At 45.1% G+C, this 144,179-nt stretch overlaps 1 protein-coding gene, 2 long non-coding RNA genes and 2 other non-coding genes across 8 annotated transcripts; all 5 read right to left on the reverse strand.

Annotated features, from left to right (window-relative positions):
* Positions 1-1,736: 1,736 nt before the first annotated feature.
* Trnak-uuu (transfer RNA lysine (anticodon UUU)) lies at positions 1,737-1,809 on the reverse strand. Its single transcript has one exon. It is a non-coding gene; the product is annotated as a tRNA-Lys (tRNA).
* Positions 1,810-10,289: 8,480 nt separating this feature from the next.
* Positions 10,290-10,362, reverse strand: Trnak-cuu (transfer RNA lysine (anticodon CUU)). Its single transcript has one exon. It is a non-coding gene; the product is annotated as a tRNA-Lys (tRNA).
* Positions 10,363-22,143: 11,781 nt separating this feature from the next.
* Positions 22,144-22,652, reverse strand: LOC135369746 (uncharacterized). The gene is made up of 3 exons (XR_010415122.1): positions 22,610-22,652; positions 22,260-22,371; positions 22,144-22,194 (listed from the first exon to the last, which is right to left on the reverse strand). It is a non-coding gene; the product is annotated as an uncharacterized LOC135369746 (long non-coding RNA).
* A 17,742-nt stretch (positions 22,653-40,394) lies between these two features.
* On the reverse strand, positions 40,395-114,848 carry LOC135369754 (uncharacterized). 4 transcript variants are annotated; one of them, XM_064603281.1, is made up of 13 exons: positions 114,094-114,848; positions 112,011-112,190; positions 98,203-98,334; positions 93,412-93,518; positions 86,787-86,849; positions 85,070-85,218; positions 65,781-65,818; positions 61,747-61,858; positions 57,745-57,819; positions 57,384-57,507; positions 55,717-55,809; positions 55,224-55,256; positions 40,395-40,627 (listed from the first exon to the last, which is right to left on the reverse strand). In XM_064603281.1, exons 2-13 carry the CDS (start codon positions 112,183-112,185, stop codon positions 40,511-40,513), a joined length of 1,218 nt encoding a protein of 405 aa, XP_064459351.1. In that variant the 5' UTR covers positions 112,186-112,190; positions 114,094-114,848; the 3' UTR covers positions 40,395-40,510. The 4 variants fall into 4 exon arrangements, with proteins under 4 accessions (XP_064459351.1, XP_064459344.1, XP_064459359.1 ...); XM_064603274.1 differs by lacking the exons at positions 112,011-112,190; positions 114,094-114,848 and adding an exon at positions 108,663-109,033; XM_064603289.1 differs by lacking the exons at positions 55,224-55,256; positions 112,011-112,190; positions 114,094-114,848 and adding an exon at positions 108,663-109,033.
* Positions 114,849-118,495: 3,647 nt separating this feature from the next.
* Positions 118,496-129,485, reverse strand: LOC135369783 (uncharacterized). Its single transcript, XR_010415123.1, has 3 exons — positions 129,346-129,485; positions 118,646-118,693; positions 118,496-118,576 (listed from the first exon to the last, which is right to left on the reverse strand). It is a non-coding gene; the product is annotated as an uncharacterized LOC135369783 (long non-coding RNA).
* Between the last annotated feature and the right edge of the window lie 14,694 nt (positions 129,486-144,179).

Genomic DNA, 144,179 nt, shown 5'->3' on the forward strand with positions numbered 1-144,179 from the left:
AGCGTAGAATTAAAATCTCCCAGTAGGATGGTATTCCCCGGGCTACTAATCAGTTTCCCAATGCCTTCGAAGATGCCCAATGCCGTTCCATCACAACATTCGGTGCGTAAAGGCAGATAAACCGCCACAACCCATTTTCAATCTACACATGAAGGCAAGCTATTCTTCCATCGTTATCAGTTCGGTAAGATACGCGGGTATCAAGTAATCAGTTTTCTTCAACAATAAAATACATCCAGCTGAGGGTCCGACAGCATGACTCACTACAACATCATAATCTTTATGAAAAATATATTCGATTAGTCTAATGGTATCTTCTTCCGTGCTAATTTTGGTTTCTTGAATAGCTAGGACGTCGATGTGTGAATAATGCTCTAAGAAACGTTTGAGTTGATACTGTTTCTTCCTATCATTCAGTTCTCTTATGTTTAGTGTAGCGACAGTTATATTTTTGCCACTCATTTAGATGTGATGAAGAATCCACTAGACTTACGAGTGCTACGTCTTGCTGCATCCCCTTATATCCATCGGAACCGAGTCTACTCCGCTGTTAGGAAGCTCGCATCGTCAAGCCGTGATGCTCCTACTCCATCCAGTGGCGGCATAAGGGATGATCGAGTTTCAGTATTTCGTCTTTTCCGCTCTGTTCCTGCTGTCCTTTTCCCATTTATTTCTTGCTGGGTGTGGTCCGATAGATTGTCCTCCATTACGCTGTTCCCTTCGGCAGTACTCGTCTTCAACTCGTTTAGACCACGCAGGTGTTCTGTTGGTGTCGGTTGCGGTTGCCTTAGTCTCGATGCATATGTTACCACGCACTCTTCCTCGTCGCGACCGTACTTTCTGCACGTCTTACACCATGGCGTGTGGCACTCTCTACGAATATGTTCGAGCTGCTTACATTTCAGACACAGGGGTGGACTTCCGTTCACCGGAAGTAACACGCGAGATCCGCCAATCTGCATTAGATGGGGCAACCCATCCACAGTCCCCCCATCTTTCATCCGTAATGTTATCAGTCTCGTTGTCGATACCACTCCTTCAAAAAAAAAAAAAAAGATGCCGCCCACTTCTGGTCATATCCAGCCATCGCTTTACGAATGTCGTCATCATTTGTATTGCCCGATACCCAATGTAGCTTGATGTTGACCTCCTGCTGGTTGGGATCAATAACTAGGCAGCGTCTTCCTTTAACCCTTACCTCCTTTCTAGACAAAAGCCGTTCTTTCTCCGCTCCAGAGTGAAAACGAATCATACACATGTTGTTATAATGGAAGACCCCGAAGGTAGCAACTTCTTCCTTCCTCACAATATCCTTCAGTGCTTCTCCAAAATGGTCTACACAGTAGGGTGTAGACCCCCTGGGATAGACGCCCGCCTGGGATAGACGCCCTGGGATCCGCGTGCAACAATAGCGTATCCAAAGATGAAATACCTGTAGGTAACGTCGGCAGAATTGTCACATAGTCAGATGGCGATCCTCGTTCCTCAGAAACCCGGCTAGGCTTAGCCATGCTAGTCGCTTCAACGGAGCTCAAGGTACCTGCGACTGCACTCATTGAGTGCCGGAAGCAGAAATCCTGAGCTAGCCGGGCGCTACAAAGGTGTGGTACAGAGAGAGGAAAATACTTAGTGCGTTAGCTGCGAATTATACGCATGTAACCCTAATTGGAAACACAGTATAGAAGGCCATTTTACGAAAAACGCATGAGGATGAGCTACTGAGCGCAAAACAGGTACGCCCAACGTGGGGCTCGAACCCACGACCCCGAGATTAAAAGACTCATGCTTTACCGACTGAGCTAGCCGGGACCTTTTTTTCTAACCATTACTTTTTTTAAATCAATATTTACATTTCCTATTTTCATATGTACATGATACAGCCACTTCTGTGGCCATTTAACACTCCCAGAGGCGTTGCTGACTTGCATCGAGCAGAGGACTGTACGTTTCGAGTGCCTTAAAGGGCTGGTCCTTTGTCATCTAATTGTTGCCTGTTTGTCAATCCTCTATAACGGCAGCCAAACCAAGACGTATTCAGTGCAGTAACACATTTTTCAGTTTCGCACCATTCCTTAGACCATCGGCACTTGTCTTTCTGCACAACACTTGCAGCCCAAAGCACGGTCGTCTTGAAATACCCCCATAGCGGCTTCCGGTGCGGGTCATACATCACAGATGCCGTTCTCCCTTTCCACAGTTCGTGCATAGCCGAAAGCATTATTACCTAGCGCAGCATGTTCTCCTTGGTATCCAACGTCTCCAGACCATTTAGCGCACGCCAAGTCACTTCAAACTGCATCCCCAGTGATGCCATTAGATCCGCCCAAAATAGCCTGGCGTTCTCGCAGTCCAAGAAGACATGCATTAAGGATTCAACAGCTCCACAGGCGTGACAGTCTTCTAACACATCAGAATCCTTCGTTTTCTGCCACGTTTTGACTGGGAGAACTTCCACGTGGAATTTCACGAACAAGTCATTTGTCGCTGTTGGTAGCGGTAACATCCTTATCCTACGGAAGACGTCCTTATATCGTCCGCGCGATAACGCAGTCCTGTACATTGGAGGTGGGAACACATTGGTCAAGCTATCCCAGTGAAGCCGCTTCGGGGACACTATTTGAAGATAATCCCAGGTGAATTGGTTTTCGAAAAATCTGATTGCCTGTGCCACTTCCTTGTAGAACGTTGAACCTTTGGTCCCTTTCATCTGCGGTGCCGTTGTGACTACCCATGCAGCAAGGTGTACACCTAAGATTGACTGAAATGCGCTGGTTAGGAAGCCATCCCTGGAGTCCCTAAACTAGCAGAACCTCTGAAAGTCGGTCTTGAGCGCTACGTTCACCAGACCGAAACCTCCTGCGTCTTGCGACCAATATAGATTGAACCGCCTCATTTTCTCGAAACTGGAGCATCATACAAAGTAGATGTTGTTCTTTGAAATTTGTCCTTCATGGTGTTTTGCACTGGAATTAATCTTGCCTAATAGAGGAAGCCGGGGTACGCTATACCGCGTTGCATAAATACGTTCAATTGAAGAGAGACAACTTCCTCTCGTTATGCGCATCAAGTTTTGGGCGAAATGACGTCACCTTCCTTTCCCATATCTCGGCCAGCTCTTTCTCGACGACCATCGGCACTCCTAGGTATTTTGACAGTATTGCCGTGCATATGTCACGCTCAGGAACTCCTTTGGTTTGCAAGTCCAGTCTCTCAGCAATGCGACCGACGACTTTTCCAAATTGATCTTTGCTTCAGAGTACTGGCAGAAAGAGTCTCGTTTCCTTAGGAGTACGAGGATGTCCTCTTCTCTCGTACAGTGCTGGACAAAAGTTTGCGGAACGCGCGAGAGGCGTATTTTCTCTGGGCAGAGACACCCTAGCGGCGAGCGGAAGCGGGCGAGTCCACTCGTTCAGAGGGATGGAAGAGTGCGCTTGTGGCGACCCGCCGTGGTAGCAGTGGTAACTTTTCTTTTCAGTGTAACGAACGCCAAATGGTTTCGTTTTCGGTCTCCTGCACCGAGCACGATTGGCTATCGCGAAAAGGAAGTCTCTCCGCTATCGGAGAGATAACAGGGCGCTAAGATGAATTGAGGTGACAACGGGCTGCAGTGCCTAGTTTTTCTTGTTTTTTTATTAGACAAAAACAGAAGAAAAGAGCGTGTACCCTTGAACACACACACACAAAAAAAAGCGGGGGAGACGATACTGTCTCAATACTTTGTCGGCCCCCCTTTCGCACCAATAACTGAGGCCATGCGCACAGGAAGGGAAGCATATAGTCGACGGACAAGGTCCACGTCTTCACGTAGCAAGGATCAGTCTGCTTCTATAAATTCCCAGAGTGCGTCCTTGCTCCTTGTAGGCGTCCGTCTCTCGCTCATCCTATTCTTCAGGATGCCCCAGACGTTTTCGATTATGTTTAAGTGCGAGCTCTGCGCAGGCCATGTCAGCTGCATTACGCTGAGGTCGTCGAGAGGACGCTGCTCCCCTATGCTCTGGACGGGACGTTCCCGGATGGGTGCTACCATTACCAGCATAATGGCAGCTTCTATCGTACTAAAACTGTCCGACGCCTTCTCGACGACCTCAGCGAAATGCAGCTGACATGGCCTGCGCAGAGCTAGGACTTAAACATCATCGAAAACGTCTGGGGCATCCTGAAGAATAGGATGAGCAAAAGACAGACGCCTACAAGGAGCGAGGACGCACTCTGGGAATTTATAGAAGCAGAGTGGTCCTTGGTACGTGAAGACGTGGACATTGTTCGTCGACTATACGCTTCCCTTCCTGTGCGCATGTCCTCAGTTATTGCTGCGAAAGGGGGCCGACAAAGTATTCAGACACTATCGCCTCCCCCGCCTCTTTGTGTGTGTGTTCAAGGGTACACGCTCTTTTTTTCTGTTTTTGCCTAATAAAAAAAAAGAAAAATACTAGGCACTGCGGCCCGTTGTCACCTCAATTCATCTTAGCGCCTTGTTATCTCTCCGATAGCTGAGACACTTCCTTCCCGCGATAGCCACTCGCGTTCGGTGCAGTAGACCGAAAACGAAACCATTTTGGCGTTCGTTACACTGGAAATCAAAGTTACCACTACTACCACGGAGGGTCGCCACAAGCGCAGTCTTCCATCCCTCTGAGCGAGTGGGCTAGCCCGCTTCCGCTCGCCGCTAGGGTGTCTCTGCCTAGAGAAAATACGCCGCTCGCGCGTTCCGTAAACTTTTGTTCAGCACTGTACATATGAAACTGATGTCATCAGCAAACGCTAATATCTTTACTTCTTGATTACTGATTTGTGCTCCACGTACGTCATGTGCTTCGGCTACACATCTGCAAAGTGGTTCTAAATAGAGCGCGAACAAGATTCGGGAAAGTGCACAGCCCTGCCGAACTGAGCGCGACACACTGATTTTCTTTCCCGCTTCTTTGTTTGTCACCAACTGGGTGTCCCTGTAGCACAGTTCAACAAGATGTGTAAGCTGCGCCCCGACCCTACACTTTTCCAGGAGAACAAACAGATACTTGAGACAACCTCTATCAAAGGCCCTACTCAAGTCCGCCTGCAGGAATGCCATTTTTGTGCCGTTTACTTCTGCCTCTTCACATATGACTCTTACTCTGTGGAGGTCTGTGGAGATCTTTCAGATTTTTATCCCATAACACTGATGGTCACCAATAACTTTCCACGCTACACTGTGCAGTCTTTTCGCGATGACCTTGGCGAGGATCTTGTAGTCATTACAGAGCAGGGACATCGGACGGTAGTCTGACACCTTGAGTGGCTGTTTCGCTCCTTTCTTTTTGATGAAGATCATGTGACACTTCCTCATGGACGGCGTCACAAGGCCACTTCATGCGATGTCATTATACACTCTTGTGACGACCGGGCCGAGCTCTTCGATGAGGGCTGTGTAAAAGTCTGCGCCGATTCCGTCAGGCCCTGGAGCTTTGTGTCTTGTCCTTTTTTTAATCGTCCACCTGACTTCACTTGCGCTTATCTCTCCCTTTCCCTGGTCTTCTTCATAAACTTGAGGCATGTGGCCTTAGCGCGAATGGTCCGTCGCTTCCAGCAGTTCCTTAACAGTTGCACGTATTCTTCTTAAAAGACTTTCCTAATTTCTTCGTTTTCCCGCTTCACTTCTCCATCATGCACGATTGCAGATATGGCGTTGCCTTCTGCCCTCTCGCTCGTATCTTCTAAAAATTTTTGCTGGCTGTTCATCCTTCTGTATTGCACCCTGCCGGCTACAAACCCTGTAACCATTGTACTTCTGTTCCAGCCTTGATATCAGTAACTGCTTTGTTTCTGTGACGAGATCCTTATACGCACCAGGCGTCTCTTCATCTTCCTGAACTAGTTTTTTTCAAAGCGTCAGTTAGATAACCAATTTCCTCTTTTTCCGGCCATGCTACTATCTGCGACTGCTCCATTGCCTGTAACTTAACTTCTTGCTTAAATAATTCCCATTTCATTGCGTCATTCCCTTCTTTTCGGAAGCACTCAGTTATGAAGGCCATTATTCGTGCAATAAACTTTTCGTTTTCTAGAAGGGCTTCATTCATCTTCCAGGTATTAGCCTGCCGGTTGCGGCTGAGCTTTGCTCTGTGCTTTTTGCTTCCGGTTGCACTGACCAATCCATGGTCACTGAAGAACACCGGCCTGACGTCACACTTTATATCGTAGTCATGTTTGCCCGATATGTAGATCCGATCAAGCCGAGCATGGGAAGTACCTTGCCAGTGCGTGAATTTGGCAGCAGTGGATTCTTGACCCTCTTTGACATCCCGCAGGTCAAAGTCCCTGAGCACTCTTCGCAGTACGTCCACGCTGCTATCACTGTGCGGCCTCGAGTATGTACAGTCCTCTCTTGATATCACACAGTTGAAGTCCCTGTCGATCACCACCATGCTTGGGGTGTCCACAAAATGTCGTAGACTTTGAAAGAAATCCTTTCTGTGTTGCACATCATTCGGAGCGTATACAGATATTGCCCTTATCACCTGGTTTCCTTGCAAAGAGTGTATCGCAGCTATCCGGCCGGTTTGCTCTAATGCACTAGCTGTCGATTACAGATACCTTGTCAGATTTCTTCAGCATTACCGCGGTGACAGCACTTCCACTGTCACCCGAGCCCCACGAATGTGCCACGAAATAACGATCTTTAAACGCCTCCACGAATTCCTTTTCCTCTTCTATACTGTGCACAGCTTAGTCTCTTGTAGAAAAACAATGTCGCATAAGTCTTTTTGTAGCAGATCGTGTAGAAACCACTTTCTTTTCTGTGAAACAAGGCTGACTACATTTAGCGTTGCAATCTTCGTTAGCGCATTTAGTGTTCTTGAAGTCTATGTGCATGCACTTACGCTATTGACTTAAAGCTCAGCTCCGCCGATTTTCGACTGCGACAGAATGGAGCCATGCTTGGGCTGTACGTTCGTTTCCGCACAGGGAGCATACATGTGAAAAATTTTCACCCATTTGTTTGTAGTTTTTAAGAACACAATTTTTTAAATTTTCCTGGCACGGCGGTCCTGTGGTCGGCAAACCCTGACCAATCCCGGCTTCGTCCTGGCTTAGCCGCGCTCGTGGCTTGGCTAACGCCAAATCGTCGATGCGATGGTGGAGATCTATGGGCGAAGGTGAATGTTTTGGGTGTGTTCCGTGATAATTGCTGTTGTTAATAGCCTCAAAGATAATTTTGCCGGTCTCCTTTAACAAGCCTTACAGGATGGCCTCGTTGTGCAACGACGGCCGTCGTGAGCGGACATTCTGTGCCCGCACTGTGCTTCATGCTACCAACAAGACCTAACACTTAACGTGTGACGTACACTTACGCATTCTCAATAGCTTTGGCAGCGCACTATGCGCGGACTTGCTGCGCGTGCAGAAAGCACCACCAAAGCTATTGAGAACGAGAACGTGCTCGAAGACGAAGTATTCCTTATAAGAAACATGATAAAACGGTGCGGTGGTCCCCGATAGCTCGTGACAGCTGTTTCAGCACGATACAGCGGCCATGACGGAGTGTAAACACAAACTGGTTGCCAGGCAGAGCTGGCTAGGTGTGGCTATCCAATCCGCGCACTTCCAAGTATGACGTCACAAGTGGAACCGCCGCCCAGTAGTTTTTCTCAAATTTCTCACGAAGGAATATGGAAATTTGGAAAGCAATGTGCGTTTATGAATGAAGTTGGGACCACGGTTCTGAATATCACAACGTCTTCATACTTTCGGAACAGCAGCGGAGCTGCACTTTAAGGTAGTCTTTCTTCGCTCTTCCGACGGTATCTTTAGCGCAGGGTTGAACCTGTTTCTTCTGCTATTGACTACTTTCCAGATTAGACTTGTCCTTTCTTCACTGTTACTGAGCTAGCCGGGCCCCACGAAAGCGTAGTACATATAGAGGAGAACCCTTAAGCATGGTTCACACTAGTGCGTTCTGCTGCGTGCGGATGCCTGCGTGTGTATACGTGCGTTGTAAGCAATCCATTCCGCTGTTCACATACCTCCGTCCGAATGCGTGCGTCACCAAACCATAAACCAATGAGCGCCGAGCGGGATTTTCAACGCCTTCCACTCCAGAGTCACTGTACCCGGGGAGAAGAGTATCGCATTCGCTTTCCCCTTGCCGCCGCTTTGCTCATTCGCCGAGGCGCGTCACGTGGTGCGTTTTCCTCCTCTTTGCTCCCAACCTCCCGCCGGGACTACGGGGAACGCAATAGCTGGGACGCATGTGCGCGTACGTTCTTGCGCGGCTCTTGTTTTTTTTTTTTTTTTTTTTACGTGAAATGGATCTCAGAGAGCTGAGGAACTACGAACAATCATGTCTGGATGTTGTGCTGCAACGGGACAGAGTCAGGCAAAGCATTTTTCTGCATTCCGACGGGCAAAAGTGACGAGATGCGTAGATCGGCACAGAACCTGCCGGAGGAACTTCGCGCCTACGAATAACACTCGCTTGAGCAAGGTAAATTTCGTAGCGTGTTTATTTTTCATTGCAGAATCTTTGCACACAGTATTGAATAACAGTTCAACTATGCGAAGAACAGCCGGGCGTATCAAAGTAGTGCTTGTTGGATCTTGCCATTGCGTTCCTTTTCCTGCGGCGCTAAAAATAAAAAGCCACTATCAGGACCACTTCACACGCGACGACTTCGAGGACAAGGAGATTCGAAAGAAGTTGAAGTGGACGGCAGTCCCAAGCAGTTTTGCATACCGTACACCTACGAGGCTGAGGAAGGCTCCTATCCCCCGTTCTTCGCACGCAAAGTTCTCCGAGGAGTCACCAAAAGACTTGCACACTGAAGTTGATGACAACCTAGTGTAAGATCAAGGGGCAGTGGAGGATGGTAATGCGTCGAAATATATGTAGATATCCAAAATGAAAATTATTGAAACTTATGAAAACCTCTACCTGTTTGTAAACAAATGACGTCATAATGTTCGACAGCGCCACGGGTTTGGTAGAGTTGAACTACGTTCAATGCTAGTGGCGAACAAGGTCGCGCCCGAAAGCCACGGTCTTGAGGGGATTACGATGGTCTCTGAAAAGGACGCGACCTTCGGTCCTACTTTTCTTTCAATAGGAGGCAGCGAACAATTGTCCATTCGTGGAACCCAGCTCTCCCCTTTCGATCTGTTTTGCTTTCGGTTTGTCTACCAACGTCATGATGACGTTTCTCGGGTAGAGGTTTATTCCTAAATATTGAGCTGTAATTGTAAGTGAATCAACTTTGCAGAGGAAGTCAACACCGTCACAAATTTCTGTGACCAGAGCATCGAGGAATATGCACAGGAAAAACCTGCAGACAAGTAATGTGATGGTCCCCTCGACGAGGTCGCAGAAACGAGCAAATGCTGAGACGGAATGTAGTGACTTGAAGCTCACGGTCTACTCCTCATGGAAGATCAACTGCTTGCGTTGGATCAGCTGCTTGGGGATTGGAAGAACAATCCTCAGCACTTTACATGCGCGTGGAAAAAAGTTGGCATTCACATAGCCATTGAACGTGTGAAATAGAAATTTAATTGCGAAAAGATGAGAATAAAACTGGTGTAGGTTATTTATGTCGACCTGAAGCTGCACACACGAGCACTATAGTTTTATGTCCACAAAGCAAGTGAACTAAAAGAAAAAAAAACTGATTGATAGAGCGCAAACGAGACTCGACGATGCCTTTTAGAGGCGAACACGCGCCAACATAATTCGTCTGTTAGCTACAGAATACAACAAACTATACTGTAGTGACTCTTGTGGCCTGTTTCATTAAGTATTAGCCGTGTCCCACCACAGGAAGTCACAAAATTGTTGGTGCACAGCCGCGAAATCAACGCGATGTAACACTGACTACAACTATCCTAACACGCGATCCGCGGCGGCTTGGAAGCGATATGGCTGCCGGAGCAGACAACGCGGAGCGGTTGCGGTACTCTTCCCCCCGTACAGTGGCTCTATTCCACTCCGGTGGCCGCAGTGTTGAAAACAGTCTCGGAGAGAGAAACCTACTGTGCACGCTCGGAAGGCGGCCTCGCGATTCGTTCTCCACTTGCCGACTACAGCGTGCATCGGAAAGTTTAGCTCGGGCGAACTCCTTGCGTTCTGCTGCGGGAGGCAGCGCACGTATCTGTTGCCCCGGTAACCAGCGCCCGCACGCAGCAGAACACACTAGTGTGAACCATGCTTTAGTGCATTTGCTGCGAATTATGCGCATGTAACCCTGATTGGAAACACAGTATAGAAGGATATTTTACGAAAGACGCATGATGACGAGCTACTGAGCGCAAAACAGGTACGCCCAACGAGGGGCTCGAACCCTCGATCCCGAGATTAAGAGTCTCGTGCTCTACCGACTGAGCTAGCCGGGCGCTACGAAAGTGTGGTACAGAGAGAGGAGAATCCTGATGGCGACTTTATATTATGAGTATATTATGAGTATATACATAATTAATCAATGAATAAGCCACACTTTTTCTGCCAATACACCGCAGCTGGCTTTGCGGAGAAATAAGTGCGGACGAACAAAGTATAACATTTGGAATTTGCTCGATGTCGAGGAAATCAGACAAGCTAAAATAACGGTAACATCTCATTACGGCTGAAAATCCTTTAATCCCCAAGTGTGTCGTTATGGCCAAGATATCATTACGACCGAAGGTAGTCTCAATCCGGTCGAAGGTGTTTCATCACGACCAAAAAGAAAAACAAGTTTATTTTGGCTTTGGAGGGTGGGGAGGTTCATCGCCACAGGCGATGCTCTACCCCATTGCTGGTGGGAATGTGGGGAATAAAATAACGAGCCCCGTCATAATAACGATCGATGTTCGATGGTATCCAGAAATGTCAGAAGAGCTTTGAGCGCAGAGCGTTGCTGAGCTGGATTAGGCCAGGGACCAAGCAATTTCGATAGGGAGAAGGGGCGAGAGCCCAGCTGACGAAGAGACTCGGAGAGTGTGATTCGGGAAGTTTGGTAGTGGGAGCAATGAAGAAGAATATGCTCCAGATCCTCAAGCACACCACAGTGGCAGCAGGTGGGAGAGTCAACTTGTCTCAAGCAGTAACGCCACTGAGCTGTAAAGCCCACATCGAGGCGCATTCGGTGGATTAATGCAGCATCTTGACAAGAGGTGCTTCGTGGCATGCGGAAAGCGAGCGTTGGATCAGCTCTGCTCAACATAGAGGGGGGGAGAATGTCGGTTGTTCATTGGCGGGAAGCCATGGGTGTCACTAGGCGTCGGAGAATTGAACGGTGGTCTCCTCTCAGCAGAACAATACTGGTCCGTTTCCGATACGATAGTGCTGCTTCTGGGGCGCTGTCGGCCTGCTCGTTCCCCACGACACCACAATGGGCTGGAACCCACTGGAGAACTAGCCTGTGGCCTGCTGCGTAGATAGTGTGGTAAGCCATTAACACATCTGTGACTAGGGGTGCGGATGGGCCTCGTATGCTGGAATTTTCAATTGCTTGAAGTGCAGATTTAGAGTCTGTGAAGACTGCCCATTATCGCGATGTAAAATCAGCGATGTGTTGTAGAAAGAAAAGGACGGCATAGAGTTCCGCAGCTGTGGAGGAGGTTGGATGTGAGAGGCGTCTTCAGTGCACTACGCCTTCGGATGGTATGACGAATGCAGAGGCGGACTTGTTGTTTCGGGATGCGCCATCGGTATATGCTGCCGTAAACGTACAAAAATTTCTCATCTATCAGAGCATGAAAATGGGCTCGGAGGACTTGAGGGGGGACCTGATCTCTTGTTTCCAGAAGGTTAGGAAAAGTGGGCGGTACTGGTAGAGACCAGGGGGTTTCCGGCGGTATAGTGTCCTTAGTTATGAAGCCAGTGAGAGTCCGGCGTGTCCTCTGCGCTACCTGATAGAAGTCGCTTTCAGGGCGGTATCGAATTTTCCTGAGGAGCCGGTGGCGGGGAGTGTGAGCACGCAAACGGAGGAAGTGCCGAGCCGTTTCACGTTCACGGAGAACCTCAATCGGGAGCTCACCAGCTTCAGCCAGTACTTGCCGTGTTTCAGCCACTCTTGGAACTCCGAGGCATCGACGAAGGCTTCGAGCAAACAGGGACGAAGTGTATTTAATGAAGTTGTTGATATCTTGTGCAGAATAGGAAGGCTGTAAAGCACAGTCGCCCTCACCAATGCCGCGTGAACCGCGGGCAGGGAACGCCGATCACAGCCCCATCCTGAGCCAGAAAGATGTTGAATTGCGGGGAGCCATCGCTGCACTTCAGTTTCAAGGTGGTTAATGTGCCGAGCCCAGCGCAAGTCCGAGTCGATTACCACGCCAAGGAAGCGGTGGAAGCGTACCGGCTCAAGCTACTTTGTACCAAGCCAAAGAGGGAAATCGGCCATAGCTTTGCGCGCGAAAGGGAGCTCGACACACTTTTCGGGTGAAAGGTCCATCCCAAGGTGCGTGAGCTACGTATGGATATTATTTAAAGTGAGCTGCAGGCGGCGCTGTATGGCTGGGCGTGACTTTCCTACTGTCCAAAGGGCGACGTCATCTGCATATACGGAAAACGACACTTTACGAGGAATTACTGATTGTAGGCCGGCTATCACCACGTTAAAGAGTGTCGGGCTGAGAATGCTTCTTTGGGGGCTCCTTGTGGAACAGGATGCTGAGGGCTTTGCCCTTGGGACGTACGGACAGCGACAGTTCGGTCCTTAAGGAAGTCTTGGAGCCAGATGAAGAGCCGACCGGATACCCCAAACGAGCGCAAGGCGTGCAGCACACAAATGTGCGAGACGGTATCATATGTGCGCTTGATGTCGAGGAAAACCGATGGGACGATCCGTCGATGGGCACGAGCATGTTGAACTGTAGAGACTAGGTCGAGAACTGGATCCATGGAGCTTCGGTGGCGACGAAATCCAGCGATTTCGTGAGGGAACGCACGTTGTTTTTCGAGCCACCAGTCGAGGCGATGCAAAACCATTCTCTCCATCACTTTCCCCATACAGCTTCTCAGGTTCATAGGGCGAAAGGAGCATAGGGCACTTGGGGGCTTGCCTGGTTTCAGGATGGGAACAACCAATGCCTCATTCCATGTATGTGGTAAAAATCCTTGTTGCCAAGACGTATTATACACATGAAGAAGAACATGGAGTGACCTCCCGTCAAGGTTTCGCAGGGCGGCATAGGTGATTTTATCGGGTCCAGGGGACGAGCCGGTGTTCACAAGCTGCAACGCTGCCTTTAGCTCGATTATTGTGAAGTCGCGGTCCATAACGCGGGACGGGGCCAGTCTTGGTGAAGTTCAGCTGTCAAACTGTGGACAAAACTGCGGTGTACTGGCGTGGTCGAGGCAGCCGCCGGAGTCGTTAGTAGCACACAGAAGTCCGTCGCTAGCGTATTTTCGTCTACACCCTTAACGATAGCCAATGCCGCGAGAGGATTCTTTTGAGGGGGCGCCTTCTTCAGAGATCGGATTATCCGCCAGATTTTCGTGGCCCGATCAAACGGTGAAAAGTGGTGGCAAAACTTACGCCAACGCTTCCTGTCCTCGTGTTACTTTAGCTTTCATCCGGCGGTGTTCCACAATGTCCGTAAGTTGCCCTGTCCGACGAGCCGTTCTTTCTACTCGGCGACGTAATGCTCTAAGGTGGTTAAAAAGAAAAAAGGAGCATCCACCATATTAGCAATCGCTGTGTTTTATGCTTCCCAAAGTGTGTCTGAGTCGGTGTGCCCCCACGGCTTGTGTCACACACAATGGTTCATGCACACAATATTGCGACAGTGTTTCATGCATCCCTCGTGAAAAATGTTTTTTTTTTGTCATACTGTGTCACACGATATTTGTATGTCTTACGCCATTTGCTCTCAGCATTCGAGCAACATCCTACTGATTGGTTCTGTGAGCAAACTGTGTGTGCGTGTTCTGAAAAGTTACTCCACACTGGGTGCTGCAGGAGCCACATGACCTATGACCATGATCTTTTCTCCCACTAGCTGCCTTCTCAAATTTACGTCCACCTGAGATTGAGAAAAAGTACATAAGGTGCTGAACAAAACGACATATGCTCTTGTTTGATAATGACCATAAGACATATGCTGTCAACCAGACTTTTTTTTCATATATTCAAAACATATTCAAGAAATTATGGACTACAATGACAATTACGTCATAATGATGCAGCTGCATAGCCAGAAAAATATTTCAGGAGGTGTTTTATGAGGCTTTACATGGGGTGGAGGAGTCTCTTTCGTCAGTGATTTATCCAGACCTCCCTACACCCCCTAAATGTTCAGTGACACCCCCTAACTTTTTGCCTGTGTGCCCCCTACAGGGGTACCCTTGCGATTTCAGCTTCAGGCACGCCTGTAGTGATATGTTAAGCTGCAATGACGTAACTGTAATGATAACCCCCCCACATATTTTTTTCCAATACCCCTCCGTGTTTGGGATTCTGGCTAAACCACTGCCCCTCGATGAAAGATGAAAGTCACTGGAAAGGTTAGCCAGCTGTAGGGATCGAACCCACATCCTCTGGATTACCGGTCCGGGGCTCTACCAATTGAGCTAAGCTAACACGCCTCTCCAGCGACTTTCGGGGTGCGTCATCTGAAGGGACGACAACCAGCTACTCACTCTCACTCACCCTCCTTTCACTCTTACTGCCCCTCGTTCATTTTCGGGGGGCACTACATTAGTGCTTACGCCACTGCACTGATGTCACAATCTTATAAGCGTCTCACTCTGGGCATTCGGAATTCCTCTAAGCTACAATATGTAAATTCAGAATCAGTATATCAGAATGGTAAGCAGCAGATGTTACCTGCAGGCTTCATGCTGAAACTGTGCGCAAAACGCTTCCGCCGTGGTGGGCGACGTCTTTAGTGTAATCATACCCGCAGGACAATTGCGGGCACATGCAGTAGTGTCAGCAACCTGAAAACGATACACTTTCTCGTTATATATGTGTGATCAAAAATATACCTTCCTACATGTTTCGTTTTGCCGTTTGTAAGAAGCGCTAGTAGGGGAACAGCTCTTGGTGCAAGCCACAAGGCGAGAGGTGCCGATATTCCGATTACGCGATCAAATATTAATAGTTTAGAACCATGCACACTTCCCCATGCAACTACTTCCCCAGCATCGTGAGACATGCTACCCATGTATCCACGTACACTGTAATGTGAAATGGTGTGCAGGAATGAAAAAGATGCCAACATACCTGTAATCCAGTGTCTCATAAGTTTGCTTCGATTTTCTGGCAGCTGCCATGAAGTGCAATGCACGATTCACAAGTTTCGTTTCGCCATTCTCATTTCACATTGCTGCACATTTCGCAAGCGTCATGCAATCCCACGTGACCTCCCTTTGATCAGTGAAAACAAATCGCGTCATGGACATGTATGTTCATCTCAGAGCTAATCACGTTTTGCATGCTATAGAAGGAGGGGATCAATACTCTTGCTTTCGTGTTTTGATATCTCCTTGTTCTGCTACTCTCACGCTCTCGCTTCGGATGGTGTCTAGCAACGTTGGGTATCTCGTTTCTCGTGTCAGCGAACAGTTGCAGCTTACGCGACGTATTTATCTATCGATTTGTAGTGCTGTAACGTGTAAATTAGCAGACTTAAGCGGCTCTTTTTTTTTTTGTCGTTGTCTTTCGAGCAGCGCGTGTTGATCTGGTGAAAATTGAGTTGAATGAATCGTCACAGTCCCAACGTATACCGCAAAGTGTTGACCAAGGCCAAGAAGCAAGAATGCCTGTGAATTATGCTTTCGTAGACTGTCTTGCTCAGGAGACTGCTATCCACATATGGTTGCATACTCATACGAGTAGTTTGACTGAATCAAAACAGCCGAAGTGCCTGTACTAGACGTAGCTCGGTATGTGTTAGTCGATTTGCACCGCCTGTAGTTCGTTGCGCGTTTAGGAACAACAAATTCATTCGAAGTTAAGGCACCGATAATGCCGCACCGTACAGCAGCATTTATCATTGTGAGCCATATTTCATTTGTTAAAATTTGTCGCCATATTTGTTCAAACATAAAAGCACAGGTCAGCGTACTTGAATTCATCTCCATGAATTGCGTATGGCGAACATCTGCCAATGTTGCGCGGGCTTTTGCGCCATAGTAAGCGCAAAAGCATGTCTCATTAGAATAAATATTTAAAGTTGTTATTTATAGCTATTTTCCCTTCCAGTCATGTTATGTGGCTACGCGAAGGATTCCAAAAAAGAAAAACAACAACAACATGGCTTATAGGATATTGCTGCCCAGAGAGTCTTGGCTGAAGAGGTGAGCTGTTAAGATTACAAATGTATGATACGGTTCTGTTGTGAAGTGAAAAATTGAGTAGTAGTGCACGAATTAACATTCGTGCACTACTTTTATAAGAAAGAAACAAGAAAAGAAAAGTCATGCATGCATCATTTCATGAATTGTGATGTATCACTGTTCATCATACTCACTCGTCATCATCACTGTCATATTCACAGGTTTCATTAAGTGAATGAACTAATGCAACTAAATTCATCTCATGGTCATGCTTTGTGTTTACCTGGAAGTTGCATTTTTAAGGGTTGTCATTTTCTTGCATAGATGAAGATTTATGTTAGCCTTGTATGAAATAACGGAGACATAACATGCATGCAGCTTGTGCACCAACCATATAGAGTCAAATGCCTTTTTTTTAAATATTCTAGCTTATTCACGGTTGCTCTTTGCTTCATGCAGGTCTATTCATTCCAGAAGCAAGAATTGTAAAGCGAATGGAAATAAACTGACGTCAACTAAGATAGGTGTTCCTTCTTGGCCAGTGACTGTAGGATGACTCCAAAAAACGTCACAACAAAGCCAACGTTCATCTAGCTCTCCACAAGTAGCTAACTTCACATAGTAGCCTGCTGCTTCACAGCAACATCAACACTACCTTAGGGGTGTACACATTACACAATATGCTGCATATTGCTGTGGTATGAAAACATACTGATTGTCTCGGAATATGTGTATATTAGGGGTGTGCGAATATTCGAATTCTCGAATTCGAATCGAATATCAAACGCTCGAACTATTCGATTCGCGAATCGAATATCCAGTATTCGATTTTTCGAATATTCGACTATTCCGCGAGTATGAACGACACAACCTGAAAGTGGGATTCATGTGATGCTTCCGTGCACGAGGTGCAGCCTGCTTTACAAAATTTCCCTTGCTGCAGGACCAACACAGGCGGGACGATGTTTAGTTTAAGATAACGTTATCCAAAGTTAATTTTGTAGACATCGTCTGTGAAAGGGGCAGCGCCTCTCCCACATGCAGTTTAGCGGTGCCGACGAGGGACTTTGATTTGATGTCTCTGAGGTTGCCTTTAAAAAGTTAGGGCTCTTGAACAATGACTACAGCCCACGAACAAGAAGAGTGTCTTAAAGATGTCCTTTGCATCTAAAATTTCAGTAGTGCAACTTCCTAGGGCGAGTGCAAAGAAACTAAAAGTTGCTCATGGCAAAGCTGAGGCAGGATGCCAATTTGTTTGTTTCCCAAATGGCCTGTGGTTGTCTGAAACAATTACAGCCTCATCCGTATAATGTGCTACTGCATGGCATACAATTTTGAAATGAAGGTAACCACTCCAGTAAGTGTAGTCTCACCCGAAAGGCAGGGAGCACTCTCATGTAACATTAAAGAGTAGGGGCTTTAAACAGAAGAATTGCATGTCTCTCTTGTGGCAGTTAATGCTAGAAAAATTACACTAAAGGCATGGGCTACGAAATGGAAACTTTTAGTGCGAAAGTCACATATTGAAAATTTTGCACGAATATTCGATATTCGATTCGGTATTCGGAATTTTCCCCCCCATTCGATTCGATATTCGATTCGACTTAAAATATTCGGATTCGCACACCCCTAGTGTATATATATGATCAGGGCCCTAGGGGCACAGTGCATGGCTTATACCCTCCGGAATGTATATCCATACCTGGCCGCAACATTGCATATCAATGCACGTTACAATACACATTTTGATTTTGGCCGTTACGATACATCTTCGGCCGTATTGAGACTTTGGCCGTAATGAGACACTTGGGGATTAAATGATTAAAACCCCCAATAACATAACCCCCAAGAAGCCACCAGATACAGTCCACAAAGGGACAAAAACGAAGAATTCACCATAGTTGGGCACTCTTTCTTTTTTCTTCTTTTTCTGTTGCTGAGTTTACCTTGGCAACCCAAACATGGCGTTTGATCCCTGCGTCTCAATAGTTAACGAGGTCACAAGTGTTTATGGGACTACACAATCCCGCGGAGGATTGAGCTGCCGGAGCAGGAGATGCCGCACGAAGACAGGACGACTGCTAGTCGTCCTGTCGTCCTTCTTTGTCCGCGTCCTCTCTGTTCGAAATATCGGTGGCTTCTGTCCTCGCAGGCAACTCCCTTCCTGCTTGCGACACAGTTGCCTGAAATCAAGATAAGTGGGTCCACGGCCAGTGCTTCACTGGTTGCCCTCCGAAAAGTGTCAATATCGTGTGTAAGTTAATACATGATGCACATGCTCATTACTCGGAACAAATGGCCTTGCAGCCCTTGGAGATTTAGGGTGGGATAAACAGCATAACACTAATTTCAGACAACAGCGTTGCTGACAACAGTATCTAAAAAATGAGAAGGCATATGAGTATATGTGGAAACACTAGCACTAGAAAATTTATTGAAAACTTCACTTCATTTTGGAGAGCATCGATGACAAGCTTTCTTTGATTTCCCGCAAACTGGTTGCCGTTTTCTTGCAGGTGTACGCTGCAAAAGGAGCATCTGACAGTTACTCTTTTGCCAACAGCATACTATATGAAGCACCTACTAGTAAAACTAAATCTAGCAAAAGGTTCAAACAAAAGAGCAATACGCTATCTCCCCACCTCATTAGCAAACTGGAACTGTGCAAACCTAGGGCTTTTTCGAAAATGCACACAATGATCACCGAGTAATTCTAGTTTCTCCAGTGAGTCTTTTAGCATGGCTGATATAAAAGATTGTGTAAGTTGCATTCTCAGTGCCCTATACCCTACAACCACCTGGGAAACAGGTGCACAAGGCAAGTACGGAATACATTACAAATAGAGGTGGTATGCCAGGCTGCATTAGGGCTCCTATGCATCTCTCCATAGAGTTCATATAGTTTGAGATAATTCACACAATCCGGGGCACACAACCAATGAATTTGCCACATTGTACACATTATGCATCCCAGTCAGTCAATCAGAAGCCTTTCTGTTAAGCTCGCTTTTCGGCAGGCTCTCACTACCATCGACTTCTACTCGTTTTCTATCCATTTTCCGTGTTGCCATCATTCAGTATTCAAGATTTTTTGATAAAAGAAGAATTTATTTAACATAAAGTAATGACTGAAATATCTGATACACTGTGCATACAAAGGCTACTGCGTTGCACTTGCTGACACGACCATAGGTAACCAAGTTCGAACTTGAACCAACACAAACATGTGTTAAGTTCTTAATACTGAGCCAGTCTCATGAATGCGAACCACTTCATGATGAGTATCTTATTTTACTGCTAACATGACATCAAAACAGAAAGTGTGTGTGTCACATGTAATCATGTCTTTGCTGCAAACCCGTTTGTAAACCCACGAACATGTTGCTACAAACTGTATTGTCGATTGACACTACCAGAACCCGGAACAAGGCGGACGACGTGCTATTTCGAAACTGTGCCTCAATGACTGAGACTCTGCATGGTAGCCACAGGTCCCCCAGAGTTATCCGCCGCTGCGACTGTGGAATATTACCATAGGCCAGACACCTTGTCACAAGCCCATTTGCTGGGAGGCTGTACCCGTTGCGATTGGGCGACAATGTTTTAAAATCCCATTGTGCATGTGCGTGTAGACTCAGTCATTTCAGCATAGTTTCGAAAAAGCGCACCGCCCACCTGTGTTCTGGTGGAGTCAATCAACAGTACAGTTTGTAGAACTATATTTGTAGGTTTATTCGTGCAGTAAAGTGGGTTCTACTAGTGTTATGCTGTTTCTGGACAACTATTATCCCACGAAGAGTGCTTCAAATGCAGAACAGACAACAAACACAGGATTGAATGCGGGACAAGCACTTTCCATTTCGCTGTACTATAAGCAATGAAAGAAGATGCTCATCATAAAGTGGTACGCATTCATAAGACTGGCTCAGTGTTTGGAATTGAATAGTGCGTGCGTTGGCTACCTATTGCTGTGTCAGGAAGTGCGACGTAGTGGGTTTCGTGTGCACAGTGCACAGATGTATCAGATATTTAAATCAGTACTTTGTGTCAAATAAACCTTCCTTTTAGCCAAAATAGTCATGGTTATTTTGAATACCGAATAATGGCAACATAAACGATAACAAGTAGAACCCCACGGTTGCAAGAACCTGCTCAAAGGCGTGACAAACAGAAAGGCTCCAGATTGGCAGTCTGGTATGCGTAATGTGTACAATGTCACAAATTAATTGGTCGCGTGGCCAGTGTTTTGTGGTCAAACTACATGGGTTCTATGGGGACTTGTTGGAGCCTGGCAGCCATAAGTGGCCATGTGGGAGAAGATATGGTGCAAAATGGCGCAGGAGCGGCATAAATGCCCAGGTAGTAGTGCTATAAAACCTCACATGCTACGAGCTCGGTTGCATAGCAAAGGTGACTTACATTCACAGCTCAACATAAAAGGCTGGATGCAAAAGGAGTAGCTATCAATTCTGCTGTGTGCATTTGTGCCTCCGTGTGTCAGCCTTCAGAGTACTGATGTTTGCCTTACGAAGACAGACAGCAAGCAGCAATTGGTTGTTGTATTCAATGTGATAACAGAAGCCCCTCCGGGGTTGTGTAGATGCTGTTAACATTTTAGACAAATTAGTATAGCCTAGAATGACATTACTAATAACATTGTCAGGAGCACGTACCAAGAACTGCTTTGCGCCTTGTTTCATCTACTGCTGGCTTCAGCGTTGCTGTCTTGTGCGCATTACATGTCCTGCCGTAAAGAGTCCGGCCTACCATTTCTTCTGGCAGAAACACAGCCCTCATCAGAGAGCGTGCTAACCTACACGTTCAAAAAAGCACAATAGGCATATTAGTGAAAGACAGCATCTGCAAAGGAGAAGGTGACGATAAAAAGACAACAGGACAAAATTTAATTGCGTCATTTCTATGGTTATGTGGGTGTTGTGGTCACACCTGAAAACGAACAGAACAGATCTGAGACCAGCCTTTTAGGCCTTCATTACGCTTTTTTAGCATTTCAGTAGAAGCACCCTGTGCCTGTTGCAGGACACATCCTTGCTTATAACAATGCTTGGAACAGTCAGATGGTGGCCTCTACTGGAATGCTAAAAAGGCGTAATGAAGACATAAAGGTTGGTTTCAGATCCGTACCATTTTTGTTTTCTGGTCTGATCAGGACGCCTGCATAGGTGTAGAAGTGTTGCAAGTAAATTTTGATGCCTGTTGTGCAGAGCCAGTGTTTTGTCTTTTTTGGTCATGACCCCTCCTGGCTTTTGGTCTATCTTCAAAGCAGAACATGAACCAGCACCAACATACTTTGTTCCATCCCCATTCGCTCCTCTCTCTATCCGGTGCAGCACACCTGCATCAAGGCACACGCCTAATCCAATGTCCACCTGCAAAGACGTGACTTTATAGTCAGATAGAGATCATATTTTCCACTCTTTGCAACCCAAGCGAACCACTGAATGGCAGAGTTATGTGACTGAACTAAACATCACTCAGCACGTGAAAATAGTACTGTTTGGGGAATGATTGGCCAAAATCTCCAGCTGGTGAAGCGATCCCCTATCGCCAATGTCGCACACAAAGGAGTCATAGCAATAGCTTCCCCGAGGAGAGGGCCTGCTCGACTGCTCTCCCAAGCAAATGCCACAAAGTATGCAATGGTTCTCTCTCCCGACAGGTGGCGGTGTGTGGCCTTACCTCGGAGACTGTATTAGTATAGATCCCTTGTGCGCAACATTGCCGATAGGGGTCTGCTCTGCCATGGGCTGCAGATTTTATAGACGACTGTGTCCCAAACCGTACAAGTCAGCGGGTGTACTCTACAAAAAGCATTTTCCTGGGTTGGACCACAATGGGGTGCATGTTGCTTACTTTTGCTGCAGTGCAAGTGGCAGCAGCCTGCTGTGATGATGCTGCTGCTATTATGTCTTCCATTTTCCCCATCATCTTGGTCATTTCTAAAAATGGTGCCCATTTGAAATACAGAGTATGGATAATGCCATAGAGCAGAGTAGAACCTTACCACACTTTTCCTTTGCTTTTCGAAGTTTTTTTGAAAGCCTAGAATTTGCATATTCGAGGTCATCTATCCTTTTGTTTTTTTCCTGGCAGCTTGCACACGCTGCAGTTTCTTCCTGTAAACCATCCAATGGACATTAGCTGTGCAACATAGTGAGCTTTCTGTTCACTAAGAAACATAACCATATCAAATGACATGAAGTAGAGAAGTTGATGAAAGATGTGAAGGTCACATTGTGTCATGCATGGTCATCCTTGAGGACTCTTCATTAATCAACTATACAAATTGCTACAACCACAGACGTTATCAGTGGAACTGTAGAATAAACAGAGGCACTAAGTGTGGTTACTCACCGTGGAACCACATATATCTGACACAAGTTCAAGAGCCTTCAACATCTTGTTTCGTTTTTTTTTCAAGGGCATCTGGAGCTCCTAGACAAATAAAAAGTGCAATATCTTGAAGCAGATGAACGTGTGATTTCAACACCAACTGATACCAATTTTATGAACATGCTCAAACTAGCAGTATTAGCACAGAAGCATAATACCAAAGCACACCTTAACTTTGTTGGGAAGTCCCAGAATCAAAAATGCTTCAAGTGATGGTCACTCCACATCAAGCACATGTCATATTGCATTATGAAAATAATGTGTGCTTGGTACTGTCACGAAAAGCTCGCTGCCCTTTTTTGCAATGTTCTCTATCTATATATATATCGATATCGAGCCAGGCAGGGGCGAATCTAGAGGAGTGTGTGTGTGTGTGGGGGGGGGGGGGGGGAAGAAAGACAATTTCGTTTCTTTTAGTTTAGTTTACCTATAGATCGTGTATCTACCGTGCTGACCAGGGCTCGGGAAGATCCTGGTTCAACCCTCCTAGCCAGGCATGTTGTAAAACTTAAAAACAAGCCTAATACCCGATCTGGTGATGGTTTTAAGAAATAAATACCGGCAGCGTTTAGTAATTCTGAAGCCACAGTGCAAGTTCTGAATACTGCACCAAATCTGATCGAGTGCGGCTACTGATCCAATACACATGGCATTCCATTTTTTTGTCATACGCCATTACTGAGACATCACAAAAGCAATGGAACAAACATGCCACCTAGACATTTCACGTATTCCTTTCGTGGAAATGTGTAGAACCTGTGACTGCGCAGACAACACCTGCGCTTGCAAACACGTGTATTGCGGTCGGTATTTTTTGTGGAGATTCCGGCGCGTATACAAAATGCACTCAATATGCAGAAAATAATAAAGTATGGAAGTACTCACCTGCAGCCACAATATAAGCTTCAGCGGGATCTGCTTCCTCATTCCATTTTACAAATAATTTCTTGCCTTTCATGTCCTTCATGCTTTCGGGTTTGCGCAATATATCTAATCCCACATCGACGTCTACGATGGTTTCGACGGGATACACATCTAGCACATCTATGCCGGGCCATTTTACCAAAATATACATCGCAGTGAAGATTAAACACAGACAGAAAATTGAAAGAATTACAAATGGCGTCACACAGAAACAGCAAACAAGCAATGAAGAAGAATGTAATTGGATTGGCTTGGAAAACATGGGATAGCCTGTAGACCCTGTGGAGTATCAGTGTTGTCCAACGCAATCGCTTTCTCGTAACACGCCTAAGAACAACAGTTCTTTCACGCACTTCTCGCCTGTGTCCAGTTCGGGTAACGTACAATCAGGCCATGTTGAAAAATAATTATAATTTCTCGTGAATGAAAGTTGCTATGAAACAACACCTGAATTGCGTGCAAATACTAGGAGGTTGTGAGTTAACATAAAATGAATATACGAATATACAAACTGGGAAGACGCAAGAATTAAGTTAACGAAGTGCGACACCTGTGAAAAAAAAAAAAAAAAGGTTTCGAAGGTGGAAGGTAGCACCAGGCATCAGTAGCACATGGTCAGACATGGTGTTGGTGCCGCATTCAGATATGACGTTTCCGCGATCCAAGGCAAGGTTTCATAGTTTTTGAATATTGTTCCCAAAGATGCCTAAAAGGGAACGAAGGGTACTTGGAAACGAAGCACAGAAAATGATGTACCTAGAAGTACGATCCGGCACTGGAAAAAGAAGGGAATACAGTTCGAGGAATACACGGGACACTCGCTTTCAAGCGATGTCAGCCGTGATGTGCGCATAGGATCCGAAAACGAAGAACGATGCAAGACAAGCCAGTCGCTGTCAATAACAAGTTGTGAGGATGTGGTGAATCGTGGAATATCTCCCTCTTCAAGTTCTCCTGTTGAGGATCCATCCATCTCATCCCGTAGCTCTGCGTCCGTTTTCGAAGACCGTTCGGACAATTGTCATGAACTTGTAAGTATAGCTGCATTGAAATATTTTTCTGTGAGCGTTTATCAGAGTAAGCAACGTGAATTAGTCGAGGCAGGCTACATTTAACGACAAATGCGAACACGTAAGCCTCCAAACAGCTGAGAATCAATGACTCTTATATCTGACCGCAAATCAGGTTTGACCTAGGTTCAAACCTTGCGTCCTTTCTCCTTAGTTGTTTGATGATAATTGGATGATGATGTTTGGCGTTTTCATGGCGCATTGACAACACAGATCGTAGTGCGCTAACACTGTGATTAAAATTAGACCAGTAAAAAGTAGGTGCAATACTTTAAAAAAGGAGAGAAGTAACACCTAAATTTCAAGACTAAAACTACAGAAGACTTACAATTACAGCGTCTCTTAAAAAATTAAAAATTCTACTAGAAGCGATGATAGCCTCATCACCAAGCAAAGGTGTTTGATTTCGTTTCTTAGACTGATGTATTTCTGGGATTCGACAGTTTAGCTGGCATAAACGTGCTTTCATTGGTCAAGCAAGTTTGTCTGAAAATGAGCACTGATTTTTCAGTAAACACCGTAATCAAAATTCAATATCTCTATAGATGTCTAGGTACTCAAGCACTTCCTCTGACGACGGATCTGACGAGGACATCTCGACCACATCTTCAAGCCCAGATTTGGGCCCCAGTAGCACAGATGAAAGACAGCAACTGGTAAGACACTTCATTGTTTTCGTTCTCATTTCCTGTTTTCTTTTCTTGCAAGAGGTATGCAAATACCATATGGCTCGAAATAACAAGGAAATTCTCTGATGTGTTGCAAATTTCTATTTCCAGAACAACCCATTGTATGAGGGTGCTCGACTCACTCAGGGCACCAGCCTCCTCTTGATTATGGCACACGTTCTCAAGTACCACGATTCAAAGGAGGCTACTGAAAGCTTGCTCAAGATAATCGAAGCACACCTCCCTGAGAGTACCGACTTCCCATCGACAAAATATCTCTTCTTCAAGAACTTCACTGCTACTAAAGTGTTGCTAAAAGCTCACTTTTATTGTGAGTGTCTTCAATATCTGTGCAAGGACATGTCAGATGAGTCTTCATTCCTACCGAGCTTGAAATGTCGTCACTGTGGCAAGGAAAACAACAGGGAGGAACTTTTTTCATCAGGGTATTATTTCATTTTGTTGAGCCTTGATGTACAGCTCAGAGACCTCATGGAGAAACATGAGAGCCTGATGCGATCTCGCCAGGGGGCTACATACACTGTTGGGGATATTATGGCCAGTCCTGCATATAGAAAGATTCCCCTGCAGGGTGATGACATCACATTCACCTGGAGCACAGATGGTGTACCAGTGTTCGAATCCTCCCAGTACAGCATTTGGCCACTGTTGCTTCAGGTGAATGAGTTGCCATTCCGTGAAAGAATCAACAACCAAGTTCTTGCTGGACTATGGTTTAGACCTCACAAGCCGAATATGAACACATTTCTGGAGCCATTTGTGGAGGAGGTGAATGCTTTGTCCACAAATGGCTTCACATGGGTTTCAAAATCTGGTGAACAGAAATGCTCAAAGGTTTTTGCAGGACCTTGCAGCGTAGATAGTGTAGCAAGATGCATGATGTTAAATATGACTCAGTTTAATGGGAAACAGGGGTGCCCTTGGTGTGAGCATGAAGGAAAAGTTGTTCAAGTAGGAAACGGCCATGCTCGGGTCTATCCTGTTTCAGAGCAACATATGGTAGAGAGAAGTGATGAAAGCATTAAGGAACATGCCAAGGTGGCGGAGGAGAGTGGAATTCCTAGTGGAGGTATCAAAGGTCATACTGTCCTTTTCTTGCTTTCATTCTTTAGCATAACATCGGGTTTTGTGGTAGACTACATGCACGCTGTATGTTTGGGTTTCGTGCGAACAACAGCGTGCATGTGGTTCAATGGCCGGTGTTCTTACAGGTATCAGATCGGAGGGAGAATCCCCGAAATAGACTCCAGACTTCAGAGTCTGAAGTCTGTTTGGGAGATCTCTAAACTTGCACGCTCCGTAAAGCAATGGAAGTATTGGAAGGCCTCCGAGTGGAGAAACTTCTTGCTATTCTTTTCACCAGTGGTTTTGAAAGGCATCCTGCCCAAGAAATATTACACAAACTGGATGAAGTTTGTGCAGATAATGCACATTCTTCTTGGGGAGGCAGTGGCACTTCACAGATTGCACGTTGTGCGTCATGAACTTCTCAGCTTTCTCAGCGAGTACCAGTCTTTGTATGGGAGGCAGAAAATGACGTATAATGCACATCTCCTTCTCCACATGGTAGATAGTGTGAAGAACTGGGGGCCATTATGGGGTTATTCTTTATTCCCCTTTGAGGGTATGAATGGACGGCTTCTCAAATTTGTACAAGGAACACGTCATGTGGGAACACAGATCTGTGAAAAATACTTGTTATCCCTGCAGCTTCCTAGTGTATTCCGTAGTGACCAAGTTTCTGAGGAAAGCATGAGAGAACTTTTCGATGAACTAATGAAGGGTGTCAAACGTCATAAGTTTGTTGAAAACTGTGCAAGCATTCTTGTTTACGGGAGGGGGAGAGTAGAAGGTAACAGTGTAGTGTACAGAAAAATGTCAAGTGGTTCCTTCACATTTTGCACTGAGCATTTGGACAGGTCCCGTCGAAGCAATTCATACATGCTAAATGGGAATGTGTTAGACAGAATTGTAAAAATAATTGCTACTTGTAGGAATAATACGCATCTCCATGACTGCCAGTGCCGTAAAGATGTTACAATTCAAGCTAAGCCATTCAGGGCCAGAAAAAATGTACTTTGAATATTGAACAAAGACATAGAATGCCACTCAATCCTTGAGGTTGAGCATGTGGATGAGATGATCGAAATAGAACCATCTTCTTTAAAGAAGTGCATGTTCTTTGACATTGATGGGAAGAACTACATTTGTGTTATGCACGAAAACCTTGCTGTTGAAGCCTACTGAACATTGTGAGAACAAAGTGGGATCTCTCTTGGATGCAATTCATGATGCACAGGGTTACAGAGGATAAAGTACAGTACTTCTCCCATTCCATAAAACATACTGCAGGGACAGCAGATGCCGAAACTTTTACCAAAGGGGTTTGAAGTGCTTAATGCCAAAGTCGTTCAGCTTCCAGTTTGTTTCAGAAGATTCTGAATGCAAAATCAACTCTTCCTTATACTTTGTCAATTAGCCTGTTCTGTCATTCTCTACTGTATTGTCCAGGCATTGATGATGCTTTGAACTTAATTTTAGAAGGCTTATTTGCTGGAAGCATAGCAACAGAAGTACTTGTTATCTCTTGAACTTATAAATATAGGGAAGTTTAGCAAAACCTTTTACTACTGAGAAGGTACACAAATTGACACCCACAAGAGGCGCAATGGGCTATATTGCAGTTGTAGAATGTAACGGGGACTGCAGTTTTTTAAGATGCGTGATTTATCTACATAGGACTGGACAAAGTGGCACATTACATCCTTGTGTACCATTTAGCTCAGTTAAGGCAATAGTGTGGGCAAGTTGGTAGATCGTGAATGGGACAAAAACAGCGCGAGAAACTGGACAGACAGAGAAGCCACGTGTCTTTTCTGTCTGTCCAGTTTTCCGCGCTATTTTTTTACCTATTCATTTACTCTCATACTACTCATATACTACCCATTCATTTAGCTCCCAAACATTCTTAACTTATTCTGACATTCTACCACTTATTGTAACATTCTTTTAGCTTAGTCACACACTTTCTAACTTTATCCTGGGTAACCTTGTTTGCGGGTGGCATTGTACCATATTCAGATATGACAAATGCAACTTGCAATGCTCTGTCCTTGACATACATGTACAGTTATGATAATTTTATCATGCCGTTTTCAAATGTATCATATGGTGTGACCTATTAGAATTTTGTACACAAAATTGTTGATATGTACTTGTAACGTTGTGAAACACATATGCTACCTGTAGATTTTCTTTCATGGGGCACGTCGTAGTATTTCCCCAAGGTGAACCGTATTGCATTTATGTTTTATCCAGTACCACCTTGCACTGTTCTATTCTTGTTATTGTGTGCGTTATTGACAACAGGAATTTATTACCACTCTTTTATTAATGTATCACATGGTGTGCATTATTAGCATTTCTTACATAACATTGTCTATATGTAACATTACTTTCCTTTTTTTGTTCAATGGTTCCTCTTGTGCATTGTGAACCACCCATGCTCCCTTGCAGATAGATTTTCTTTTCATGGGACATGTCATATTTCCATAAGAGTGAACTGTGTTGAACTTATTTTTTGTTCATTCCACACTTGCGCCGCTCTGTTATTGTTGTCATGTGCCTTTATGCACATAGTCGGTTACAATAATATTAGCATCATACTTTTTCTTTCTTTTTACAGTGTATCACATTGTGTGTCTTACTAGCATTTTTTACACACAATTGTTCATATGTGAAGACAGCATGTTGTGTCATATGTAGCGTGCAGATTACCTTTCATTGGACATGGCACTTGACGTGGTTTTTTGTTTCACTTATATGTTCCACCAAGTACATATGCCATATTACAATCCGGATTCAAGAGCTATAGGGATCGTGAAATGAAGGAATCATTTTTAATACATAAATTCAATCCGGCACTAAACGAACACCCGGGATCGCTGTCCACTGCGAAAAACATGAAGAAATAATAACGCCTACAACACAACAAGAAGCTACACCCGTTTACGCGACGCAAACGAGTCCTTTCCACACAAATGCGTCTTAGGGAAAGACCCCCCCCCCCCCCAAAAACCCCCACCCACGTGCGAAACACACTCGACAGGACCCCGCACACAGAATTTATGACCTCCCTTCGGCAACCTCAACGCACTGCGATTTCCCTTCCCCCACCACTGTCGAAGCACACGAAAGTGAGTGTTTTCTGTTTGACCAACTCATTATATCTTTTCACTTGAAAAAGAACGGTCCACCGTTCGAAACGTCGTGTCTGTGTAATTTCAAAATGAATTAAATGAAGTCATCTGAAAATATTCCTTTGGTGGTGCTCTGTGCGAACTTATTTCTTCTGTATATAAGTGTATATATATATATATATATACATATACTCATGGAACGATGCGGCAGCACCAGAGGACACGTGTTTCGCCGTGTTTGCGGCTCGTCGGCCCTGGGTAGCTGCGCATCGTTCCGAATTGGCAAACCAGGGGTCACTTAGCGAGCGATATACACCAGGGAGGGTGACTGAGCACTCCTCAATGCCACAGTGCAAGCCAGTGAATTGTAATGCAGGAAAAAAAGTCATTAAAGAAACAAATAAATGATACTAGACGTGTTTGAAATTCAAACTTACAGATTAATATGGCTTCTATGGCTGCACGCAGAGAAACAGATACTCATGGAACGACGCGGCAGCACCAGAGGACACGTGTTTCGCCGTGTTTGCGGCTCGTCGGCCCTGGGTAGCTGCGCATCGTTCCGAATTGGCAAACCAGGGGTCACTCAGCGAGCGATATACACCTGGGAGGGTGACTGAGCACTCCTCAATGCCACAGTGCAAGCCAGTGAATTACCATTCCTTTTCTACCTCGACCATGGCTTCTACCGACGACGTCCAACCCAGGTGCTTGCGGCGGATGGCCTTCACCCAAACTTCGAAGGAGTGCGGATGATGAGCCACCACCTCCAGGACCTGATCCCACACCTGCTTCGACAATTTCCACCACGCAGAGCTGACGTCCCGGTCATCCCGAATCCAGTATGGCCCACCCCACAAGAGGCAGCCATGCTGCGACGAAGGCACTCCGAACGGACATCGAGGGCACGTAAACAGGACTGACTAACCGCCGGTGAGCGTACCTTTTCTAATCCAAATGAGCCATGCCCGAGTACAAAAGCATTTTTCAAAATCCGACAATTAAACGACAAATATATACGCTACAATTCCCACCGTACCGCACTGCAAGTCTATAGCGATCATAACAAAATTCCTAAAGGACTCGCGATTAAGCTCCAGCCAACCTTCCCTCTGAACCACACCCTTCAAACGAAATGGAATGAAACCCTTAGCAACGCCTCTACTGCATTACTGGAAGTTCTAATAGCCCACTGTGAGGAAACAACTGCAGAAATATCTCAGCAAGCTAAAACTATCCGCGATACTGTGACCCTTACGGACGCGCATGAGCACAGTTCACTAGGAACTTGGAAGAAACTGTGAATAACACGAAACGTAAAAAAATGACAAGGGACCAGATAGATCCTGACCTTATGTCTAAATATAACGCGAATCTCGCAGGTAGTAGTAACATAATTACTCCCTCGTTAGATTCCCAAGGTGAAACCGAACACTGTGACAATCAAAATCCTAACGCTCATGACAACACAACCAATACGTCACCTCAAAATGTTGTTAATTTGTCGTCCCACCCCCTCAGCGATTCTGAACTATCACTTCTTAGCCGTGGGCTTTCATTCTGCCCAAATAATAACAAGGTAGACGAATACAAACTCCATCTCGATTTAGATAATTTTGCCCGACGTATGCGTCTGAAAGAGTATTTTCATGATAAGCCTGATACAACACCCAAACCTTTCAAGCCACCGTGTGAATTTACGCCAGAGCCCAATCGCGAAAAAGCTCTTGATATATATATAAAAGCAGTTCAAAAAGATATAATTACTTCATATAATCCCTCTTCCCGCAAAACCAAACCAAATTTGAGTCAAGCCGAGCAAAGTAGTCTGTCGCATCTTAAAAAATCGAAAAACCTAATAATCAAAAGGGCAGATAAAGGTGGTGCAATTGTCGTAATGAATATGCAGGATTATATCGATGAGGGACTGCGACAATTGGCTTGTGCCACGTTTTACAAAACTTTAGACACTGATCCCACGGAACATATTGTTTCAGATATCACAAAACATCTAAAGGCATTAAAGGCCGCAAAGAAGATCGATTCGGCGGTATATGAATTCCTTCTTCCCCGTAACTCAAAGCCAGGTAGATTCTACATGCTCCCAAAGATTCATAAACCGGGGAACCCCGGACGTCCAATCGTTTCCTGCAATGGGACAGCCACTGAAAAACTCTCTAGTTTCGTAGATCATCTTCTTAAGGACATACCCCCGCGACTACCATCGTACATCAAGGACGCCAATCACTTCCTGCAAATACTAAATCAATGTCAGCCATCCCCATCTAGTCTCCTAGTTACGTTAGATGTTTCTTCCCTGTATACCAATATTCCCCACGATGATGGCATAGCTGCAGCCGAGGCGGCTTTTTCAAAGTACTCTGATTCTTGTTGTGATCCATCTGTCGTATCTACTCTACTAGAACTGATCCTAAAGAACAACAACTTTGAATTTAACGATGGCCACTATTTACAAGTCAACGGCACCGCTATGGGCACTAAAATGGCACCAAACTATGCAAACCTATTCATGGGTTCACTAGAAGAAGCATTCTTGAGCACGCGTGAGGACAAACCCGCTTTATACAAGCGCTACCTTGATGACATATTTATGATCTGGCCACATTCGGAAGACAGCCTATTGGAATTTATACGCGATTTCAATGAGTTCCATACTTCTATTAACTTCACTCACACCTATTCTGCCGTCACTGTTAGCTTTCTTGATGTTCAAATTAAGCTAACCAATGGAGTTTTAACGTCTGATCTGTTCCGTAAACCCACAGACTCTCAGCAGTACTTGTCATTCCATAGTTGTCATCCTCGCCACACGAAACTGGCCATTCCCTATAGTCAAGCCCTTCGGTATAGGAGAATCTGCTCGAATGACGACGATCTGGACAGAAATTTAGAACAGCTGCAACAAACCTTTGTCGGTCGTCGGTATCCACCCGATCTAGTTCAGGATGCTCTCAACAGAGCTCGCAAGGCAAATCGTCTAAGCTTACTGGAGAAAAGACAAAACAAATCAGAAAGTAATGCCGTGAACTTAACTGTAACATTCGCCGGAAATATCCCAAACATTAACAACATACTTAGCCGCCACCACAGTATCCTTCTCCAGTCAGAACGCACGAAAAACATATTTCCTAATCCACCACGTGTCGCTTATAGACGTACACGTAACTTACAAGATAGCTTGGTCCGCTCTAAAGTAGGCGAACCCACTAGCCCTCCGGCGGGCTGTCATCCATGTAATGGCAGGAGATGACAGATTTGCAAGTTAATGCAGATCGCACAAACGGTCAGAAGTACGAATTCCAACTTTACCGTCAAGATCAACGCAGACGTAGACTGTAACTCATGCAATGTTATCTATCTAATCCAATGCAACACATGCCGGGCCCAATACGTGGGTCAGACAAAAACTTATTTCCGAATTTGATTCAACAATCACCGATCGGATGTTACCAAGAAACCTAATGTCCCAGTCTCACGCCATTTCAAACAACCAGAACATTCAATCAACGAAGCCTCAGTTTTTATTCTCCAGTCGAACTTTACCTCCGACCGCTCCCGGGAACAACGGGAATCTTACCTAATTTACAAATTCCGATCGGCCATTAACGAGGACCCTGGCATGCTGTCAACAATAAGAAGTCTAACAACCTAGATAAGACCCTGTTGCCTTTTCTCGTTTCAGCCAGATCAAGGTCCCCACTGACCCACAAGGACGATGACCCCACTCCTGGACCTGACACAGAAACGCTCTGGAATTTCCCCAATTGACAACCGCCAGGTGGCGGGAATTTCCCCCAACCGACCACGTCATTCTCAAGCCCCTTATCAGCCTCGTGGCCACATTTAGGTCTTTTGTCTCGAAGGCGGCGGAGCTTCCGCAGTATCGTAGACATCCTCCCTAACTTTTATGATTTTTAAGTTTTAATAAACCCCTTTTTTGTTACTTCCCCTACTTTCGTCTTCTGTCTCCCATTTATTTCAACTATAATTACGTAGCCGTCCGATCCAACTCCAACTTTTCAGGATACACATATATATATATATATATATCAGACTGCTGCAAAGTTGAATAAGAGTAAAATAATAAGACGTGGGTGACAAATTCCAAGAAAGTCAACAAAAGCTAGTTTATTTAATGGGTAATCTAACGCAACGATTAAAATATGCTATGCAATGTTTAAAAGAACAGTCGACGTTTTGACAGTACCACTGTCTTCGTTAAAAGAGGTCTCTTTTGTCCTAACAAAGACAATATTTATTTATTTTATAACGCTACTGGAGTGGAAGTCAATGTTCCGACAGCTTTTACCAAAGTTTGTTTGCTCCCATTTTCTCTAGACTCCTTTTGGTCGTTCTTTGGACTTTGTCATTTTAAAGTCCAGAAAAAGGAAGTCCAGATACAGTCAATAGACCTTCTTTGGTATGACCTCTATGGACATTCAAGAAAAAGAAAGGCCACTGGTTGTCTATAGCCATTGTTTTGCCAATTGTCCATTGAAAATCCAAGTCAAAAGAAAACCCAAAGAAGCCAAAGAAAGTCCAAATAATCTCAATAGACTGGCAAATTAAATTTTCATAAGGGTGTGCTGTCATTCCCATACCAGAAGCGATAATCACAACTGCGTCGTATCCGTTTCGTAAAGTTTCGTTTTTCGAACGTTAGCTATCATTTGTGCGTTTGATCACACGCTGGTTCTGTTCTTGTTTAGCGAAAGCCTCCGCTGCTACAGAATACGTGTCCCCGCCAAGTGTGTCCCTACGCGTACTGCGTTGATTGGACAAAGAAACGCTGGAAGAAGCAGTTCCTGCAATATCTTTCATTTGACAATTTGACGTACCCTTGACATTCTACGCCGATTCGGAGGAAGGAAAGAGGAACTCCAAACTGGCACCTTTATTCACGTTTGAATTAGAAACGGCGCAACGTTTGTACCTAGTTCCTTCGCGCTTTAGAAATCTTTAGAGGATTTTCTCCACTTTAGTGCCGCTTTAAAGCTGTCGTTGCGATGCTACCAGCGCGTCCCATTTCTATTACGTCTTGTAAGAGAAAGAAATAAAACAACCATAGAACCGGAACCGGGGTAGAACTATTCAGGGAACCGGTGAGGTAATGTGAAAGGAACATTAAACTGCGAAAGATTGTCCTCGCGGAATGAAAGATGCCGTTACCTTGACAGCAAAACTAAAGAAACGGGACTTGTCCATGGCGTCCCAACTATAAAAATGCACCAGATGGTGTGGTTGAGCAATTGTTAAAGGGGCACTAAAGTGCAAAAAATATCTCTTGAAGATATGAAAGATTCCGCCATCATTTGAATAATGCAAAAATAACGATTTTCACCAGTTGTACCGCTTGTACTTAAAACGTGAATAAAGGTACCAGTTTGAAGGCCCCTCTTTCCTTCCTTCGAATCGGGGCAAAACGTCAAGGGTACGTCACCATGAGCGCATCCAATTATCAAAACAAACATATTGCGGGAACTGCCCGTTCCCGCATTTCTTTATCCTATCAACGCGGTGTAAGGGAAGCTTCGACTGAGCTGTGACGTGTGGGGATACAGATCTCGCCGGGCCCATCTGTAGTAGCGGAAGCTTTCGCCGGTACCGCAACACAACAACGTAACACTCACGAAATCAGGCAGCGTTCATACGGAGCAGCTTTTTTCACCAACTATGTTGCCAGTCGGCCAAATGCAGGAACCACGAGCAACCCGAGTTGCTCGGCGTCGCTCCTCGAGCGAAACCTTGATCAGTTGTTCGTGCACCCGCCAATCAGTGACTGGAGCATTGCCACGTGGCTCCCGATGGCGTGATGTAATTTCGTTCGTGGGCTCATGGATTCAAATACTTTTTACTAAGGCCACACAAACATGTCAATAGCCTTGTACTGAAGATGATGGTGATCTTTTTGGCGTAATAAACCGACTAAGATTTGGTAAACAGCAGCTAAAGAAAAGGCACCATCGGTTGCATTCGAACCCACATTCTCCGATTGCCGTAGTTGCTTGTGGGTGGACCTACCGCGTGTCGCACGTGCGAGCGCGGTCTCGAAGGGCCAGATTGGATATTTCGTCCTTACGATGCATCCATTCGGCATTTTTACGTGAAACCCCTCATTACACACACCTCATAATCAGCACGATATAGCGCGCACTTGTGGTCCCGATACGGGACGGTGTAGTTATTCCTACGATGCATTGCGGGTGTATTCCAAATAATGAACATTGAGTACGGAATATACCTGCTTCCAGTAGCCTACAAGACCCACAGACAGCAACCCCTTTAGAACCCCTTTAATAAATTATGCACGCTAACCTTTGACAACTGCTGGGTCATTCGAGGCCAAATCAACCAGAGGTCGTGCTCGACCCCCCTCAGTTTCGCTTCCAAAAATTATCATGGACTAATTATTGGAGATATTTCCCCTAGTTTTACTGGACAATGTTGAACCGTTGTCGATTTAGGCGGGGTCAAAGTTCGTCAGAATCGCGAAAACCATGCTACGAAAAAAGTTACCTACTGAGCAGGGTTTTGAGTCTAGGTGGACTTTAGTGACATAGAATGAAAGAGCGTGGCCCTAACATTCTGCCAATATCAAGTTCATCCCTCGTGTTTCATTTTCGGCCAGCGAAACAGGGCTGCTTTTTGGCGCTATTTCTTACAACTTTGCGCCTTACTAAGGGCACTTTTCGCACAAGCTGGAAGGGACAAATATATTCAGCGTGTTCTGTACCTTCCATGCTTCGAAATCACATGTTTTGAAGGCCGACCACACAATACTTTATTCCACATTTAATCCCAAATGCCGTAGTTTTGGTAAAGTTGGCCGTCTTCAACGCCATTTTTGAAAATGAAGCGGTCGGCCGAGAACAATCCAAATAGACGGAGATGACAGATCAGTATCTATACTAAAGCATATAAAAAAATTGAGAAGGTACTTTTTGATAAGGGGAGAAAATAATTTGGGAGAAATAAATTTTTATATCCCACCCACTCTACTCATAGTTACGCTGGACGGCGCACGGGCGGGTCGCGATGCTTGGTTCGGATAACGTTTCTCCGTGTGGTGAAGTTTTCCTATCCGCTATGGAGGACCAGAACAGACATTATATTCAGCTAAGTCACATCTATGCTACTACCGCGTACTAGCCCGAGACGTTCATGTGGTGCTTGCCAATCTATCCACACTGAACAGCTGGCTGCTGATGATCACCCAAGCAGGATGGAATGATAAAAACAGTTTATTTGCAATTCAGACAGTCTACATATTTTATTTTCATTGTAACAGTTTGAAGTAAGAGCAAGAAGATACCCACATAAATGAATGCCACAACGGTTTCATTATTATTTCATATTTTCTTTTGAGACGTTAAAAAGCGAAGGCGACCATTGCTAGGGTATCTCATTAGAAGTGACCACTACAATTTCCTCTGTACGGCGAAAAGATAGGTCTTGAACGCTGCTCAGACTGGAGTTTCCGTGCTTGCCACGCACTTTCATACCGCAGTCCTTCATTTTGCACGCGCGCATTTGCTGACGTTCCTACTTCGGCCATTGTTCAACACAACGACTTCAGTAAGAAACTTGGAGCAACAACCACCTTTTTGGTTACCCGGCATGCATCCCATGTGAGAAAGACGATCATAAACTAACCGGCTGAGCCGCGGATGAGCTCTCCTAAGCCGATTTCAAGGCCATGTGTTAAATGTTACGTGGATGTACGAGCACGTGTTTGGACGCTACAATGCACCAAAAGCCATCCGCTCACAACGTGACCTGCGTTGGTATTAATCATAAGAAACGCGCATTTGAAGGGATAGTATGGTTTGCTCGTAATGTTCCTTGTGAGTGTGAAAGCATCGGTGGCATTTCTCATGACTACCACTTTAAAACGCCGCGAATGAAAGGCTCTAACGCCTACTAACAATACTTACCCATGCACTGATAACAATAAAAACTACAGTTTATTAACAAAAGGGCTGGCAAAAAAGAGAATATGCTTCCGGCCGCAGGACGCGGCTTGTGAAACCTATAGGCACGCGATCTGTTCGCGCGCCTCACAGGGAGCCGTCTCGTGCGGCCCTCGCGTAACTATGTGGAACATGAAATATTTTCTCGCCCTTATCAAAAAGTACCTTCTCAATTTTTTATATGCTTTAGTATAGATATTGATCTGTCATCTCCATCTATTTAGATTGTTCTCTGCCGACCGCTTCAGTTTCAAAAATGGCGTTGAAAACGGCCAACTTTACCAAAAGTACGACATTTGGGATTAAATGGGGCAAAAAGTATTGTGTGGTCGGCCTTGAAAACATGTGATTTTGAAGTATGGGAGGTCCAAAACACGCTGAATTTATTTGTTCCTTCCAGCTTATGCGAAAAGTGCCCTTAGCAAGGCGCAAAGTTGTAAGAAATAGCGCCAAAAATCAGCCCTGTTTCGCTGGCCGAAAATGAAACACGAGGGAGGAACTTGATATTGGCAGAATGTTAGGGTTACGCTCTTTCATCCTATGCCACTAAAGTCCACCTAGACGCGAAACCCTGCTCAGTAGGTAACTTTTTTGTAGCATGGTTTTCGCTATTCTGACGGACTTTGACCCCGCCTAAATCGACAACGGTTCAACATTGTCTAGTAAAACTGGGGAAAATATCTTTATTTGCAATAAGGAGTCCATGATAACTTTTTGAAGCAAAACTGAGGGGTGTCGAGCACGACACCTTTGGGTGATTTGGCCTGGAATGACCCTGCTGTTAATAACAGCTGCCGCCCGCCTATACGGGATTCCGTTTTCGAATGCACGCAAGGATTCCAGGAACCGATGAGGAAAACACCCAATAACCATCTTCACTTATCCGGGCGGATTAATGAATCAGGAATGGATTAGGAGACCCCTGTTGGGGCTTTTTTTAACGAGGGTCAAGCGGAGTGTGTGTTGCTGGTGTGCCCGGTGTTGAGCAAGGGACAGTGTGCGACCTACCTTGCCATGGGGAAGCGACATGCAGCCTCGAGGAGTTTCAAATGTTGCGCAACAGCCAGAAAGTATGAACAGGATCTTAGCTCCCCCTCAGTCTAACGCGAACGGTATACGTTGTAAAAGAAAGACACAAAGTAAGCAAGCAACTTGTAAGAAAGCATTTTGGAGCTCATATTTGGTGGGATCAAATATCTATGTTCGCGTAATGACATCCAGTTGATAATCGAGTTTCTCCCTGCACAGGATGATTACGCCTCAAGGTGTACGAGTTGCTGCTGAGTGGCAAATTCTCTCACAATAACTTCTGTAGCTAATGGTCGCAATGTTATTCGGCCACAACGCTTTCGGAATCTCTGAAGCAGGGCATGGCAGTGCATGATGGAGGGTAACTGTTCTAAGGCTGAAACACAAAAACGGACGAAGACAACTCAAGGTGCCTGAAAACACGCACAGGTGAAATATGGCAGTCATCGAAAAAGCAAGATAACGCTGAGAATCTAATCATGCTCCTCTCGACTGCGCTAACCACTAACCTACGCTGGCATGTTCTTTCCGGCGACTTAATCCAGGGGCCCCAATCATACATCGGGACACGCACTCTTTTCCTAAATGGTTTGCAATTGAGAAAGTGTGTGCTTGGATTCCCACCGCCGTCTGGCTTTTCGACGGCTGCTATTGGCGGCGGGACCCTCACTAGGGACGCCGCTGTGCCGCCTGTTGGTGGAGGTCCTCGTTTCTGTTTCCTTTTTGTTACTTACAGTAAAAACTGTCAAATTGGAATGAAAATGCGACATTCTTGGAACACATATGTCGTCTCGTTTGTGCATTATCTGGAAAGACCAACGCTGGACAGCCTCTTACACGTTCAATGCCTCGATGCGCAATACAATGTGCGAATAGTGCCCTGGAATATCCCCACGACACGGTTTGCTCAGTGTACACCAGGGGGCGATTCCCAACCTTCTCGGCGCCATATTTGCGCCAATTGCGCGTGGCAATTGATTTAGTTCACATATGTATGTGCAGCTGCGAACATAATTGGTTGCACTGCTTAAGGTTTTTTTTTCAGTTTTGGCGTTTCCTGCGTGAAATCTTTTCACATACAGTAAAAAATACAATGGGCAAAAGAAAACCTGAAGTACAAAAACCTTGTGTGAATCACATCTGACTGAAAAAAAAAAAAAGTGGTTTTGGTATTGAATCATCCCCGGAACGCCCGTGCTAATGGGTTTGCAGCAAGCCAAGCAGCTGCTCAGGCAGATGGCTGAACGCATGCCAATGGACCATTTCCGAGAACGCGTATGCGCATGCCCAGCCCTTGAGTCCGCCATTTTTGAACGGAAAACATAGCCATAAACCCACCTGCGGGCGACTGTCATGTTCATTGTGGGGAGATAATCGGTTTCAAGGTTACGCAGACGTTTGACGTCTGATAATGAGTACAATGCGCTTTCACTCTTTCCGCATTATTCTTCCAATCTTCTCTTGCTACTTTCCCACGCAACGTACGTGCCAGTTCGTAAAGCGGCACCGTTATTGGGGGGAAAAACACGACGTTCGACATTCCGCCGCCAGGGGCGACGCGAATATGGAAACGGTCCGTTGCAGGAAGTGCACCGCTGCTGTTCAGAGCACATGAAGTCTTAACTTCAAATGCCTGGAACACACGAAGCGATGTACGCGAATAGAGGGCACCGTTCTTCGTCGAGCCATATAAACATCTGGTATGACTAGTTTCCTCCATGGATTCTGAGGGGGAACTTTAGAGACGATCTTGCGTGTCTTTACGTGATAACGCTATAGGTGTGCTGTTGGCATAGGGAAAAGCGAAATGCGAAAGAAAAATAAACAAAACGGTAGTATTCTACTGACACTGTTGAAATCGTTTATGGGACTAAGATAGTGAACAACTGTTCTTCTGTACGTGATCAAAATGAAGTTCATCAACACTAAAGGGAAGTCCGTCCGACGTTCTTCTTGATGTCTATGGAGCTGCACAGATCTCGTCGTCTTTGTAATAGGAGTCCCCCATATTCCAGTATTTGCGTGCCAGAGCCTTCACGTCGCTGTATTTCATACCACAGGTATGGAAGAAACATATCTGCGGAAATGTAACGCATTAAACATTTCATGGCACATGAATGATAAAGAAAATAAAGCAAAAGGGACCAGTGTTGTCGCTTGGGGGGATCTCGCGGTACGATCAAACAAGTACTCTCCAGTACTCATTCTAGTCATTGTCCGTCCTAACTTTGCAGGATCAACCTGTTTTCATTAGTTGTTACGCTGTATGTGGTAGGCTCTCGTATTGTAGTTTGCAGCTTCTCAAATGGTCCCCGAAATGGTGGACACTAAAACGCTGGGTTTCTCGCATTGCAACAGCGAGACCAACAAAGTGTGGGGATTATGCTGTCTTATAAAAACACGTCACAGCTGCAGTCATTGAATCTTGATCTAAGGAAACGAAAGGGAGAACACGGCACACAATTCCGTACAAGCAACGTGTGGAAATTATGGATAAGCGCATGTATCAACACAGCATTTCTGAATGCTATGTTGATACATGTGCTTATGATATATGATGCATTCATGATGAATGCATTATAGTGAGTTTATACCAAACAAAAAGTTCACAGAGTTGTGAAGCAACACAAGAAATACGAGAACTAATGGGAAGAACCTGGGGGTGAAGACTGGACGCGGTTACAAGCATTGATTTCCCCAGAAATTCACTGCTGGGGGGTGGGGTGCCGAGCTTTCAAGGGGGGGGGGGGTGTTGCAATTTCTGGAGGGGGTGTTGAAAAACATCCCCCTGGTGTTGTACACCCCCTCCCTCGGGGGGGGGGGGGTGTAGGGAAATCCCTGGTTAAAAGTTAACCAACTCTACGGTGCCCTCGTGTATTGAGCCCCTGCGGCTCAACAGCAGATAATTTTGATATACGAAACATTATTCACGATATTTTTTTTATTTTTCGTTTGATATCATTAGTGCCGCCAAGATTCTATAATGACGATTTCTAATTGGGTATTAATGATATGCCCGGGAAGAATAAAATGCACAGAGACTAAAGTTGGACGACTATTGATGATGTACTGGACGTTACATTTCCTGCCCATGATTAGGCAAAACACGTTACATGAAGTACACTGCAGAGAATCACGAATTCGGAATGTATTTATATTACTAGAGCAGGCCGTGTGCATATAGGATACAACAGTACGTCTATGCGCATGAGAGAAAGAAAAGGTTCAAGAAAGCACGGTGACAAAGCGTTTGTTGACTCAGGACGCAGCAATAACGGGGCATTCGCAGACGGGCCACAACACTATGGTGGAAAAGATGAAGCAACGTGCACCTCCCGTGCAGTTGTTGCGGAAGTAGAGAGTTTTAGAAAACCGTTACCCAGCGATCGGAAGGAACGCTGTTCTCTATCTGAGGAAGACCGCGTACGCGGGAACGGAAGCGCGGCTTCTGCGTTTTACGTTGGAACGACCGGCTCATCTTTTTGCGCTCCGTCATCGACGTTGTTTCCGTAGCATAAAACAATATGGCAGCCTGCAACACCTCGTCCACTGTGTCCCAAGTGAAGACTACAAGTCTGCGCCTCAGTACGAGGGACTACATCTTATTGTTAAGAGAAGCCGTATACTTTGTACCATACGCGCCGGCTACGGGGGGCTTGGGGGGCCGAATGGGGGGCAGAATAGAGTGTTTCATGCGAGTTATCATGAATATACTGTAAAAATTTGCCTCACAACGTCGCAACACCATTCCTGACACCCTGTCCGACCTGTGTGTGTGTGCATGGACCAATGTGTGTGCATGGAAGGAGGGGACATTCTGCCCCGGCACCCTCCGGTAGATTGAGAGCTCTCCGCGTATGCCTTGTAGCATTCGAAAACACGAACTTGTGGTCTCTGGACGCTGCAAACCAAGTCAGAGTGAAGGCTGGTTCACACTGTCACGTTTACGCTTGCATCTACGGGTTACGGGCGCTTACGGTGGGGGTTGCCATGACGATGAAGAGACGGCGCCCGTCAGATCGTTTCCGCAAGGAGTTGAAGCAACTTCAACTTTTCTCCCGCAAGCTCCGTAACCGTAAGCGCACTGGCCAATAGGATGGAAGAAAAGTTCGGATGCCGCGCAAGCGTTTTGTCTCACGCGTCTCCTTGCAAAGATGGCGGAAACATTAGATGTCTTAGAAGCTCTTATTCTCCTAGTTGAGAAGTTTCCCTGGCCATACAATAGAAAAAGAAGCGACTACAGCGATGCCACGAAAAAAGAAAACTCATGGATGACAATTAGCATAGCAGTGGGTCTGTCAGATGATATCTTACTCAAGGAATCTGACCGAAGTAGCGAGTTGTACTTTGCACTGTCGACGATGGCGTTAAGCTAAGAACATGAACAGTTAAGAACATCGTCAGGTAATATATGATTGTCTTCCAAAGCAGCCAACACCGGGGTGCTCGACCCTGGACGCCATGCTAGTCTGGGGCTCTATTTCACTTTTCTTCGGAAGGATGGCGCTCTAGGAGGCCGCTCCTCATTGGAGGAACGGAGCGCCGAAACGTAGTAATGTGAACGATGGAGGAACGGTAGCCGGCAACGAGATGGGTACTACGTAAGCGCAACCCGTAGCCCGTAAGCGCGAACGTGGCAGTGTGAACCAGCCTTGAGTAGTAGCATATGCCATCATGGCGGGTGATAGTGATGAAGTGACCGGGAGGCGTATTTCCAAACCCGCTCCTGTACAACCATTGTACAACAGATCGCCGCCGCCGCCTCCAGTTAGCACGCCCGCGGCGATGTACTGCGTATCCCGGCAGCAGCAGAAAACCCTGAAATGTCATGGCGGCCGCTATATTCGTGTTCGGAGCATGTCACTGGACGGCTAATGAGTGAGAAGTAAATGATAGATGTGTTGAGGTGCCTTGCTTTTGAGAACGTGAGACCACGGATAGTCAACGTTTTCAGTTAAAGTGACAACGTGCTGCTGCTTCCCGTCTCCGGTATGAATGCCCATTGTCGTTCAAATTATTTTGAGAAACATAACTCGAACAATGAAAAACCGAATTTAGTTTAAAGCTTTGTTGTGTCTAAGCACCTTCGATGGACTGTGTAACATTACGAGCAATAATCGCTGTCAACTTTACTGCAATTATTCATAGTGATCACTCTATGTGGAGTTGTTGATGAGGAACGTTGTAATTCCATTATTATAGAAAATAACCGTCGTCGAATTATGACGTGGTCGTGGCATACCTGCAAAAACGGCAAGATGTAGTGCATGTACTGAAGTCTGTACGCAGTGAAGTAAACACAACACTTAAGTGTGTACCGATACGTTTCGAACAGCCTGTTCCGAGGTCCAGGAAACGGGCAAACGGTCACAATTGCTCAAGTTCATCATATAAATCAGAACCAAATATTAAACAAAAAACATGAGCGTGTGCACCACACTTTTGTAATGCAGCGTGTAACTTTTTGTTTGCACATTGACATTGCACGTTGGCAGCACAATATGTAAAATTCCCGGTTACAGTGAAGTGAAGTATGTACTAGACAAGTTAGAAGTTAGTGTTGGTAATCTGAGACCTGTCCTTCTATTTGATTATCACAACTTGGTAAGTCCCTAATATTAGCATCGGACACTGGACAACCTCTTATATTCACGCTTGCTTGTGCAACTATGGCCTACTCTCATTAGATGTTCTGAATCTCCCTGGCAGGACAATTTGCTGAAAGCCATAATGCTGTACAAATTCATCACGGTCCCTTTGTGGCCTTTTACAACAGGCCAATACATGACTTTTGGCATGGCAAGTTTGGCATTGTGGATCAGAATAGTCTATTTTGTACAAAACTTCATTTAAAAAATTACTGGTGGGTGTTTTCAGAGCTTATCGGATAAAACCAAAGCCGTATCCCTAGTCATGCGATACTACCATCATTAATGTGCCGTGTTGTCCCATCAGACTGAGATAATAAAAAGCTACTGTGGTGGCAAAATCGGGTGAAAGCTGTTCAAGCGTTGGAGGTTGTGTGCAATAAATAACAAGGCTTCCGTGGCAAAACAGATGTGCATGTACTATGATATGCATGTAGACCAAGCAAGTAATTCACTCTGCAACAGACTATCCGGTGCTGCCAAAATATTTATCAATGAACATTTGTCACCGTCAAATAAACAACTGATGGGCGCTGCGGTAGCACGAAAAAAGATTAACAAACTGGAAGCATCTGTGGACAAACAAAGGAAAGATTTATGCCAGGAAATCTGATGACTCTCCAGTTCTACAGATCAAAACCAAGGAAGATATCAATTTTATGTCGTAGGGCTGAGACGGCGAGTGCACCTTTAGTTCTTGTGACCGATCAGTATTTCTGCTCCATATTTCTCTCTACAGGACCTAGACGAGAAATATTTGTGTAACACATTTTCTTTGTTTCATTTAAATGTGCGTAGTTTAAATAAACATTACGATGAACTATGTTCATTAATTACATCAACAAAAAATCCCATAACTGTATTTGGGCTTTCTGAAACTTGGTTGAGAAAGGATAATGAAGTATACTACTCATTTCAAGGTTATAACACAGAATTTTCCAGTCCCACAGTCGGTTGCCACGGTGGAGTAGCGCTACTTGTGAATGAGGTGTTGCCGTACAGGCTGAGAGGAGACATTATAATCGAGTGCGATTTCTGCGAATCTATTTTTGTGGAGGTCTCTTCTGACTTTTTTAGTCCTGACTCATTAGCATTTAAGGGTAAAGACGTTATAATTGGTGTCATATATAGGTCGCCCCAGTGTAGCGTGACTGACTTTCTTGTAAAACTAGACGAAGTTCTTAGTGGTCTCCTTCTCTCCCAATGCAACATTATAATAATGGGTGACATTAACATCAACATGCTTCAACATAGTCAGTCCGGTGAGTACTTGCATACTTTGCTTGCGATTGGTATGGATCAGTGGATCCGAGAGCCCACTAGTACTCCGGCTGACTTTGACGGCAGCTTAATAGATCATGTCATATCGAATTTGAACGCGACTGTTTTCAAAGCTGGGGTGGTACCGTGCGATATGACGGATCATGATATCATCTTTGCTGTTGGATTGTTATCGTCTCATGTTATCACAGAACAAGTGACTCGTTCCCAAATCTGCGACTTTGATGTGGCAAGAACACTCCTGGGTGGAGTGGATTGGTCCTTTGTAAACACTGACATTTCCGCTGCTGCTAAGTTTAGTAAATTCCACAAAGTGCTCCTCGAATGTGTTGACGCATCATCTAGAACCATTTTGCGATCTCGGAGACAGATAAGACGTAAGCCATGGGTTACGGCTGCCTTGTTGCGATCCATAAACCATCGCGCTAATATGTATCAAAAGGTGCGCAATAATCCTGATAATTTGAGAATAAAAGAACGGTACATAAGATATCGGAATCTGACGACGAAATTACTACGCGTGTCAAAGAGAAATTATTTTCAACAAAAATTTTCTGCCGCGTTTGGAAATCCACGACAATCGTGGAATCTTATCAATAGTGCATTAGGGAAGGTGAAGCCAACTTCTGCTGTCTTAAACATAATAGATGACACCGGAACCCAAACTAGTAATCAGAAAGCTATATGTAATATATTGAACAAACATTTCTTAAGTGTTGTTTCACCGGTAGTTGCTGGCGATAATGAAAGGCAAGACAATATTTTGCCATCCCACAACGAATACACGTGTTTCTTTTCACCTTCTTGTCCCGGCGAAGTAGAATCAGTCATTCGGAGACTGAAACAAACCGCAGCTGTGGGGTACGATAAGATATCGGTTTCCTTTCTCAAGAACACAGTATGCTTGATATCTGAACCCTTGTCGTGTATTTTTAATGAGCTGATAAGCGAAGGATGTTTTCCTGATGAATTAAAAATTGTCAAGGTCTGCCCTATTTTTAAAAAAGGTAGTAGAGTACAACCGGAGAATCTATCTTGCCCACACTTGCTAAAATATTTGAACGTCTACTGCTTACTAGACTTGAGGACCTTTTTCAGAAACACAATTTATTATCAGACTTTCAGTTTGGATTCCGTAGAAATAAATCCGGAATTGGCTGCCCTCTCCATTAGTGAACTGATTAAACGTAATATAGAATCAAAATTGTTAACCATGGGCGTTTTTGTGGATCTTAAAAAAGCGTTCGACACTATAGATCATTCTCTATTGTGCATAAAATTGGAACGCTATGGAGTCCGTGGCGTCGCTCACAGTTTAATACGTAATTATCTCCGGAATCGAAGACAATTTGTACAACTCGGGGAAACGTCTTCATTTCTTGGGTCCAATTCTACTGGTGTTCCACAAGGATCCATTTTGGGACCGTTTTTATTTCTTGTTTACATAAACGACTTGGCTTCATACCTTAACTCTCAAACAATCTTATATGCAGATGACACATCAATCTTTGTTGAGAGTCATGACGTTGTGGACTTGTATGCAAAAGCTAATAACGTTCTTTTAAGGTTAAACACCTGGTTAACTTACAATCAACTCGTAGTCAGTCCAGCCAAATCATCCTATGTCTTATTCAAGCCACCACAAGTGCACATTCGATCACACGGCATATCTCTGGCCCTAGGTGCACATATCATTGAGAGACGTTCGTCAGTTAAACTGTTAGGCTTAGTGTTTGATGAACATCTCTCATGGCATGAACATATTTCGCACATCTGTCAAAAAATATACTCAGGTATATATGCTATTGTCAAACTTCGATATCTCTCTCTCTTATCAGTTCTCAGAACAGTATACATGTCACATATTCAAAGTTATATATCTTATGGCATTGAATGTTATGCATTGACATACGATACACGACACATCCAGTGCGCATAGCCCAGAATAAGGCGCTTCGTGCCATGTTATCGCTATCGCCTCAAGAAAGTGTCTCGTTTGTATATCATGTTTTCAATATACCGTCGGTTCAGGTTTTGCTTATGTGTAGATTGTGTGTAATTGTTTTCAAACTGCGGCACAGTCTAATTTCCGTACCGTTTGTAAGTTTACAGGCCAAGACCTGCGTAATCCCATTAAGGAATCAGGGATCATTTGTCTTGACTTTGCGTAGTATTCGAACCAACTATGGCTACTTTTCTTTCCAGTATTTCGCGGCCAAAGTTTGGAACTCGCTTCCACCTTATATTCATACTTGTAATTCGTTAGTGGTTCTCAGGAAGATGATTCATGATTATTTCATGGGTGAAAGCGCTGTGTAATTGTCGTTGATGCTTTACATATCAGGTGTTGACTCTTCATGTTGTTGATATTGGTGTTTTCTTCTTTGATTGAAAGGTCCTGGTCCTGTATGAGTCGTTTGTAATACTAATTATTTTTTTATATTTTTTTTTGTGTGTTTCCTAGCGATCACTGTCGTATGTCAGCTTGAGTTGTATGCATACAATATTGGATCAATTCCACGCCTATGGCGTTTGATCCTTCTAATTCGTGCCGTATAATGCATTCAATTTCTTTACCCCATTTTGTATGGCATTACCTCTGTACAAGCTGTAAAATAAAACATTTGAACTGAACTGAACTGATAGTGATTTCATGGAAAGGACAGAGCTGTGCAACATCACAATATTAGTCTGTCAGCACTTTAGATTGTGGAAGCTGGGATACGTTAGGAAACATTGTGAAGTGAATGAAGACAGGGAACATATGAAATGAACAGAGATGACACATTACGCATCTGACATAAGTTGTTGTTGTTGTTTTTTTCATAGCACGGTAGTGTATGATGTTTTTTACAGGGCTGCAGTGCTCTTGGAATTGCAATCACAGCATCCTGTGACACTTAAACCTCCATTTACATGAATACGTGTATGTGATGTAAGCAAGCAGTGACATGATGGTTTGAGTATGATCAAGATGAGGTCAAGTGAGTGTGTGAACACCTGTATTCAAGGTTTTTTTTGTTAACCCCTACGCCGTCTACACATTCGCTGTCGGTGCGCCATATGTGCTCTGCAGTTCCGGACCGAAACTGCGACTTACATATTGACTACGACTACATTGTCAGCAACACTTTCACCATAGGAACACCTCTCATTGCCGTCTGCTCCAGATTGGCTGTAACTTCGTTGGCCCTCTCCTTGGCCTTGTCTTGCACCCCAACCAGTGGGCTGTCACTGCTGCTCTCCTCTGTTTTCTCCGAGTCTCAGGGCTCGTGAACTGCATGTGACGTTGTTCTAGTGTCTCTTTCCTTCTGTCTTTCTTACCTTTTCCTTTCTTCCCTTTTCCTTCTTTTTCTTTGCATTTTTTTTTCTTTTTTGGCATAGCAAACCGGCTCTTTGCCCGGCTAACTTTTCGTATCTATTTTCTTAATAAACATACCCCCCTCCCCCTACGCCTTGACCAGTAAACGTGTGGACCTAGAGGTTTGTTTGCCCACTGTATCACTTCATTCCTGGATAAAAATAACCTGAGCACGGATTTACACGAACATATACGTATGTTCGTGTTGCTCATGCTCAAGCTTGTTTCGTCCACCACCTAGACTGCGTTTACGCTAGTTTATCAATCACAAATGTCTTAGCTCCACGATTTATATCTGTGGCGCAAGTATCCTTTGCTGTGTTCTGCAGAACGAATGCGGCTTTATTTTACCGTATAAGTACCGTAAGTTTCTTTTGAGCCCCAACATTCGCGCAAGAAGAAAATCCCAGCAAATCCCTGTCTTGTATTGTATTTCCTAGATGATGATTCAGAACTGACAGCAGAAGGGATGCTGATAATTTGACCAAAACAACCAGCGAGACAAAGTACAACATGGCGTAACGCACTAAACGCAGGCACCGCTCAGTGTTTGATGAATTCCTTACTATTGAGAGTGGGATATCAGAAGGAAAATCAAGAGGGAAGCTCAGCAGAATTAATTTACGTGCAAAGGGGCATGTAGGTTCACGTGGAGAGTGACAAAGGGCTGGCTGTGGAACGTGCAGTGGATATGACGCTGCGAAGATATACAGGCAAATCCGAAATTAAAGACACATAAGATACAAAGCGAAAATCTAATTGACAGACTGTAGTTATCACAAATGACCATTAAATTTTCTTTGAATATTCTGGTTCTGGTTCTTTTATTTAACACTTTCTGCTTACAAGGTTTGATGCGGTCCCTAACATACACATTATACAGTTCAATGCTGCCCTGCAGATAGCATTTGAGATAACTGCAACATCAATGACATCCGGAAGAGAACAAAGGGAAAATAAGTTACAATACATCAGACAATCGTTGCCTGACAATGTAAAGACTAGACGGATGTTTTATCTATGTTGGAAGTCCAATCCAATTTTTCCCTGCAGAGTACTGGAACATTTGCAGCCCATAATTCGTGCGAGGCTGGGGAAGACGTATAGAGAACTCACTTCTGGAATTGTACTGCTTTATGATATAATTAACTGTAATTAGCATTGAGTCGAATATGCCGTGCAACAATTAGTACATGAGCAAATGACATTTGAATATTATCAACGTGTGTATGTCCCTAATTTCCAGTAACCTAAAACAGAAAGAAACCGATTCACGTGGAGGAAGTCCCAGCATGACTCGTAACGCATTCTTTTGAAGTGAATATAATGGCTCAATAGTTGATTTATAGGTAATACCAAATGTTTCCAAGCAGTAAGATATGTGAGTATGGAACAGGGCGCTATACACAAGGAATGGAACACTTAGCTGTACTACATGTTTTAAACGAGAGAGTGCAAATAAACCTTGTGTAAGCTTTTGCCTCAGATACGCAGCGTGTGGGAGCCAGCTAAGACAGGAGTCCAAATACACTCCCAGAAACTTAACCGAGTGAACCTGCTGTAGCCTTACGCCACAACAATTGACATCGTGATTCTGATCCATGATTGTCTTTTGCCGGGGATGAAAGATCATGAAGCATAATTTAGTTAGGTTTATTTTTAGTTTGTTTGCAGCAACCCAGTGGGAAAGCCTTTGAATAACAAGGTTAACCTTTACAAGGACTTCAGGAAGAGAGGTGCCCTCGACAAATATGCTTGTATCATCCGCGTATAATACCGTCAGTGCAACAGTAATTCACCCAAGCACCACAATGTACTGAAAGTCGAGTGCAATAGGGGTGGACGGTATGTGTTTTATCAATGTTCCTTAGTTTCACGAGTCTGTTTGAGGCCTTCCACCTACCCGTCTACCCCTATTGCACTCGACTTTCAGTACATTGTGCTGCTTGGGCCATAGCGTTCGAGTTTTTTCAGAACGTGATGGCTGATAAGGTCAGAAGCACGGGAAAGATCAACAAAAACGGCCGTTGTTAATCTTTTGTTATCTAGGTTCTGCTTTAGGTATTCCACGATATCTACCAGAGCCAGCTGAGTTGACTTTCTCTTCGTGAAACTGTACTGTGAGGGCGTAAGCAAATTCCTGTCATAAAAAAAAATTGCAATCTATCTAATATGCTTCTTTCAACAACTTTGCTCATGGCCGACAGTACAGATATTGGGCGGTAATTTGTGGCAGACAGCCTATCACCCTTTTTAAAGACTGGCACAACCTTCCCAATTTTTAGATGCTTTGGGAATGAACCTTCCATGAACATCAAATTGATTAACACAGCAAGGAGTACAGACAAAATGTGTCTGAAACGTTCCAAAATAAATACCGATATGCCATCATGACCCACTGCTTTTCTGCTATTTATCTTTTGTATCATGCCTTCTACCTCTGTTGGTGTAATTGGAGAAAGGAAAAACGTGTCATCATTACGCTGAGGCAATGGAAGCTCCCGAAACCTATCATAATTTTTGCTAATCAAAAACGCATTTTGTGAAGTGGTCGCTAAATATCTCTGCAATTTCTTCCGGTCTAGTAACAAGCCGTCCACTGGGATCGCAGATGGCCGACACTTTCTTTGCTGATGCCCTCCGATTCAAGGCTTCATTAACCAAATTCCAGATTTTTTTAACTGTTGCCAGACGCATTATTAAAGCACTTGTGATAGTATGAAATTTTCGCCTGTCGGAGTACCTTGCGGAGAACAGCAGCATAAGCAGAATAACGGTTTTTTAGGGCCACATCATCCGAACGACTGCGAAGCTTTTTGTACAAATTGTTTTTATGCTTGATGCATCTAAGTATGGCAGTTATCCATGTTTTTTTTTTTTTAATTCTATTCCTCTTAGTGAGAATTACCTTGCGTGTCGTAGCTTGTATCGACATGTTAATTTTAGCAACGACGTCATTGCATTTAATTTCCACTGAAGCGTCAGAATCTAAAAACGTCAAATCAGCCATCTCTAAAATAGAACCTAGCGCCTTGTAATCGATGACAGATCTTTCTCTCACACTGGTGTCGCGCCTTCGGGTAGCTTTGTTAGACTGGCATAAAACATCTTGAAGCTGTCCGAACAAGGGCACTTCATATTAGTCATTCGCGTTTCTTGCGGAATGTCCCATCATTTTTATCTTATGACTACGACAAGCTTTCAAATTACCTGCACTTGCTTCCTCTTGTTAACCGCCGCCACATTCATGACATGATGTTTCTTTCTAAATGTGTGCACTCCATATTTGATTCCCATTTTCTGTTAGGCCGCCTAAATTTTTCTCTCTCACGTGCTACTTTGCAGAATCCCCCAACATTCTATGTCAGCCACTGCTGTCCTAATGATGCCCTTACACGGTGCCAATTTTTTTTTAACTCGCTTCCTTCATCTCTTGATATTTTTTCATCATCATGTACATCATTTAGGTGCCATATCTTTTCTCATTTTTTGGAACTTTCTTTTCTTTGACTTATTCCGATAATTTACCTTTTGTTGCCGTGCGATTGTATGTGTTTCTCACATTACAATGTGCGTGTGATCTTTCTTTGTTTTCGATTCAAGTCATGTACTTTCTTTTTCATGTACAGTTTTGTTTTTTTTGATTGCATAGATCGTGTCTTGTAGGTGGTGCATATTGCCTGTATTTGCCTATTGTATTATTGTATTTGTATATATACTGTGTCTATTTGTAGTGCATTGTATTGTATATGTGTGCGCCAACATTAGGGTGGTCACGACCGTTCTTGGGCACCAATAAAACATTATTATTATTATAAATATCAACTCATGTTCCTTGATCCCCGTGGCAATCACTCCACAGTTGACATCACTCTCCTCAAAATTAGTCGTAACATGATCAATAATGGTAGAAGTAGCATCATCTACTTCATCATCATATTCATTGTGGAATGTGCAGTGGGGGCATGTGGTAAGGCAGAAAATCAAGAAATGTCTTATCTAACTACACAATAATGAATTGATCGAAAAAATGAACGTATCTATCCAAACAACAAAAAGTATGAATGGCATTCCTCACTGTGAGGTGAGTAACGCAGCATGTTTCATAATGTGATCGTGATACCTATAGTCTTGTGTTGTCCTCTTCGTACTATGTGTTCCTCAAACTCAAGGAAATGTTACCTCTTTCTATGGTTTTTGTCTTTGCTGGCAGCATTTCATTCTGTTTTATTTTGTTGCTATTTGGTACACTTGCTGTATTTGAGCATACCAATGTTTGTGCATATTATGGATGCTATTTCTCCTGTTCGTTGCCACAATTACCTGCTTGGAGTCAGAAGTACTGAATAAAAACACTGATCATGAGAAAAGCTCAGTAGATTCTTTGTTGTAGTACACCGTACAGTTGTTCAAAATTAATAGTTCCGTAAAGATAGTGCAGTGTCTCCACTTATAACTAGTGTACATGATTTTTATGTCAACATGAAAGAGGCCAACAAGTATCAGCAAAGAGGTCTAAGCAGAAAGAAAAGGACACCATCTGAATGTATTAATAGGACTCCATTTCACAGCGAATTAAAAGTTGGAAAATACAACCCGAATCACACAACCCCCCGAACCCGAAAAGTTAGGACGCACAGGTGTCCATACACAGAAGTGTTATATTTTTGTATGTACTATGTACATACTTCAGTACATACAGTAGGTCTTGGTGTTTTTGAAGATGCGCCATGACCAAGTCATAATTCGACGGCGGTTTATTTCTTTAATGACTTAATTCCAATGTTCCTCGTAAACAGCTTCAGAGAGTGGTCGCTATATGAAGAATCGCAGGAAATACCGTTACGACGGGATTGGAAAGCGTTATTTTTTACTGCTACACTCCATCGAAGGTGACACACAACGAAGCTTTAGCCTATATTTGGTTTTCCACTCTTCGCGCTTTGTTTCTCACAATAATTTGAATGACAATGGGCATTCATGCCATCGCAAACTAGAGACACGAAGCAGCAGCCGCACAGACACAGCAGCCGCCGTTGGAATTCACCAACATTTGAACCGAAAGCAATGGTCCCTTAACTTGAATTTAACGCTTAACTCTGCTTCACTAACTGGGTTTACTGCCACTGAAACATTCATCAGGTCACCAACTAACGTTTGTGAAAAAGAATTGAGCATTAGCTTCAAGTTTTAGCCGCCCTTGATCTCGGTTCAAAGTTGACCACTTAGTGAAACCTTGCCCCAGTCCTGGTTTCACCAACGCGTGTTAACATTTGAACCGAGATCACCAGACCCTTAATTTGAATTTAACGGTTAACTCTGCTTCACTAAACGCAGTTATTGTCACTTAAACATTTATCACGTCACCAACTAACGTCTCTAAAAAAAGAACTGAGTGTTCACTTCAAGTTTTAACGGCCCTTGATCACGGTTCAAAGTTAACCAGCGTTCGTGAAACCGGGCACTATAGTCTAGTAGAACCGGAAGATTATGCCCCACTAGGTCCCCCGGATTCCCAAGATCACATTCATTTACGAGTGCTATACAGGGAAGTTTCTCGTTGCTTTCGACAAAATCGGCTCGCCCAACTGGCTTGAGAAGATTACCAAAAATTTAGTTACAGGAGTACTAATGCCAAATTGTACGGAAGAAATATCCGAACTTGTCATGTGTTTCTTTTTTTTAAATTCCGTGTTAACGCCGCGAAGCAACTGTGGCTATGAGCGGTGGACAGATGGAGAGAGGAGAGGAGGAAGGAGAGGGGGACGTGGAGGTTAGTATACGTCATCACTCACACAACAGAACTTCACCGCATAGCACGATGTGCTCCAACCACTGCCAAGAACGATAGGGTTATCGCCTCTGATTCGAAGGGAGAGGGGGGGGCATACACCTTTTTGTGGCAATTTTCATATATCCAGATTGCCAGAAAAAGGCGTACGCCCACCTCTCTTCGAATCAAAAGCGATAGCCCTATCATTCGCGGCATTGGTTTGCGCACATTGTGCTATGCGGTGAAGTTCTGTTTTTAGAGTGATGGGCAGACTTCGGGGGACTGTGCGCATATTTGTCTGGAAAGTCTTCGGAAAACCCAGGGAAAACCTCAGACAGCCGGTCAGCACAGCCGGTCCCAGGATTCGAAACAGTGTTCCCTACGAGTCTCGGCGTGGTAAGCGATCATCCTAACCACTATGGCACGGGAGCTGGTTTTGTCATATATTTGTCATGTCATGTATGTATTTTGTCATGTATTTGTCATGTAAACACTGCCAAGAATACAATGGAAGCATCCGGTACTGTTGAGTCAGAACAGCCGACTTCATCTTTGTCAGGTGCTTTCTTAGCTTAGGTTTTCTTCATGGGAGAAACGTTTATGGTTTTACCTGATCATCTTTGTCGTAGCAGCGATGTGAACTCTGAAACAGAATCAGATACTAACGTCTTATCGAGACCAGCAAAATTATTGCCTGTACACTACACTCTTAAAAATGAACTTCACCGCATAGCACGCTCCTCGCCAACCATAATCTCGAATGATATGGTTATGTGGCCTGATTTGCTGAAAACGGGAGGCGTACGCCATTTTTGTGACAATTATGAACAGCACTTCGTTGTACGACAACACTTTCGTGTTTCGAGTCACTGCGAAAAGGTTTTGTCCATTCTGCAATCTCACACTGTGACGAGTTCAACAAAATAATCAGATATACTGTCTGAACCGGATCTGTACAAGGAAAGATGTATGTTGTTTCGAGACGCTCTATGGTGTACAACAAAGCTTTCGTTGAATGTTCTGTTCTGTTCAGGATACACCGCTGGAAAGATCATCGTGGAATGATCATTCAAAATATAAAATGTTTACAATGGGACACTTACTTCTTGCACAGCTGGGCAGATACCAAGGAATGGAACTCTTACATCTTCAAGATTGCAAACAACTGTGCACTGATTTGTAAGTTGAAATTGATTCTGGAAACCAGAAACCGCATGAGTTTATCGTCCCTTTCCGGTGACAGATGTAAAACGAGTCAAGTTCTGCCAACTGAACGTCGCACAAGACGAATTTACTTTTGCATCACATGCGCTTTACATATTAAAGGCTCAAACATGTTCTTAGGAATCCTCTGCACGCGTATCTGTTGAATCGCTGCTAACATGGAGTCGGTGCACACTCAGTTATTATTGTTATTCTTTTTTTGCATCGTTAGGTGATTGATGAGGAACCGAAAAAAAAACAGCTGTGATAAGCCTCTCTGAAGCACAATGGACAGGTCTAATAAAATGACGAGAGCAAAGTAAATTATCCATGAGCTGGTGGCGGGATTCTCACTCCAGCTTCGGTTGATAGACATAAAACCCCATAAATTCGGCTTGTCTCTTGAGCCTGACCTAGTCCTATTGACAGAAGTATGAGGGTGGTTCAATAAACAATATCAGGAAACAAATTCAGAACTGGGTCATTCAATACCAAAATGTCTTGAATGCCATTTTGCGACGGGACACGTGACGTACTTGGTGAGAAAACGACAATTTGCGACAAGATAGCTTTTGTCGCAAATTTCAGCCAAATCTTTTGTATGTGATTACAAAACATAACACATTCGAGAATCGTTGGAACTTCATTACCTCTGTTTGTCGAGTGTTTATGGCCGGAGGAAACTAATAATTCGAGCACTTTTGAAATTTTGCACCGAGCTGTACGATTGTGTCAGAGTCGTTTAAACTATTTAGCACAATTGTCTATGAGGCATAGAATGTGTTTTGAGGCGCACAGAAGTGGAAGCGCACTGAAAAAAAGAAAGAAAAATATCAACCTGAGAAACGTTGATAGTATGACCCTCAAGCATATATTTTACAAACTTTCATCAAGAGACATTTAGTCTTGGTTGCGAAAAAGCGAAAAAGAACTTAACTAGCACCTCACTCAGCCCCCGTTACCCCGCAAGGCTGTTTCACCGCATCATGTATCGCTGCTGTTCCCAAGCGAACACTGCAACTCTGGAACGCTGATGCCTTGCTGAGACACATTGTTAGTGCAAACACGAAATCACGAAAATCCCCCGGCTGAACTTGTGAACAGGTGGCGCTATCGAAGAAATTTCTTTTCTGGTAAAGATCCTTGGGACATCGCCCATGAACTGAGTAGTGAGCGGCTCATTTGCATACGATCACTAATTAAATAAACGTCTTAACTTTTAAATTTTACTTCGCACGCTTACGGTACCTCTGTTTTAGGCATCGGAACCTTCGGCGAAGAATATTGCAAGAAAAAAAACGCGTCGACACTTAGTAATTTTTACGAGTAATTAATCGCTTTTGGTTTACATATTTCTTGCGCGGAGCACTGCACCAATGCGCTCTTTGGATCAGCTATCCGGCTGTCAATTTCGTGTTCATCCACCTGGTTCATGCACGGGGACGGCGAAATTATTCAGCCGGGGGACCTTCATGAAACCTGTTTCGCGAAGGGCCCCCGGCTGAATAACACATGAATAACACATACTGCGGTAACATATAACAGTATACTTATGAACTTTTCATACCTCAAGGAGCACGGCGTACATTGAGGAGCATAACTTTGTGAGATTCATCCGAACCATTCCTGAGAACGTTGGTGCCACAAATGTTTCGGGCGATGTGTGACACTTGGAACTTACAAGGATCTTGCTGCAATAAAAAATTGTAATAAAAATTAGTAGTAAAAGGTATCATGTACATCCCAAGGTTACATCCCATGATTACATCCCAAGCTCCTCAGCCAAACATATTACAGGAGAAAACGTTAGAGTCAACAAGACGGCCTGCAGTTTCATATATCATATTTAGATTGCAAACAGCTCCAGGCAGTCATTCCTATGTGCTCGCGATATCAATATTTCTGCGAAATTCGTTTTGGAAACTTACTCATGTGCGTCTCTCAGTTGGCCGTAGACACATGCAGTGTGCAGATCGCCGGAGCAGGTGTTTGGCGGTGTTAGGCTGAAAGAAATGTAAAACATATCTATCCTGTAAAGTAGGAGACGTCTCTGATGTTTCTGACTGCTTTTTTTTTTTTGCCTTTACAATTGTCCTGGATAAAGTCGAGCCTACGAAGCGATTAGTATGAGGCAGGGCGAAGTGAGAGTTTTAGTAAGAACGAGCAGGAAATTTAGGATTCAGCGTGAAAGAGAGGGACACAGCGAATCTGATGATCACAGTGAACTTTGTTGCTGTGTCACATATATTTACATAACAAAACTGAATACATCTACACCGCAACGAACGCGAAATTAAAAAAGAAAAAGAAAAATAGCGGGCTACCTGGTGATGCAACGTGGAGTAACGTGATACAAAGTCGTTGAACTTCTCAGAAAATGCGGTGATTATTTTGTACTGAATAGGAAAGTAATTGATTTGAATTGAATTTTAATTTGCGCATAATGGTTCGCAGACACTGGTCAAATGTAGAAGAACAACTGCAGTCATTTATTTGTTTATTTTACTTATTTATTTACACACCCTCAAGGCCCAGAGGGGCAATTAGAGGGGAGTGGGGGTGTTACAGACAAAAATGGGCAAACATATATGACATGATAAGTGGGTAGCACAAATCATAACATCTAAACATCAACCATACACATCACACATTAAAACACAAGTCTGGAGGTCTCCCGCCAAAAGAAACAAAAAGCCGTACAGGTGGGATGTACAAGTTACATGTGTTCCACGTGTCATGATGTAATGCTAGAGAGGATAACGCGCTGTGGGGTTTGGCGCGAAGAAAATCTTTTATTATTTTTATTTTTTTGTGGCAACCATCTCGCAATGTAGTTGACCGATGTGAAAGTGAAGCATTTGGGAGCCCGCAGTTTGTCCCTCAGTGAGTTTGAAGGTAGCACAACACGGCAACCGTCCACCTTCTGTCTTTTCATGTGCCATAAACGAGCTTCCTGCGTGGGACATGTGGACGCCTTGCGACAACTGAAGCCCCATCCATACAGCGACCGGGAGGACTTGTGTGCATACTACTGCTGATATGCTTTAGAGAAGCGACAGGTTTCAGCGTGTCAAGCTCACAATCAACCTCAGAATCGATTGTCGTGCCGTTGCCGGTGACGAACCCCTGGAGTGAATGATACACACAATTTTGTTCGTGTATTTTGAGAGCCATTGATTTTAATTATCCGAAGCACTCACATGAGACCTGTGCGGATGACGACATGCCTAAATGGATTTATTGCAACGTTTGGACACAGGAAAACAACATGGAAATCCCGAGAATGACGGTTTGTTCATGTCGGCAGGCCGACGCCACGACGAAATATGACGTCGCCCTCTCGCATTGTCAGTCTCGCTTGCAAAATGTAATATATGTATAGTGTAGTATTCCAATGAACGCAACTGCCTCGAGAGAATCTCGCCTGGCAAATGCGGCCGGGTACTATGCTTTGCCGCCAGAGAGCCAAAAACCTACACGCGCGCGCGATTCCCGTGGCGCCATCTATCATCCGAGCTGAATTTTCGGCGCAGAGACCAGAAATTTCTGAGCGGTGAGCCCATGCCATTAAACAAAAGGAAAAGAAAACAAACAAACAAACAATAGTCCTAGGATGCAGCTTCAGGTAGCTCATAAATATAGTTTTGATATTTGACAGCGCCTCAAACTGCGTTCACATGAATGCGACAAAGGAGCATCGTATCCAGTTATCGCAACAGATGCTCTCCGACCAATCAGTCCACTGCCCCAACCAATCCACTGGTCGGGATATGTGCGATGTGGTGCGATAGCTGGATACAAGGAGGTTATATACTAAAACTTCTAGCTGGTGTGGAATAGGCGACCGAGCGGTGGTGCCAGCGTCGCCATCCGGAAGGTCGAGACCGAGCGTCGCCATCTTGGAAGGGGCAGAAACAAAGCGAATCAATAAACACATGCTGACTGAAGTAGCTCTACAATTGTGGTTTTATGCTAACATGCAACATAATTACTTTAAAAAGGGTTCAGGCCATCTGCCCCGTTTAAATGTACCGTGAAGTACAGCTGCGAATCGCTCGATAAAACTCTCTTAACCCCCTGGCAAGTGGGAGCATCACCTACCAAATCGAATATTTAGTGCTCATAAACACACACGTCAGACGAACTGATTATTTTTTCTTATTGAATTCCCGCAAGACGCAGATAAAAAAAAAAGGAAACTTTGTGGGCAACCGTACTGGCGGTGTCAGTTTCCCCCCCTTCCTATATGACCGCCCGCTTCACCCGCTCGTTTCCAGTCGCTGGTATTGCGAATCGCCACTCCAGAAGTTTTGGTGTGTAACCTCCTTGGCTGGACACGATGTGCTTCTGTCGCACTGATGTACCCGCGGCTTCAGAAGAGCATGGAAACGATACAGCGCAATTGGAGTTTAAAAAGTGATGTTGCGGCGAGAGGTTCGCGTAGCCCGTCGTCCAGGTTACTCCCCGGCTACTGTGACCTGGGACCGGCAACACGCTTCATTCGCTGGGAAAAATTCGTCTGCTGTGAACACGGTGACGTGCGACTTGTTCACTGCTATCCATTACATCAAAATGAAACAGGAAAGGAGACGTTTTAAAAACGGTATTACGTTCACCGATGGTATGTCAGCGTGGTACTTTTATCTTTGCTTTGTCCTCGAGTAGGAAATAGCCATGCCGTCTCACATGAGGCGGCATTCAAACTGGCAGTTTGCGAACCGTTCAGTGTTGCACATCTTCAGGTGCCTTCGAGGTACAGCCTGTCTAAAGTAGAATGCCCCCACGATTGTGTCGCATGAGCTGAGTCAAGAAGGCCTGCGGTGATGCCGTGTAGATCCGATTTGCCGCGCCCATGCCGTGTGGAAATGCCGCGCACTACGAACGGCGCACCCGTCTAAGCCGTGTTGATGACCGATCGCGGTGACGTCACTTCGCGATTGCTCCCCTGAGCGCACAGGCGTTGTCAGGGCTTGTCACGAAGTCTCTCCAGGAGGGAGGACTGAGGAGTAACCGAGAAAATCTGACGGCTGCCCTGTGCGCTACGCAATATTCTCTACGTTCACACTTATTCAGCGAAAACACAATACACTGGACGGGAATTCTAGACACCGCATGAAAAATATATATATTTTTTTTCCTCTTTGACTGCTCGTGGAAGAACAGTTCCTCAAGAACATTGTTTCAGCAGTCAGCGCAGCCTTAACGAGCTTGCGTAATTTTATTTTAGTAATAAGAAGCGGTCAGCTAGCGAATGAGAAATGAAACACGAAAAATCGTATGTATCGAATGTACAACCCAAACTGAACGAGATGCACGATGATTTTGCATTTTCTCCCTTTTCATACTGCGGCAGAGGACGTCGCTGCGGTTTCCTTTCCTGCACATTACACACCTGAGGCCTGTACTATGAAATTGTCGAATTTAAACCACAAAGTTCAGATCTGTTAGGTAACGAAATTAATATTGAAAGCTCATTAACACTAGGGCTGACTTTCCGAGTCTAGATTGGTAATATTGCAAATGGGTATAGGAAAGCGTAACGAGCATTTATGAAAATTTGGGTCCGCACAAATACGTTGCGGTGGGAAAGTCGCAGTACAGTACCACAAGAACAGCCCTACAGCACCACACTTTCGTCCTGAGGACCTTTTATCCAAACAGCACGACAAGAAGTTTTTCTAAATCCATTTTTGATGTCCATACGAAGGGTGTACGCAAATACAGTCTCAGAAAACAACATGCACTGGAATAAAGCTGACAGCCCGACTTATGTATCATATACGTTTGGCGGAAACAATATATTGTGAATGATCTATGCTGTTGTGTTGTGTTGTGCTTTTCGTAGATTGCAAGGTTATACCGGGTTCATTCACGGCGCACATGTACAAACAAGTAGTGTGCAATGAACGAAAGCAAAAATAACAACTCACACTTTGAGGAAGAGGTCTGTCATTCGTAGGGTTGCTTGATATGACCCTGGGTCGTCAGTGAAGAGAGCAAACTTGTCGCGTTCGCACATTTGGGAGTAATTGAGAAGCATACCTGAAGTAGCAAGGTATAGCGTATAGGTACACACTAAATGCTTTTACACCCTTTCTGGTGTCAATTGGATGCGTCATATCGCACACCCTTTTGAGTGTAAACCCAACACCCAACATAGTTGCTGTAACACCTTAACCATGGAGTGCAATAAGTAAACTATTCACACTGAACATTTTACACCCTTTTGAGGGCGAGGTTGTTGTGCCATAACTCACACCCCTTTGAGTGTAACAGTTTCTAGGTGTAATGAAATACACCTACCTCTCGAGGTGTATTTGACAACACCCGCCCTTTTACTTTACACTTTTACACTTAAAAGGGTGTGAGTTACGGTACACCCACATTACCTCTGAAAGGGTGTAACGTCTACTTAGCGGGTATTAGTGTTGTTGGTCTACACTGGTAATTGGACGATACCCTGATTGAACTGGTGTAAAAAAAACACCCTTAAGCAATGGGCTAAGGTGTGGAGCTTCCATAGTAGTTCCATAGTGAGTGTATCCATAGTGAGCGTAGCATATCAGCCAAAGTAAATGAAAAACGTGAACCTGTAATGCATTGTGCTCTCCCACTACAGCAAATCCGAACTGGTGCCATATTGGACCAATATACGGTCTGATATACGGAGAAGGATATACGCGCTTAAATTTATAGATAAATTTGAAATATTGCATAAATGGGATGACGAAGCAAAAGCTCATTTAGAAAGCCATTTCCTTTCTAAGAGAAAACAGATACTATATACATTGCCTGTCTTGCAAGCGTCAGCAAATTCGACTCGCGTTCCAGGCAAAGCGAAGGTTGAAGTGACCGAAGTTTAATATGATTATATACACCAAAAACGCTGAAGCAAGGAATTGTTTGGTGTATCAACTCACCACCAAGATAATGTTTGTTTCTTACTGGTACATCGAATCCTGCAATCGAAATTGTGCTCATGGAACCCAATAAAAATGTCCATTGGTTAATTTTCGACGGTTTTCTCTGTTGTCGGGCAGGGGCTGTTTGGTGCATTTTGCTTAGGGCACCAATATACAGGGCACTTTTTTTTATTCGTTACAGATTTGTATAAATAAGCTGTGAGAGCAGCAGAGATTTGGAGGCGGTTTTATGGCCGGCCGGGCGTCCCGTCGGAAAGTGTACGTAACTACTCGGTGAGTAATCCCGGTGCCGGCTGTGCTGTGTGGGGTTTTTCCTGGGTTTTCCTCAGACGCTTTCAGACATATGTCGGCATAGTTCCCTTAGAGGCATAGAAACCTTAAGGGGTATGCTGGAAGGAAGCCTCCGAAACTGGGACCTACGGGCAAGCTTAGCGCCATATTGAATCAGCTATCGTTGCCGCGGCGCATGCGAAAGAAGAATCCGGTCAACATACACCAAACATAACGCAAAAAAAAGAGGTTTTTGGAGCAGCACCACATAGTCCTAATCCATGAAACCCTAAGATCTGAAAGAAAGAAAAGAAACAGACACTACACGGACGCCACATGGGGACGCGGTCTCTGCCGCTGCCCTGCTACGTCGACCATCCTTGGCTTCAAGCCTGGATAGGGAGCAGGGAGTGACAAAATAATTAGCCAACGGAAGCAGCAGAGAACGCGTTGCCAACATTTTTTTTAAATTACGCCTCCTTTCACGGCCTAAAAATACGCGGCGTTCCCTCGGCTGATTCAATATGGCCTCCTCCGAGCGCATACCTTGAAAGAGGGAAGAGCCCTGTTCAAATCCTTTGCTCTCCTTCGATCCTCCTCCCCACCTTTCCTTCTAGCCTCTCTCCTTAGGATTTCTATGCTTAGAGGTCGACCCAGAACGCACATTCCCCCAGGGCGCCTGTTGTGACGTTGCCCACCGCCAGCCGCCACTCACCGGCCAAGATAAGGCGAATGTCGTGTCGTTTCAGCGCTCTAGAATGTCGTAGTTCTGGTTTTTGACACCTTGCATAGCGAAATTTAGAAATTTGTATCTCAAGTTGATGAATTTTAGTTAATTTGTCGTTCAGTAGTTGCATACCCTGATCTGCAGGATGTCCGCCTGGCCCTTTTTTAAACCGCTCTCACAGCTCTTTTAAATAAAAATCTGTTGGGAGTATAAAAAAAATCCAGTATGCGTATCTACTTGCTAGTCGATATATTTAAAAGAAATGATATAAACAAACTATAGAAAAAATCAATAAGTGACAAGAAAGCTACTTTAAGATAAACACTTGATAGAGAAGAAGAATTTTCTGACATATTAGTTGTATGGACGTACAGTGCTGTACAAAGATTTACCGAACACGCTCCGGCGTATTCCTTCCATAGAGTGAAACGCTAGCAACGAATACGTACCGTGCGGGATTGCAAACAGGTGACCTGGGCACATGCCAGTAAGCCCGTACGATCCCATTCGCTGCTAGTGTGTCACTCTGGGGAAGGAAGGGCGCATTCCGGAGCGTGTTCCGTAAACTATTGTGCAGCACTGTTCTAGTAGGTATTAGCCGTGGTACTACTATTATGGATGAACATCACCAGGTCGCCGCTTCTTTGCCATATTAGTTGTATAGCATTGCTGTGCGGGGGTCTACCGGTAGCCCTAGCTATCTTTTCGATAGCTCTTTCCGAAGATGCCAGAGATGGGCAGTATTTAAATACATTGTAATTAAAATACTATTTAAAATATAAATACTTTTATTTATATTTAGTATCTAAATACAGACTTACCAATTAGAATACAGAATACCAATGTTCGGGTATTTATTCTTGTAAATACTTTACAAATACTCCTAAATACACTATATACTGACTCGTATCTTTAAGTTGCCTTGCATTTGACCTTACGGGAAGAAGACTGAGTTTGGGGTGCAGTTATGCCGTGTTTGCGCTAGCATGCACATGCGACAAACCATTTTAGAGGCAAGTCTCTCACTGTTGCTGCGGATAACCGTCGCGACTACCCAATTACCTTGTCGTACAAAGCATCCTCGTCAAATTTAATACCAGCATTTGTTGATTGGCACCAGTGGAGATTCTGTTCTCCCATGCGAATCCGATTGTACGGCCGAACAGATGTCTAAAACGTGCAGGCTTCGAGAAACTTCTAATATTAAAATCGCCATGATAATCTAACAAATACCTGCTGTTGTTCGTTGCTCATTTGTTGCTGATTTGTTATGATCATCGTTGTTTCTGCAATTGGAGATGATATTTTCCTCACAGTATTTATAGTAGTAGTTACGGTATTTAAATACAGTATTTATATTTAGGTATTTAGATACTGATGTTGAAAAGTATTTATGAAGATTATTTAAATACCCCTTTCAACAAAGTATTTTGTATTTATATTTACATACTAAAAAAATGTATTTACGCCCATCCCTGAAAGATGCCTACCGGGCTCTTCACACATTGAAATATTGTTGTTTGCACACATTGTTTCTCTACACAGCAACCGCGAACTGAGGCGTACTAGAAAACTACACTCCGCACAGAATTGCGACATTGACGTTCGGGACAATGCAATCCTTGGGTGTAGCCTCTTCTTTCAGCGGTGGGCTTGGAACGCGAAGTACATGCTGGTGAAGACACCAAAGTCAATAAAAGCTTAACTTCATTTGTGTGTACTATAAATGCAATGGAGCGATCCGTGGCCCTCGTGAAGGTATATGTGTTAGTGAGACGGTGGCCTTCCGCGCTGTTTTGGTTTAACTATGTCTACCACCTTACTGCTCAGCGTTAAGAAGGCGAAGACATGAGAGAGACACACAACACATGCACTACTAAACCCATATCAACAAGCCCAGATTTCGTCACCCTTCAAGTCTACCAGCGTCATGATTACGTCACTTTCTCGGGCAGAGGTCTCTCAGTTGAAACTAAGAACTCAGTTCTATGTTGATGACGACACCGGTTACCTACCTGATTTGTTCATAGTGCATTGTACTCACCGTAACGGTTAACGAACTTGGAACCAAGTATTAGTTTTCTGCAAATCGGAGAATGATATTTTATATGCATGCGTGTTCATTCATTCAGTGAGCGTTACGAGTCACCCCCGTGCAATTTGTTACTTCGTCACGAAGCAAACCAAGCAATAAGTAACCTAAATAAACGCAGATGCAGTGGTTCAGCATGTCCAGTGACGTCGTCTGCATCTCTGTCCTGCCCACTAGCACGACATTTTCCTGCACTTCGTTTTAAATATTCGTTGTGGGCATAGGGGTGACATAAACCAGCCGTCTTTGTAACCACACTCCAGCAAGTGCTTTTGGCAAAAAACGTCATCTTGTCGTTGGTCACACGTCATGCTCCGTCAATTTACGTTACGAAGTCCATTGATTCTCATTCAGCAGAATCATTTTTGCTTATCGCATTGACAACCAATAAGACTTAGTTGACAATGCATTTTTTTCTTTTTTTTTATGCTAACCCCTCACTGTGAACCGGCTGCAATATGCGCTCGCCGTTTTACACCAAGGCCTCCGGCATTGCTCTCCACAAGGAAGCATATTACGGACATGCGTTGGCAGTTTCGCTTTTCATTGACGGTGCGCTACAGTTTTCCCCGGGACCCCCCCTGTCGCGGCAAGCCTGGATACAGGATCGGATGGGAGGGATCGGATGGATGGGAGGGATCGGATGGATCGGACCGGATTGGATCGGACGGGATGAATCTGACCGGATCGGACCTGATCGGATCGGATCGGATCGGATCGGACCGGATGGATCGGACCGGATCGCATCGGATGGATCGGACCGGATCGGATCGGATCGGATGGACCGGACCGGATCGGATCGGACGGGATGGATGGGATCGGGATGGATCGGGATCTATCGGGATGGATCGGATCGGGATCGATCGGATGGATCGGGATGGATCGGACGGATCGGATCGGGATGGATTGGACGGATCGGATCGGACGGGATCGGACGGATCGGATCGGAATGGATCGGACGGGATAGGGCGGATCGGATCGGGATGGACCGGACGGGACCGGACGGATCGGGATGGACCGGACCGGACGGGACCGGACCGGATCGGATCGGGATGGACAGGACCGGACTGGATCGGATCGGGATGGACGGGACCGGAACGGACCAGATCGGGATGGACGGGACCGGACCGGATCGGATCGGATCGGGCGGGCGGGCGGGCGGGCGGACAGACAGACAGACAGACAGACAGACAGACGGACAGACAGATGGACAGACGGACAGACAGACAGACAGACAGATAGATAAAATGAACATGGCGAAGGGAACGATATACAATCGCTTAACACGAACGATTGTACCCAGTGGTTGTGTATCGTTCCCTTGCACGCCACGATCATCTAGTGTCAAAACCAACTAGCTCGCATTGCGGGAACGCCAAGGCTCCCTTCCCGTTAGTAACTCGGTGGAGCAAGTTCCACAGGTATATACTGTGGAAGAGAGGGATGATGCGTGGTACGACGGCTCTGAAGAAAAAAAATCGCGTAACTTATATTACACATTTGCGTTGCTATTCGTTCCAGGAAGAGCAACCGTGCGAACCGATGGGTTATATAGGCCTCTTTCCGTTTACAAACAAAAGACACTATTGTCGGCAACCACACGAACGCGACTCCTGATTGCCGTATGTAATTGCAGATTGATTCAGGTGTTGTCGAGTGGTAATTTCTTGCAAACTGTGTCACATTATTCTCATCGTCCCGGACTCTCTGTTAATTTGTTTTGCTCACACCGGCCTCAACGTATTGCAAACGTAAAGCTAAACGTATTGCAACTGGCATAAAGAAAGATAAGCAAAAGGCTGTGGATTATAGCCTCAAGTCTGCCTTCAAGCATGAGTGCTCTAGCCAAAGCCGTTCCTTATCCCCAAACAAGAACGATTCTGAGAGATGTGACGGACATTCCTTGAATCCTCTGCGCAAATGGGTCACAACACGTCGGCACACTCCGCCCGTCACTGTCCGATAGTCCTTTAATCCACACTTCCCACCCCCACTTGCGTCCCTTGTTTCATGGTGTCCTTCATTGACCTTAGGGACTTGCAGTCGCCCCATGCCATTCCGGAGCGCTAGCCTCTCCGAAGGGTTCGAAGGAGGACCTCACACTTCCCCCACCTAAGTCCTGGTCTTGGGGTCGAGGAAGTTCAGTAGATCTTCCTCCAGGGACGCAGGGCTCAGAGTCGAGCCGACCACCATCGGGTCTTGGCTCAATACCTCGGGCTTCACTGGGGGCCAACCGGCTGTGCCGCGGGAATGGACGCCGCCCGTCCGAGATCCGTTCCGGCGTTGAGGTCCGGACGGAAAGTCCGAAGAATCTGGACGGCGATTTACACCTCCAGGGTCTGGACATATCAGTATCAATCCGATGCTGTGGAACATCAGTTGTCCTTGGTCTCTCAGTTACATTCCAGGAAAACGGGAATAAACGCTCGAAGCGTTGCGCACTCTAAATCTCCCTCTTCAAAATATGCTACGACCCTCTCCACTACATGTGGCATATTGCTCGCAGTGAGCATAGGGTCTCTGCTGTCTGGCTAGCACGATTGGTTGGCCACGCGACTTTTAAAGTTACCAACCGGTTGCGGAACCGCAAAAGCTGATCAGAGCGCTGAATGGACTGCCGTTCCTTCCGCTTTTACAATAATAATATTATATATGTTAACGTGCCCAAGAACAGCCAAAGCCTTGGTATTGGCGCACGTAGACGACGCAGTACTTACACACATATATATATATACAGGGTGCGGCACGAAACATGTGATTTGACCATTATAAAAAAAACAGCTTAACGGAAAAATATGCGGTAAGCAGCTTTCTTCTGGACATTCAGTTTGCTACCTAATAAAAACGGTTTCATCAATTTGCCATTGAAATAAATTGAATTTTCCAGATTGAAGTCGTGAAACTGCTTAGTCTCTGCAACGTATTTTTGTCTGAATTAGATTGCTCCTGGCGCATTTGGCCTAATCAATCACCTCACTCACCCTCATCGAATTTTCCTCACTAGTAACTTAACCTCAGTCGCCCTCGTCCTCACATTCCATTTCAAATTTTGCCCTCACGAACCTCATTTCAGGCCATCGAGATCCTGAAAGGACTCACATGCCTTCACCTCATGAGGCTATTCACGACGCTCATGGCCTAACGTATCTTCACCTCATGAGGGCTCCCATGGCCTCACGTGTCCTCATCCTCACGTGCCCTCACCTCATGAGGGCCCTCATGGCCTCACGAACCTTCACCTCATGAGGACCCGCATGGCGTCACGTGTCTTCAAGTCACTAGGAGGCACGTGAGCCTCAAAAGAACTTTCTGTCATGTTCACATGTGACGTCGGCGTTTATCTACTGTGTCGGTAGTTGGCACTAATGATACTGCGCGGCATTAAACCGTTTACAGGGTTTCGTGCTGTGCTTGGATAAATGTGGACAGTTGTTACTGTCACAGTGAGGTTTACCGTTAGTGTTTGGCATCAGTAAAGTTGAGCCTGAAATACTACAGTGCAGATGTACCGTTACGGGGATGATTGGGTGGTTGCGGGGAATAGTGCTTGAAGAGATCCTGTACTCGATTCTCAGAACCGCATGACGCTGCTGCCAGAATCGGAGGATACGCCCACAGCTGAAGTGTTTGGGCACAACGATGGTACTGATCGCACCTGCAATCAGGTCGTGCCTTTTCGTTGTTTTTCTTCTCCACTCTCAATTTCAACGCCTGTTTTTCGTCCCTTCCCCAGTCTCGGAGTTTTTCATCATATATCTTTGATTGTTATTTGTTTGTTCTGCTTTGAACAAGAACAAGAGACATCAAAATAAAAAGTAAGCCTCGTTACGTTCCCAGGAGCGGTAACATTTGTTTAAAAAGAGAATAGAGAAATACCGCACATGGCGCCTTTGGCACGACACAGCACGCGTGTGTCCAGTTGCAATCATTCGAAATTAGCGGGAGAAAGCAGCTGCACGCGCTTTCGAAAACTCGGTACAGGGCCTCTCCAAACGAGGCTGCTATTCCAGTAAACAGGCAGAAAAACGAATCCATACGAGGTAGTGTGGCACTCAAAACCATGGATCGGAACCGGTATTCTTTTCGCTACTGTTCGGTTTCGGGTTCAGTCATGATCGTTCGGTTTGGGTTTAGCTCCGCTGAACCGAAATTATGTGCTTGAACCGGTTCAGGTATGTTGGTTCGGTTCGGGTTCGGCTGAGGGGGAACCTCCCCCCCCCCCCCCAAATAAAGAAAAGAGAAAAGCGGTCAGCGGTCGGGACGGTTACAACCGTTACCTTTTTCGATCCTGGTTTAACCGGTTCTTGTGCAGTAATTTTGCTCCATGAAAGCGAGCTTACCCTCACAATACACGGCTGTAAAGGGGCGGTCACACTGGTAAAACATTATACACCAAACACGAAAATTCCTTCAAACATGTATGACGAACATGTATGACGAACACCCTCCAAACATGTTCGTTTATACGCTCCTGGTCACACTGATCATACACGTCCGAAACATGTTCAACAACCTCGTTGTATAACCAGTGTGACCAGACTGTCATACAAATGTATGATACGACAACGTTTAACAACATGTTGTGAAACGTGTTGCGATGTATTTGGACACCGTTCAAAAGCAGCAGTGTTCCGTGCGACGATTTTGAGTGAAACAAAAATTTGCGTCACATCACACTGACATTCATTTATATTTACGAAACCATGTTGCGTTTTGGAAACCATGTGACAACAGCTAATGACGACATTTGTTTAGTTCACTTTGGTGAAGACTCCTGACCGTCCAGACGATAGAAATGGCGAGCTCTTTTCCGGTGCACTTGGAGGCCGATCTGATCACTTTGGTGGAAGAACGGCCTGCCTTGTGGCAGATTAAACATCACGACTACCACAAGAAAGACGTTCGCGAGAGATTGTTTGGGGAAATCGCGCTTGAACTTGGAGTGGAGGGTGAGTATCCGTTTTTAACATAGCCCGAGCGTGTATGCTCATTTTCTAAATTATTCCAGTTGCCGCTGTAAAGGCAAAATGGAACTCGCTCCGATCGGCGTTTGCCAGAGAGCAAAGAAAGACTTTAGCCAAGCGGTCAGGTGACGGCGGAGATCAGGCGTACGTTTCGTCGTGGACTCATTTCAAGAGGATGAGCTTCATCGCATCTGGAAATCCAAGGCGCGGTAGCGACTCCAGCCTCGACGAGTCGTCATCTTCCCCCTTAACCCCGACTCCCGCCGTTCAGGTATGATCACACATGCCACTGGTATGGATTTCACGTCATTGAGTGGCAAGATACGAAGGCAGAAAAATAGGCGATGTCAAGTTGCCGCCGGTGGTGAGTAAATCAAAGAGTGCTATTAAACGGTAGCAGCAACTTCTTTATTTACACATGGTTACCATGTGTAAATAAATAAGTTGCTGCTACCGTTTAATGTCACTCTTGGACAAATAATGGCAGTGAAACCCTTTTCACACAGTTTTACCAAACTTGTGTTTAGAAATGATATGCGAACTGGAAAATTAAGAGCACGGAGATTCCCTTTGTACGTTCCTTCCAGCCTCTAAACAACTTTGTATCGCGTTGCAATTGTTTTACCAAAATTCATATTTTTTTACTTGCACCACATTTGATTATCACTTTCTGCAAACAGCTGTTTTCGTCTTTGCACCTTCCCTCCCATTTTTAGCGACTGATCGTATTGCTACACTAGCTACAAGCAGTTGCCATGTCATATCAATATAACACAGACAAAGCATTTTCTTTTACTGTGACAAATTTTGCTGCAACTAGCTTCTTACTGAAGCATTTTCGCTCAGTTTTCTTTTTTGCTGCTTGCATGAGTGTCATAATTGTGTGAATTATTGACAGAACACAGCAGAATCCTTCTGTTGAGCTGCTGGAAACTGCTGCTTTGATTCCAACATGACATTGCAGTAGAGTGTGTGCAAAGAAAGAGTCTCATTGGTCATCTTTTTATATTGTTTCACATGTTAGGCTCTACTGGAGTCGACACAAAGAAGTGTTGCAACTGTTGAGGATGATGATGAACGACATGAAGTCGCTCGTGTCCTGATGGAGGAAGACCTTGAGCCTGTGGCCACGCAGTCGACTGCCCGTGCAGAGCACTTTTCTCCAGTGAGCACACACGGCGCACAACCTCGCAAAAGGGCTCGGACGGCTACAGAAGAGTTCCCAACGGTGCTGGAGCGACGGACACTACTCTTGCAAGCAGCCATCGATAGATTGAACCGGCTGGCTGCTACTTGCCAAACAGATGAGGTCGATGATTATGTCAAACGGCTACCAAATGTGTTGCGCCGCGTTCCATCTGGAGTGCAGCGTGAAAAACTATTTCACGCGTTAATGACTAAGGCACTTAACACAGTGCTTGAAACGACAGACTTTGGCATGGAGTTTTGAACCACTTTGGATCTACAGTGTTCTTTTTTTTTGCGCGGCTTGGTTGTGTTCAGCAACATGTTGTCAAACACGTTGAGATGTATTTGGAGTGACAACGGCAGGCGTTTCATGCTCAAATAAACATTTATCTGTAATTTTTCCAAAATAGAACTATATTGCAAAGTTGTGATGGATGTGATTTCGCAAAACAAGGGTTAACAACATTGAAGAAGGTATATCGGGGAAGGAAGCGTGGTGGAGCACATGTAAAATGGCAAGCCGGTCTCACGGTCTCTGAATCACGGTCTGGCCCAGACGATCCTTCATCCCTCCTGGAGCAGCGCTCGGCACTTCTAGAGGCTGCTGTGAACAGATTGGCCCGTCCTGCTACTCAAACGGATGAGGTTGACAACTTCCTGAGGCAGCTGGGAGACGGCATACGTTGTGTACCTTCAGGAATAGAACGGGACAGACTATTTCTTGCACTGTGGGCAAAAGTGCTAAATGGAAAGCACAAAACAACAGAGTTTAGCACAGAGTAAATATAGTTTCTGACTGAAACATTAGCAGAATGCTTCTTTATTATGCGATATGCATATTTCTGCACAGTCCTTCGCCCCTTCTGGAGCAGCGCGCAGCAATTAACAGGCTGCTGTGGACAGATCATCCCGTCCTGCAACGTAGATACATATACAGCAAATCTCGGTTATAACGAACCCACTTATGACGAATTTCCGATTATAACGAATGCAATATTTTGAATGCTGTCAAGGCTGTATAATGAACTTTGGATCGAACAGGTTGCGCATGACCGCAGAGTTTGTTATAAACGAAATTTACTGTAATATGCGATACAGCATCATGTTCCCACGCACCTGCTTCACTCCAGTCCGATTGATCGGCGCTGCCAGCTCACGCTCCCCGGACCGTTAAAATAGGCGCAGAAGTCTTCTCGCACCTGCTTGGCCCTAGCTGTATGGTTCTGGCCCTGAGCACCTTGTCCCTGTGCTTCGGGCAAGCCACGATGGCACTGCCTCCAGGCACCGAGGTTCACTTCACCTATAATTGTAATCGATAAATGCCAAGGTCACCATGTGTGAGCAGTAACTTGCTTGTGGAGGAAAGCATCTTTCCACCATCCACAACCTGCAGTGACATGAATTAGGGAGCTTACTTATTTGGCTAATGCCAATTATGTGGAGAGAGGATGTCACCTGTGAGGATATATTCGGTGTCGAGATATCCAGGAGGTGTGTACAGCCTCTTTGTGGGCCTGGCATATCGAAGCATATTGTGCAAGACCCCACAGGCTTTCACCAGATCCTTGGCATTTTCAGCACTGGACCGTATCGGACTCATGAAAAGCTGCCACCGGCTTGCCAGGACACCAAAAGCATTTTCGACGACCCTTCTGGCCCTTGATAGCCTGCAATCATTGCAAGTAGTTGTTGCAGCTGTACCAAAATTTATACAATCTCAGTATTGTAGGATAGGTTTAGGATGTAGGATAGGATGCATGCACCTTTTATTGTGTATGCGTATTTGTCATGCATTACAAGTAACATGCAGTTTTCTGCCAGTACAGGCTGCCATCCAACCTGTAATTGTATATCCGTCTTTCTGTGTCAAGTTCCCGGGCTGGAAATGGTCTTTGCAGATAGGGCTTCAGCCCAAACCCTTCGTCGCCTACAATAGTGTATGGGAGGGCTTTATCACCCCCACGGGGAACTCGAGGCGAAGGAATGTGAACGGTGTTGCCCTCAATGGCGTCCTTGAGGCTGGAATTGTTCCAGACTGCACTGTCCGAGAGCCTCCCATTCCTTCCAACATCAATGTACAGAAATTCAAGGTCTGCACCAACAAGTGCCATGAGCACAATACTGAAGCTGCCCTTGTAATTTCTGTACATAGCGCCAGAGGATGGTGGAGGTAGGACCTGGACGTGTTAACCGTCCAGGGCCCCAATGCAATTAGGAAAATTCCAGGCATCTTCGAACGCCGCGGCAACCTCCATCCACTGAGCCTCTGTCGTCGGTGTTGTGAGGTAAACTGGCTGGAGCACTTTGTAGATGACCTGACACACTTCACGCACTATGCCCGCAACGGTGTTGTGCGCCAATCGGAACTGGAACCCCAGTGAGTGAAACGATTCACCTGTGGGGAGTTAATGTGTGAACTGTGATGATAGTAGCTACAAAGAGTGAGTCACTTGCATGGCATACACTGTACAGTCTGAAGTAATGATGGGCAGACCGCGATATTATATGCAGTAAAAGCACGGTTGATAACAATGCAAATATGCAGCTGTCATATCAGCTAAGAACTGATCATAACACAGAAGAATAAAATGAGGGAGCATGCACAAGGCATGGGGGAGGGCAAGTATGCATTTTCATGCACTATAAAAGCCACGCTATTGCGTTCATACTGTCTCAAAACATGCAAATACAATTCAGTTGAACTCGTGCATGTCCAGGAACGTAACCTGCGAAACATGCAAATCTGCAGTCGGGATGAGTGATACCGATTAGCAGTCTTAAGTAACTTCGTTACGAGTAACTACTTGCAGTAGAAAGTAGAACTGCAGCCAATCTCTTTTCTACTGTTTTTAATCAAAATTTCTATTTCGTCCCAACTTCTTGATGCCACCGGTGATCATGCAGTGGCCTGCCCCCTGAGAAGAGTAAAATATCCGTGTAGGGAAGCAAACGGTACTAAAAATCTCCATAGTATTTAATAGCGTCAAGGATCAAACATCGAGGTGATTTTCAGGGGTAGTCTTAGTAACGTGAAATTGTAGCATTAACTTCAAATAGTAGCTGCTGTGCAGAAGGTGCAGCTCTGCTCATTTCGTATCACTGCGAACAGTACGTGTAGCAGAAGCTGCTCACGACGTTTATGTTTAAAAAATTAACTAAGTACCTTTTGCTCCAGTAAGTGTAACCAACTTATTAACTATTCAAAGTAAGTAAATTTTCCCAAGGGTGCAAAAAAAAAACTAAAGCAGGGAGCAGTATACATTGTTTTGTCAATTGTGCAATCACAGATGGAAGGTGTGAGTGAAACAGTGACCTGATAGCCAGCCATCACAACAAACACCACAGTTGAAGCAAGAGAGACAGCAGCTCTTAATTTGGATGCCATTGAAGCTCGCTATCTGTAAATGTTACCTCGATACCCTTGCAGAGTAACATTAACAACCCTGATAGTGCACTATCAATACGGTGATAATGAGTATTAGACAACTGAGACCTCTAAACAAGCTTTTGGATGGTGAGTGCTTAAATTGTTTAGAGTTCGCTGTAGCTGGGGAAAAAGTGGGGAACCAGCCTTGACCTCTCCGGGAAGTGCTCCTGTCTTTCCACATAACTTAATTAAGTTTCCGGAGGCTCACCTGTTGCAAGATGCCTCAACGTGACAGCGAGACGTTCTCCTGGAGATATTGCCGCTCGGAAGTTCGTGTCTTGCTTCTCGATATATGGGCGAACCATGTTAAGTGGATACTCGAACGTCGCCACGTCCATGCGCAGGTATCTTCTGTATCCGTCGTGATCTTCGACCGCCAGCTCCCGCATTAGATTTTCATAGCAGCTCATCTGGGGCCGTCGCAATAGATACGGCTTTACCCAGACGCTGCGTCGTTTGGGACGCTGACCACGGCTGCCAGAGCTGGCGCTTAATTCTTCCTCTGCTTCCAACAGAGCAATAGCTGCAAGGGCGAGCTCACAGTGTTCGTCATCCACCACGATCTCTGCTGTAAATAAGGGGAGAAGAATAGCGTTCGCGCGGCACCACGGCGGCCCAAAGCAATGTCTATACCCATGCGATATATGCACTACTGGCACTATACGCTGCCGCATTGACACTCACCATTCCTGCTTGGATGACCTGCCTCGAGATTCATCGGCGTGGAATGTGGTCGCGATGTCACAAAAAGGCGTAGCAGAAGGATCAAATCGCAGGACCAAGCTCGAACGTGAAAAGAAGACCGATATATCACGTGCGCGCCGTGCCAGCCGTGCTGTTCATTGGAAGCAGGTTGGTGACGTCTACTGACGCTAGTGCGCAGGCGTCATATAGGCGTTGTATGATCGGTGTGACCAGCGACGGAAGCTTGTTCGCGCTGAACATGTTTGAGCCGTGTTCGGTCAAACAAATGTTCGCTGCAAACACTGTTGAGACATGTTGTGTATGATCAATATGACCAGCCGTTATACAGCTCTGAAACATGTTTGCATACATGTTGTTGAACATGTTTTGAGTGCTTGTTTAACCAGTGTGACCGCTGCTTAAGAGTGTGAGATAACCATTTCAGGTAAGATAATCATTTCAGTTGAAAATACAGAAAAAGTAATAAACCCATTTATTATTTACTTGATATTTTACTGTATTCTACTCTCGTGGTTGTCTGCTGAAAACGAAAAGCGAAGTGCCTTTTGGCAGAAGCTAGTCAGGGCCATCTTTTGCTCCGACAAACAACTGGAGTCAAAAAAGTCACAAACTTGTACTGTCATCTGGCATCATACAAAAATAAATAATCAAACAAACAATAAAAAAGTCGGTCGGTGGTACAATTATTTCACCTCAGATTCCCGAACCGGTAACCGTATCTTTTTTTCGGTTCAGTTCCGGGAGAAGCAAAAAAATTGTTGTGGTTCGGTTCGGTTCGGGTTCGACAGAAAATAACGGCTTTTTCCGGTTTTCGGTTCGGGTTCACTTCCTGTTCCGATCCCTGCTCAAAACACGACTTCGAAATCGTGTTCCCTATTCTCGGCGTTGCACCTAATGCAACAACATAACATGACCGCCTAAGACAGTCATGACTTATCTGTAAGGTCCCTCACGAAAAAGTCGTATGCCCCCACCTGTGAGATTCTTCATGCTAGGGGTGGTCCACCAACCATGATAGAAATTTATAGTAAAAAACGTAGGCCCCGGAGAGACATGCGGTCAAGGAGTTTTTTACGCCAATAACTTTTGTCACATATTTATAATATTTTTATTTCGATTGACATAAAGTTAATTTCTTGAATTGAACTCCGAAATTTCCCAAGGCAATCTAACGAATTCTTTGCGGGAATGGGTACCTCATCATGATTTTACTCAATATAGCAAGTAACCCCACTCGTAATGCAATGGCAATTGCCGAAATAAATTCGCCGAAAATCAGTGGAAATAAGAGCCCTTGGCACCGACTTTTTTTTTCTTTGACGGCTACAAGTTTGAGCGCAAAGCTGCGAAGAAAGGAGGTTACATTGACACGCCACACGAGGAGGAAAGGATTACACACCCAGCCCACCGAAGAGTTCCGCTGCCAGGTATCGGCTTTGCCCACGTCAGTTTCAGTGTCGCGCTCTTTTTCTTTTATTCGCGTTTTGCTCGGTGTGTTTGTTTGCTTTTGGGTGCGTACGCGGCAGTTTCACTATGACCGCTGATAGCGGCCATAGTGATAGGTCTTATTGTCATAGGTCTTAGGTATTATTGTCATGAACCTGTGTATGTGTGTGTGTAAGAGAGAGAGAGAGAGAGAGAGAGAGTTGTATGCACGAACGTCTGTCAGCTCTCTTCCTTTTTCAATTCGTTTGTTTCAACATGCTACGGGTTTCTTCACATTCAACACACTTCCTGTGCACTTTTGTTAGGTTATCATTAGCGTAAAAGTGTTCGACGTGTTCGCCATCTGCTGCAATGCACAGGTGGCAATGCACAGGTAAAATACAGAAAAAGTAATAAACCCATTTATTATTTACTTGATATTTTACTGTATTCTACTCTCGTGGTTGTCTGCTGAAAACGAAAAGCGAAGTGCCTTTTGGCAGAAGCTAGTCAGGGCCATCTTTTGCTCCGACAAACAACTGGAGTCAAAAAAGTCACAAACTTGTACTGTCATCTGGCATCATACAAAAATAAATAATCAAACAAACAATAAAAAAGTCGGTCGGTGGTACAATTATTTCACCTCAGATTCCCGAACCGGTAACCGTATCTTTTTTTCGGTTCAGTTCCGGGAGAAGCAAAAAAATTGTTGTGGTTCGGTTCGGTTCGGGTTCGACAGAAAATAACGGCTTTTTCCGGTTTTCGGTCCGGGTTCACTTCCTGTTCCGATCCCTGCTCAAAACACGACTTCGAAATCGTGTTCCCTATTCTCGGCGTTGCACCTAATGCAACAACATAACATGACCGCCTAAGACAGTCATGACTTATCTGTAAGGTCCCTCACGAAAAAGTCGTATGCCCCCACCTGTGAGATTCTTCATGCTAGGGGTGGTCCACCAACCATGATAGAAATTTATAGTAAAAAACGTAGGCCCCGGAGAGACATGCGGTCAAGGAGTTTTTTACGCCAATAACTTTTGTCACATATTTATAATATTTTTATTTCGATTGACATAAAGTTAATTTCTTGAATTGAACTCCGAAATTTCCCAAGGCAATCTAACGAATTCTTTGCGGGAATGGGTACCTCATCATGATTTTACTCAATATAGCAAGTAACCCCACTCGTAATGCAATGGCAATTGCCGAAATAAATTCGCCGAAAATCAGTGGAAATAAGAGCCCTTGGCACCGACTTTTTTTTTCTTTGACGGCTACAAGTTTGAGCGCAAAGCTGCGAAGAAAGGAGGTTACATTGACACGCCACACGAGGAGGAAAGGATTACACACCCAGCCCACCGAAGAGTTCCGCTGCCAGGTATCGGCTTTGCCCACGTCAGTTTCAGTGTCGCGCTCTTTTTCTTTTATTCGCGTTTTGCTCGGTGTGTTTGTTTGCTTTTGGGTGCGTACGCGGCAGTTTCACTATGACCGCTGATAGCGGCCATAGTGATAGGTCTTATTGTCATAGGTCTTAGGTATTATTGTCATGAACCTGTGTATGTGTGTGTGTAAGAGAGAGAGAGAGAGAGAGAGAGAGTTGTATGCACGAACGTCTGTCAGCTCTCTTCCTTTTTCAATTCGTTTGTTTCAACATGCTACGGGTTTCTTCACATTCAACACACTTCCTGTGCACTTTTGTTAGGTTATCATTAGCGTAAAAGTGTTCGACGTGTTCGCCATCTGCTGCAATGCACAGGTGGCAATGCACAGGTAAAATACAGAAAAAGTAATAAACCCATTTATTATTTACTTGATATTTTACTGTATTCTACTCTCGTGGTTGTCTGCTGAAAACGAAAAGCGAAGTGCCTTTTGGCAGAAGCTAGTCAGGGCCATCTTTTGCTCCGACAAACAACTGGAGTCAAAAAAGTCACAAACTTGTACTGTCATCTGGCATCATACAAAAATAAATAATCAAACAAACAATAAAAAAGTCGGTCGGTGGTACAATTATTTCACCTCAGATTCCCGAACCGGTAACCGTATATTTTTTTCCTTTCAGTTCCGGGAGAAGCAAAAAAATTGTTGTGGTTCGGTTCGGTTCGGGTTCGACAGAAAATAACGGCTTTTTCCGGTTTTCGGTTCGGGTTCACTTCCTGTTCCGATCCCTGCTCAAAACACGACTTCGAAATCGTGTTCCCTATTCTCGGCGTTGCACCTAATGCAACAACATAACATGACCGCCTAAGACAGTCATGACTTATCTGTAAGGTCCCTCACGAAAAAGTCGTATGCCCCCACCTGTGAGATTCTTCATGCTAGGGGTGGTCCACCAACCATGATAGAAATTTATAGTAAAAAACGTAGGCCCCGGAGAGACATGCGGTCAAGGAGTTTTTTACGCCAATAACTTTTGTCACATATTTATAATATTTTTATTTCGATTGACATAAAGTTAATTTCTTGAATTGAACTCCGAAATTTCCCAAGGCAATCTAACGAATTCTTTGCGGGAATGGGTACCTCATCATGATTTTACTCAATATAGCAAGTAACCCCACTCGTAATGCAATGGCAATTGCCGAAATAAATTCGCCGAAAATCAGTGGAAATAAGAGCCCTTGGCACCGACTTTTTTTTTCTTTGACGGCTACAAGTTTGAGCGCAAAGCTGCGAAGAAAGGAGGTTACATTGACACGCCACACGAGGAGGAAAGGATTACACACCCAGCCCACCGAAGAGTTCCGCTGCCAGGTATCGGCTTTGCCCACGTCAGTTTCAGTGTCGCGCTCTTTTTCTTTTATTCGCGTTTTGCTCGGTGTGTTTGTTTGCTTTTGGGTGCGTACGCGGCAGTTTCACTATGACCGCTGATAGCGGCCATAGTGATAGGTCTTATTGTCATAGGTCTTAGGTATTATTGTCATGAACCTGTGTATGTGTGTGTGTAAGAGAGAGAGAGAGAGAGTTGTATGCACGAACGCCTGCCAGCTCTCTTCCTTTTTCAATTCGTTTGTTTCAACATGCTACGGGTTTCTTCACATTCAACACACTTCCTGTGCACTTTTGTTAGGTTATCATTAGCGTAAAAGTGTTCGACGTGTTCGCCATCTGCTGCAATGCACAGGTGGGCTCTCCGAATTGAATCTTCCGCGGCCCTTTTTGTTTCGGATCTTGAAAGCGACGAGCAGAAAGCAGTGATTTTCCCCTGCTGGTCTCCCGGCCATCCTGGTTCGCAAAGCTGAACACGGCATCTAAAATTTCGCTACAGTAGCGGTTGGCATTTAGGGATCCCATGAAAAACATTGGCAAAATAATGGCTCCGTTATAAATCCCGGCTCATACATTCAATCCCCAATCGTACTGATGTTGCTGCGCCATAAAAACTCTAATCATCATCGTCATCATCGTACTGATGCTTGCAGTCTCGTGGCCAGTGTGGGTTTGTTTGGCTCGAATAATGCGCGTTGTGACGATTCACTTGAGCGCTATGGTAGAAGCAGGCCTCATCAGCCCAAATGACCCTGTTCACAAAGTTTCTGCTTTCCTAGGTCTGACATCGGATCCAGTTACAGAAATCCAGCAGTTTCTCGTTGTCGCCCGGCCGGAAACGTTGATGAAGGTTCACGTGGTACGGGTGGAGTTTGTGCTTGTGTAATATCCTCAGCACACTTGACTTTGATGTCTGTACTCACTTTGCCAGGGTGAGCAGACTTTACGTGGAGATCATCTCCTACTCCATTCAGGGCCTTGTCTGTTTGTCTCGACTCACTGGCAGTGATTGGGTGTGACCGGCTCTGGGTACCGGAATGGAAACTTCCTGCTGTGGACAGTCTAAAAAATGCACGCCCTATGGTACAAGAGCTCACCACCCTAGTTCCTGGAAGCATTTCACTTTATTTGAGGACTGCTCTGTCATAGTCCATACCCACAGCCCCCAGAGCAATGATCATCCTTGTTTTTTTATTGGTTGGAATTCACGGTGCTTGCCATCGCTGCCAGTTACTTGTTCACTGCATTCACTGAGACCGGAGTGCAAAACGCTCCAAAAATGTATTTCCTTCCCTATCTGTCAATACGTCGGGTGACCTCATTTTTTATAAGATAGCTCTGATTCCCGCACTCACCGCGCGTGTTTGTTCCGTGGGTAAGGCTTGTAACCCTTTTCCCCTCGTATGGCGTGTCAATGTAACTCCTTTCTTCGCAGCTTTGCGCTCAAACCCAAAACAAAGCCGTCAAAAAAGAGGCCGAGCCAAGGGCTCATCTCCACGGATTTTCAACGAATTTATTTCGGCAATTGCCATTGCATTACGAGTGGGATTATGTGCTATACTGAGCAAGATGACCACGGGGCACCCCTTTCCGCAAAGAAAACGTCAGGTTGCCTTGAAAAATTCCGGAGTTCATTTCAAGAAATTAACTTTGCGTCAACTGAAATGAAATAAAAATGTGAGGTTCCTCACAAAGGGCCTCACGGCCTCATCTGTGAGGCTCCTCACGGAATATGTTGAACCCTCACGTATTAATGGCCTCACGACGACTAGCCTCATGAGGGCCCTCACGGTGGGCCTCATGAGGGACAATGCCGGCTGCGAAGGAACATTCAACGTGGTCCGGTCTCACTCACCCTCACCTCATCGTTGTGAGATGAGGGTGTGGCGTCCTCATGAGGGTCCTCATGAGTGAAGCCGCCCAGCTATGCCCAGGACTACCGTACTACAGATCTCCTGAACCACTCTCACAAACTCTATTAGGCTTTCCTCAGCATGCTGGGTGCGGAGGACCAATTCCTCGCGCACACGCATCGGGTAAAAAATCATTCTCGAATCGCTTCTGAAACTCTGCTATCGAACTTAACGGCTTCTGCAACCTTCTTCAGCGCGCGGCAACCCTCGACAGTGCTTGCGTCATTATCTGCCTTAACATTATACCATCGGATGCCCCGGACGCTCCTGATAGGCTTCCAAATCCAACAGGAAGTCAGTGACCAACTTCCTGTCAGAATATCTGGAGTACGTCGGGACCGCCATACTCGGGTGGAGTCTGGTGGGAAAAGAGGAATTCGAGCTTTTTATCGCTTGCGTCAGCGCGGCGAAACGATTTGTCAGCTGCAGCAAGACGTCAGTAGCATCCGCAGCCATCGTCTCGAAAGGTGGGAGCGGCGAATTATCAACACTGCCCCCGCTGGGTTCGGCAATGGCGCCAACCCCGCTTTCCCCACGGCGACTTCGGGGTTCACCGCATTCTTGCTGCTGCTTCGTCATGGTCACCCGAGGACTGTGTAAATAGCATTTCGCAAGTGAGTAACACCTGCGATCCCCCAAAATTCTATCTGGGTCCCGATAAAGGCAAGAGCTCTCGCAGTCGCACCTCATGACAAACAAAGGAACAGCCACCACGTTGAGTGCCAAATGTGGGTTAAAGTAGCACAGAAGTCACTTTTAACACCCTCTTTCCTATAGAACTGTTAAGTAGGCCAGTAAGATGGAACATGCGAAGTAATTCACACCACAGAGTCATAATTATCGCGGAAATTGAATTTAAAGTACTCCGCAGAAAGCGATCGTGCGCAACGGTCGTGAAGAGCAGTACCAGCCTGCGATCTGTCTGGAACCTCGCGCTGACGCTACAAGGAGAACGCTCGCTGATTGGTCTAGAGAAATGTTGTCTACTCCTCTGTCGTCTGCTACTCGGCTGTTCGGGGTTCTGAAAAAACCTTTCTCCTGGCTCGGTAATGATTCGGCCGCTCCTTCTGTCCCCAATTCTCCGGGAGAACTCGCAAAACTGGTTTACGGTGGCAAAGGGAGAACGTGCTGAACCCCGCTGACCGACGAACCAGAACGAGTTCTCCTTATAAAGTCATCGGTGACGTGGTATCATACCTTCCCCTCCTCGTTATACCCGGAGTGGCAGGTTAACGGTGAACGCGCGAAGCCATATTTATGTGAGTTTTTTTTTTTTCTGGGAAATAAATTGCACACATCAAAACATTTCGCGCTATTCGGTAAAATGACACACACACTTTCATCAGACGTCTTAATCTGAAAATTTTTGGATGACCCTCTGTACTCCTTTAAAGCCATCAGTCGGCCTTTAACCCTACCGTGGGTGCTCTAAAGCCAAGGCCTTCCTTATTGCCAAACAAGAATACGTGATAGATATTATATCCGCATGATGTCATATCCAGAAAGGTGAGGCTCTGACTATTTTTCTACATGGAATCCTGCTACAATAGAGCAGCGACGTCATAGCGTCGTATATAAGCTCCTAGAAGACAGGCCATTATAGAGTCAAACAGAAATATATCCGGGAGCACTCCTAGAAAAGTCGCGCACGTCAGATATGTCCAAGACATCTACCAGATGTCTTGGACATCTGGTAGATGTCTGAAAGGTGAGGCTCTGACTATTTTTCTACATGGAATCCTGCTACAATAGAGCAGCGACGTCATAGCGTCGTATATAAGCTCCTAGAAGACAGGCCATTATAGAGTCAAACAGAAATATATCCGGGAGCACTCCTAGAAAAGTCGCGCACGTCAGATATGTCCAAGACATCTACCAGATGCCATCTGTGCGTCCACAATATAACGTTGAAAATTGCCTCTTTGTTTATATTCCGGAGACAGCTCCAGGTTGCAGAAAGAAGGAAACTATAATAAGTCGATGGGTGTGTTTTAAATATTCTCCAGTATGTATCCTAGCATTTCACAGTAACAATATGTAGTGTGCAGCTATCGAAAACATGAAAATAAAAGTGAGTTTCAATAATCATACCCATTGCTATTCAGTAATAAAAACACTCAGTATGACATTTTCAAACAAATGCAAACATAGTTCCTGGACATATCTTTGCCTATTCTTCACTGCGAACTAAACCCGAGGCTAATCTTCACTTCCAGACATATAAGGTAAAGCTAATTGCAACATTATTATCAACTGACAATAAAAACAAAGGTTCATAGTGGTGCCACATTCATCCGTTCATCTCTAGACGACATCATGGGGTCCTTCCTGTGATGTTCAATCAGTGCATGTTCAAATTCTGGTCTCCTGGATCTCCCAGGCGCATATCCCTGGGATCTGGAGTTTGAGGTATCATTCCTGGGATATCGAGACAGCGATAGCACGATATCCTAAGGACGTGTCTGACAAATGCATTGTTTACTGGGATGATGTGTCTGACATTGATACCCTTATTGAGGATAAGCGATTTTTGTCTGGTATATAATTACGAGAAACCTACCGACAAGCGAAGTTTTCCCTGGGCTTTATTACACACTTTCCTGGCCGATTTCGCAAGAGTGACTTCTAAATCTGCTCAAGAAACGCATCACACACGCTGTGTCTTCCATTATTTCGTGTTGCTGTACCTGTGAATTTCTTTTCACTGCATGCAGTCACAGTTAATGGTGTCTCGCGCACGCCGATGTCGAAACTCTTCTATGCAAGGTCACTTCATTGACTTCTACAACGTTATTTTCCCCCTCGCAACCTGCCCCAGGAAAATTATCTGTCACCGAATGTTATACTCACTGTGTCAGCACAAATACCAGGTCCGCTTCCTTGACGCCGACATTTTCGTCAATCAGTCCTGGCAGTACTTCAACGCGGTCATCGTGAACTGTCGGCTCAATCAGCCACGATATCACTGGTAAATACTTTTTCTCCTGCTCCTTCGTCATCTAAAAGAGCGAGCATACTAAGTTAATTCCGGGAGGTCTACTGCTTGCGACAAGATTGTCGACAACTTCCATCTTGTGCCGGAACGATCCCCTATCGGCAAGTGTCGCGGGCGAATGATGTGTAACGGAATCGCCTCCAACTAGAGCTTTATTGCTTGGTGGTGGTGGTGTTCTAGCACAGTGGCTATCTGTCAGCATGGTTGCATGTTGTTTGGGTAGGATTGTTCGTCCTGGACCGAATTCAGAGGTAGCGGGCCTGGCATTTGCCTTGAAATGCGTGATAAAACATTGAGAAGATAGAGACACCACAGTTGGTGCCTCGATTCAAAGCACGCTCGACTTATAAGGGATCACCTTAGCCACTATACCACGGAAGCTGGTAGGCAGAGGGGAAGGGCAGCAACAACAGAGGGAGAGTATGATCCCACGCAAACGACATCCAAGCATCAGACTCTTATTGATCTCGATTGGTGGACCTGCATCATGCACGGGACACAAGAGTATTCCACTAAGACTCCCCAAGCCGCACAACATCTTGGCCCGATGTTGGGAATACCGGCCCGATATTGGTACAATATTGGCCAAGATGTCATATAGGCTAAGATGACCCCTTCCAAGTCGAGCGTGCTTCGCATCGAGGCACCAACCAACACCACCTCTAGAGAAAGCCTGTGCACTCGTCGACTTGACGTAACAATTAAGAGTCAGCCAATCAGGATCGTGCGTTCGACGGCCGTAGTAAATCACGAACAGGCTTTCAGCGGTCGTGACCGTGGAGGAGAACCACCGTCGTCTGCGTGCGTCCCCGAGTACTAAATGGGAAAACTTGGAAATAAAGTGCAAAACGGACTCAGTCTTTCTCAAAACTGATTTTCTGGAAAGCGTGTTGCACTTTTTGTATATATATGTAGGTCTGCAGGTTCCAGGTGGGCTGCAATCATTTGCGGGTTCCTGAATTCGCAGAATGGTGAATCGCCGTAGCAGACGAATTCTGACTATATGTCAACGTAGCGTAGGAGGGAGAGGAGGCCATGCGCAGCCTTTCTCTGTCTAGGTGTTGCACCAACTGTGGTGTCTGGAATTTCTCAATGTTTTGTCATGCGCAGGGATGTTTTATGAACTCTGCTTAGACTAGTTGTTTTGGGCGTTTATGTGCAAAGCTATTTATTTATTTGTTTATTTATGTGAGTACCTCAAGTGCCCGCAAGGCTAGTACATAGAAGTTGGAAATAAATTCCAGCAGTAGTGTAGGAGAAGGGACCCAAAAATATCCCTGTATAATTATAATTATATTTAGGACTGTGACTGGGCCAATATTTGGCCTGTACTGCCAATATTGGTACAATATGTGCCAATATGTTGTGCTGCTTGGGGAGTGGAACACCTTCGTGTCCCGGGCATGATGCAGGTCCACCCATCTGCTTGGGTCGTTTCCTACAGGGCTTTCGCGCGCGATACCTCCGATTGGGGACTGCATGGCCAAATGATGCATGCTTTCGCGAACAGAAGTTACATGAAATGACGGAGTTGCATATAGAATAATGATTGGAGGAGGTGTAGCATATTACCACAAATGTCTTGTGCACCTTCGTTTTAATTCTTGCGTTCACCGATGCGAAAAATGCGTTCATCTGGAAAACAAGGTTTCGTAAGAACAGCATCACAAAAGACGAATACAGCTTAGATCCAGTTAGGTTGGCTGGAGGAAGGGAACTTCAGTTGTGAAAGGAATAAAAATGTTTGCGTGAAGTTGTGTGGTTGTGAGGTAAGTGAATACATAAATATTAAACTGTGTGAGGAGCAGAATATGTACAGTGCTGGACAAAAGTTTACGGAACGCACGAGCGAGGTATTTTCTCTGGGCAGAGACACCCTAGCGGCGGGCGGAAGCGGGCGAGTTCACTCGTTCAGAGGGATGGAAGAATGCGCTTGTGGCGACCCACCGTGGTATAACAGGGCGCTAAGATGAATTGAAGTGACAACGGGCTGCAGTGCCCAGCTTTCTTCTTTTTTTTTATGAGACAGAAACAGAAGAAAAGAGCGTGTACCCATGAACACACACACACAAAAAAAGAGGTGGAGGAGGCGATACTGTCTCAATACTTTGTCGGCCCCCTTTTCGCCGTAATAACTGAGGCCATGTGCACAGGAAGGGAAGCGTGTAGTCGACGGACAAGGTCCATGTCTTCACGTAGCAAGGACCACTCTGCTTAGTGCGTCCTCGCTCCATGCAGGCGTCCGTCTCTTGCTCATCCTATTCTTCAGGATGCCCCAGACGTTTTCGATGATGTTTAAGTCTAGGCTCGGCGCAGGCCATGTCAGCTGCATTACGCTGAGGTCGTCGAAAAGGCGTTGGACAGTTTTAGTACGATGGACAGAGCTACCATCGTGCTGGAAATGTTAGCACCCATCCGGGAACGGCCCGTCCAGAGCATAGGGGAGCAGCGTCCTCTCGACGACCTCAGTGTAATACAGCTGACATGGCCTGCGCAGAGCCCGGACTTAAACATCATCGAAAATGTCTGGGGCATCCTGAAGAATAGGATGAGCAAGAGACGGACGTCTACAAGGAGCAAGGACGCATTGTTGGAATTTATAAAAGCAGAGTGGTCCTTGCTACTTGAAGACGTGGACCTTGTCCGTCAACTATATGCTGCCCTTCCTGTGCACATCGCTTTAGTTATTGCTGCGAAAGGGGGGCCGACACTGAGGCAGTATCGTTTCTGTCTAATAAAAAAAAAAGAAGAAAAAGCTATGCACTGCAGCCCGTTGTCACCTCATTCATCTTGTCGCCCTGTTGTCTCTCCGATGGCGGAGAGACTTCCTTCCCGCGATAGCCACTCGCTCTCCGTGCAGTAGACCGAAAACGAAACTATTTTGGCGTTCGTTACACTCAAAAGCAAAGTTACCACTACCACCACGGCGGGTCGCCACAAGCACACTCTTCCATCCCTCTGAACGAGTGGACTCGCCCGCTTCCGCTCGCCGCTAGGGTGTCTCTGCCCAGAGAAAATACGCCGCTCGCGCGTTCCGTAAACTTTTGCCCAGCAGTGTACAAAAGATATTTCACAACGTCTCCGCTTTTCACCGCAGCTCAAGCGGCTAGCCCTCCATGGAGCTGTTTCAAGTCTAATGGAAGAAGATCTGTCCAGCATAACACGAATATCACGCCCAGGCAAGCTACATCGAGGTTTTTGAAACAAACACACGTGGTAACATGGGAAGTAGGTTTCTGATCAGCGCACTTTGCGACACACGAGTGTCAATACTCGTTTATCAACGACGAGGGATAATTCAGTAACGATGGAAATCTAGAAAGGTTTGTGACACATAACTAAATACCGGAAGAGTGCACACACCAGACAGAGGCGATCCAGAAAAGTGCTTCCTCTGTCCGTGCCTATCTTCTGTATACCGCCTTGGATTGTCAAATTATCTCAAAAGGGGTAATACATCAGGGAGGATAATCATTTCCTGCTTCTACTCATTTACTATTTAGTTCCTCAATAAATTAACAGTATTATGCGGCACGTCTTTGCGAATCTAATAATGGTCATTAGTTTAAATTCTTGCACACCGGAATTATTTAGCGATTAGTATTACCTCGGTGTTGAATTCACTAGCACCACGAAGGTGACAGGTATTCGCATAAACTGTAATAAATGATCATAGAGCTAATTAACTACGCTCTAAGAAAAAAGGTTGAAAATGGGTAGAAATGCCACACTTCTTCCCGACCTACTTTTTCTGTCCCCGTCGAAGGTCGGAGTACTGCATTTCTGCCTCTCCACTGACCTGTCTCCCTTTTAGGGGTCAGTAATTTTGGGGACACAGCCAAGGATAATGGTGGAAGTGAACAGTTGCATGGGGTTAGCCGTATTTCGCTTCCTTCTCACCGCCTTTTCCCCCTTTTCCTTTCCTGTGTTGAGTATGTTGGGTGGGGACACCGTCGGTTTTTGCACTTCAGGAATCCGGACGAAACGTGCAGTGATGTTAGGATATATAAAGATTATTGAATACATTAATCTGATGTTAGTGTAGTTACAGCTCTTGCGTCTTAGGTAATATTTAGAAATACATTTTCGTCATGATTATTATATTGAATATTGATGCAGAAAAAGCGGGCCATTGTGAAGAAAGTCTATATAGCGGATTTGCTGGACACAGTAGTGGCAACGAAAAGTATAGAACCGCTAAACCGATACTATTTTCCTCATTATTGATGTATCTTTGCATACCGACATCACCGACCGATACCATTTTATAACAATGAAAGAAGAATCCAATAGCGTTTTTGGCTTGACCAGATCGAAAATGTACTGGCATATAGTACCGGGCCGGTATCCGTGGGTCAGTATCGCGTGTACCAGTGTCCGGTCCTAAAATCTGCGAATATATTCCAAAAGCCGGGAATCATAATGCAAGATGGAAACAATAACACTGACTTAACATAACAAACTAATGAATAAATTGGTTAGTTTTTATGTTAAGTCGGTGTTGTCGTTTCCATATTGTCCTAAAATCGCAAATACAGACCCGGACTAGGTCGCCAACAACTTTTTGGCGGGGTAACACGTCACTCTTCCGCGAGAAACGTTCAGTACGGGGTGCTGTGATATGAGATTCATCGCCTGTTAAAAAAAAACTAAGAAAGTGTCACCTTACGGTAATGAGAGCGCACTGTTTCCGTTTCTTCAACAATGCACGTATTGTACTTTACTTTGGTAAATGTGGAAAAAATGCAATAAAAAGAACGAAAGAATGATTCTAAGCAATTCAGAATCTATGTACAAATGTTCCATCTGAAAGGAATACGTCGATATGTCAAATTGTCTTAGAATACGTTTCATTGCAAAGTATATTTTTCATCTTGGTTTCATGGATAAAGTCCACAGCATGTACAACATCATGACAGCTAGAGCACTCATACGTTCACAGTGGTGAAGGCTACCCACAGCTTGAGCTTCAACAAAAATTACCTTTAAAAAGTCGGAGAACGGAAACAACTGTTTTTACCGACCTTTTTTATGCGGAATAACGCGCTGAAGAATTAGCGCTGATAAGAGACGTTTTGTTTTATTTAAAACGTCATTTGATCTATAAAGGGACAGAATTGGTTGGACGGATTCGTTTTACTGCTTATAAATATTGCCGATTGACTTAGCGCCACCACACATAAATTTCAGAACTCGTTCGCGCCGGCCTTGCAAATTGGACGTAGTTTGGTAGACTTCCAATTATGTATAAAAATAACAAAAATAAAACAAAAAACGAAGAAAACAGTACACATTAAAAATGGTACACAAAGAACAGATCGGATTTAGGTCTAAACCTCGTTTGAAAAGAGGTGGCAAATCAAATGCAAACCAAGCTGTGTTATCAAATCGAATCATGTTTAATCCGCACATAAATTTCTGTCAGAACGATTTTTCTTTGCTTTTAATGAAGGTTTAAATTCAGATTTACATAAAATATGGTATTTCAATTCCACACTACTGTTTTCCACATGTCATGAAAATTGCAAAACATTTTTCGTTCGTGTCCTGCTTAAAGATGATGCATGCGTAGTTACCTACTGTAACAAAAATAAGGGGAGGTTGAATTGATCACCCGATTAATTCTGCCGCTCCTGTGACTAAATTAGACTAAAATAGAGAAAGGAAAACGTAGAATAAAATAAAACAGACACGAGGGGATATCCCCTTCATACATGCGCATTTTAACCTGGAATATGTGGTTTTGCAGTGTGTGGTTGTGTACTCTCCTTCTCTGCTTGACTATTGTTCTCCCTAGAGATATTGGGACACCAACGCTATTCCAGGAACAACAGCATTGACCATAATACTCCAAAGGCAGTAATCCGGACGGAATGCATTAGCTTCATCTTGAGATCATGCTAGGGAACACTCAAGGCCAGTGTACGTGGTCTGCTGCTTTTGTCTCTCTTCCTGAAAATGGGCGAGAGACGAAGGGAAGAAACTGCGTCAGTCTAGGCCGTCAGTTCGTTCCAGACAGTTGTGCATACCGCATGCAACGAATCTAGCAATGAATATTATAACAAGTTACGGCGAAAGAATGGTGTCCTGCGACGGCATCTCAACCGTACTCTGCCTGAGGGAAGATGAACTAATGTACAAGCGCCTTACAGTGAGTAGTGTCGTGTACTTTTTTTCGTGATAAGTGCTTGACGTAGCCATCATCTATATTCTGGTCAGTTCTTTACTGATGGCGCGCTACGTAGTGTCGCAGTGGGATAATTACGTCGTATTTCGTTCCTTACAGATCTACGATGACGACTTTCACATGTGTGTGGAAACAGCACAAGCAGGTACTTTTCGTGGCTGTATAGCTCCCACCTTGGTTCTCTTTACTACGAATTTACCAGTTATACGCCTTGTAACACTTTTTGTTCATTCAGATTAGGGAATAATGCAATGCGATCACAGGGACTGCCATTGAAACTGCCTTGGACAGAGTTCTGCAGGACACTTCGGAAGCGGTTTAGAGGTACAGTCGAAAGAAGCGCCAATTGGAAGCGTTCTTTGAAGCTTTTAGAGTCTGAACATGGTGACGGTAAGATGATTTGTCTTCCGAGATAGTCCACATATAATTCGGACGTTTCACGGTTTTATGGCATCCATAGCGCATATGCATTGCGACACACGCAGGGTGTTTCTGTTTAATTCTTGTGTAATGTCGGGTGAATATTCATATTGTGATTATGTATATGTGCAGCAATGATAGTCACACTCCTTGTGGTCCTCAGTCTAGCACATGAAAGGTACAAGTTCTCCATCACGCCGCAGGTGGGTACGTACTGCGTTCGTTTTTATTGTACATCGGAAAAGGTTGTGTTTTGTAGCTATGGGAACGAGCTTTGCATTTTTCGTACATTATTATTGATATCTCTAGAGCAACCGCGAAAATTACGTCCTGCTGAAAATACTTTGAAGATTTTGTCTATGTATTCTGGTGACTTTCTAGGTGAAGAACGAACATGTCTCTCATGTGGTGTGCTTTTCCCGGGAAGTATTCCATCCGGAGCGAACGTGTCATGCCTGAAGAAAGAGATTCCAAGGGTGTCCAGGTTGAAGGAGCCTGTGAGGACCCTCGTCGTGCTTTACTGGCTTATGGATATCGAATTCATGCCGAAGTCCCCTTCTACACTGCAAGTGCTCTACAAATTAATGAATGTACCCATCGCATTGGTGAGCCCATGTGATAAAGCTGCTGTGTCTTCATTGAAGTAGATTGTGCAAAATAAAGATGTGTAACTTGTAACAGCCTTTTCTGTGTGCTTCCATGTTATTCACTTCAGAACAGTGTTCAGTAACTGCATGTTGTTACTGTTAACGTCACGTGTACCCCAAAAAGAGGGAACGGTTGTAATTACAAGGGCAGAAGAGTTCCATGCATACGGTGGCAAATTCTTCTCCCTAAATGTGTGAAATATACCTCTCCCCACCCATAAAAGTATATCACTGCTAAGGTAGAAAACATCTCTCAGTTACAGTGTTAAGATTCGAACCACTTGGGTAGAACTGCTCCCTTCAGGAGTGGAAATTTATAGCCCTGTAGGGCAGATCACTTCTATCAAGGGTAGAACGTCCCTCCACAAAAGGTATAGCATTTATCTCCAACACGGAGGCAAATTTCGCCTCCTCGAGGTAGACGTAGCTCTCTCATCAGGTATAACACATATGCCTTCAGGGGCATAATACTCAACCGTGGACGGGTAGAACTCTTCAACAAAGGGGGTAGAACTGCCACCCCAATATGGGGTAGTTCTGTTCTACCCCTGGGGTAGAAGTGGCGGGGTAGAACTGCTTCTACCCCTCATTTTCTACCCCAAAAGTGTTGAAAATTTGGGACAACGCACTTCTACCCCAAAAGGTAAAAAAACAAACTCTTTTTTCTTAGAGTGTAGGTTGACATCTGATCGGCATGCTGAATTTAAAAAGCTGCAGCTAAATTATTAGTTTTCTGTTATTTTAAAGGCTCCTTCTGTTCCGGAACTCGAGTTCTTCTCAGGCCAAATTTCCATTGACATTGACGTCGAGAAAAAAAGCATATTCGATAACATAGAAGCAGGTGTATTAGTCAATGACATGCGACCACAGGGAATAGCGCTGGCGCTGGTCTAGGAGAAAGGTGTACCGCAACAGGTTTAGCGAAACATGATCCTAAACTTACCAAATTGAGCATGCTTTGAGCGTATCTGATGAACTGAGGTTCGGTGAATGTCCCGTAACTCGCATCGCCGACGAAGGTAACCGTAATGGGACGAAATGTGGTCGTGGCTGTGAAGCGAAAAAGCAAGTGAAGCGGGAAATTATTTGCGTCCTGTACCGCACGGATACCCGTACACAACAGCAACAGTAACGACCTTAACTGATAACCACATACATAGAGGGTGTTTTTTTTATCCGTTACAAAACGTTTATAAAAAAAAAGCCTTGAGAGTAGAGTAGATGTTTTTGCAGTTGAATTCTACGGTGAGACTGACATCCTCTGGAAGAAAGTATGCAATACAAGATGACTAATTTACTAAAATTAAAGATATTAGGTAAAAGCGGGATAGCAGAATATATATTATCCTAGTTGAAAGCCATTCCACGTTTTTAAAAAATCCTGAAACACTCACCCGCGTTAAGATGTCCATCCCCGTATTGTGATATGAAAATGAGCCGAAACTGAAAAAAAAGCGCGCATGAGAAGCGCATCACCTTCGCCGACGGCGGCTTGTCTGGGCCGGAACGCGGTTTATCTGACCACACAGGTCGGCACCTACTCCAATCATCTCCACCGCTCCAAATCACGTGACCCTCTGACGTGAAATGAGGGCTGTACCCCCCGCGTTCCAGGTCGCTGCGGTTTCGTCTCATTTGTATATCGAAATTCGAGGACTGATATTTTCACGCACGTGTGAGTTTCAGAATTGTTTAAAACGCGGAATGGCTTACAACTAGAATGGTCTCTCATTCCGATCTCACGCTTTTGCCCAAAATCCCCTAATTAAAGAGTTAACTACTGAATTTTCGGTAATTAGTCACCTTGTAGTTGCATACTTTCTTCGAGTGGATGTCAGCCTGGCCGTAGAATTCAATAGCACAAACGACATCTATGCCGCTCTCATGGATTTTTATAAAAAGTATGTAGCGGATAGTAAAAAGAATATCACGAAGGCATTGATGCTACTGCGTCGGTCCGCATTACAGGAAGTGGAAGACAAAAGAGGTCGTGTGGCTGCTAAGAAAGTAAGCGACAACTCGAGAAACCACTGTGCTATTTGGGCATGTTGCTTTTTTGACTTAGTCTTCTTTTGTCCCTTATCGTGATACCACGTGGGAATGAACGCCGTTCCTGTCCCGTTATTTCGCGCCAAAACAACAAGGACATTAGAAATGGGGAAAGGAGGGAGTTGGAGGAATGCGCACTCCCCTGACGTTGGAAGCATTATTCAAAGTGCGATACAGATGATGTAGTTATGCTTCATGGCTGCGCCACTTGCGTACATACATACTACACGCATAGATACATCGGTCACATGCATGTGTCACAACATGCACACCTGAATGAGCTACTGACAGGAAACCTACAGGCTATCTTTATGGGATTTCGTTGACTTCTGATCATGACCGGGGTCACAGTCGCAGGACACCGCTGTAATTCTGTGCCACGAAGGCGCTCGAATCAGATCACTGTACTCTATGTGCCCGTCAACGACGACGTGTGTAAGCAACATGTAAGATAATTTAATGACTTTGTGAACTGGGTTGGGACCAGAAGGCGGCATGTGTGTCCGCGTGTTTCCGAACACGGCCTCGGTATGTTTACGAGCGCGTGAGCTCATACGAGTGTCAGAGTAGCACGCCTCACGCCGTCAATCAGAGATCCCAACATAAGGCAGTCCTATGGATATCTGATGTATGTGCGAAACCGAATATTTGAATATCCTTACGTCCGCAGCATGTATGCTCACAGGTCCAAGTGAGAGAAACTAGGAGTCCACAGGGATGCCTGACGGACATCTACAGAGACAATAAACGGACGATGGAGGGATGTTTTATGGACCCTGCGTATACGAGTTGTTTTGGGCGTTTATGTGGAAGGCTATCTATTTATTATAGTACCCCAAGTGCCCGCAAGACTACTACATGTAACTTCGAAATTAATTTCAGCAGTAGTGTAGGAGAAGAGAACCAATCCATCCAAGTGAAGTCTACTCAGGGGTTTTAGCGTGTTTTGCGTGATAGCTAGTTCTGCGCGACTATCCCATCACTAGAGCAAGGGGAACTGCAGGCCTCTCCCTCTCCTGCGCCACCATCATATTGTCCAGAATACGATTTCCGGAATACGAACGTGGGAAGGCCCGAGTAGATCCATTACAATCTGCTCGAACGGGTCTTGAGCCTTCTCAGGACAGAGGAGAGCTCGTACTTCTTCGCGTACCACCTCTCGAATCAGCTGTCTGAGCGATCCGACGTCGAGGCCAGCCGTCGTGGAGAAAGCCTCGAAGCCCTGGTGTCGTTCGTTGACGGTAGCGCGAGAGAGCACGGTCCTCTCAATGCCGACGGCTTCGTCCAGAAAAGCGTCGGTCGTGGCGGATGGATCCCGGGACAGGGCGCGAAAAGTTTATTCTTTTACGCCCCGCATGAGTCGCTGAACCTTCTTCTCCTCGGATGCTTTGGGGTCAGCTCGCCGGAAGAGCCGCAACACATCTTCGACGAAGCCTGTAACGCTTTCGTTTGGCAGTTGGATCCGTCTCTGGAGCAGATGTTCAGCGCGTTCAGCTCGTTGTTGAAAAGCGAACGCCTCGCGGAGATTGCTTTTGAAGATGTCCCAGGACGTGAGCGAAGTCTCCCGGTTCTCGAACCATGTCTTCGCGGTGCGTTCCAGGGATAAATAGACGTTCACGAGCTTCTGGTCATCACTCCAGTTGTTGAACTCTGCGATCCGCTCATAGTGGTCGACCCAATCGTCCACGTCGTCGTAATACTCCCCGCTGAATATCTTCGGCGACCGTGCAGGGGTTATGGGCGTGGCAACAGGTTGCGCCACTTGGGTACTGGTCTCCGCAGTCATCTTTTTCTTGCGTTTAGGGGGTTCTAATGGACCGAATTCTGCAGGCAGACCAATTTGTCTTCTGCTTTGTCGCAGTTGGTCTTCCAGGACGTTGGACAAGGAATGCCCCGCACCTCCACCAGAAATGTCACGAAGCGAAATGGGTCGGCGAGTCGTCGAATAAACAGCGAACGGTTTATTAGACTACTTGGTAGCAAAACACAAGAGTGATAGCTCTCTGAAGACAACTGAGTCCAAAGAATGAAATGCTCCAGCCTGGAGCGCACAAGCATTTAAGCGTCGTGCCGAAAAGTCTAGAAACAGCACGTGCGTTTGCCAGAGAGCAGGCGATGTGTCTGGAAGCTTCCTGCTTCTTCTTCAGCATGCGCCGGGATGAGATGTACCGTTTCGTGCCTGCCTTCTTTCGTGCCTGCCTCTTCGGCATAAAAATTCGATCTTCCGTTGCCTGGCACGGTCCGCACACATACTTCCGTATATTTCGCAGTATTCGTACAGGACAGATGTCCATCTATGTGACGTTTCTTCTTCCCTTATGTAATTTTGACAGGAACGTGCAAATCACCCATTGCGCATGAACCCGTAACACATGACGACATTAAGCTGAAAAGTTTTTGGATCGATCGCACCATGAGCACACAACCGTCTCTCAACGCAGTTGCCCGATGAGAAAGTGAAGGAACAACGAGCCCGCAGTTGGTCCCTCAGTGATAGTCTTTCAAATCTATAGTCCTTCCAATGTCCGAATATGCAGCCTTCGTGTGGGATACTGAACAAAGCACAATCTCTAACTCAATAGAAACTGTACAAAATAGGGCAGCGCGATTAATATCAGTTATTACAATGGCCCCGCCAGCGTCACTGCTATGAAACATAACCGCAACCTGTCTCTGCTTTCCACTCGCTGAATGACTTGTCTCTGTTGGTTTCACAAAATTAATTATCATGATAATTACCTTAGCGAAGCGTTAATCCAAAAGACTACGACATATCAGCTCGGAGCGATCACCCTCAACAAGTGGCCATTCTCTAATGCTCAACAAGGTCATCCCGCGATTCATTTTTGCCTCGTACATCTCTCGGGTGGGACTGGCTTCCCGGTGCATCGTAACCGACGCCAAGCAATTCAAGAAATATTTATAGGACAATTTCACTGCATAGTCATTTTTCAGATCATGTTGTACGCTTGCGTTGTGTTTGCTGTAGTCAACACAAATGTTCCTTTTTCTTTTCCTTTTTTTACCCCACGACTTTATAAATCTATCTGGATGCTGCTCATATTAACATTACATTATTAAATGTTAACCACTCCCATCTGTATTACTTCACGTCCCTGAGGATACATAAATTAATAAACGAGTCTGAAGTGCACAACACCGCAACCCTCCACCTTCCACCTGCAAATCCTTTTAGGGGAGCATAAACGAACTTCCTAGGCGAAACCCGTGGATATCATCACACTAGTTTTTTCGACGTGAAACCGTCTGAAAGCGTCGCCCAAGCACAACGCTTAGGCACGTGAATAAACATTCATTTCTTCGTTCACTCTCGCCATGCTCAGGCCGATCTTCACCGACGTACTAGTTGGGATAATTCTCACACATCCAAAAAATTATCTTCCAAGATTTCGCCTATAAAGCAAAATTAATGTATGAGATATCAACGGCACTAACCTTCCGTATCTCTCATGTGTCTTCCTTCAGGGGCATCAAAACGCTGCCGCCGCGATCTTCACGACTTTTTTTTCTTCTTTACATTGTACTACGAAGTTACGCTGGCGACATTTCTTAAGCGGTTTTTTAAATGAAGGGTACCAGTCACATGCCCTCCATTCGTGCATATATTTCTCGAACATACACTATTGTGAACAGCGCCAGAGCAAGGACACGGAGAGGTACTCACTCGTGGTCGTCGTGGCCGTTGCGCTGGTTGTGGTTGTTGTGGTTGTCGTGGGGTTCGTGGTCGTCATGTTTTTTGTAGTGCTGATTGTAGACTGAGTTGTAGATGACTGTTGGCTTGTAGTTGTTGCTTCACCTGAAATGTTATTACATGAACATACATGTATGCATAGGCATCTCCATGGTCTATTTCTAGAATACAATGCTCAGTGCTCGAAATACTTTTTCGATATTATTATTTTCATGGTTGCACTGGACTCCTCACTAAGATTGATTGATTATGTGTTTAATGGCACAAAGGCAACAAAGGCCATAGAGCGCCAAAACTATGCTGAGTGAAGAAAACGCGCAGTTTCCCTGCACTTACCTACTTCGAGAATAACCTCTCAAGCTTATTCATCATCTTGAAAGTCCCGATTCATCATCTTAAAAATAAAGTTGTTGTTACCCACTTGTATATCTTCGAAAGTTATCGCGTGAGCATGTTTCCGTGCGCGCGCGTGTGTATGCAAAGAAATGTCAGTTTGCGATTGCGGCGCTCTAATGCAGCACTCTCAAAGGGTCTACATGGGAGCATTATTGAACATTGCCGTCTAAATGCCGTCGCAGTTGTCTTACCATGAACATATACACCAAGCAGTACACTAGAATCAACCGTGGCGGCACCGATTTTGAGCTGGAACTGCTCCTCTTTTTTTAATGTTTCATTCTTGAGACATTCCTAAAACTCGTATACAATCACATAAACAGAAGACGGCAGGAGTAGGAGACTCCCGCAAACACAGATATATGTCACCCTTTCGATGAAAGCGCTTAAACTCCCTGTGCAAGGGGAATACAAGAGCAAAACAGACTACACAGCACCGACTGACAGACCACAGATTTAATTCACAATCACCCTGCCATACATAAAGGGGGTTTCGGCGTCGTGAGACAACAAATATTTTCGCGTAACGCATCAAGGCGCTTGGTGCCAAAAGACAATAATTTCACCAATGTCAATGAAGTAATGATATAATTGACGACCTCGCTGCCATCATCATCTGCTGCCTCTGTTAATTCTAGCTATAACATTCCAATCTGATTTAATGTGTCACCTTGTGATTTTACACATGTGAATTTTCTTTTTCAGTTATTAATTTTTGTACTACGCTTTGCGTGAAACCGCCAAAGAGATCTCATTTTTGCATGTTATGCATACGCTGTTACGTAAGTGTATAGCACCCTACACAAAAGCGAATTGCGTTATGAGACTAGAATACAGTACTGGCCACTGAAAAGTGCCGTCTGCTGCAGCAACGTGACTCAAGACGTTGAAAGGAGAAAGCTACGTCGGCATCGATATAGCGGCATCAGTGGAGTGCAACTGCAGCCTCCATAGCTTCTCCACGAAAACCACCGCCAATTCCCTCCTGGGCCACGTGATCATCTGCAACAGCGAACGGTGAACTTACGGCGAGATATCGATACCAAAAAGCACTCCTTGATTTGGTCGCACTGTGCATGTACGCCGTACTCTCTCATCTCCCACTTTCTTTCGTTATCACCCCCTCTCGATGTTCTTGGAGCTAGTAGCAGGGAAAGATACGTTATAACGACATTTTTTTTTATTTCTGTTCAAGCCGATTCTAATCCAACACAAGCCATTTCTAATCCAGGTTAAGTTAGCTCAAGCCCACTGATTGGTGGACCTCAGAGACGTCATCGCTCCACCCCTTCGCGCTGGTTGGTTTATTCCAAGCCTACTGATCGCTGATTGACTGGCATCGCTCCACCCCTTCACACTGATTGATCCATTCCACACTTACCAAACGCTGTTTGTTTGGCATAGCTCCGACCCTTCATGCTAATTGGCCAATTCAATACCTAACGAATGCTGATTAAGCGATTCCAAGTCGCTGATCGCTGACTGGTGATCTCGGCTCCACCGATTCACGCTGATTGGCCTATCTCAGCTGTGCCTTTTGATGTTGCTTCGTCAATGCCAAGCCTGCTGAACACTGATTAGTCTGCCTCCGGAACCACTCATTGGTCAATTTCACATATTGGTTAGTCATTCGTAGGTTGGTACACAGTCCCACTACGCTAATCCGACCATAATTGTCAGCCAATCACCAGTCGCTCATTTCTAGATTTCTAAGCCTGCCCATAGGCTCGTAGAGCCCAACTGCTTATCTGTGCATAATCCCAGCTACATCTAGAAGCCAATCCTTGGTCAATTCCACTCATTTCTGGATTTCTCAGCGCCCTCGTAGGCTAGTAAACCCCAAATGCTTATTTTTCCATACTTCCAGAAACACATCGGCACAGAGACCCAGTCATTCGTAAATTCCACTCATTTCTAAGCCTACTCACAGGCTCGTACAGCCCAAATACATAGTGGTCGATGATTCGAGCGACATCCACTCAGTGGTGCATTCCAATGATTTCCAAGTCCGCTCATAGGCTGGTACTCCCCACCTGCTTGCCTGACTACTCTACTGACTGCTCCATAATTATCGGATGCTTTCTGATTGGTCCAAGAGTGCTTATGGTTCCCAACGCGTAGGCTAGACCCCTGGGTGCCAGCCCAGAACACTACTGGGGCAGCTCATAGCCTGGTTCCCAATACACCACCACAACCACTTATTGGTCCCATGTACACCACCCCATTTGCACATGACCATTACACAATTCCAAGTCAGACATACAATGTCCTGTCCTTTAAAGGCCTGCCCAAACTGAATTTTCCCACACAAGCACTCTATAAGACCGTGCGCCCCTCGCATACCCCAGCTGTGTTCTGCAAACATGCCCGAACTAGACTTTATCACCTCCGACAAGTGGCACCATCGACACACAATTAAAGAAAAAATGATTTCAGTGTGTATCAAGCATGTGATCAAGAAAACCTATAGAAGTTGATCATACGTAATGAAGTGGTGTTCCCATATGGTGTGCTTTGCACTCACACATAAAATAATTGATGTTTATCAAATACATGATCAGGAAAACCTTTGTGGTTGAAGCTTGCAATGAAGCTTCTTTGTGAAAAATTATTTGAAAATTCATTCATCACAGGATCAAGAATCCCTGTAGTGGTGCTCTGCAGTGGAACTTAAGAGCCTTTTTTGTCACAGATAGCGTGCTATCCACTTCAACACCCCAGTGCAAATAAAAAAGATTGCAATTCTTACTCAGGAGATTATAAGGAAACTCAATAGTTGTCTTAGAAACGCGGATGCTATACAGTGGGGTGTATACTGAAATAAACTATTTAAAATAAATCGCTTTAAAATAAACGCCACTAGCTCCTGTGGCATAGTGGTTAGGATGATCGCTTTTTTACGCCGAGACTGCGAGGTGACACAGGTTCGAATCCTCTCAACCGCCGTGCTGTCTGAGGTTTTCCCTGGGTTTTCCAAAGACTTTCCAGACGAATGTCGGCACAGTTCCCCCCAAAGTTTGCACAGGGTGCATACTAACCCCCTGTCTTCCACTCCATCATGCTGTGCCCTCTCCATCTGTCCATGTCTGTACGCCGCTCATAGCCACAGTTGCTTCGCGGCGCTAACACGAAACTAAAAATTAAAAGTAAACGCCCGAATATCCCTGCGCAATAATTAATCGTTCTTAATAAACTGTACAATATATTAAACAGCTTAAAATAGATCACTCAGAATAAACTGTACAATATTAAACAGCTTAAAATAAATCGTTTCAGAATTCACCCTCTCTGATTGGGGGACTACCCCATGTGCTCAGCGGTGTAGTGCTCCACTGGGGTTCAGACCTGAGCCGCTGAGCTGCTAAGCCGTCAATTGGCGCCATCCGCTCGATGAAGTAGTGCTAACGATGTAGATCGTCAGCATTACGGTTTCGTAAGTAAACATATATAAGAGTAATAAGATAAATGCCATTTCTGTCAATACGCACATATGCACCGAGGAGAGTGAGCTCCGAATCCTGGACGTCGTAGTGGCATTTGGGGAGGGGGGGGGGGTTTCAAACACTTCCGTGGCGGGAGAACTGGCGGTGGTTTTCTCGCCGGTAACGGAATTTTGAAAACCGTAGGAGTATTACTAGGATTTATTTGGACAGGATTTATTTCGACAAGATTTATTTGAGAACGATTTATTTTAACATGATTTATCTTAGAAAGATTTATTTTAACATGATTTATTTTAACATGATTTATTTTAGAATGATTTATTTTAATATGATTTATCTTAGAACGATTAATTTTAACATGATTTATCTTAGAACGATTTATTTTAACATGATTTTCTTCGGAACGATTTGTTTTGGACGGTTTATTTCGGGCACCTCCCGCAGAAGCATTGGGGTACGATACATCCATATTGCTAATGCGACAAAAAAAAATATTTTTTTGTGTTTACATTTTTTGTCAAGCTTTGATTTGGTTGAAGTTTTACTGCTGCCGTCTGCCGTGAAGGGCACGTCTTCAGATTTGTATTTAAAATCGGTAAAACCCTCAGCACGGGTACAAAGACGACATATATAAAGAGAAGACGAAGACACTGCACTTGAACTGCCAACCAAAGAACTTTATTCTGTGCAACAGCGCGCTAAAATTGGCGCTCAGATTTGTGTGTGCACCGCAAGCCCTCAAGCTGACCGCGAGCAATGGGACACCTCCGAAATGGCTAGGTATGCCTAGTGCTAAGGTGGCATAATTACAAGCATAAAGAGGTGGACAAAGAGGGCCTGGCAAAAAAAAAGTCAATTATGGACTTGACAAACAGACAGGCACACCGCAGAATGTCATGTTTAGGCAATTGCAAATACCTAATAATCCGGGCCCTAGTCGTCACTTTCCCACGACTGCATTACAGGCTTGTCCTAGCGGTCCCATATTAGAAAGTGTCGGCCAGCTTCCCGTGGGTAGGGGATTTTTAACTCGTCGGTGCTGCGTGCGGCTTGCCACCGCTCCTCAGACGAGCGAGGGACGTCGAGGCAGCTTTTTGGGACACGCTGTGAGAGCAGCCGGCGGTCGACGATCACGATCTACTGCCGGCCTGCCGGCTGCATTCCTCGTCGGTATGGGGTGTGGGCCGCCACCGCCACGGGCGCCACCGTGGCTATGGACGACCGGCACTCGGTATCAGGATAGCTGGTGGTGGGTTTCTCATCAGATCGTCAGTGTGGGAGGTCCCCGAAATCCACCATTAAGAATAAACGTTTAAGAATCAAACATTCAAGAATAATCCACTTAAAAAAGACAGGGTTAAAAATATATCTCCTAAAATAAACCGCTTACTATCCCCGCTTAGAGATCACCATTTAATAATCCAGCATTAAAATTAAACTGTTTCAAAATCCCTTATCACCATTTAATAATCCACCATTAGAAATAAACTGTTTCAAAATCCCCTCACCATCTAACATGGAGGCGGACTGATTGCAATTTACGCTGGGTTATATCATGTTATATCATGTTATGTTAGGTTACGTTAGTTTGGTTTCGGTTAGTTTGGGATAGTTTAGGCTAGTTTGGTCCTGTGAGGTTAGGTTAAGCCCCTTTGTTGGAGTTCACCTTGATTTGGGCCATACCACATGGCTCTAGCAACTGTAGGGTGGATTTGGGGGGATTCTGAAACGATTTATTTTAACGATATATTCTGAACCGTGGATTCCTTAGCGTTTATATTTGAACGGGGATATTTCGGCGATTATTTTTGTGCGTTTATTTTTCATCGTATATTATGGGAAATATATTTTTAACAGTGGGTACTTACGCATTTATTTTTAAAAGTTTATTTTTAATGGTTTCAAACGGGATACACCCATCGGTGCGACTAGTATGGACCGGCGAGAGTGAGCTCCAAATCCTGGACGTCGAAGCAGCACCTGGGGGGGTTTTGAAACACATCCGTGGCGGGAGATCTGGCGGTGGTTTTGTCGCCGGTAGCAGGATTTTGAAAACCGTAGGAGTATTACTAGGATTTATTGTGACAGGATTTATTTTAAAACTATTTAGTTTAGAACGATTTATTTTAACACGATTTATTTTGGACGTTTGTTTCATTCACCTCCCATACAGTGAAGCTAAAGGCATCTTTGTTGCAGATAGTGTGTTTTGCACTTCGATACACAATGAAAGAATGATCTCAATGTTCATTATGCGGAGTCATAAAAAAAAAGCCATAGTGGTCTTAGAGGGGTTGACGCTAACGGCGAAGGTTAAGTGATATATGTCCCCACTAGCTGCGCACGCGTTTTATCTAAAAAGAAACACATATATTCATCCTAAGGGCACTTCTGAAAGAAGCAAGATTAGAAACAGGAATGATGGGTTCAGGGCGATCGCACAACAGACAAATTCAAAATGCACAAAACTTATAGACACAAATAACCAGCTAGTGGCATCTATAAGATGTCTTTTAAATGCACACACTTTCCGCAATATAGAAAAGCGACGTGTCCACGAACACGAATTTCCAGAGCTCACGCACCACATGATTTGTTACATGATATCAGATCACCTTTAGGGCTCTCATAGAAAGAAGCGATTCCCTGTGCACGACAAACATATCTACGAGTGAATCTGCATGGAGATTGTCATAAACAACCATTCATATTAAAAATTGTGATTCTTACTGTTCTTCTAAGGTGAGTACATTTAGAGTTGTCCACAATGCAACATGCTTTGTGCATTTTGAAACTGTATGGTGTGATCTCCCTAAATCAGCCATTCCTATTTAGAATTTCATTTCTTACAGTTCAGCAGTACTCTGTATTGTGTGTGTGCTCTTGCTAGTGAGTGCATTCTATCTTAGATGGAACGCGTGCAGATCAGGGCAAAAAGTGATGAAAAGAGATGTCGCATGAAATATACGGGCTCGGTAAATATGATGAAAGATGTGATAAATATATTTGTGAAAGACAGCTCTGGAAATTGGTGTTCGTGGGCATGCTGCTTTTTGAAAGCATGGAAAGTGTGTGCGTTCAAACGTGACTGTCTATCGATGGCGCCAGTGGGTTCTTTGTGTTGTATGAAGCTTTGAAACGTATACAACTTTGTGCATATTGAATCTCTGTGCACAGTGGTCACCCGAAAATCGTCATTCCTATAGATCTCTACCAGACAAAACGTCATCATGGCGTTGGTAGACTGAAACCATAACAAATCTGAAGGGGAGGGCTGGGTTCCATGAATGGACACTTGTACGCTGCCTCCTATTGAAAGAAGAGTAGGACCGAAGGTCGCATCCCTTTCAGTAACAAACGTAATCCCCTCAAGACCGTGGCTTTCGGGCGTACCTTGTTCGTCGCTAGCTTCCAGCGTAGTTCAACTCTACCAAATTGGTGACGCTGTCGAACAGTATGACGTCATTTGTTCACAAACAGGGAGAGATCTGTTTCTAATTGTGCATCTTTCTGAAGTGCTCTTAAGGTGAACACATTTTTTAGATTAAGCATGTGCAGATCTAGTGAGGATATTACTCTTAAAGGAACTGTAAAGTGAAATAAAATCACCATGTTTTGAGATACCATCATGTAGAACTTCCCCCCAGAGAGTCGAACCGAATCCGAACCGAAAACCGTTATAAACCGTTATTTTTGGCCGAACAGGAACTGAACCGAACCGAAACAGTCGACGCCATCTTGGATCTGAACCGGAAATGAACCACTAACAAGTACTGGTAACCGGTTCAAATAACGGTTCATAAGGATTTAAGGGCGGATCTTTGCATGTTGTGCATGAGCATTAGAACAACTTTTTTCGACTTTGTTTTATTAGCTTCGTAGCCGTCCTGTTGCTTGCAGAAAAAGGCATGCCCTGCAGGAATGCTCTGGATTTTCTGGAGTCGCGAAATAACAACAAAGATAACAACAACAATTCGTGATTAATGATTATACTCCTGTCGTAACCACTACTAATCTTGTCTTTGATATCGCGTAAAATCTTTCAAAATCCTGAACCGTTGACGCCTTTCTGTTCGCTTCAAGTACTGTACCTTAGAGCCCTGCACGGGCCGACTTATCCGGACCCGACCCGGCCCGGGCGCATCGAAAAATTGCCTGGCCCGACCCGGACCTTCATATTTTTATGCGGCCCGGCCCGGCCCAGTGTCCCAGTGAGTAGAGCCCGGCCTGGCCCGGCGTCTAAGCAAATAGAGCAAAGCTCGGCACGGCCCGGTGACGCGGCGAGTAGATCCCGGCCTCATATTTCCAGCCGCGCCGTACGCGTTTCTAGCGATTATGAAACAAATTTAGAAGTAAATTTATAAGGAGAGAAGACAAAGATACAAGTGATGGCGGTCTAACACCGTAACCGCACGAGATCAAATTAAATCCCGAACGCACGCGGGCATAGGCGTTATCGTTACACTGTCAAGAGGATGCTGTCGCCAAACTCCTTCTCTCAGTCTCTACCCCTCTCACCAAGCTTTGCCAAACTGATTGTAAAATACGTGAGGAGTGAGGAGCAATATAAAGTGGCTTTGAGAATGTTCTAGAGGGTCGAATCATATGCATAATGCAGTGTCCTTTGCTTGTGTTTGCAAAATATGCACAGGAATGACGCAAGCGTATGATGATATGAACTAATGCACCTCCATTGTGTGGAATTAGGTGCGTGGCCCGGCCGGACCTGACTCTCGGAAACATATTTGTCGGCCCGGGTCCTGCCCTGCTCGCGGTGCTGGCGTATTTTAACGGCCCGGGCCCGGCCCGGCCCGCGGTGCTGGCATATTTTGTCGGCCCGGGCCGGAACGGGGGCCCGTGCAGGGCTCTACTGTACCTCACAAACAGAAATGTGCTTCATTCCCACCCGTGGCCCCGAACCGGTTCGTGAACCGAACCGTTTGGAAAAACCTGTTCGAACCATTATAGTTGCCTACCGGAGCTCAACCGGAGCTGAACCCTTATCATCAAACCTAAACCCGTACCGAACCAGTAAATGTTTCGGTTCGACTCTCCGCTTCCCTGTGTGATGACAAACACAAGTCATCGCCTCTCATATAGTCATATTTTTTCACTACTTAAACTGGAACACTTATATTTACTGAATGATGGCGACCTTCTACATCCTGACAAAGTGGGCGTCAGCCCCGAATTTGCGAACAGATATAATGTGATATTGATGTACTAAACACTTTTGAGAGAGGTTACTATTTACGCTAAGTCCTGGTTTGAAGAACAGCAGCAACTTTTGAGGAGTTCGATGTCAACTGTTGTAACGGTTGTATCTTTCAGAAAGGTGTGTGCGATGGGCACCATCTGTTGGCTTTCTCTCCATGTCTCTGTGTGGTCTGCTGCTCCATAATGGGACTTTTTCATGCTCGCATCGTATCATATAGCGGCGATGAAACACCCCATTCATCATCTTAAAAATAGAGTTGTTGTTTGCCCCTGCCCCCTTTTTCTCTTACATAAACTCCGGGCCGCAGGTGAGCGTGGTAAAGCACATAACCACGGATTGTATTATCCGGTGGTTTCCACATCACGTGGGCAGACGCTGCCTCTGTCTTCTGTTCAGGTAGTGTAGAAGTACCATTAGTGCAGACAGCCTGGTTGTTTAGGCAAAAGCTTGTTGAGACCCTAAGGTCGCTCTTTGCAAACTCGTGGAAATACTGAACATAAGACGGTCGAATTGTAGAGCCTGGCTCCATTAAGGGAGGCGTCAATCTCTGCCTACTGTTTAGATCGTTAACGGAAGCGGTAGTCAAGGTTGGCGGGAGGTGTCCTGTAGACCTCATGCTGGTGAAGGTACTCTTGTTTTATGGTGTAACAAGTAGGATATCCAGAAGACAGGAATGTCTGCCGGTAACCATCTTCCATGTTAAGGTGTGGGGATTGTAATGCAATGGAATCCTCCACAGGCTGAAGAGAGTGGACCTCATCGTGATCCGTAACAAACAGAGCACGTCCAACATTGTGGTGAGATGCTGCGGGCTCACGAAGCTCTGTTGCATGACGTGCACAGCTGCAAAACCCTGCAAAAATCGTGCAAAACCCTGGTTCCTCACGATCTAACTTGTTAAACTGCGCAGTGATAGCTTCAGTTAGCAATGGGAAAAGACTGACCACAGGGTCTACTATCATAGGTTCGTCATGGAGTTGCACTCCATGAAACAGAGCAGAATCTCGTCACACAGTGAAATCCTGGGACGAGGCATATGTTTTCATATGTGTTGCCAGAATATCCATCCTTTTATTCTCCGTTGTGTTTAACTTAGAGTCCTAGATGTGCTTGTCGAAAACTTCTAATCCACGCTTTGATCGATTATGTATATCTTCTTTCATCTTGCATGTATACTGTTCGTTCATTCCTGACTCTGCAGGTTTGAAGCCGTCAAACTGGTTCTTTCCAAATCAAGGTTTCTCATGTATTACGGATGCAGAGTGATCCCGAAATGACTGCCGTGACGACAATTCTGCACTGAACGGCGCAATATGGAAGCTTCTGCACGCTAAGTTGTTCGTGTAAATAGCCGGTACCAGAAGTTCCTCGCTTACCGTTAGGTGTGGCTCGAAGCTGACTTGAGAAATATCGGTTGGCACTTAGCATAGCTCGGATTATAATCTCCATGTATGAGTCGCAGATCTCTTCAATGACGCCTGCAATTTTGGCGTCTATGTCAGTCAGGACAGACGCCTCCGAAGTGAGCAGAGAAAGCTTGAGCTGCAGTTGTGCCATGGACAGAGATTATCGACGCAATGCAACATGAATGTCCTCTGCAAGCTTCATTTTACAGGAACGCACTGCGGCCCGAAGCTTCTTGAGTCGTTCCATGTTCCTATTCCAGGAGCACTTTCACACAGGTCAGTATGAGCCTCCCGTGTTTCGGCACCAGGAAATGTGGGAAAAGGGCCAGGTATCCCCACAAAGCTTTAACGCAGAATAGCTGCAATGTGGTCGAACAACCAACTAGAACAATCAACTACGATACGCGCATGCCGCACGCCTCTTCTTCTTCTCTCTCTTTCTTACAAAGTGGTTATGTATCTTGAACAAGGATATGAACTGTCCCAGAAGAGTTGGTCATCTGAACTGGCACGCGGAGGTATATCCTGCACGTTTGCAACTATGAGCTCTCCTGGACTAATGAGAAAACACCCCAAAATTATGAAGCAGTCAGTGGAAGGTACAGTTAGACAGCTGGCGAGCCTATATGAGCGGGCTTAGAAATAATTGGAATCGACCAATGAGTGGCTGTCTGTGGCGCAGCTGCAATTCTGAACCGATAACCAGTCGGCCTCAACCAGCCTGTGAGCTGGCTTAGAAACAAGTGGAATTGAACAATGGGTAGCTATCTATAGCATTGCTGGAATTATGGATCAATAAGCAGTTGGAGTCTACTGGTGTATGAGTAGCTTAGAAATCGACAAATTAACAAATTAACAAATGCTTGGCTCTCTATGACTTGGGTGGCATTTTGGACCAATAAGCAGTTGGGCACTACCAGCCTAAGCGGGCTTAGAAATCTAGAAATGTCTGGAATCGACCTTAGATTAGCTGATGCTGCCCTAGTCCTGAACCAATGAGAAAGCATCCTCAAATTATGGCCCAATGAGTGGAATATACTGTTAGATGGCACCAATATATGAGCAGACTTAGAAAGGGTGGAACTGACCAATGATTGCCTCTCTACGGCGTAGTTTGCAATTATGGACCAATAAGCTGTAGTGCTCTACCAAGTAAGTTGTGCGGAGGAGATGGTCTTCATCCACACCAATCCTGACCAGCGGTGAAAGACTGTCTCTGGGAGATGTTCATGGCCTCACGCTGGGACGGTGCCGGTAGAACTGAGGAGCAGCTGCTCCAGGCGCATATCCATCATCGTCCACGGCCCACCACAGTGGACTTAGAAGTGAGTGGAACTTGTTCAATGACTGGCCCTCTACACTCTTAAAAATGAACTTCACCGCATAGCACGCTCCTAACCAACCACAATATCCGATAATATCGTTATCTGCCCTGATTTGTTGAAAACAGGAGGCGTACTTTTTTTTGTGACACTTATGAAGAGCATAAGTGTCACAAAACGGCGTACGCCTCCCGTTTTCAATAAATCAGGGCAGATAACGATATCATCCGAAATGATGGTTGGCTAGGAGCGTGCTGTGCGGTGAAGTTCATTTCTAAGAGTGTATAGAAGAACTCAACCTCGAATCCCGAAACCGACCACCAAGAGTGTTGTCAGCCACCTGCAGAAATTTTGCAGGAGACGCTTCTTACTCCATCAAATAGTGCTGGTAACCTGCACGAGCGATTCATACATCTGTGAGGCAGCACAGCGTCGTGGTGGAGATGTTTAATCAACGAACGACAGATGAAGAACGGCAGCGCTAGATCGGCAGATGGATGGTCGCACTGGATGCGACCATATCGCTTCGGAGCAACTACGTATGAATCGTATATAGTAAAAACCCACCACTGCATTTAAGGCGGCTGGTACCACGGAGCAGATAAGGGACGGATCTTACAGATGCATTCTACAGCGCGATGCATTCTCTCGATACACTGCTTGATGAATGCGCGATGCATTCTACTTCTTGCATTGCCAAGCCTCCCACTATTGTGGTAATCCCCGTAGATATAATTCTGAATAATGTAGTGTCATCGAAAAATATCGCGTACAGTTGACCTATTGGCCTACGATGGCCATTCGAAAGGAGAACAAGAAGGATACGCCGCGATATCGCAGCATTCAAATTCCAAAGATATCAAAATCCACAATTCAAAAATCCCAAACTGCAAAATCAGTTATCCGCGAGGTCTTAGAACAACAGTACTTCGAAGCAGAAAATGGGCGGCATTTAAATACAATGTAATTAAAATAGTATTTGAAATATAAATACGTGTATTTATATTCTGTATTTAAATGCATACTTGAAAAATGTATTTATAATTATATTTAAACAGCAATTTTTGAGTATTTACCTTTGTAAGCACTTTATAAATATTCTCAAATACGCAAGATACCGGTACGTAAGATGGGCAAAGCAGAGTTCGGAGAGCCGTACAGTTACGGCGTGTTTTCGCAAGCACGCGCATCCATCTTCGTCAAAATTAATACAAGCCTTTCTTCTAAGCACCTGCGGAGAGGTGTTTTCCTTTGCGAATCTGATTCTACGAGACGAACAGAAGATACCTATAAGATGCAGTCTTCCAGAAGCTTCTAATATTAAAATCGCTACGATAAATCTGATTATTCTTTGCTGATCTGTTGTTATGGTTCATCATTATTTGTATAATTCCAGATGACATCTTCCTCACAATATGGTAGTAGTTATGGTATGTAGTTACGTATTTATATTTGATATTTAAACATTCATATTTAAAAGTGTTTATGCAGAGTATTTAAATAATTCTTCCATTAAAGTATTTTCTATTTATAATTAAATACTCAAAAATGTAAATTGTGCCCATCCCCGCTTCGAAGTGAGATATCAATGAACAACGTGCCACCTTCGCGTCTTTTCCGTGTCCATCGAGAACGTTTTAGCGAACGAATCAAACGCACATTTTAGCGACAGTTAGGCTCAGCAGGGCCTGACATGCTGAAGAAACAGAAAATGAAGCGACATTTGCCAGTTTATGGACACGGGAGACCTGTACGGTGGTGTAGTGAGACCAAGAGTAGTTCATGTTTGTTGACTGCAGTTCCCCCGCGTGTTGTAGGCGGTCACAGCAATAGACTGTGCCAATTTGCGATTTTAAACGTGTAGGATTTTGAACATGTGTGCTCTAAAACTGTGAGATATTGGGATACCCCCTTAGAGAACTTGTCAAAGCAGCCACAGTGTATGCTGACTGAGGATAATTTCTGCACTTATAGTTATTGTGTTTTTGTGTCTTACTTGACGTTGTAGTAGACGTGGTCGTGAGTTCTGGTGTTGAAGGCATCAGAGTGTCAGGGACTGTGCTGACAGCGTCATTAGCCGGGAAATACTGGGATTCACCCGAATCATCACCACCAACAGCTTCTACTCCTGCACTTTCTTTGCCCTCTTCATCCTTTTCGCCGCCAGGCATATAGACTAAAGTAAAAGCAAAGACTAACTATTAGGAGTGAGCGCTTATTAAAATGATAAATAAGTACACTCTTAGAAATGAACTTCCCCACATAGCACGCTCCTAGCCAACCATCATCCCGAATGACAACGTTCTCGCCCCTGATTTGTTGAAAACGGGAGGAGGAGCCTATTTTGTGCCGTGCGTAATGGACACAAAATAGGCTCCTCCTCCCGTTTTCAACAAATCAGGGGCGAGAACGTTGTCATTCGGGATGATGGTTGGCTAGGAGCGTGCTATGTGGGGAAGTTCATTTCTAAGAGTGTAGATACATGAGAGGTGGATATCAAGAACGAGCCTTCCAGATGCGTTTCTGTTTGGCAAGTAACATTCCAAAAGTGCACTCTAAAAACAGAACTTCGTCGCATTGGACGATGCGCGCCAACAATTGCCACTAATGATAGTGTTATCGTTGGTGATTGGAAGACAGAGGGGGACGTACGACGTTTTGAGTCAATTTTCATATATCCAAGTTGCCACAAAAAGGCGTACGGCCCCCCCACCCCCCCGCCCCCGTTTTCGAATCAGCGATAACCCTATCATTCGTTGCAGTGGTTGGCGCACAGCGTGCTATGCGACGAAGTACTATTTTTAGAGTGTATGAAAGCGCTGAAGTGAAACGAATAAGGGAAATTCTAAAAATATTCCGATCCATGTATACATTCTTAAAACAAATATTCATCACACAGCACGCTGAAGGCCAATTATTTTAAAATGAGCACATGTATATAAATGGATATACACTCAATAACAAGCTCAATAACACGTAATTCATTGGTGGATAGGGGAATGGAAGAGCGTCCTTTTGCACTTCTCCGCGACCAGCCGCGACAAAAATATGCAAAGCGAAACCGACTACTTATTGCATCAAATGATCTGCTTTGGTGGCACATTTTTATCGAGAAGTTGTCCACGGAAAGTACCAAAAAGGGTAGTACCCATTTTAATGCCGACGGCCGTCTTTTTTACAAGTTATGCTTTTCACGAAACCCATTTGAATTGTTATTTAAATAATGGGTGCCTCCCACTCATTCACACTGTGCGCAGCTTGTAGGTGGTATCGGACAGATACTTGGAATAAAGAAAGTTATTCGACTAGTACACCCGTTCGCGAATTATTTAGCCCGGGAATTTAACTGAGACACCCGGTATACATGTACGGAATTCATGGAAAGTATTGAGCGTACTCCCTTTTGTGACAGTTAATATTTCTGCGTAAGTGTCACAAAAAGTGGTACGCCTCCAGTTTTCAACAGATCAGGGGAGAGAACGATGTCACTCGGTCTGATGGTTGGCTAGAAGCGTGCTATGCGGTGGATCCATCGAAAATCTTCCTTTCCCCCCTTGAATTCCTCTCTTTTTCACTTATTTAGCAATGGTCATAATCCCCAATGCCTAGCCAATATTGGAAGAGTCTCTGGAATATTGGCCCAATATATCAAGTATCTAGCCAATGTTGGTAGAATGTTGGACATACTGAACCCTTTTACTCAATAAAGAGACAATACTGGGTAGATCTCGGGAACACACACTCTTAAAAATGGACTTCACCGCATAGCACGCTCTTAGCCAACCATCATCTCAAATGATATCGTTATCTTCCCTGATTTGCTGAAAACGGGAGGCGTACGCTTTTTTGTGACACTTATGCTGTTCATAATTGTCACAAAAAAGGCGTACGCCTCCCGTTTTCAACAAATCAGGGCAGATAACGATATCATTCGAAATTATGGTTGGTTAAGAGCGTTCTATACAGTGAAGTTCATTTCTAAGAGTGCAGGACCAGCTCTGCCGACGTCTAGCCAATATTGTGTCAAACTGCCGTGAACAATGCTGTCGAGTATAGTCTTTCGCGATGAATCATCATACCTCCGACAATCACAGCGATTGCGCAACCAGCCACCAAGAGGAACAAGGCTACACCACCTATTACTAGCGTCTTGCTTTTGGAGCTGCAAAGTAGTGGAATTACACAGCAAAGCGCACCCTTATTACTGGTTGCAAAGAGTATATTTTGAGGATACTTACCCCTGGTGACCTAAAAACAATAATAAACACATATGCAACAAATATGGAAACTGAAGTATTGGTTCCACAGGACAGCGCACGCACCGAAGGAATGTCAGTCACATCGAGCGGTAACTTCGCGCAAGAGCTCGCTGTTTTTGGATTTCTCAATTTCGCGCTCATCATCGTAAGCTTAATGAAGCAAATTTTGTGAGCAAGACGAAACGAACTAAGAATGTGTGTGAATGAACATAATTGGTTCTCACACAACACACAAAAAAACAGACGTTGTTGTCTCAAAGCACGCGCCTTTTTTCATAAACATAGCTATTTTTGCGCCATTTATTCATATAGCTACATTTGCGTGGCCTCTGTCTAAAATACTGGTGCCTAATGCACGGACTGTATCTCTGCAATGACAGTTGTTGCTCACGCAGGCTTCTCACAAGTTCGCGTAAAAGAAGGACTGCGATTCTTATAGGAACTCTAAAGCGAATGCAAAACCTGTAGAAACTGTGCACATTTCTGAAAGCTTGTGTTTTGGACGATCCAGATACGTAATAGCTCTGCTGTACATTGCAGATTATTTCACCTATCCGATTTCAAGGAATGCTGCGTCAAGCGCGGGTCACTCGCGGGTTCCCACAACGCGTCAAACCTGTGGTGAAACTGGGGCCTATCGCGCGCCATCTATTGAAAACGAAAGCAAATAGAGAAGTCATTGGTCCCATGGGTAGATAGTGTACGGTGAGCCTAGAATGATTGGTGTGCTTACTGCCCTATCCAATACATGGGAGAGCTTGGTCGTGGAAATGGTACACGGTGACATGTGAAGATGATTGTTTACACGAATGCTCTGACGCTGGCTGCGCGCTTTGCGGAATAAATTTTGCGGGGATCCAAGGTACTCCTCTGTTCGAGTCACATGCCCTTCCCGTATAAATTAGCGATATTAGCACCGCGCTGGTTAATAAACCGAGCAGTTCCTATGGATGGCTTATCAGGACATCAGGAGCTCTTACTCACGGCCGGTTTTCTCAGTGTGGGTTCGGGTCAACTTAATGCTGCACTGAACATGTGCACTCCTTTAATCGAGGACGTTCACTGTGCAGCAGTGCAGTTTATCGAGGATGGCAAGCCGCACCAAGTCGCACCAAGTCGCACCGAGGCGCACCGGTGCGCAGTTTATCGAGGACGCTACCCGTGCAAGGTCTTTGCTGTCTGCATGACGTTGACTCCTCCTCCTCCTCTCTCTCTCTCTCTCTCTTGTAATTGATAATTTCTTACTTTAGGTCGTGAAGCAAGTATGATCATGAGTGACGCAATAGTGGTCGGTCCGTGTATACATTTTGCCTACCCGATGCTTCTTTCACGTACTCCCGAAGCTCAGCACACTACACTCCGCATTTGACGCCCCTTGAAAAGACGGCGTGTCTAAGCAAATATATTTGTTTAACAAACAGGCGGGTTGGTGCATACCTGCGGCAGCGTTGTCCAATTTATAGTTTTCAAAAGCGTTCGATTTGCGAAAATCATCGCAGCTTCAGAACAAGTGTCTACGAGCAACTTGTACCCTGCTACCAAGTTGATAACGTCCTCGGACCCTCCCAGTGGATCCAGTGGCCCGAACCCACAACCAGCCTTTGCACTTACTAAACTTCCCCTTTCCCGCATAATCCCTAGCCTATAATGGTGGTTCGCACTTGCCGCTGGTACTTGTGTCTAATTGCGAATTCCTGCGAGAAATAATAGCTTTGTTCGACTTATAACCTAGTTCTTATCACTGGTTATTACGCTGATGATTAATTTAAATGCTCAATACTTCTGCCTATTTCTCCGCCGACTCCTTTTTCATTCGCTCCGCACGTGATTGGAACAGGTTACCGTGTGACATTGCTACTATACAGGATCTGCCCTCTTTTAGGGATTTCATTACAGAGTTATTTTTTACATAAGTAGTGCTAAACCCATTTTCACACCCATGCTCTCCCGTTTTCCGCTTTCTATGCGCATTGTCTTATCCTATGTTAGATATTATATGCTAATTGTTGCTACTATTATTTATTTTCGGGCACCAGACTGCGGCTCTTTTGCAATATTTAATATCCACCATGTACCTTTACATGCTTACTGTCTGTGATCCTGCTGTGTGTGTTCACTCTTCATTCTTTGAAAGCTGCGTCTTTTTGTAACTGTTTGTATGTTTGCTCCATTTATTTATTCCAGTCCCTCCCCTCTTTTGTGCCCTTTTGGCCCTGAAGGTATTGGAAATTTAAAAAAATATTTCTTCGTCAGACCTCATTGAAGTACTATATCACTATTTTGGTTTATATGTAGCATCCAAAAAGGAGGATTTATAGCGCGTGTTATGCTTTGTACACAAGCGTTGGCGTTTTTCGAATATGAAAGCGAATACTTATATGTTGGATTCGAATTCCGAATCGAATACGAATTTCAGTATTCGAATTGCGAATCGAGTCGAATGTCTCTTACATGCCAAATATATTCGAATAATTTCCGCGCAAAAAGCCACGTAAGAACAAATACTTAACACGGAGCCAAACTGCCAGAGTAGACATGTCGTAGAGCAGGGTAGAAACGCCTCTGGCGTTTCCAAACCGACGCGTAGAGGACCTCTTCTCACCTGTTTTCGCATTCGAAAACAGATTAGAAGAGGTCATCTGCGCGCATTGCAGCCCTCTCGCGAAGTCGAATTTGCATTTGCTGATGTTGAGTGAGTGACGATGAGAGTACGTTGCGGTTTCGTGCTGTTTTTGACTTGTGTGTTCGTGCCACTGACGCCACCGGCCACCGCTGGCTGTCGGTGGTAAAAATGAGCATGACGCCGCCGCCGGTGAAAGTTCCATCGGCGCATACATCTACGCTAAAAACAGAGTTTAAGAGCACGTCGTTAAGACAATACAAGATGACGCAGCAAAAGCTCCTTCGTCCTCGTTTTCTCTCAGGGCACTCCACCCCGCTTCGTTGAGTGCATAGAGCACAGGACGTCCATTACCGTTGTGGCACACTACAGGTTGCCATCGGTACAACAGGCTTGCCAACGCGGCACAGAAATATATTTGTATTCCAGTCACTCAAGTAGGAGCGCACGACTATTGCAGTCACATCCACAAGGGAGAGTCTTCTGCTGGATCACGTAGAGTAGCCAGTGTTTCTGAACGGCAACACCACCTTCTGCATGCATACTGGCAGAGGTTTGATGCTTGTATACCGCTGCAAATTAAAATATACCTGCTCTCTGCTTACGATTGCTGTACGTTTGCACTTATGCGTACAAACCGTTCCAACTTGCAACTATTCGCCGGGTTCTACAGGTATTCGCGTCGTATTCGCTTCCGCCCTGTCACTATTCGCTTCGTATGCGTTTCGGATTTCAAACCACTGGACTGAAGAGGATGCGACCGTCCCTTTAAAATCGTAGAGTCTTTGACTAGCTGCTGACGAAGCATAAGACGTCTGCCTCTGCACGTGTGCCTTACGTTGTGTAGTCTTCTCAAGGAACGTTTTCAGTTGCAAGTCAGGGCTTGTCCTGCGTGGTTCTCTCCCTTTTGTTTTGTTCTGTCTCCGCGCCTTTCGTCTTATTACGAAGTTTGCTCCATTGAATGTCCTTGTCGCATGACACATGGGTCCCTACTCTCGTCAAAGTAATCGACCTCGATTACTTTGTCTCTTGCCTGTCTCTCGTCCTTACGTGATAGAAGGTATGAAGAACAGAGGTGAATGCCATGCACTCTCAACCAATAGTCGAGCACTTGCGATCCTGCATTCTTCGTGCTTTATCTGCTTTATTTGTCGCCATACTATAGGCAGACAACCCTTACGCGTAACATCGCGGCATCATTATTGTTATCTACATTATCACGAAAATTGTACGGTCAAGGGCCGAGCTATAGGTTGAGGGCGCGTGATGTTTATTTCTGTTCTTTACATAACACGCCTTCTTCACGTAACAACCAATGACAGGCGAGACACAAAGCAATCGAGGCCGATTACTTTGACGAGAGTAGGGCCCATGGTCACTGAATTGGCTCATGTATTGAGTACGCTAACAGTGGCTCGTGTGTGTTCCATATACCCGTATCAATCTACGGGGATGCGAGTGTATCGTGAAGTAGGCTTGGCTCAAACCACAACACGAAACTGGATCACTATTTTGCTGACGGCGCTTAGCTTCGTCAGGTCGGACACAGATATCAAGGCTGTGCCAGGTACTTTTTAAAAAAGTGTTATATCATGGTCGACACGACAATATAAATAGAGAACTGCGGAATATGGTAGGGCATACCTCTTGGTTCTGCTCCTGTTACCTCGCTGGCTTCTACAACTTCAATAAAATAGTCATGCGTCAGATGACCCAGGAAGCACACACATAAAGCTGGGGGATGTAACTTACACGACATTTCGCTGTCCGTCTCCATCCCACTCATCCAACTCATTTCGGCTGCAAAAGACAGGAAACAAATGAATGCAGAGAACGTTGTACCACGACGACATTTCACGAAATGAATGAAATAGGTTTCGCATGTTACAAGCATAGGCCGACATTTCCCAAAGAATTCATTCAACATCACATGATCGAATTTCCGTACAGCTCATGACATCACATCACCATCACAAACCATTACATCGTGGCCCATCATTCAACTTGAACTTCGAAACACGTCGCTTCACAACCCATAATTCAACTTCAACTTCAGAACTCACCACATCACAACCTCTCATTCAACTTCAATTTTAGATCTCATCACGCTTTGAAGTTGAATTCGTGTGATCGGGTGAGATGTCGGTGATGGATTTTGAAGTTGAATTCCGATTATGGGTTTTACAGTTGAATTCCAGTGAGGGCTTATGCTGTGTCGGCAGCATAGTGAACTCACTCATGATGAGCTTCATGAGCATCCCTCACGCTATTACCACTTTCATACCGGTGGCCCACATGTTGTTATAGTCCAGTTTGAAGGGGAGTGATCAGCTGTGCTTGAGGGTTTTGTATTCAGTTTGCGACGATAAGAGCGAGGCGCTATTAAATCTGTTATTTGTCACTTTTACGATACTAGCAGACGACGCAGAGAACGAGGGGAGTAGCAGACTTCAAAGGGCACCCATACTCCCTTTCTGTGACCTCGTTTGCGGGTTCTGTGAACGATGTACAATTTGCTGCCTACCTTTGACCAACTTGACACTTGTGGGCTGCATGTCAGTATCGTGTATTTTAAAGGGGTGATGTGTTGTGCTGTAGGGTTTTATATTTCATTCCCTACGATCGCAGCCAAGCGCGATTAAATTCGTTAGTTATCACTTTTAAGAGACTTGACACGAGGGGAGTAGTACACTTTAAATGACACCCGCACTCGCTTGTGGCTTGGTTATTGCTACTGCAGGTGCTGTGAACCATGTAAAATTTGCTGTCAACCACTTGCCACTTCGGTATACTGGTGGCCCACGTGTTGGCATAGTGCATTTTAAAGGACTGATGTGCTGTGCTTTATGGTTTTTATTTCATTCACTACGATCGCAGTGAACGGCGACTAAATCCGTTAGTTGTCCTTTTAAAAGACTTAAAACATGAGGAGTAGCACACCTTTAAAGAGAACCCGTATACCTTTTCCGTGACTTTGTTATTGCTATGGCGGTTGCTGTGCACCACCCTGTTGAAGAATACTACGGAAACGCTCTTAAAAACACAGCATTTTCTCAGAATTTCCTAAGAGTCTTCGTTCTTCGGATTTTCATACAGAGGATGCAAATGCCCATCATATCCTCACGGCAGACTTGTACGTATTTGGAGTATTGTATTTAAAATACTGTATTTTAAATACAATTTCCGGTATTTTGGTACTCTACTCAATACTTTTTGTTTTGTGTATTTGTACTCTATTTAAAATATATGTTATGGTATTTTCTACTCAATACACTAATTACATACTTTGGATCTCCCTCTCAAACTTTCTGTGTCTCGTCTTTCCATTATCTTGCGTGTTCAGTGGAAATTTCCTGAGTCCCTCGGACTTGACCCGGACATTGGCCCTTCTTGGAAGTCTCCATTTAGAGATCTTGCCCCGTATGTACTAATGCTTTGCGTATGAAGGTTCTATTATGTGTGCCCTAATGTGGTAACGCCGAATTCTGACCTCGCCGAGCAGGGACCTGCTAGAAGTTTGATTTGTTCTGGGTCACATATACTTAGTGGAGTTATATGATACCTCTTTGTCATCTTTTTGGGACTTCTGTTTAGATAACTCCTATCATACAGGAACGGCTTGCATAGTACGCGGGTTTCAGGTTATTCATGTCACATAGCGGCGACTCGCCGCATTGACCAGTGACTGGTGACTTTTTGAGTTCAAGGATAAATAGTATCTTAATTGTATTTCAAACACTTTTTGAAGTATTTCCTACTCTATCGTAATTACTTTAATTTTCATGTATTTATACTCTATCTTAATTACATTCTAACGTCAGTATTTATTATCTTATCTTAAATACATTTTTGAGTGTCTTGTACATGTCTGCCTCACGGGCACATCAATGAGAAAATATCCTGAGAGATAATTCAGGGTCTGACCTTGTGGTTTCTATATGAGAAAACTGTGTGATTCCTACAGGACGGAATTTCTCACGAACCTCTCTTACGAGGCCATACCAGTAGGGGAGCAACTCCGATTGACGATTTTCCCGATTCTATATGACGCTACGCTCGCCGTCCTTATCACGCCGTTCGCCTCCGACTCCGAAATAATCCCCATTGTGCACGGTTGAGGTCGCGAGTTTAAGGTGGAACGCTCACTTGCGTTGTTTGTTGAGGGGTAAAGTGTCGGACTTCGATACAAAAGGACCGCAGTTCGATTGGAGACATTCACGTCTTTATAATACCATCTGTGTGTGTATTGCCCATATTATCATCCGTACAAGTGTGATCGGATAGTACGGATGATAATATGGGCAATACACACACTGATGGTATTATAAACGAATGTTGCCAACACTGAGTCTTAGCACTAGTCGATTGCCAATTAAGAAATCAGGAAATGGCCACGGAAAGGTTCCTTCATATGCTATCAAAGCTCGCCCGATATGCCGGTATCTCGGAGGCTCTCAACTGGATGTACCAGCGGCTGTCAATTAGGCAGCACAGCGCTTACAATGTCAGTCTGGAAAATCCAGTGCTCGAAACAGTGTTTTTTTTTTTCTGCACTCGCTTACACAAAATTTACCTTGATAATACCTGTATTATTCGTGCAAAAATTACATTTTTGTATATATATTTCTGATAAGTAAGTGTTATCAAATATCTGAATTCATTTTCAAGGCGTTGGTGCCAAATACTTTTCAAAATTTCCGTCGCAAAATAGGCTGCTTATTATTACCCACAAACTTCGGTAACATATTTGAAAGACTCCTTTCACCCCTGTTTTCGCTTCTTTTTCTTTCGCATTACACCAGCCCAGAAAAATGATGTTAGTCGACAATCCCCAGTGACAGGGGACTTAGTTTCTTCTCGGCGTGGTGCGCTAGTTTGCCAAACCGTACAAAGGAGGTGAAGGGTGATAAAGACTTCGGGTCGACACACAAGAAACCAACCAAGGAAGATACGGAAACGTCGAGCGGCGAGGCCTCGCAGTGGGAGTCGGGAGTGCTTTTTTTCCTGGACGCCAAGAAAAACGATTCGACAAAAAATAAAAGGACACAGAGTAAAAAAATAATAATGGTCACCTGGCAACATAAGCGGTTCCCGTTTGAGTGGAGGAAAAAGTGCACTTCGACCTTCTTATCATGTGGGACAAGAAAATATATGCTTTTGTTTTTTTCTTTTTTTAGAAGAACACCTGAAGCGTACATTTTTTTCTCCAGATTTCGTTGCCTTGGATGCTGAAGTCTCAGTCAATTCAATCCAAACTTGAAAATGTGTAATTCGGTCGTGGAAAAAGTTGAAGAACTGGACACCATGTGAGCCAAATTCATGCGTATTTTAGGCGAATCACTATTCTTGCAGGTCAACCCAAAATTACAAAATGGGGGTTTCCAGAGATAAATCTGAGCGCTAGGTGCCAACTGAAGGAAAGATCACGGAGAAGTCATTTAATACAATCAAAGCTCGCCCGAGAGGCCGGATTTTCGTCTCCGGAAAAAATGTCCTCAGGAAGTACCGTCCCCAAGAAAAAACGTCCCCAGGAGAAATAGTCTCCGCAAGAAGAGTATCACGAAAGGTAGTTTTCGTAAAACGGCGCTATAGCGTAGCGCAGCGGGCGTGCCCAGCTGTGGGCAGGGTTGTACGCGGAAATAAATATTTTAAAATAAAACGCCAAAAAGTCACGGAAATGAAAGTTCCTGTTGCACAGTTGTTACAACTGTGCAACAGGAACTTTCATTTCGTAATGAGGGGGACATTTTGTCCGAGAACACTTTCGAGGACATTTTGTCCGGGGCCATTTCGTCTGGGGACATTTTGTTTGGATCCCCTGTAAAACCTGTTTCTGACCAACAGTAGAGAAATACTAGCATCCAGCGAACGATATCGTTAGCGAACTAATGCAGCGAATTATATCTATTTTATGTTGCTCTTTGAATGTAATGTAAATTGAATTATTCATTAACACACGAAAAAACTTAAAAAGAACTCCATGTCTCCCAATTTCAACAAATCCGCAAAGCTAATGATAACACTCGGTCGGCTGCGATGTGCTTCTTCGGCTATCTAGATTTCAGTTCATAGTTGCATCTATTTTTGAAGGGCTTTTAGTGCACAATTATCCGCGCTTTGCCCATCACACACTTTCTTTTCGTAGTAAACAGGATGCAGATTACTACTTTTCCCTTAATCTTCTCTGGCTACTCTATTTCCAAGCATCTAATGCTATGCATTGCAGTTATTTGATTTGTAATACAAGAGCCACAGCGTTTTCATAATCTGCACCATCCCATTCAGTGGTCATTAACTGGGGTGTCCACCCTGTGTCTCTTTGGCCTTTCCATTTTAAGCCTTCTGATTTTCGGCCTTCTGACAGTTCGGCGTTATGATTTTTCGGTGTTTTGGCTTTCGGCCATCTGATAGTTCGGCGTTATGAGTTTTCGGCCTTTTAGCTTTCAGCCTTCTGATAGTATGGCGTTATGAGTTTCGGCCTTTTGATAGGATCAATAATTACACTCAATCAGTCTAAATAAATGCATTGCATTTATTTAGACTAATGGAGTGCCAGTATTGAGCCTATTGCATTTATTGCAATAGCAGAAGCTATTCCAAAAAAAGAAAAAAGGAGAAGGAAGCTCCAAAAACTTCTTGAACTCGTCGTTATGTATACATGAAAAATATAAAATGTAAAACTTGCCGCGCGAGAAGGTCTCGGCGCACAAATTCCGTCTCATGATGCGCTGATTATTACCCACTTCAGCACTATATTTTGACACTCCGTTGTTTTCACAGGGTAGTTCACATTACACCAGACCTTTCGTTCAGCGTTAGTCACTAGTTCAGGGGAGAATAAGACCCGGAGTTTTGCTTTATCTGCGTCAGTAGGCCTCCCTTTGTTCGCGGTGCAAAAACAGACGGGTACAGGTTTTGGGTCATCCCACGCGCAACCAGCAAGGAGTGTCCAAAGATGGAAAATCCAGGGAACCGGTATCAAAATAAAGTGATCGAAGTCCCCGTTGAAAAATAAACTACTGTAAATAAATGTTATGTGGCTATAAAATAAACAGTTGTGCGCGGGAAACTGCCAAAACGCACTTAGACTAACCTAAACATGAAAATGCAAACACCGAACTTTTACTAACCTAATGATAAACTAACCAACGTGCTCTTCGGTCGGGGGCGCGGACTATTGCTCACCGGACAATTGCTCACCAAAAAACTGCTGAGGCCGGACAATTGCTCACCACAGAACCGTTGAAGGCGGACAATTACTCACCGCCTCTTTCACCACACTTATATTGTGATTTTATTTCGCGTTTATAGTGCTTGACTTTATGTTAGCTGAACTTCTTTTTTAGCTGTCTGAGTTGCTTCAAATAGATCTAGGAAATCCACCAGTGAAGAGGCTGAGACGAGAGGACGTCCACTTGCAGGCACGCCTGAAGCGTGTTTGTCAGGACCTGCGTCCATGGGGCGTTCCTATAGGATTATTTTCCAAGGGGGACAGCAAAGTTCTTCCAGGGGGACAAAGCGTGCATGCACCTCACCTCCTTCCCTGGGTCGGACGCTGCGGACTATGCGGGTGGTCACAGGTCCTTATTATTATGACATCTGAGAAAAAAATTCATGGCCTATGAATAAAAGGTGCAAAATTTTCACAAGTGACCTCGCGCGGCTCTCGGTACGCCCATACCTGCGTCACCAGGATCTCCCAAGACACAAGCCCGGGCAGATTTAAAAACACATATCTATTTAATCACTCATTCACAAATTTTCTGTGCCTGTCCAAGCCGGTTTAGCCAACCCAAGCCATATTTTAGCGACCGATTGGCTTAGTAGGGCGGACACGACTGAACAGCACGCATTAGGTGAGCATCAGGTGAGTTCAGTGTTTGCATTGCCGTGTCCAGGTTAGTCTAAGTTCGCTGTTGACAGTTTCCCGCGCGCGACTGTGCATTTTATAGTGAGATAACATTCATTTATAGTAGTTTATTTTGCAATAGGGATTTCGATAACTTTATTACGAGGTACACCCAAGTTCAGCTAACATAAAATAGTCACAACATAAAAACGCGAAATCAAATTACATATAAGTGCGGTGAAAGAGGCGATGAGCAATTGTCCGGCCTGAGCAGCTTTTTGGTGACCAACTGTCCGGTGAGCAATTGTCCTGGATCCGTTCCGTCGCGTCCGCCCCGCTAAGCCTAAGCCTCCAAAAATGTGACTCTCGTTCGCTAAAATGACTTGGACAGACATCGAAATTTCGAGTTTGTGTGGTAAATAGTGATGTCGGATTTTTAAACACTGTATATCATCGTACGAAGCAATCGAGCATTGTCGTTGGATTTCTTTGTTTCGAGAACTCGAATTTGGGTTCCGGAAAAGATGATTGCGTGGGCAGAAATAATGGTGCAGCGATCGCTTAATCAATTTTTCTTATTGGTTCACCTGGATGAAAAAATAAAATTACAATAAAATCAATAAAAGAAAGAAAGAGAAGAACAAAAAAGCTGCAGTTGTAAATGCCGTTATCCTACACTCTTAAAAATGAACTTCGCCACATAGCACGCTCCTAGCCAACCATCATCCCAAATGACAACGTTCTCACCCCCGATTTGTTGAAAACGAGAGGCGGAGCCTATTTTGTGCCGTACATAATGGCACAAAATAGGCTCCGCCTCTCGTTTTCAACAAATGAAGGCCGAGAACGTTGTCATTCGGTGTCCAAGAAATAATGCGCGAGCAGTCCAGAGGGTGCGGTATGCAGTGGGTGAGGCTGCCGCCACAGAGGAGTTGCATTGCGAGGACGTTTATTTTGTGGTTGTCCGTCACAATGCGCACAACCCTAAACCCAGTCTCTTCAATCTCCTTCAGAACGTATTTCATTAGCACGAACAGTTGCTCTCCTGTACAACCCTTAGTAAAGCCCGTACAGCCCTTGAAAAAAATTAATCACCTGGTCTACAAGGAAGCTGGCCCCTGGATGTTTTTCGTTTGCAGCCTCCACGGCGTCAGCAAATGCAGTGAGATGGCAATCTTCCTTCAATTTCCGTAGTTCCGCCTTGTATTTGTCGACATTTTGTTTGAGGCGCTCTACCTGTGACTTCAGTGCTTCAGGTCGCACTCTCTTCGTCGCCACTTCTGTTGATCTACGGCCGATGCCGCGCTTATGATGTCCACCTGGACGGCTTCAGTTTTGGTTTTGTCCCGCTCAGCACAGCTTTGTAGTTCCACGTTGCTCTCGGGGCCGCCGTCGTGGTCTGCCCTCATGGTGTCATTGTTGACTGCTTGGGAGGACGTTGTCTACAAGGAGCCGCTTGCGAGTAGCTTGCGGATGGCAGCGATTGGTGGCCTCACGTTTGAGCACGGCGGCATCACTTCGCGCTTTCTTGGCGCATGGCTGCATGTATTCCGGATAGTCATCGAATACGCTAGGAGTCGCGCCCCTCTTCAGTCTTCTTCGAGTTCTGCAGCTTTCGTAGTAGTCAGAGTCCAGAAAATGTCTGCTACAGACCACAGAATAACTGGACGTTGAATTTGGCACCCAGTCCTTCCGACAAATAACCCTCAGCCATTTTTCTCTCACCTCCGGGTCGCTGGGAATCTTGTGGAATGAGAGTCCAGGAACTTTTCGTTCGGAGCTTGACGTACATCTAGGTACGCAACAATAAGCCATAGCATAGCAGCGACTACACAATCGAAAGCGCGCCAAAACAGCGTGCGGTACCGCCGGACGGATAGGTAGACGCCTTGCAATAAATGGTGGCGTGTGCAACCCCCTTAATTTTTTTAGTTTTTAGTTTGTACTGTGTTTTGTTGTGTTTCCTGCAGAAATCCTAGTACACTGCAGTAAGTGTTTTATCGACAGCAACACGGTGTACATTTCACTTACGTCCTGTGAAACCCGTGCACTTGGCTGTTTCCGAAACCGAAACTTCTCGCATATGTGTTCACCTACTTTTTTGGTAACGTCATGTTTCAACACTAATGGTGCCGCGTGCCTTTAGGATGTTCCCAGAGAAACTAACGAGGGTTAGGGCCGCTCCCGCGGTCCTCGGTCATGAAATATAGTTTAAGGAGAACAGTTTAACCCGTCGCCTTCTTGGTTTAGGGACTTGCCCCCTTGACGCCTGTTGGATCGTCTTTTCTTCTCTCTTTCTTTCTTTCTTCGCCAACCAACTTCTAAGTTGCGGTAGTGACGCCCTATAGCGCCTTGGACAAGTTGGGCTCTTTCCCCATTCTCTTCTGAATGTCGATTCCGGACAAATATTTCATCAACACGCAGCTGATTGAGTAAGCACATTGTTTTTTTTAAATGAAAGCACAGCGCTTCAAAAAGAGCGATAAACGAAAACTGGAGGCTATTTTTATGCTACTTGAATTAGAAACAGGTGCTACTTGTTATGTAGTACCTGTTTGTAACAGCAGCATCAGAATTGTGGGTTTCGTTTTTCCTTTATTGCTCTGTGTGTGAAGGGCTGTGCTTGCAATAAAAAATGACAATAAAATGACAATGCAGTAAAAAAGGACACCCTGTACAGGGTGGTGGACGGCGTGGTGGCCTGCAGCGGAAGGTTTCCCTTTTTGCTGTGGATTGCCCATCACTGTCCTTACGCATAAACAAAGGATCGCTGCCAGAGTCCCTAGCTACAAAGGCAGCCACGACTCAAAGTACGTTCCACGTAATATTAGCAATCCTGGAGGGCTCAGTAGCACATCAACGCAACACCAATCACCGAAGAAATAAATTGCACAAGCGACCCGGACAAGAACACATAATGCACGATTTCTCTCTTTATCTTTGTTCAATTGTTGTTGTCGTTACTTTCCTTTCATTATTCACGATTATTGAGTCGCCTCCTTTCCATCCCCAAGTGGCACGGCGAATACGAAAAGCAAAGGGAATAGCGGTGCAGATAGTAGAAAATTATGAAAGAAAGAAAAAGGAAAAAAAGAAAGAAGAAGAAGAAAAGAAGAAGGTGAGGGAACAACCGGCTCTGCAACAACTAGCTAACTTCGGGGACTGTGCAAATGCGAATCGTGTCCTGCTTACTGTATATTACCCAAAAATTCCGCCAAAATACGCGTCGTTACTCCTTTTCTTTTTAAACATTTTACTGAGATTCCAAGCCAGGTTATGCGGCACAGGCCCGAACACTAAAGAATCATGAAAGAACTGATGTTTCTTTCATCGTTAATTTCTTCACTAGAGAATCAGTTCGGCGACTTCCCTCCGCTCCTTCCTTTCAGTCGTTGTACTTGAAGACTTTCTTGGGAATAAATGTGCAGGGATCCCCGTTCTGAGCTATATTCAACATTACGTGTGAAAATAGCGGCTTTGGTCAAGTTGCACATTCTTAAAAATGAACTTCAGCGCATAGCACGCTCCTAGCCAACCATCATCTCGAATGATACCGTTATCTGCCCTGATTTGTTAAAAACAAGAGGCGTACGCCTTTTCTGTGGCAATTATGAACAGCATAAGTGTCACAGAAAAGGCGTACGCCTCCCGTTTTCAACAAACCAGGGCAGATAACGGTATCATTAGAGGTGATGGTTGGCTAGGAGCGTGCTACGCGGTGAAGTTCATTTTTAAGAGTGTACTTGAAACTGACTGCAAAGTATACAATCGCAAATGTAGTCACACCCATGGTGGAGGCGTGCACCTTATTTGTGACGCTTATGCTGTTCATATGGTAGCTTCGTCTATCGTCGCCAACGAGTGCACAGCCTATCCGCACACTGCCTCCAAGATGCGCGAAACGGAAAATATAGCCCTGACGACGCATGTACAGTCTCCGTGAACGCGGCATACAAATTATGCAAAACGCAAAAAGTAGCATGATCTATCCTCGGCGATCGATGCCCAATACATGTAAGCACACGTTCCAATATGTGGAAAACGCAAAAAAATGTCAAATCTAAATCCCCAAATACAACCCCAGTAACTAGTGCACACTGCAACCGAACAATACGTACGAAACCAAAGTTATCCAAACGAAAAAAAGCAGCCTTATCTAACCTCAGCGACGGCTGCGTTCCCGAACACAACCTTGAAAGTGGGCAAAACCTAGGTATTAGTTTCAGTATTCGCAGCATTACGCGACTCATCCATACTGACACGCTTCCGCAGCGCTCGTATATGTACTGCTTGCGATACGATTGTCTGAAATCAGCACCACGTGATTTATCCCATTCCAAATCTCCAGCTGTTGGAAGAGCATTTATTTTGAGTAATAAACACTCTGCAGCCTATGGGATTTTTTTAAATGCAATAATAGAGCAACATTTCCGATGGCAACCAAGGAAATATTTGCTTCAGAACTACTGAAAGGCGATTCCAGACAACCGTGTCGAAAGCAGTATACGTAATGGTGACTACGAAAAGCATTCCGGGAGTCCGAAGATGCTGTTTCAAACCAGCAGGGGCCATCTACAAAAAACAACGCTCTTGGGCCGCTTACTCATTTTGGCGTGTAGGTATTCTTTGAAGTTCCAGCAAATATCCCGAAGCAGTAAGAACACCTGGGCAAGGCTCAGACAGAATGTATTAAGAATGTCGTATGATACACGCGATAACACGTCACGTGCACAGCAATGCCAAAGCCAGCTTCCCAGGCAAACACCGACGAAGTAAAAGAAGTTGATAAACTTAAAAGTTAAGGACGGAGCCTTAAAGGAACACGTCTTCTAAACGAACAGTCCCGTACAGATCGTGTAATTCCAAAACTTATCCGAAGCTATATTCACGAGCACTACATACACACAACCGTGAATGTTTTATTAGGAATAACGAAATGGTTTTCGGGACATTTGTCCAAATATACCGCTAGAGCAGACGACAGAAGTTCCATTTTCCTCGCATGGAACGTCATGCATGACGTCGTTAAGGTGGTAAGTTGCCCATTGGCTGAGCGGAGAGCAAAAAACTTGTTTTCGCTTGCCTCCTCAGACGCTGTCAGATATATGTCCTCAGAGTTATACCCCCAGAGATATACCCCTAGAAGTCGGCTGAGGACACACATTCTCCCACAGCGTTCTTCGTGAGGTTGCCCATCTCTGTGAGGCCGAGAACGGCGAGCACTTTCAGAGACGCCACCGCCACCTTCGCTTGCCTTCGTTGTCATGGCAATAACGCGATTTAATTTGGTGGTGGTGGTGGTGGTGGTGGTGATGGTGAAGGGGCTTGCCGATTTATTTCGGAAGGATTAATCACGCGTGACATTGTGAAATGTGATAGCGCATCTAGCAGCATCGACGATTTTATCGATATCGATGGGGAGATTGATAGGTTTGACGATTTGCCACCACAACAGAAGTGGAATTGGTGGACGCGCACAAATGAAGACACGACAGACCACGACAGGCCACAGACAGGCCGACAATGGCGAGCTCTTTGAGCATTACTACCGCCACCACCGTCACATATTCCCCGACCGACTTTCGGTCAGACGAAACGGTAATAGTAATTTGATGACGGTACGAGTGCTCTGAGCCAGAACGCTTCGAGCCCTCCACGGTAGCTCCGTCCGTAACGTGTTGGCTTGCTGAGCTCAAGATCGCGGGATCGATCCCGGCTGTGGACGGCAGCATTGTGGGGGAGGTAAATATTGCTTCCAGCACCCTGTGTCGGAGATTTCCGGCGCACGTCAAATGAACCACAGGTGGTCGAAATTATCCGCAGTCCTACCCTGCGGCACGTGCAACGTGCGCCCCTCTAGGGAGACGAACCTTACATCACGGCACCATTATTAGAACCGCTTCGAGCTGAAGAAAGAAAGAAACAGCTGCCGTTGAAAAGCTGACGTTGTAGGAGCGAGCTCCGTTTTGACCAGCCGAAGATATAGAGCGCACACACCAGAGAGCTCAAGGGCGATCGGTGGCTACCTGTCGAAGATGCCATAAATGTGCACGGTTTTGACCACGTACCTTGCGAATGGTCGAGACTGGCAAGTACCCGGGTTCGAATCCTGCTGCCGGCTGTGCAGTCTCGGGTTTTCCCTGGGTTTTCCTCAGACGCTTTCAGACATATGTGTGCCCAGTTCCCTTAGAAGTCGGCCCCGGACGCACATTCCCCCCTTGCGTCAGTGGTAAAGTTGCCCACACGCGTGAAGCCGACAACGGCGAGCCCTTTCACCAGCACCACCGCCGTCTGAATGTGACATTTCTTCTATCTCGTACAAACTTTACACGCAGTACTGTTCGCTGCCTTCATCACACGCAGGGCATCTTTAATTATGAACGGCACTTTGTGTCCGCGACAACGGCCTCTGGATCGAACGATAACACGTTTGTCTTTCTGTTAATTGTCATTGCGAACGAGATGACATACATGGATGAAATAAATAAAGGGAGGACAGTCGTAGTTACTGCTTAATAGACCGTCACATTAACATTTCTTGTCTAGTGTGTCGTTCCTTTTCGCTCGGGCATATGGTATGTAGTATGTGTCGGACACCGGGTTGTGTTGTATGCAGGGTGTCGAACCGGAACCGAACCGAACCGAACCGAAAACCGGAGCTGAACCAGAATTTTTTCACGAACCCGAACCGGAACTGAACCGCTATAGTTTCACCGGCCCGGAGCTGAACCTGAGCCGAAACTAAATAAAAATAGTGTTCCCAACCGGTTCCAGAAACGATACGGGGCTGTTCTGTTTCACCTTTGGACGCGAATGCCCTCTGCTCTACCTGAGCACGCACGCATCGCGCTCATGACAACAACACGACGAGTCGGCACTGCTTTGCAGATTTATATTACACAGATCCACTTAGCGAGGGATGTCGCCAGGGCGAATTCACACTTTCTTGAAATTCTGCTAAACACCTGAAGCTTAGTAACCCTCAAGTGTTGTCCTTCTTTCCGATCTTTTACTTGCGCTTCCTCTTTAGTGGTTGCCTCACGTAAACAATTTAGCAGTGACAATGGTAATGGTACCGTGATGTTTACCAATAACAACAAAAATGATGTAGCAAATCACACTGTTAGGGGCGTGCACGAAGGACTAAACGCTGTTACTCGTCGTCCTCTTCCATGGTCCTCTAAAGCGCGGGGTGCCGGAGTGTGATATGAAGCAAGTATTAAGCGAATCGCTAAATATTGACCATAAACACCATGATTCACTTATTTAGCTGACTAGCATGTTACGTTTACAATGTCACGAATAACAATAAACAGGGTGCGTGCAGACAAAACTAACCGGCATTTGCACACGTAACTCGTTGTCTATACTTACCTGAGGAACTTCCGGTGGCGCACGATGGTGTATTTATGCGTGCGGAAGCTACAGAAAGTTCTGAAAGCCATACTCAGAGTAAAAAAAAAATTAACAGAGCGCGAAAACGTCGGCTTCCATGCATTATAATAGGGCAATATGTCGGTCTCAGGTGAGGTTTGTGCAGGTACCGCAAAGGGCACTACCGATGAGCATCCATGTGGGACATCGTTGAGGGTTTTAGGGTAGTAGACGCCGGAGCAACGAACAAACGCGGACGTGGGTATCCCGCAAAGAAGCGCGTTGACGGAACAAACACGAGAGGCATTATGTGGGTTCCTCAGTTATTAAAATACGCTATCTGTAAAGGCCGTGGAAAGCCGTCATCGCTGCTGCGGACATTCTTTGATTATCGGTTACAGCTCGTCAGAAACAAATACGTTGCGATTTCTTTTAAGGACAAGTTGTGTTGTGTTCGTTCGGGCGTTGAAGGAAGGATTCACGATCACCACAAAATCAAGATGACCTTACTTGTGCCGCTGTTTATACAGCAGTATACTATTTTGTTCTGTACGACCAGACTGGCGTATATAATTGCGAAGCAGACGCTGTCACGCGCGGCAGTACCACCGTTTATAGTGTGCCCCAGTGAAAAGGTGACTGCTGTCAAATAAAATAGAAGGCATCAATAATGTTTAATTTTTATTATGGGTCATTCAAAGTAGTCCCCCGCCGACTCAATGCACCACTGAAACTGCCCGTGAAACAGCTTTCAAGCAGTTTCACGGGCAGTTCCAGTGGTGCAGCTTTCAAGCAGTTTCAGTGCCTGAAGTCTGAAGTGCAGTGCCTGAAGTCTTCATTTGGTATGGCTCTGAGGAACACGTCGCAACGTCTTGAATGTCCTCTATGGAGTCATGCCGTGTCCCCTTCATGGCCAACTTCAATTTTGGGAATAGCCAGAAGTCCGCTGGAGACAGGTCTTGGGCGTAGGGCGGATGATCGAGGACAACAACGCCTTTCTTCGCCAAGAAACCGCGCACAGCCTTTGCATTGTGCGCAGGGGTATTGTCGTGCAACACCGACCATGATCCTTGTTTGCGGTACTCCGGCGTTTTGCGAAGAATTTTGCCCCACAAGCGCGATAGAACACCGACGTAGTATTTCGCGTTTACTGTGTGACCCTGTATAATGTATCCAATATGAATTATTCCCTTTGAATCAAAGAAAACGGTCATGAGTGTTTTGACTCGACTCTTCTGCATTCTTGGCTTTCTGAGCTTCTCGTCATCTGCCGATCTCCACTCGGCGCTCTCCCGTTTTTTCGACGGTTCGTACTGGAAGCACCACGTTTAATCGCCCGTTACAATGCTTGGGAGGAATTATCCTCTGCTGCGGTTACCCGCATGTCTCGGCAGTGCTCCAGTCCGGCGCGCTTCTGGTCGCTTGTTAGGACATGAGGCAGAAATCGCGCGCAAAGCTTTCGTTTTTGCAGGTCTTCCGTCAAAATGCGATGCACGCTTGTTTTGGAAAGGCCGGTGACCACCTCGATGAGTTCTACAGAGATACATCGGTCTGAAGCAAGCACTTCCGCAACTCTTTGCGCGTTTTCTTCATTTCGGGACGTCCTCGAGGCTACCGACCGTGGATCATCTTCAAGGGCATCCCTGCCGTCACGAAACCTCGAAATCCACCTGAAGACACTTTTACGACGCATTGCCTCAGTTCCATACGCCGTTTGGATCATCTCAAAGGTCTCTGTTGCAGACTTTCCCAAGTTCAAGCAAATTTTCATATTGGCACGCTGCCCCATCGTTGAAAAATATACAAAGCGATTGTCATGCCAACGGAAGTTCAAATTCAAATCCGGCGGTTAAAAAGTGCCAACCACCTGAAATTCGTTTCAGCCAATAGCTGAGGGACTGCGCTACGTAATTCACGTGCTCGACAAAAAATAGCGCCACAAGCACGCTCGCGAGCGCGCCAGTCACCTTTTCACTGGGAGAGATCTTGTATATAGCGTGATGGCAGTGACTAATGTCCCCCCCCCCCCCCCGTCATGTTCCCTACACTCCAGCTTGTTTTCGGAGAGTGCGGATGCTTCCCTCACCATAAACTAGCTGAACCGTTATGAACCCGTATGAACGGGTTCGAACCGCCATTCTTTGCGCTCCGGAGCTGAACCGGAACCAAACCGAAGCTTCTGAACCTGAACCCGAACCGAACCCGTATATTTTTCGGTTCGACACCCTGGTTGTATGCACTATTCACATTTTTTTGTTTGTCACATGTAAACGCGGCATTCCTTAAAAAAAATATTATGTACTGCCTGTGCTGCACATCCTTTATTTGCATTCCAGAAGATTCCGTTGTATAACATTTCAGGACTTTTCCACCTTATTTTGCATCACACGTGTCTGTCACCATTCAATCGTCATCCAATGTTATACGAGTGATACCAATCGAATGGTGGCTGTGGTATCAACGAACGGTACTTGGCGGATATATATTGGGTGATTGTATTAAGAACACCCACTCCAAAAGAGCGTCAGGCAAACGCATTCACCCGCCGTCGTTGCACCTGGGAGAAATTACAAACACGAAGATCCCCATTGAGCTGACCTGCATCATCTTCAATTACTTCACCACCCCTCGCCTATGACAAAGAGGCCGCTTTCAGTGCTATCCCACATGTCTGTGTGAAATATCATGTATCCATAGAATTAACATGACCTTACCTTACCTACGTGCCATCTTCCATACACAACTCTCTTGGAGAGAGTGATGGGCACGACCACTAATATGGAAGGCTTGAGTTATATGTAAATGAAATGAGTAGACAGCATCACACGAGCTGCAATAGCAGAAGGCACGAACTACTTAGACTACTGACAAACATACTGGCACAACCTGACACGTTTCCCTCTAGTCGCATGCTTTAAGCTGTATTGCCACGTCTTGCTACTTGAAGTGTTTTGCATTTTTATCTTCTACACATCCACACTTTTAATGCGTTAGCATTAGAGTTTTCGCTACGAAAGAATCGCGGCATGGTCTGTCTGTAGCCAAGGAAATGGAGAAAGGCCGTGATCTGGCGCAGCGCACGGTTAGTGGAAGGGAAAGGAGTGGGCACGTGGAGAGTGCAGCTGTGGTGGTCGACAGCTTCAGACGTGTCTGCCTGGGCGCGTTATGGGATATGGAAGGTGTGCGGTTTGTGATGATGAGTGTCCGACTTTGTAGTCGTTCTGCCTGGCCAGTCAGGCCCAGCTACGCCATTATTAGCCGGCTATTATGACAGCTATTATAATTAAAATACTATTTAAGATATAAATACATGTATTTAAATATAGACTTGAAAAATGTATCGATAATTATATTTAAATACCAAATTTTGAGTATTTATACTTGTAAATACCTTGTAAATACTCCTAAATACAGAATATAATGGCTCATATCTTTAAGTTGTCCTGCATTTGACATTTCGGGAATAAGTGCCAGTTTGGGGAGCAGTTATGCCATGTTTGTGCTAGCATGCGCATGCGACAAACCATTTTAGATGTCGAGTTTTTCACTGTTGATGCGGACAACGGTCGCGACTACCAGATTACGTTGTTGTACGAAGCGTCTTCGTCAAATTTAATAGAAGATTTCGTTCATCGGCACCTGTGGGGATACTGTTCTCCTTTGTGAATCTGATTGTACGGCCTAGAAGATGCTTAAAAGATGCTGTCTTCGAGAAACTTCTAATATTAAAATCGCCACGACAATCGAACAAACAAGTGCTATTGCTCCGTGCTGGGTTATTGCTATGATCATTGTTATTTCTGTAATTCCGGATGACATCTGCCTCACAGTATTTATGGTCGTTACAGTATTTAAATACAGTATTTATATTTTGTATTTAAATACTCACATTGAAAAGTATTTATGGAGGTATTGAAATACCCTTTTCAACAAAGTATTTTGTATTTATATTTAAATCCTCAAAACATGTATTTATGCCCATCCCTGGCTGACACGGATCTGAAGTGGCGAGCAGCGGCGGCGAAAGAAGGCTGAGGCAGCGAGACGGCGCCGCCAAACTGAATCGGAGGAAGCCCGAAAGGCTCGTTTGGATGCGAATGCTGTCTTGCGTTAGCGTTCTGTAGGGTCGTGTGAATGGTTCTGTAGCGTTTGTCAAGGGTCGTTGAAGGGTTGTGTAGCGTTGTGGGAGGGAGTTCCCAAAGGTTTTTTCAAGTTTTAATGCTGACGCATTTCCGTCGGATCCACGAAAGGATCGACCCAGAATTTTTTTCTTTTTTCTCTTTTTTTTTTAGTTAAGGCAGCTAGTGCACCAAATTGCTGGCTTGTCAAGTGAATCTAGGGCAGCTCGTTACGAAACAATCAGCTAGAAAGTTGACACATAGTGTACACGTCGCAAGGGAACTCGTAATCATGCTCCCAAGGCCTCATTGTCCTATGCAGTCCTTGCACGTTTTGTTATGTGATATTGTTTCTCAATTATACGCGCGGATGGAGCTTGTATACCGTTTTCTTGGGTTCTTACCGGTTGGGACTTTGACCCATTGGAGAACCTGTGCCTTGCTTCGTAGACAAGTTTGCAAGCCATTAACACATCCATAAATAACCAACGGTGCGGATGAGCCTCGGATGCAGAATTTTCGATTGCTTGCAGCGCAGATGCTGAGTCAGTGAATACGACCCAATCCTGTGGGGTAAAGTGAACGATATGCTACAGAAAGAAAAGTATGGCATAGAGTTCTGCAGCTGAGTTTGATGCGAAAGGCGATGTCCTTCCACTACGCCTTCGGATGGGATGGCGAATGTCGACGCGCACTTGTCATTTCGAGATGAGCCATTGGTGTATGCTGCGGCAGAGGTAGAAAATTCAAAGCAAGAAAAAACAAAGCAAGAAAAAACAAAGCCACGTGAACGGCTAGAAGGGAGCGTTAATCACAGCCCCATCCTAAGCCAAAAAGATGTTGAATTGCAGAAAGCCAACGCTGCACTTTGGCTTCGACGTGCTTAACGTGGCGAGCCCACCGCAGGTTCGAGTCCAGGACACACCAAGAAAGCGATGATAACGTAGAGGCTCGAGCTTCTTTGCGCCAACCCAAAGAGGGAAATTTCTCATAGCTTTGTGTGTGCAAGGGAGCTCGATGCACTTTTCGGGCGAAAGATCCATTCCAAGTCGCGTGAGGTAGAGTAGACATTATTTAAGGCTAGCTGAAACGGCCCTGAATGGCTGATCGTGACTTGGCTACTCTCCAAAGGGCAACGTCATCGGCATACAGAGAAAATGTAATGGAATTATCGATTTTAGGCCGGCCATTACCACATTACGGAGTGTAGGATTCAGAATGCTTCCTTGGGGTACGCCTTGGTGAACAGGATGCTTAGGGCTTTGGCCATGGGATGTGCGGACAGCGACAGTTCGGTCCGTAAGGAAATTGTGGAGCCAGCTGAAGAGTCAACCAGATACTCCAAAAAACCGCAAGGCGTGGAGCACAAAAATGTGCGAGACGGTATCATATGCGCGCTTGATTTCTAGGAAGACCGATACAACGATCCGCCGATGAGCACGAGCATGCTGGACTGTAGAGACTAGGTGGAGAACAGGATTCATGGAGCTTCGGTGGCGACGAAATCCAGCCATTTCTTGAGGGAACACACCTTGTTTTTCGAGCCACCAGTCGAGGCGGTGCAAAACCCTTCTCTTCATCAGTTTTCCCATACAGCTTGTCAGGCTCACAGGGCGATTGCGGGTCAGGGTCAGGGATTTTTGCCGTTCATGTTGTTGTTGTTGTTGTTGTTCACAGGGTGAAGGGAGGATAGGGCATTTCGAGGTTGTTTTAGGATGGGAACAACTAATGCGTCCTTCCAGGCAGACGGTACGGATCCCTGTCGCCAAAACGTGTTATAAACATGAAGGAAAGCTCGGAGTGGCCACTCGTCAAGGGTTCGCAGTGCGGCATAAGTGATTTTATCTGGTCCTGGGGTAGATCGCACATTCAGAAGTTTCAACTAAGCCTTCAGCTCGATTAGAGAAAAGTCGCGGTCCATAATCTCCGCTGCACGGGGCCAGCCTTGGTGGATTTCTGTCGTCAAGCTCTGGACAAAACTGCTGTGTATACCGCAGTCGTCGAGGCAGCCGCCGGTGTCGTTAGGAGGACGGGGAAATCTGTCGCTAGGGTGATTTCGTCTACAGCCTTAACGATAGCCAATGCCGCGAGATAATTCTTTTGTGGGGGCGCATCCTTCAGAGCTCGAATTATACTCCAGATAATTGTGGCCGGGTCAAACGATGAAAGATGTTGACAAAACTTACGCCAACGCTTCCGGTCTTCTTTCTTAAGTTCTCGCGTTACCTTAGGTTTCATCCAGCGGTATGCTACAATGTCAGGAAGTTGCCCAGTTCGGTGAACCATTCTCTCTGTTCGGCGACGTAATGCTCTAAGGTGGTCAATTGCTGGAGAATGACCGACGTGACCTGTTACCCCTTTAGACAGGACCACCGCGTCCTGCATGGCGCAACGATGCCTTGCGAGAGGGCCTCCGGGTACATACCGGTGTACACAGATGTTTTGAAGCCGGCACGAAAGAGTCTCCAGTTCGTGAAAGGGATCAGTCCAGTAGCGGATGACAGAGGCAGTCTGTCGTGCGAAATATAGATGGGAAAGTGGTCACTACCTCGGGTGTCGACATCGGTAGCGCACGACATGTAGCGAATTATGTCTGCTGAGCACCAGGAAAGACCTAGGACATCGAGTGACGTTGGTGATCGCATATAAGTTGGCTGTCGGTTGTTTAGGAGGCACATGTGAGCAGTCTCCATTGCTTCTAACAATCTCCTCCCCCGTCCGTCCGTTCTACGGCTTCCCCAGGTCGTATATGATGAGCATTGAGGTCACCCGGTACAAGAGCTGGGGATTCCAGTGAACTGAATAAGCGGTGGAGGTCAGTCCACGGAACCTGTACCGCGGGACGTAGATAGATACATACGACGGTTAACAGCATGTACCCAAGGCGGATCTTGCGGATCTTGAAGGGTTCCAAATTAGGTATTTCACACGCCCCAACATCCAACCTTGCAGTGCTGCTTGGGCATTTGTGCAACATGGGTATCTGGTGAATGTTATTGTGTGATTGTCACGTATGTTGACTGTTTCGAACAATGTGTATCATCTGCGAGAAGTTCTTGGATGTAACGACCTATTGAATTGGGCATTTCACACGCGTCAATGCCCAATGTCAATGTCAAGTTGGCAGGCGGTTCTTTAGGAGGCACATGTGAGCAGTCTCTATTACTTCTAACAATCTCCTTCCACGTCCGTGCGTTCTACGGCTTCCCCAGGCCGTATGGTGAGCATTGAAGTCGCCCATTACGAGAGCTGGGAATTCCAGTGAATTGAACAACCGTTCGAGGTCAGTTCACGGGACCTGCTCCGCGGGACATAGATAGATACTGACGACTGCTAACAACATGAGCCCAATGCGGATCTTGCAGATGACATAAACGTAAGAGCGATGATAAACTATACCTATGGGTGCAGCAACGAGGTCATCACGAACGTACTCGTATAACGCTGTTCTGCTCTCAGAGGACCTGTCCAGCACGTTGACAATAAAGGATGTCCAAGATCGAAGAGCGCTTTGCGTGCTTGTAGCAGGTGGTTTGCATCTTGTTCACATGTCGCGCTCCTGATCTTGGCTCGTATCACACAAGTGTGTTCATGTGCCTCTGCTGGCTCACATTTTGGCTCCGTGTCAGGGGTTGCAAGCCAACCTGTCCAGCACGTTGACAATCAAGGTTGTGGAAGTGTTTAGAAAATTTAAAATTATCAAAAATACAGATATGCACGAAAAATGTGGAAGATGGAACAGCGGTTTGTGTTCCTCTGGCAGGTGGTTTGGAACTTGTTGGCCTGTCGTGCTCCTTATTTTTCCTTGTACCACACAGCTGTGTTCATGAGCCCGTACTGACTCACATTTTGGTCCATGTCAGGGGCTGCAAGTCAATCTGTCCAGCACGTTGACTATAAAGGATGTGGAAGCGTTGACAAAATTAAAGCGCTGCACCGTTGCCGCTAGCAGTTGATCGGGTGACGACGGCTTTTACTTTGAGCTGCCTTCAGCGCCATCCCATATCCTGCTTGCAGAACGTCTCTGACCACATATGAATCGTGAGCGTAACGTCCGGAGCACACCCGTGTGCGACAGAATTTTCATTCACTTTCATTCACAGTTCGTCATTTTGCTGTCGCCAAAAGACTTATTACACCCGGTTACGTTTCCACCACTTCCATTGGTAATATTGTTTTCGCAGGTGCGACGAACGAGAAATGTTCAAAAGACCGAATGATATGAGAAAAGCTCAGATATCGTGAAGTGTCTGACTTTTATTTATGTCGAGTCGTCCGCGTAAACTCCCCCATGTTCCCATGTTCTCGAAATGGGGATGCGAGACGTATTGACACTGTTGTTCGGCCACTTTTTAGAACATGGGCGTTGGACCACGGAAAGCAGACTTATTACCGTCGCCATGGTCCTCGTGTACCTTTAGGAAGTCGACTGCTCTCACCGCTGCAAGAGGGTCTAAGAGCAGACAATTTCTTCATCCAATCACGGACTTGCCATGGTGTCGACTTAGCGGATATCACTGTAGCCAACACAGATCGCGATATGCTGCGCAGTTTTTATCAACTTAATTCGTTTATTTAACAAGCGTGACAATTCTGGTCGAATAAATTCTCAGTAATTCGTCGTTTTCAGAAATGACGAATATAATAGCAGACTTTGTAGATGGGCCACGGGGTACGAGACCATCCCTTCAAACGGGCACTAAGATGGTACCACAAGATCACTCCAAATTACGTTATCCTCTATGTTAATTTCGCACTTGTTGTCGTAATTCTCAACTTCGATTGCATTACGAAACTACAGTGAGAATTATGCTAGATTTATTCTTGCTTCGGCACTATGCAGTGAACATCGCTTCAGCTGGTACATCGAACATATATCGGGCGCTTTTAGTCAATGCTGCGCGAGCACGCGCATGCCACGCTATGGACCAGGTCCTGCGAAAAGCATACACTCTTAACTCGATACCCTTTATTGTAACTTTTAGCAATGTGTCACCTTTATACAGGGTGTTTAAAAAAACGTGTCATTCGGACATTATAAAAAAACGGGGCGACGGAAAAATACGGGGTAAAGGGCACTTGTGTGGCAACTGAATTTGCCACCTTGAAAAAATATTTTCATTTGATTTTAACTAAAAGTAAATTGAATTTCTTTAATTGAACTCCAAAATTTCCCAAGTCAACCTAACGTTTTTTTACAGAATTTGAGAGCCCGTAGCGAACTCAGTCAGATCCACCAAGAAATCCGTTCGATATTGCAAATGGAACTGCCCCAAAAAGTCCCGAAGTTGAGGCTTCAGAGTTTCGGGTATTCAACAGCGCACCAAATCAGTCGGAAAAATGCGTGGAGGGCAGGACATGCTCCTGCCCCCACGAAGCTAGAACAGTTTATCGCCGGACCGGCGTGCAGCACAAGACGCGCAGATAACAAGGCAGGTGACATTCCACCATACGTTGATAAGCGGCAAACAAAAATGATTCCCCCTCTTTTTTCCCGCCCTATGTTTTTTCGACCTTCTGTCTTTCATGGGGGCAGGAGCATGTCCACCTCTCCACGAATCTTTGCGTCTGATTTGGTGCGCCGTTGAATACCCCAAAACTTTGAAGCCTCAATTTCGGGACTTTTTTTGGGCAGTTCCATTTGGAATATCGAGCGGATTTCTTAGTGGACCTGACTAAGCTCGCTACGGGCTCTCTAATTATGTAAAAAAAACGTTAGGTTGACTTGGAAAAATTTGGAGTTCAATTAAATAAATTCGATTTATTTCAATTCAAATGAAATTAAAATATTTTTTTCAATGTGGCAAGTTCAGTTGCCACACAAATGCCGTTTATCCCGTATTTTTCCGTCACCCCGTTTTTTTTATAAAGTCCGAATGGCACTGTCATTCGGACTTTATAAAAAATTGAATTTCTTCACTTGAACTCCAAATTTTCCCAAGTCAACCTAACGTTTATTTTTCAGTAAAATTAGTAAATCGGTGTTGAATAATGCAGAATGCGCATCATGCAGCGCATGTACACAACACCAAGCATCCACACGCACACGATGTGCATGTGCACGCTTCTCCTGCTCTCTGGATACCGCCAATCTGTGGTTCCTGAGGACCCCATTCGTTGCCGCAAAGGACGGCTGTGTTCCCATTGCGTTTTTCTTCTAAATGGTAGCGCTGCGTGAACTACTTTTGCTTGCGTTATACTAATTGAAACACAGATTTTCATTTCATAACTTTTTTTTTTCATTTTAGTGCCCTTTTAAGTGCGATAAACGTTACTCGTACTTCTAGAAAAACCGGCGATATGCAGGACAATTACCGCTCTTCCTGTTGATGCAACGAGGTGTAAAGCGATAGCAGTCATTGAACTACTAAGGAAACGAGTGGGCAATTTTAAATTACGTTTAATGGTTTGCAGACAAGAGTCAAATGTAGAAGCAGAACTGCAATTAGTTATGCTTGAGTTTCTGAGTGAAGAAATACGATACACTGAGGAGAATTAGAGGACAGCTCTTTTATTCAAGTAAGTCGATCTCGTTCGTTTCTGCTTCGTCGTGTACTCGAGTTTAGCGTATGCATATAGTAACGGTTTATGAGAGCTGAAATACGTAAGACGTCGCTCTGCCGTGTTTGGCGCGTGTAAAATAACATACCGTTCCAATACCCACTTGTCTCGTGATAATCTCATCTAACGAACACGCCTCGGTGCTGTGCTTCACTAGCCGCCCCTCGGCGCAGACGGACGGTCGAATGACCAGAAACTCTATTGGATGCCGGCAGGCAGCTTCCAGCGGGTTCTCAAGCGACCATCCGCACGCAGAGCTGTATACGCGAGAAGGGGTCACCTTGAATAGACCTCTACCGAAGAAACGTCACACTGACGCGATCTAGGGTGGCTTCTTTGTATTAATGGTACACACAAATGACCAGAGTTCGAGGTAACTCGTTACTGTAACTAAGTTCCTTTTTTTGGTAACTTGTAACTTAACTCGGTACTTTTGCGCCGTGGTAACTTTTAGAGGAACTCGTTCCTTTTTCAGGTTACTTTGCCAAAGTAACTTAAGTTAAGTTCCAAGTTACTTTTAACTCGCTTTTCACTCACCTCCACGTATCTTCTTGCTTTCTCTCCGGTTTCTTCGTGGCATTTTTTACCATAAACGTGACATTGAATCAATGACAGTATTTTATTCCGGAAGTAAGAATCGCTGAAATTGAAACGAAGCTGAACCATTGTGCGCCCACAGGGAGTAAGATGCAAAGCGTTCGAATAGACCTCTACCAGAGAAACGTCATCATGACATTGGTAGACAGACTGAAACCGAAACAAATCGGAAGGCGAGGGCTGGGTTCCACGAACGAGCACTGGTTCGCTGGCTCCCACTGAAAGAAAAGCAGGACCGAGGGTCGCGACCCTTTAAGGGACCATATCGTAATCCCCTCAAGACCGTGGCTTTCGGGCGCGACCTTGTTCACCTCTAGCTTCGAGCGTAGTTCAATTCTACCAAATTTGTGGCGCTGTCAAACACTATGACGCCATTTGTTTACAAACAGGGAGAGGTCTATTGTTGGACATAAACGAAAACGATCTAAGCGTGTTGCACTCAACTGTTCACGCACGCTGCACTTTCGTAATGCTATTTTGTGTCCCAACTCTCAAGTAACTTGGAAGTAACTCGTTCTTTTTTTTTAAGTAACTCAGTAACTGCGAGTTACATTTCAAGCTGAAGAACTTCGTTAATAACTTAGTTACATTTTTCACACGGTAACTTCACTTGTAACGAGTTCGTTTTGACAGGTAACTTCTCAATCTATGCAAATGAGTTCACGTGTTTCGTCGCTTCGGTGCTTATAGTGGTTTTCTTGCTTATAGTTCTTATAGCGGTTGTGACGGGAACATGAGGTCCATGTTTATTGGGCGGAAGTTCTGTGTGAGCGAGTTAGTGAGAGCG

This window comes from Ornithodoros turicata, chromosome 1, assembly GCF_037126465.1.
Source record: "Ornithodoros turicata isolate Travis chromosome 1, ASM3712646v1, whole genome shotgun sequence".
Lineage (NCBI taxonomy): Eukaryota > Metazoa > Arthropoda > Arachnida > Ixodida > Argasidae > Ornithodoros > Ornithodoros turicata.

Bases quoted from the DNA above. Each gene is read 5' to 3' on its own strand.
- LOC135369754 (XM_064603274.1), bottom strand. From the start codon at position 108,843: ATGGCACAACTGCAGCTCAAGCTTTCTCTGCTCACTTCGGAGGCGTCT. The intron at 65,819-85,069 runs GTGAGTATAACA...TCCGATTTGCAG, and splicing joins CTGGTATTTGTGCTGACACA to AAAACTAATACTTGGTTCCA. The intron at 55,257-55,716 runs GTAAGTGTCCCA...ATTCTGTTTCAG, and splicing joins TCTGCCCAGCTGTGCAAGAA to AGTTCACATCGCTGCTACGA.